Source organism: Emydura macquarii, unplaced genomic scaffold, assembly GCF_026122565.2.
Source record: "Emydura macquarii macquarii isolate MOO-44397 ecotype Brisbane River unplaced genomic scaffold, CSIRO-AGI_Emac_v2 contig_1483, whole genome shotgun sequence".
Taxonomy (NCBI): Eukaryota; Metazoa; Chordata; order Testudines; family Chelidae; genus Emydura; species Emydura macquarii.
The window spans coordinates 3,357,011-3,498,705 of NW_027131620.1; the positions used below are offsets into that span (position 1 = coordinate 3,357,011).

Consider the following 141,695-nt stretch of genomic DNA (forward strand, 5'->3'; position numbering starts at 1 on the left):
GCCAGGTGGGTAGCTTCCTGCATTATCACACTTCCCTGGGAGAGATTCCTGGCCCTGAATAGTTGAAATACCTAAAAGATTATTTGCTTTCATGGAATCATAGAAGATTAGGGTTGGAAGGGACCTCAGGATGTCACCTAGTCCAACCCCCTTTACTGGGATTTTGTACAGTAAAATCTGCTTCTCTTTTATTCCCTGGGTGGAACCATGCTTTCAATTTTTTTAAAATTAAACTGTAAAAACTTTTATGATTTTCCCACAAGAAATTGCCTTTCCCACAGTTGGGGGAGGGGGAAATAGCACCTTTTAGTAATTTGGCTTCCCAGATCTAACTGGTTGCCTCTTGGTCTTGTCTGTGGCAGGTTTCAAGACCACCATTATCATACAAGTTGTATAAAAATCTGCTCTGTAGCAAGAAAACAGTGAGAGCGTCAGCTTTTTTTTTTTTTTTTTTAAAGCACCAAAAGCACACACGCGAAAGGTACAGCGGAAGGTTTCATTATGAACAGGACACTTTCATTTCGTTTTTTATTTCATTGTTGTCATAGGAAGGCAGCAGTGGCCAATCTGAGCAAAGTGAACTGAACTATTTGGAACACACACGTAAACGCTACTGTATAGGAAAGAGGTGATGCTCTACTGGAGAAATCTGGTTCTCTAGAAGGGGAGGTTTACGTGGAACCAACCTGGCTGGAAAAAAAGGAAGTTTTACTTTGTCAATTAAATATACAGACTATGCCTGCAAATTAAGCAGGAATGTATTAGCTTGGTAGGGATGAATAATATAAGTTGGGTGAAATCTGGACTTCAGAGTCAGAATTTCACTCGTTTCTTGAGTTATCACAATTTGTGTAAACCATTTTGCTAAATGACTTGTATTCACTAAAATTTGCATATAACTATGAAAAAAGGTGACACCCAAGGGAGAAAGGTGACAACTTTCATGTAAACTAAGCAACTGGGCACTAAATTATATGTATCTTTTGTAAGCAAACAAATCTTATCGAAACACCAACACTGGTTTCACTTAATTCATTAAACCGAGTTGGAAAACTGGACACTTAAGATGCCAGTGGGCCTAAATAATTTCATGATCTTTAACTTGATGGACCATTTGGGACTTAAGGCCCCATGTAACGAAAGGGGCTCTTCAGGCTACAGCCTGCATTGCCTTTTGATCTAATTGGCTCTCTAAAAAAAAAAAAAAAAAAAAAAAGGACATCAATTAAAAAAAATTAAATATTTAAATTAATTCTTTGTGAAAAGCTCAGGTTATATGGGGAAGCCCTCAAACACACAGGTCAGTTTGTTTACATGATTCTAGTTTGTAAGTAAGTCCACTGCTGCTATGCATTTAAAAACAAACAAAACTTTAAAAAAAAAAATTGTTTGGGACACAAAACCTCCCTGGTATTTAATTCAAGGTGGGGAAGGTTTACAAAAGGAATACATGCTGTACACTGTCTCCTAATCTCTCTCCCCCCCATCACAGTGCTCACATCTTCAGAAACTCTAAGTCACTTGCATGCAATCTGATTTGCTCCCACAGAGAGGCAAACAGACAATCATATGTTTTCATGGGGGAGAAGGGGAAGGGGATGTAACTGATGCCACTAAAAGTGACATTTACTAATACAGTATCTGAACGGTACAGATAAAGGACTTGTTTGTTTAAAAAAAAACACAAACAACTCTTTTGCACACATGGACGACAACAAGGCTACTCAGTTTTTCCCAGCACATACCATCCTCCCTCCCTCCCCCTACAAACAAAACCTTTCCCGTCTCCCTAAGAAATCCAAGTAAAATCCTTGTCATTCTCTCCAGAGTTCTCTTGCTCCTGTGGAGAGTCGACATCTTCTTTGTCATCTTCTAAAATCACATCATCTTGTGAAATTCCTACATCATCTTTCCATTTTATATCATCGTCATCCCCCATCTCTTCATCTCCCTCCACTTTGAGGTCATCTGGATCCTCCATGTATTGGCCTTCACCGGGATATAATTCATCTGGAGATCCTTCTCCTCCATTCTGATCTAAGTGGCCCGTAATACCTCGACCAGAGCAATCAGCACAAACTCCATGGCGGCGGGAGCCATGCTTAATTCCCACACTGGCTGCAGACATGAACACTCTGTTGCACACTTTGCATACATATTTTTTATCTTTGCTGTGGACCTAAGGAAGGAAAAAATAGAAAAAAATGAAGCCAGGTGAAGATGAAGTGAGAATTACAAGTGTGGTCCCTGAGAGAAGAGATGCTTTCTGTTTTGCTGTAAAGAAAAGAAATAACGTATCCTGTGATGGGTCCCAAATATGACTTTTACCTACTACTGTTGTACTAATATTTGTAGGAAGGTATTCTACAATGCATTGAAACACCTCTGACCGTGAAACCAGTAATTTTAGTCTAAGACTGCTTGCTTCTATTGGTCTACTTCTACCACAGGGCACTGCAGTGCACACATTCCTACGACATTTTGAAAGTCACATACTGTCTTAAAATAGCCTTCACCAGATGCTAGTTAAAAGGTACCAAGAAATATGTCTCAAAGATACAACAACAACAACAAATTCAATGTTTGCTACAGGTCAGACAACAGGCCTGTCTACCTTAGGAATATTTTCAATGGTTTAACTATGTCAGTGTAGCTACACTGTGCAAAACCCCTAATGTAGATGCACTGCACTAATGTAAAGTGAAGTTTACTGGTGTAGGCAAATTTGCCACCATCAGATCGATCTACCTGGATCGATTGAGTGGCAGTGAAGACCTGCTCAATCGATCCCGAAGTCGATTAAATTAAATCACCTCCTCAAAAGGCGTAGCGCTGCGTCAATGGGAATGCATTTCCTGTCGGCGCAGCGCCGTGGCGATGGCGTGCTAAAGGGAAGTTAGGAAGTCGATGAGAGTTAGACAAGCTACTCTGTGTAGCTACTCTGTCGCCAAATTTCCCGTTAAGGGTATGCTAAGCCTGGAACTGGTAGAGTGCTGCTGTGTGAGAAGCGTACCCTGCTTCAGTTGCATTGACACAGTTACACTGATAAATTTTTCAAAAATGTTCCCAGTGAAGACAGGCTCAAAGGTGGCAATTTATTAACAGGTGTCAGGATTTTATAATGCATGAATTTAGTAGTCTTTATTCTACCACTATCATCACCACCGTCACCAAAGGCAAAAGAATAAAAACCTAATGAATGTACCTACTTTTTTTTTTTTTTAAACAACCCCCCCCCCCCCTTCTAATGCACATCAGCTTCAAAATGTGTGTCTACTTTGACAGCTGAAGAAGTTTTGTCACAAAAGTTTCTGTTTCTTGAAAGGATCACAGCTGTGTGTGTCTGAAAATGGCATTCGTGCACAGCTATTGCAGTGCAGACTATGAGCAGCAGTGGAAAAGTAATCTGCAGAATTTATTCAGAGGGAGGACATCGTTCTAACTGACCCAAACTTCACAGTATAATAACCAGAACTAAATACTTGAAGCTTGTGTGTTTAAACACAGCTGCATACAAAGTACCCTAATAAAAGTGACCTCTGCCTTAGTGCATTTTTATTTTAGGTAAAGCAAGGGAGCCGATTCGATCAGTCATTAACTATACATTCTTTTCTTTAGGAGTGGAGTATCAGCTGGGTCAGGGATTACTGAACTCTCCTTCAATGAAGCCACACCAAAAATAAGATGGGCCACGCAAACACACTTTTAAAGATTCTTTCTGTTGAGATGTTACAGTGCCAAGAGGTCTCTGGGAATAGGCATTCAAACTGATTGTGACTATTCTTTGAATTGATGGGCCTATCATGTCCACCAGAGAAAAGACCAACCTAACTTTTTCTGTTTGAGAGCTCTAAAGTAATTAAAACTATGCTGGATATACCACAAAATTATTGTAGTAAGGAACTGATTTAAAAACCCAAAATTATAAGCTAGACTTTGATCTGACAATCTTTTTAGAACAAATACTCCCTCACATTCAAATACAGTGGTGACTTGGCTTTTCCACACAAGGAGATATGGGGACAAACATTAAAGCAGCCCAACTTTCATCAAGCATAACTTGAATCAATGTTTTTGCATGACTAAAACTGAGATTAACCAGAAACCAGTCAGGAAATGTGTTGCATAGAAGATGTAATTTAGACTTTAAAATAAACAGATCAAGATATAACTGTGCCATAAGTCACCTCTGAACAGGAGATGGCAGTCTTGTAGATGAGGCACTGGTCTGGGACTCAGATCTGGGTCTATTTTCCAAATCTGTCGCAGACTGCCTGGATGACCTTGGACAATTCACTTCATCCTTGTGCCTAAATTACCCATCTGCAAAATGGGGATACGACCTATTTCCTTTCTCCGACCCCTTGTCTGCTCTGTCTGCTTAGACTAATTTCTTTGGGGAACGGGCAACCTTTCACTATGTATTTCTACAACAGCAAAAACAATGGGGCCCCAGTTTTGGTTGGGGACCCAGACACTATAACTATCTGTTTGGAGTCCCCCTGCAATAAAAATAAATAATAAAAAGAGGCACCAGGAAATCAACTAATTTTAGTTACAAGCAAGAATTCTTGTACTACAAATAAAGTGTACATAGCAGACTTTTTTCTTCTTTCGGTGCTTCCTAAACGAATTGTCTGTAACCAGCACAGCTGGTACCCTGGCTAAATATATGCGAGAGGGGGTAAAGAAAAGTTAGTCATGCATTTGCTTTGATCAACATTGAGTTCACCAAAGCCTGTGCATTTTATCAAACAACACGTTATTCCACGCACTGAAATATTTTTCAAGTTGGGGTCTTGAAAACCATTTGAAATGGTACCATTGTATGTATTACCATACATAGACGAACCATAAACATTTTTTTTTTTAAAGCTGGGTAGTAGATCCATGCTAAAGAAGGAATCTTAAAAGCCATTTAAAATGATCGATGCTGCATTCATGTAGGCCAATCTAACTGTGTTACTGAAAAGTTTTCAGGAATTAGAGTGTCAACACCATCACAGGAGATGGCAAAATACACAGGGGAGTGGACGGGTGTGCGGGGCCAACAGAGCCACAAGTGACACAATATGCATCAAAAATGAACTACAACTGAAAACTGACTGGCAGCCCTAACTTTTAAATGATTCTCATCTTATTTTTTTTCTCTTCCTTTTCTATGCTTGATAGTCCAACTGGAATACTCAAAGTGACCCACACTACTGGATTTTGTCACCAAACAGCATTATTTCCATTTCCCCAGTTAACCCAAAAGATGTACTATCTAAAACAAAGGCAGAAATGCGGTTTGTCCTCAGTATTTGAAAATGGCCACTTTCATGGCAGACACACCCTATTCTTATCGTATTCGATAAGAAGGACATTCACCAATATTTCAAAGGGGAAAAAATACCCTGGCTGCAAACGCACCAAATCCTAGTTAAAAAAAAAAAAACAACAACAAAAAACTGTTCCCAAAACTAAAAAGATGCAGGGAACCAGCTGGCATGACAAGGTGTCTACAACGGCAAAACTAACAACAGACCTTAAAACCTCGGTGTCTGCAGGGCGACAGAGCTGACTACTTGGATATGCCTACTGAACACCAGAAGACTAACACCCATAGGAAATAACAAAGGGACATCTCAGGGAGCAGTTGGTCCCAAGACCAGATGGCTGGGCACTCATCCGAATGGACAAATACTCATGGAAGGAAGTAAAAGATGGTGGGGTTTTGGATACCATAGCAACTGATAACATAATCCCCTTGATCATTCTGGTGTAAGTGGTATGGGCTAACTGCCACCCTGTATATAAACACCACCATTTGGCAAGTGAAGACATGACGCTGGCATCTGCTGCAGGCAGACAACTGCCCACCAGCTGACTACATAACAACTCTTCCCAGAAAAAGGAACTGAACATTGTTTCAGAATGCGTGTGTGAACAAAACAAGTTGCATTCACACTAATATCTACATTCAAAATGCCAGGTTATAGTTTTAAAAAGCTATAGCTTCAACAAGGAGTTGGGGGCTCAGCAACAAGAGAAACAGTTATTTTTTATTCACAAAGCCACTACACACTGCAACTCACAGCGGTCAGAACATTTTAGCAAACACAGGGACAACCCAAAGGGAAAACAAAACAAAATAAAAACTCTAACAACAAACAGGAGATGGATACTTTTTGCTGAAGCCATTTAGAGAGATTTGATTATAGGACCACACATTTTCCTCGCCAGGTGGACATCCATTTTGGGGTACACTATGTGTACACTATTGAAACCTCAAGGAAAACAAGTGATGATGTCATGTTAACTGGTTACTTTTGCCATTACATCAAGTCCTCCAAAGGAAACAGTCATTTAAAAATAAAATAAATGAACTTTATTCAGAGTATGTATTTCTCACTACACCTCTGTAAATCAAATCGAAGGAAGGAAATATCCAAGAGATAGTCCGTGCCATCTGAGATCAGTTGTGTATTTTTCAGAGGCACAACTGCTGAGCTGACTCCTCTGTGAATAAAATTCACATTGGTAAAACTAACTTTTTATAGACAGTGTTTTAAAAGGACAATATGAGATTTAAAACCATATTTTTAAAAATAAATTTCCTTACCTATGTTAATATTGCAGACATTAATAAAACTAGAATCTGTGCTGTTTACACATTTTGTATTGCTCTCAACTGGACAATGAAAATATACCTGTCATTTTTGTTTCCAGTCAATTTCACTTTTAGCTTTTTCTACTAACACAGTGGAGAAGTATGTGAGAAGCAAGGAATGTAGGGAAAATCTTATGTGCTTAAAAACTTCCACTGGATTTTAAAAAATAAAGCAGAGAAACATTTCTACTAACCTAAGGTCATGTAAAAGCTTTTAAAAAAATTATTAGTTTTAAAACAAAAAATTGGGCTAAATATAAGCTAAGGCAGTCTCTTTAAACCTTGCACACTGATTGAGGAACTGAAAGAAGCAAAGGCTTTGGTGGTTTAAACCCATTTCCTTTTTTCTACTTCAACTTTTTATCCTAAGATGTATGTCTGGAAGTTATTTTTTTTAAACAGGTGCAGTTTTGCACATCAACATTCATCTCCACGGCTCTACCTGTAAACTGGCACTAAGAAGCACAAGCGTCTGACATACCAGGAAAATAAAGTTACAAGACAAATAAGCACAGCATACAAGATCCCATAGGTTTCCCTATCCATATTCAATTCACACAACCCACAAGACATCCCTGGTAACTGAAGATCAAGATATTGATTAAACTAGTAGCCTGTAAAAAGGTATGCTTTGCTAACTGGGAAAAAAAATTGATGAACATAAAACTATCCATTTTCCTGAATCTTATACGCAATCTTCCCCTGTAGCGCTTCTACTTTTGTGGAAATATTCAGTCAGCAGGCTCCTTTGTGGAGATTTTTGTCAGTATTCCTGATGGATCCATAATGTAATATCCAGAAAACGAAGTGAACCTACCTAGTGCTTCTTCATAGAAGGAACAATGGTCTGAACACAAAACCCATCATGACTTTTAGTTGATTTTAGTTGTGATTTTCATTGTCCAATTTGGGGCACCACACTTTAGGATAGATGTGGATAAATTGGAGAGACTCCAGAGGATAGCAACAAAAATGATAAAAGGTTAAGAAAACCTGACCTACGATGAAAGGTTAAAAAAACTGGACGTTTAGTCTTGAGAAATGACGACTGAAGGGAGACCTGATAATCTTCAAATAAGTTAAGGGCTATTATAAAGAGGACAATGATCAACTGTTCTCCATGTCCCCTGAAGGTAGGACAAGAAGTAACCCTCTTAATCTGAAGCAAGGGAGATTTAGGCTTGGTATTAGGATAAACTTTATAGCTATGAGGGTAGTTAAATTATGGAATAGGCTTCCGAGGGAGGTTGTGGAATCCCCGTCATTATTGGAGGTTTTTAAGATGGTCTAGGTTTACTTGCTGCTGCCTCAGCACGGGCTGGACTTGACTGTTTCAGGTCCCTTGCAGTCTTACCTTTCTATGATTGTTAACCCAACCTTTCATTGATTTATAACTAAACTGATATGCTCTTTGGAATAACTGAGTCTTTGACAATATAAGTAGTAATGTATTTTTTATTCCAATGTGGCACTTTTTCAGGACTATTCCTTGCCCTACAAATCTGCACATCCAGTTGGCACTTCGTAACCAACCTTAACTCTGGTCATAACTGAATTCTGAGGGACAGGCTCAACTGCATATAAAGAAGAGTTATAGATCTCTCAGAGATTTTTGATTCCACCTTCCCATGTATGTATTAAAAGAACTTTAATTCCACTTCAATATACCATGGTAGTGACCTGAAAGGTTCTTCCTTAAATAAAAAAATGGAGATCTAAGATAGATTTGTACAAAATTACCTCAACTTCACTTGGGAAAGATAATGTAGTTTGCTTCCTGTGCAAGAGAAAATAAAAATATGCTAGATTTAATGTTTAAAACTATTCACTATTGCAAGGTTCTTTTCCTGTAGATTTCAGGATATTCAAATGTGTTGTATTTAACTTAAACTATTGTTTTTAATCACCTTTTCAGAATTTGGTGAAGGGAGAGGAGGTTTCTTTGTAGATATCTGCTGCTTGAATTATAACTAGTAAAACATAAATCAGTCTAAATTCATCTTTAATCTTTTGTGATACCTTAATTTTCATGTACTTCACATGGAATCTACATCATCCAAAAGGAAAAGCTGTCTCCAGCTCCTATCTGTCAAAACCCATTAAGGCAAGGGTCTTTCTTAGCCAGGAAGATTTTAGTCAGTCTTACAGCCCACAATCAAGAATTGTTGCTTCTGAAGACAATACGTTCCACTGAATTCTCTAGTTGGTGTATCTATTGGCAAATTCAAAATTAAAAAGGTGATACAAATAAGAAAACCAAACAAGTTATTGAATTTTTTTTAGTGATTTCTTTGTCCAGCACTCTTTTTCCCTTTCTCTCCCGAAGTGTTATAAACCAGGCAGCTACTATCTCTAAAATTAAAGCTTAAATTGGTGTTTGTACTACAAACCTGATTTACAAGGGGAAGGGAAGGTGCAGGTCTTGGCTTTTGAAACTGTTGTGCTAGAAGTGGACATAACATTTTTTCTTTTTAAACTAAAAATTGTTTTAAAAAATTGTTATTTTGTTGTTGGAGAAACATTTTATTCATTTATAAAGTCCCTTTTTTCCTCAAATTCTATCCCAAAAAATTCTGTTTAAAAATAAAATCAAAATAAACTTTGCAAGGTGTTAATTTCTAATAGCACTTCTAGTTTGTGTGTATTCAATTATTATAATAAATATAAATTGCCAGGATATTAAGGTTTTGAAAATGTAGCTAGTGAGTACGAATAACACTATTTGCATCAATGATATCTGATTTCACTATCACCACATGGGATCTGTACTATCCCACAAAGTCACCCCACACCATCAAGGTGATGAACTGTCAAATGCAAGTCTACGAAAATCATGCTAACAAATATGTGGAAGGCAAAATAATATCCCAAAGAGAGAAATTTGACAACCCTCCCCCCCCCCCCCCCAACCCTGCGCATTTATAACAACGCTGCAGTTAAGACAAGCCAGCAAGCTACAATGGCACACAGTGACCTTCTAGCTGGTCTGAACAGCAAGCAATCTTTAATGACATGAAATGAAAAATGTATTAAATGATAATTAAGCACAACAAGACAGTGGTAGTCTTGGCTCAGAATTTCCTTGCTTTTACTGTATGGAATATTATTTCAAAATTTTGTGCACTTGATTATTCAGGGTACTAGGCTATTTTTGGTCCTAAAGATAATATATTGCCTCTTGTGCCTTCAAGCACGAATGCTTAATAAGACCTCCACAACAGTCTACGTTGCATTTAAAAGTAGTTTAGTGCACTAAGAAGTGAGGATTGGAGTTTGAGATTCCAGCTCAGTTCCTCGCTTTGGGGCCAGGAGCACTAAACAGGGTGTGCAGACCACTTGAAATTATTCTTCAGCAACTCCTCTGGCTGAGTTAGGGGACCAGTTGTTGATTAACTCTAGAGAAACTCTAAGCAAGACACTGAAACTTTTAAAGGTGGAGAAAACAGGACAGAGGTCTTCTGCATTCCATAAAAAGACTGAAGAGTAGCGGGGGGAAAACAGAATACAAATCGAAGTCAGGTGACGTTCCTCTTCTCCTTAATCAAGGAAACCTTCGGTTTTCCACCAACACCTACTCCAACTACTTCAAATGCTTCTACTTACCAAGGTGTGCCTTTTCATGTGCTCCCTGCGTGTGAATTTCTTCCCACAGATTTCACAAGGATAGGGTCTTTCTCCTGTGTGGGATCGCATGTGTCTCTTCAGGATACACTGATGCATGGCTGAGAAACTGCAGTATGGGCACTTGAATTTTTTTCTGATGACTGTGAATTCATTTACTGAAAAAGAGCAACCAAAGAAAGCAGGTTACAACTCAGAATATTTCAAATCATCTATTTTCTTATTTAGTTTTCATTAATATTTTTGCTGTCAGACCACTTTCCCACTGTTTTATGCTCTGCAGAAGGAAAACATATACCAAGTTCAATTATGTTGCACTATCTTTCTTCTGTCTGCTTTATTAAGCGGCAAATTTTAACTAGAGTACTTGTACTGCGTCAACACAGCTGGGAACGTCAAGTATCGTCCCCAGAGAAACCTGTTGATAAGACAGTACACAAGGCTGTCAAATATTTAGCAACAGCAAAAGAATGAATCAATTTCCTTAATGTCTTTTAAAGTACGAAACAAAAGACGATTATAATCTGCTATAATGCTAAATTGTTTTCAGGAATTAGTTGGCCAACATACCGATACCTGAAATTCAAGCTTAGCTCTAGCTAGTGACAATGCCCTGATGTACTGAAACGGCTCCATGCAGAATCAAGTCAGAAATAACTAGCTGGGAAGAGAGGATCACAAATGTGACATATTGACAGCAGCATGGAGTATTTCTCTTTAAAACCCTAAATAAAAGCAATGAGTAAAATGCAATTTATAATAAACCAGGTACCAGGGCAGTATTTCCATTAATGTTCAAAGACTGAGCAAATATCTTGAACAAATAGAGTTCACCATGCAAGCGTTTAATAGTAACCATTTTTAACGTAGTATTACCATTGCTGCAAGTTGAGAGAGTAACAGTAAACACATACAAAATGTTGAATTAAAGCGCAGTTCTTGAAAGTCTCCACAGTCTAATTATGTAATCTTTGCTAATTGGTTTTCTCATCACATTTTGCTGAATGATTTGGAAGAGAATGAATTTTTATAAGTTATTCCTGTGTAGTCAATATTTCTCCTTTTGTCATCGTTTTAGCAGTAAAGTGCACTTAAACTGGACTCCAGGGATACATACAGTATTGACAGCCTGAGGATCTAATTTGCCAGCAGAATGCACAGAGAAAGCTGTGTTGACATTTCCCTCTCCAAACAAACATGGAAATGGAATATGCAAAACAAAGCAGGTGAAAACAGAAGATCTGATCTTCCTTAACGGAACCCGCCCGTTATACATTCGGAAGTTACTGTCCTTGTGAATGTAGTGTTTGATATCCCCTCACCCCCACTAGTAATTCTCTTAATTGCAGTTACTAGATGTTGAATATTACCCCATTAAATTATCATCTTTGCCCAAAGTAGTTTTACAGCTAGCAAGGACCTGGATTCCTAATCTTAAATATACTGGTTTGCATTCAATAAAAGGAAATTCTAAATGATGATCTTAAACCATGGGGGGCTTAAATATGCTTTAAAGACAGATGGTAAACCAGTGTTGTGTTTTCAAATGAAGCACTGCACGTAGGAGAGTGAAGAAAACAAGGGAAGTCTAATGTCTATTAGGTTCTTAGGTCATCCAAATTTAATTTATCATCTGCTTAATCAAATATTATGTCCTGCAAAGATCCCTAGCTAAGTCAGCATTGAGGGCTTTCAGTACCTCACATACTCATTCCTTGGAGTGCAGTTGTACTCTGAAAAATGAACTATTTAAAAATGATATCTTTTTACTCAGTAGCACTGCTGCTCCCTGCGTGTGTTCCGTCTCATCTGCTTACTCTGGTGACCAGTCATTTTAAAAAATGTACTTTTATTTGCACTGCAAAACACACACAACAAGAGTGGGAACTAGGTCTGATTCCTCATGCAAACAGTCCTGTGAAACCCCATTAACTAGTATGGGGATGCACAAGTGTAACTGAAGGCTTAACGGGAACAATTTTGGAAGAATTTTTATTATTTGAACTGATACACAAGAAGGAAAGAATCTAGTCTGATTGTCTCATTGTACATTGAATTTGCAGGCTCGTAATTGGAGAACCAACCAGTCTTCTTACTTGTAAACTGTAAAAATTTGAAGTAAAAAAAAAATCAGTAAAACAAACATGGAATCACAGAGTGATTTTTTTCCCCAGTATAGAGTCACTTTTTAGACTAGAACCATAATCACATTCAGATGGTTGTTTGTAGTCAATGTAACTTATTTCTCAGCATGTAGATTGAAAATCCTTAACTTGTTTGTCCACACTGAACTATTTAAGCACTGTGCCCTTAATGACAGATAGGAAGAGTACCATATACCATATATCCAGCAGAATAGCACACCTCTCTCTTTTTTTAAAAGCATACACAGTAAGTTTATAACAGGTCCATTTGTCGAATATTTGATACCGGTCCTGATACGTTATTGTTTCCTATACATTTAAATGTTACTTGTTGGTTGCATTCTCGACTCTAGGCCTGAAGGTCGTAGATTCAAATAAAATGTCAAGATGGAGGCACCTCACTAGTGTTGCAATACACTCTAAGATTAGAGGAGGAAGTGCTGTTTGAAACATTATCCCTCAGTGGATCATTGAGCAATCCCATCTAACTTTTGTTGACTGCCCAGGCAGAAGTTAAGAGTCCATGCCACTTCAAATAAAAGAATAGGAAATGAAATATTTCATCAGATGCCAAAAGCTAAGAAAGGTCACATTTGTTCAATACATGGATGGGACACTAAGCAAAATACTGAGTTCTGTACATTTTGTTGACTCAAAACATTGAAAAAAATTAAATGAAATGAAAAATTGGAATTTTTTGACAAAAAAGGATTTGGCTGAAAAATTTTGCCCTGCTTTAGTAATAACTGATTGAGAAACAATCTTCTCTGAGCCAGTACTGAAAAAATGCCCCAGAACTGGGCTGTGCTGCTCCATGCCATTTTCCAGATAATGCACAGAAGTGGTCCTAATAAAAACCGGTTGGAACATTTTTGACAAAAAACTTATTTTCATTGAAATAGGCTGTTACAAAGAAGAGTAAATGTTTTGGAGACCTATCAGTTTTCTAAGGTCCAAGGCTCTCTGGTCATTTTTGACCAGACAGAAACATCCAAATTGAAAACCTGATCTTTTCAATCAGAAAAATTGACATTTCAACACAATTCCACTTGTGGAAATATTTGAAAAAAGTTTTGTTTTCATTTTAACATGCAATGAAATCAAATTTCAACAACTCAAATGTTGCCGCAAAACAGAATTGTCATCCTCTGGCTGGCTCTAGCACTGACCACTTACAGAGAAAAGATCCAAAGTATAGTTACTATCTCTAGTAAACAGGGCAGTTATTTTTAAATCTACTTCTAAATATCCTCAAATCAGCACTTTGAGCTTAATATTCTTCACTTCCTGTCCCAAACTGTTGCTCTGTTGCGTTCCATAGCTGTTGTGTTCCACCCTGCAGTTATTTAAAGCAGCTCTGGAGAACTGTCATGAAAATTTACTAGTCCAAGAACAAAACCTATTCATCCACCCGCACCATGGTGACTATAATGATAATGAAAAAGCGAAGACTGTTTTATTAATCTGTCAGAAAAGATTACCCACTCCAGTCAAATAGAATTTTGCAATGTTAGTTTAAAGGGATTACACACACACACACACACACACACACACACACACACACACACACGCATGCCAACAGCTTTGGGAACCTATGGGTTGAAAGGTGCAAAACAAATGAAAGATACAACATCTGAGTTCCCGGCACCATTCATTCTTAATAAAGCATGTTCGAATGTCCACTGTTCTGTGCCAGCTATTGTTGATAATACAATAGTAACAACTTCCTGAACAGTTATTGTGCTATCAGTATTTAACTTGTTACTGGTAAAGCACTGTAGGAATAAACTAGAGAATGGAAAGGTATTTTAGTCTATTTTATTTTGCCAACTTGCTTGGAAGAACTTAAAAGTATATAAAAATTATTATGCCTGTAGCCTTTGCATGGTATCTAAACACATTTTCCCAGTCTATTGCTCTTATGAGCAATCTTTAGCAAGTTTGAATACTGTGAGGGACAAAGATATTTATGATGATCTGTTAACAATTTAAACAGGGGATAAAATTTCTCAACTGCTTAACCACGAACAACAGATTATGAAAACAAAACATTTGTACTCCACAGGATCACCATAAACTAAGCACTACAGAGTGTAGACAAAGTAAGTAAGCTACAAATAGAACAGGTAAGGTCAGACAGGGTCATCTAACCCTCATACAGCTCCAAGATTATTTCCAGTATTGTCCAACAATTTAAACAGAATATATAACTTAATAAAATCCTGATTTAGTTGTCAGCTATCCAGTTCTGGAGGATTCCTTCATAGGTGGTTATTTACAGGAATTAAACTAGTCAAAGATGCAGTAAACAGGGCTCCTGCAGGACCAACTTTGTGAACAGGAAACATTCCTCCATAAGTACAGGTAACCAAATCAGTTAAAAAAAAATGTTGTCCTAGTATGGTACACTAATTCAAAACACATTGGGTCCTTTCAATTAAAACACCTCAAGTTAACGCAAATGTATAATATTTTCGATTAGCCTTCACCATCCCCCTTAAAAAAGGTCATTAATAGTGATCTGCTGGTGAAATATAATATAAATGAATGTATGAATTGAAAGATCCTCTCATCAATGGGGTGTAGGAAAATTTTCCTGTGGGTGTGTGAAGAAGTGCTTAAACTATCAATTTCTGCAGAATTTAATATTTTCTTTAAAAAAAAAAAAAATCAAGTGTAATCCTTGCAGTTGCAAAGATAACCTTCCAAATGAGAACTGATACAACAGTACTGCCTTCCTGAGTCTGTAAAGTTAGACAGTTCTAGCGCCTTTGCTGCTGCTGTTTATAGCATTTCCAATTTATGTAGTCAAACTGACAAGACTATGGTTAGTTTCACTGCTGCCATTTGGAACCCTAACAACAACAATAATTAAACTGTAAATCAGTTTCACACTGCTGACTAGGAAACCTCTTAACAGCAACAGAAATAGGTACTACAGCTATTCAGAAGAGAAGAGGTAAAATAGAACAGAAATTAAAAGATTAGAGTCAATCACAACAACACTACATGGCTGTTTAGAGTACAAATTGAAGAAAAAATTGCTTCTGTTTCAATTGAAGAAGTTCAGGTAGGCAGAATGTAGTTAACAGAGTTAGAATTAGCCAGGATGTCAGGTTTAACCACCTATTCATAGTGCCATGAGAGTATTCACAGAAATTAAGTGCCCCCAACACCATTCTGTGATATGGTTTCAATTCTTATTCATAGATTACAAAGGCCAGAAGGGACTACTATATAATTAGGCAATCCCATGTACAAATGTTCATTTACCCCACTTTGTGTGGACGATCATAGCAAAATCATGCAAATAAGGCATGTATTTGGATACCTAAACAATGTGAAAAATCAGGCACAAAAGTTTTAAGAGAATGGTTAAAATAGATTAAGCCATTTTAACTATTTTTGCTTACCAAGAGAAAGATATAAAAGTCTTATGTTAAATTCAGATACAAACTCTGTTTCCGTTAACATATCTAGAACATCTTATGATTATAACAAATTTACTGTCTTAGGTATTACAATTAATCTCAATGCAGGTGACAATACATTTTTCCAGCTAAGAAACTCAGTTTACTTAAGATTGAACAGACACAGGACAATAATTTTTGCAAGTTATAATTTTATTAAAAACTAAATATTTTGCCAAATATCCATATTTTTATTTCTGCATCTATAAACTAAACACTTGAAAAATAAAAGCATCATTAGAAAAACTGTAATACACAGTTTTATTTTAGAGTTTCACAGTACTTACTATCTGTTAAATGCATATGCCTATAAGCACATATACTTAGTCAACAACATGTCAACCTTGGTATAGGCACATAATGTTTTTTTTTTGGTCTAAATGACAAAGTTAAAATATATAAACTATTTGCCCTAAATAAAAAGGCTACTATTAAATATTTACAAACACATAAGAATAGCAGCATCTGTATTCCAGGAAATGATCATGGACCAGATTACCAAGATCATTACCAGCGCTGATACGTGGCAAATTTTTACATGAAAAATAGCACCAAGAAATGGAATATGCATTATAAACAGTGCTGTATTTTTTTTTAAACTGCACAAATAATTTTACAAATACATTTATATAAAATGTGCATTTTTAAAAAAAATCTAGCAACACTACAAAAACTTTGGTATTACTGTCTCAAGTTATCTGACTTCTTTCACGAAGGTAAATTTTCATGATTTTTTACATTTTAAAAATTCTCTCCTTGCTAATGCATTAGCTCCCCTCCCACTTTCACACCTGAAAAACTGATGTTTTAATATCCTGTTTTGTACTTGTGTTTCCTGCATACCATCTTTAAAACAACTTGCCTGCAAATCTAAATAAACTCCAAACAAATTAACAATGGTGAAAGATTATGACTTTTTAAAAGTATAAATCTGGTCTTTCAATTGTCACTGTTAAACACTGACAAATGCATAGATGATACAGAAAAAAAACTGTTGTGCAAAGTTAATATGCATTAGTCCTATCATATAACAATCACATCAATGATGTTATTTCCACTGCAGAAATTTTATTGTAAGATTTGTCTACAGTTTGGAAGATTTGTAGACACCACCTCCTCCCCCACCAAACAAATATACAACCACCACCAAATTTATGATCTCCTAATATTTTGCTAATCTGGTTTGAAATAATTATTGATAAGTTAGTGCACTATTAGAATTGCCACCCTTAAGATAAGATGTTAAAGCAAATGCCATTTTTCCTGATTCCATGGAAATTGAAGATTTTTTTTTTTAATTAAAGGGATAACTTATTTCCTGACCAAAATTCTCTGTCTCAAATAGCTGCTACATTTCCTATACAGCAACATCAATACCAGGAATGGATTGTTTTATAAAGCACCATATAACTATTGAATAAAGGTGCTACATAAAACTAAATTATAGAAGTCTGTAATTTAGGCATATTAAATATTTCACAAAATAACCTGAGGCAAGTTTTCCCCACTTCATTTTACACATTAGACCACATTTTATATTTTTAAGCTCAAACTGCAGTTCTGTTATTTACATAGTACAATTTATAATCCCTATCACATCTTCTCCCACTCCCCAATTTTTAATTTGAAAATACTAGTTTAAGGAAGTTTTCTATTACAATTATATAAACATCTGCTATATTGTTCGCTGAAATTCTAATGTTCGTGGTGTTTTTAATTAATTTGGTCTGATCTGTGAAGACAAGAACTTGCAAGTCACTTAAGAAGTTTAAGTATTTGTACAGGTGTCAGGAATCAATACCATAGGTATTAATTGTACATATTGCAATAAAAGGTCTACTTAACCTGTCTAAAAGAAAGTTATTTCTTCCACAGCTATTTGATCTCCTTTCGATGTTTGAATTAATTTAATCAAATTCCTTAAACACTAAGGAAAGAGAGGGCTGATCCAGTTGAAAGAATGTTATCTACACTTTCACATAGAACAATACAAAATAATTAAGAACTTAAAAACATCAAGACAGCGAATGCTGCAGAATATTCTAACAGAAAATATTAACAAAATCAGAGAATTCACAGGGTTGGAATGAGAGAAATGAGGAGGAAATGATCAAGGGTCTTCTTTCATGATCCACCTTCTTTTTATTAAATGTATTCAGTGACTTTAACAGTTCATGTGTTTCATTGCATTTATTACCATTGTAGCAATTTGATTTCTAATGATTCAACTGTAGCATCACTGAAGAAATCAGATAGGTGCTACATTTGCGACTGATATTACACTGGTATTAATTCCCATAATATAGGAGGGGAAATGCAAAATAAGTACCCTATGTAAAATGGTCATTGTCTCTGCCTGTGGCATATAGTCTAACTTCCTGTAGGTTGTAATACTTTGGTTTAGTTGGGTTTAGTGTGAGGCTGTTGGTGGCTCGTGATAAAGAGCAGGTCAGACTATAAGATTAGTAGTCCCCTGTTTCTTGAAACTCTATGATTATGACTCTGCCATGTGATAGCAGCCCTTTTAGGTAAGCTGTGGTTATTCATGCTCCCTTTTTGGGATGGTCCAGATAAGCCCTCATTTGCTGCTTCCATAATGCCATAGATACTTTTCCCTAGGGCAGAGAGCTAGTTCCCAGCTCCTGCTCACTGATAAGTGCCTTCCCACCTCCTCTCCCATCTGCCAAAGAGCACAGTACATTTACTTAGCAATTGCCAAATATCAAAAAGGCAGATTAGTCATGTCCCTAACAGGAAGAGCAGGTTGATTCTAAGGCATAATTACACATATATCAATAATCAAGAAGGGGGGAAAGTTATTGGGACAAAATAGTTTAATATGGCTTTCTTGCTATATCAATTAACATGGTTTGTCATAATGGTTTATTTATAGGAACAGACTCTCAGGCTGGGTCTGTGATCTGCTCAGACACAGTGTGAGTGGGTGGTGAGGTTGAGGGGGTGTCTGTGGCTCCCTGGTGCTAAACCACCCAGCTCTAGTGCAAATTAGAGGACTGAATGTAGTGGAGCACTACTCCAGAGTGTGCCACATCCCCTTCATGCTGGGGGTGGTGGGGGGAAGGTGATGGAGTCACGTCTGCCAGCTTTCCACTGGTGGAGAGTTCCTCTGCATGAGAAATTATGCACTGGTCAGCTCCAGCTATTTTATGTCCACTTTGTGCTGTTTGCAAAGTGGATTTAGCAGGCTGAAGAATCTGGCCCTTAATGTTTAATCACCCTACAAGTATACAGTATTGTTTGTGCAAAACTAAGCATTTCCCTGCCTTGTTTTCCTGAGGTATGGCAATGCTATAAAAGAACTACTTTGTCTGAAGAAATCACAAATCTACTACTTCTAAAAGTTTAGTTATCATTTCCTACTTATGTCGTCACACAAAACAAAAGAACCAATATACAAATTAACCCCTACACAGTACATAACACTTAAGCAACAAACTAAGTTGCTGACAACTTGTGCACTGTGCATAAAGTATTTGAAAAGCACTCTTACTGTGCGCCTTAAACTACAGTGATTGTTAAACTAATTAAACCGCCAATATGTATTTGTATGAAAATAAATAGCAAGCTGTGAGTTAAACAGTTCACAGCTTTCAAAAAACTGAACCAAAGTAATAAAATGGGAACTACAGTAAGACTTCAACCTTCCACTAACAGTATCTGATTGTCAAGCTCCACTGTTTCCACTATACAGTGCTAGGCTTTTTGAAACAACAGAATCTATTTTAATGTCTATTCAATTTGGCTAGGTCAACCACTATCTACAAACCAAACTAATGCAGTCAAAAGACTTAACGAAACTTCTTACTCATAAATATAGAAAATAACTCCAGATAACATTCAGCAGCATACTAAATAATGAAATGTCCTTAACCTATCAGCAATTTAAAAAAAATCCTAGTATGCTCTATCGAACATATGCCCAAGTAGCACAGAGTTTCTTAATATGATGCAGAAAACTGGACTTTATTATAAATAGCTTGTGGTATTAGGTGATAGCAAAGTACTTTCATTAACTGGTAGTTTTGGTCAGAGATGGAGCTAGTAGCTCATTCCCATAGTTGTGCCATTGCAAAGTTTGGGTCTTCTTTTATGCAATATAAATCCAATCTTTGTCCAATAGCATTCCAGAAGTTTTATGCGGTTTTTAAAACCAGTATCAATGAAGACATCAATCAGCAAAGCAGAAATACTTGCCACAATGGCTCAACAGTGTTTCAGCTAATACAGGCAAAAATCAGAGTGCTTTAGGGAAGAGGAAGTGGCCAAGTGCACATACATGGTACATTGGCAAGCAGCCAAAGGAAGTTTAAAAAAAAAAAAAAAATCTCAAAATGCCATAGCTTAATTTTATTAAACAGGTCAGCTTCACCTTTTCTGGTAGAACTAGATTCCTCTTCCCACGCCTGAGATCTGCTGGGATTTGTATTTCTCAGAACAGATTCACTCTAACTACAATGCAGAACAAGTTTATAGTTCAACTGTGTAATGCCGAACAGCACAGGGAGAAATCTCCTCTGATGACAAAGTCAACACAAAGACACCCCCGCTTCCACTCCCAAATGCAGAGATCCTGTGTACTTCTCAATAATCCTCTTGAGACTATTTTTAACAGAATCTATAAAGCAGAATTTTAAACCAAGGAAATGTTTACAATCACTAATCATTTCCATTCATACAGACCACCATTGTACATAGGGACTGCATATAACATATTGCTATAAACTGCTATGTTTATAAAGGAATCTTTTAAAACTGCTTTTAAAAATAAACAGAAGTAAAAAATTAAGTATCTTTAAAACCATTATCTCTATATAACAAATTAAATCTTCTCTAAAGGCTTGAGCTTATATTTAAAAAAAAAAATACACAAGCCAAAGCTCTTAACCATGACATGTAAAAACTTAAGAGAAATGTAATCTTTAACAATGAGTGATACAAAATAGCATTGTGCTATCTACTATCAAAAATATTTTTACACAAAATTGTATCTTGATTCTAGTAGATGTTTTAATTTACAAAATCTGGTGCTGAAATAGTGTCTGACTAATCTGTCCAATATCTGAGAATTATTATAGTGTTATAGTTTATCCAGTGGTAAACCTGTTTGCTGCAAGTAACAATGCAGCAATGTACTCCTCTTAATTTATTAATTTTTAAAGAAATAAATGCCTAAAACAAGTGATCCCATCTCTCTCCAATCTCATGATTTTTTCACTTCCTTAATATAGTTTTGATAGACCTCCTCATGTTCCTGATTTTGATCCACACTATCCAGAAGTTCTTCACCTATTGGCTGGGCAGAGCCCAGGTAACACACTTTCATATGAGTAGTGAGGTTCTTTTGCGTACCAAAACCTTTGCTGCAAAAGAGACACACAAAGGTACGTTCATCTGAGTGCACAGACATTAGATGGCGGTTCAGGTCTGTCTTGTCTCGAAACAGTTTTAAGCAGTCAGGACACTGCATCTTCTTGCGATTACAATGGATTGTCTTTTCATGCCTATCCATATTTGATTTTAGTGTGAAGCTTGCGGGGCACTTAGAACATTGGAAACGGGCAAGCTGATCCTGGGCCATATGATCAGTGAGGCCAACAAGCACAGGTCTGGCATAGTCAATTAAGTCAAAAGGAAAAATCATAGAAAAAGCATGCTCATGTAGGTGCTCCTTCAACTTTTCAGTGCATTCAAAAACCCTCCTGCAGAAACCACAAGTCAATTTCTTGGTTAGGGTTGAATCCAAGAACAGGCCTTCATTGGTTAAATCCATATCTTCAGATCTTGATATGTTTATATCTAAAACAGAAAAAAAAAAAACCACACACACACACATTAGTGACCTTCAGTACAAAATAATTTTTTTTTAAAGGTATTGTTCTCTCCATTTACCTGTGTCAGAGTTGTCAAATTGCCACAGTGCTAAAAATCCATCATAGGAGGTCTGCAAATGAAAAGTTCAATTAAGTTAAGATAAACACATATGCAAAAATGCTTCTATATGCTAATACTTCTCAAACCCCCTACCAAACCCCACCCTTCCAATTTGTTTAACAGAGATCCAACATTCAATCTGGCCATGACTAATTTCCCTTCTACAAACTTTTCATTAACAAAATTTAGAGATTGAGGTCAGAATTTTCAAGGTTGGTGCACGAAGACAGGAACCTAGATGAGAATCTAATTCATATTTAGGCTCCCAAGTATATGTGGCTCAATTGTCAGAGTTGCCAAGAATATATAGCTCCCATTCAACTCAATAGGAACCGTGCGTGTATAGAAATTCTGAAAGTCAGGCTACTTTCATTTAGGAGCTGACCTATGGATCCAGTTACCTAACTTTGCCCTTAACTCTTTGCTGCTATTTTTTCTTACCAGAGAGAAATACCCATATCAAGCAAAAGCATGCTCTCCTAAGTTTCTTTTATGTTACGACCATATGATATTACTGATTCAAATTACAAATACAAGCTGATTTTTTCATAAGCAATTTGCACTATGCCATTACATGGCAGATGGTGACCCTCTCTACAGAGTAGAGCGGATGATGTAGTCTGGCCAGGGTTTGTCAGAGATTGTGTACAAGGTGGAGTGGTAAATTAACCTTTCTTAGCATATTATTTTTTCTAGGGTGACTGCAAAAGAAGAGCTGTATTTTCCTCCATTTGTTCAATAAGGAGGCAAATATTTCATTCAAAAATATTTAAAATGTAACATTACTTAAAGCTACATATTTTATTTTAGAAACTTTTTCATTGCGGAAAGCAACTCCTGCTTCTATCCATGTTTAAGTAATGAGTAAAAAAGTATACGGATAGCTGTGCGTTCAAGCATCCTTATACTGTATTTTAACTCAATGGTTTTTATAATAAAAAGCACATGTGCAATGTCTGTGGATGCAAATTCCATTGAGAAAAGGAAGAAAAGGGAAAGGGAGCTGCAAAATTAGGAAAATACCAGCTCTGAACCCATTCCAGGAGCAAATTTGGATTTTTTTTTCCTGAAGTTTTACATTTACTATATTTTGAAAATGTAACTCATATTTTAAACAGTGTCAAATTAAATATAAGATGATCACTGGAAATTTTCTATTAGGGCGAATGTGCGTTAAAACCCCCTAACATTTACAAATTTTTGCAGCTGTCTCTTGATCTTACCTGAGCCGAGGAAGACATCTTTCCTTTTATCATGGTTTCTGGTGACATTTCACCAGAACAGGAGATCACAGGGGGGCTCTGAGTGGCAAGGTGTGATGAAGGCAGCAGGGGAGATGGTGCTTCCACTTTGCCATCAAATTCGCCCCCTGAACGATTCAAGTTGGCGCCAGGCCCTGGGGAACACAGGAAACGAGTCTCACCCACGTGAACTAGCACCAGCTGGTGGTTTTAAAAAAGGCCCTGAAAAGGCAATGAATGAGCACTTGCAGTTTATCTTCTGTCAGTGGGAGGGAACGCAGTACGTAGTGATGCCAGGTCTTTTGTTTTTAAAACCAGCCTCCCCACCCAAAATGTCAGTTGTCTGCGTGTGATGTATGTGGTGGGGGTTATATCTCACAACAGCAAAATGGTCACTAAAAAGAGTCACATGGGAGAAAGAAGCACAAGGTAGTACAAATATTCTGAACAATTACATCTCTGAAATACACTGGTTTGACAAGTACTATTTCAAACATATCACTCTTAAGTTTTCAATTAACATATACACAAAAGATTTATCAAATAACTATCCATGTAATTTTCTTTAAAAATTCTGTTAAATCCTTGAGCCCAACATTTAACCATCACAAATGAAAAAATAATTTGTTTTATAAAGTATCCTTAATCCCAAATCTCAAAGTGCTTTACAAAGGTGAGAAAGTATTGCCCACGTTTTATGATTAGGAGAGCAGACAGTTTAAGAGGCTCGTTCAAGGTTGCACAATTAAACCCTAAAAAGTTACATTCTAAACCTCTCCTGCAGTTTAAGGGAAAAGAAAATTGATTAGTCATTAAAAGGTCAATTTATTTTTGCTGTGCCCAACAAAATAAAAGTGAATCCCTCTGTTCATGCTGTGACAGCAGTCAAACGGTATACAGTACTCAGAAGTATGTTGACAATCAATGGGTGAAAGTATATAACGACGTTTTGACAGACAAATTGCCATACGCGTTTAAAATGGTTAATTAAATCTTAACAGTCACCTTAATTGTTGTCTCATTCCAACCACACAAATGAATTATGGTTTGTGAAAAGAGTGGGCAAAATCAACAAGAACAAAAGCTGTATATTCATTGTTAAATATAGTATTATAAACTAACTATAATAGAAGCAGAATTTAAAATACTTTCCATTCTTTCAAAGGCTTTTCAATCTTATTACGATACAATAACTTGCTTGCAAGATAGCAAACAAGGCATATAAAAACTAAGCATAATTTTTAATCAAATTATTAAATATGTGCAAATGTTAAGTTTCATGAACAATTATTTCAGAAAAGATACAATTTAATCAAAATTATGAGGCAGCATTCCACTGAAACTGTATAAGAGTCGCTTACTTAACCCATCCACCCCAAAACACAACCCTCTGATATTTTATTAAATACCAAGGAAGATTAAAGTGACTCTAAGGTGCCTTGTAAGATTGTAATAAGGTTCCCCATTACTCTCTGTGTATTTAATTTTTAATTCATGTGAAACATCACAGCTACTCTTGCACTTCTTACTATCTGGTGTGGCCCCCTTTGTTTTGGTTTTCTGTATTAAAGTCACCTTCACAGTTTAGTTAGTTACATTCAGGGTGATGAGAAGATAAATATTTTTAAGCTTGTCTTCTGATGGTGCTTCTATTTAACAATAAATATTTCTGGGCAGGGAAGAATGCCAAGAAAAACTAATGTAGGCAGTAATGAACCAAAATTAAATTATTAAGTTACTATCTCCAGTTATAAATCGGTGGATTTCTTAATTTACCATTAGAACTTAAGTTATTTCCTTTTGAATGGGCAATGACCTGCGGCATATTGAAATATTTTTTCAAGAACTCATGGAGAGTACATAAGAACGGTCATACTGGGTTAGAGCAATGGTCCATCTAGCCCAGAATCCTGTCTTCCAGTAGTGCCAGGTACTTCAGAAAGAACGGGCAATAATCAAATGATCCATCATTCCCTGTTGTCCACTCAACTTCTGGCAGTAAGAGGCTAGGGACACCTTGGCTAACAGCCATTGATGGACCTACTCTCCAGAACTTATCTAATTAGTTTTTAAACCATGTCATAGTTTTGGCTTTCACACCAGCCCCGGCAATGAGTTTCACGGGCTGACTGTGCAGTGTGTGAAGAAGTACTTCTTTTTGTTTGTTTTAAACCTGCTGCCTATTAATTCCATTGGTTGCCCCCAGATTCTTGTGTTATGTAAAGGGGTAAATAACACTTCCTTACTGACTTTCTCCATATCATTTGTGATTGTATAGAACTATCATATCCCCCCTTAGTCATCTCTTTTCCAAGGTGATGGAATCTCTCTTCATATGGAAGCTATTCCATACCCTTAATCATTTTGTTGCCCTTCTCTGTACCTTTTCCAATTCTAATATATCTTATTTAAGACCGTTAAATGTTTTTTATTCTTTCAAATTAATCTGGAAAAAAAATCAGGTTTATAGTATTACACTATGTTAGGTAATCGCAGAATCACTGTCCACCTACACAAACATTATGAAATTAACTGGTGTTCTGATTAAATCTACAATACTGATGCAGATTGCCCTGTTTACATAGCAACTTTGCGACTCTAGATAACTACAGAAGGAGTCCAATCCAGGCTAACTGTAGTATGAACTTTAGCAAAGAAACAGTGGTTTAGCTTTTGTAATTCCCTTGCTAGTTCCTTTAGGAAGCTATATTTGATATTCAATATGAAACAGCTGCCCATTTATTAAAGCAACAATGAAGGCTGATGGAATGGGCACTAATACATTTTTGGAGAATAAGGGGAAACAATATGTCACCCCTGAAAATGGAAAGGAAAGATATACAGCATAAAATAGATATGTGACAACAATAATTAACACCTACTTATTTGTTTCCACCAACTGCAAGTATCAAAAGGTATCACTGATGTTCTGTATCATGCATGTAAGTAAGTAAACCGTGTCTAAATTTAGGTTTTAATCCATTCTGGCTAATATAGAAAGAAATGTTAAGATTACTTTTTCTTTAAATTCTTGCATGGAAGCAAAACTATTTCCTTAATCAGAAATTAAAACTATCAATTGCCCTGTGGTCAGCACTGTTATGGAAAAACATGCACAAAAAAAACCTTGATGATAGCTACATGAAAATAGTATCCTCCACTGCCAAGAGCACTAACAGATTTAACAGTCAACTCCTGTAGAAAACTTAAATTGAAATGCCTAGATCATTACGACACACTTAAAATATGACATCAACTGTCTTTTAAATCTTGGTTTAGCATGTAAATAAGAAGTCCATGCCTACATGAATACCACTAAGGAATATTGACCACTGTGTAAATATATTCCTTTAATTTGTAGTGAAAGTATAAATTATTGGCTGCAATGAACCTAAAAATAAAATATTAATTGGTTAGCCCAAGAGAAAAGGGTACTGTGTCCCATGTAATCTGTTGTATAACACGCTTCATAGGAATGCTTGTATAAACAGTTTCAGTTGCAACAGAGAGAGTAAACAGGATGAGCCAAACTAAGACACATGGAGAACTTTGTAACAGATTATTCTGAAAACATGAAAGGTGTCATTTTTTTAAATGAGAGTTAACTTCAATCACCAGAAAATTGAAACCTTAATTGACTTTTTAACTCTGGAATATATGGATAACATAATCTGATCAATTTATTTCCTATAGCATTACCTGAAGGGCAAGAAGTGAAAATCATCCCTTTTATTTTTAAGCTCATTTGAATTGGTTAAGTTTACAAGTACTGTATTATCTTCTACTCAGTTGTTCTAAATAGAATATATTAATATCCACTGAGATAAGAATCATCCTGTATTCCCATTGTCCATTACCTGAACGTCAGGGATATCACACCTCTCTTTCAGTGTCATCTTTACAAAAGGTATAATGCTTCTTCATCCTTTAAAATGAATGTTTGTTTACATAGAACTTTTTACTTTGTTTTGTTAGCTTAATGTTTACAGTACAGAACCACTATAAAGTTGACATGAAACAAAGCTTTTTAGTAATCAGCTGTTCCCTTTACCCATCAACCAAAGATTTCCCAGGTTTAAAATTCATTAGAAAAATGAGCACAGTATGAGCAGCACCTTAATGTATTCTCAATTAGCTTCTTACAATAGTATAAACTAGGCCAGAGAAAAACTAAAAGCTGTATTTCTACAGCAAGCAGGGGTGCAACCAGAATTTCCCTAAGGAGGGGGCCTGAGAGGTGCATGTATGGGTTCCTCCCCGCATCCCCCTCGGATTACCGTGGCCTCTCCCTGCTCCCCTCAAACCAAAGAGACCCTGACTGACCAGGATCTCCCCCCCATCACTCCCTCCTCCACCCCTGAGAGCCGGGACCTCCTCCCCCCCTCCTTGCTGCCTATGGCCAATGAAGGGGGGGCGGGGACGGGGGCTGGGCCCCTGGGTTCCCTCTGCTCACTGAGATGTACACCCCCTTACAAAAGCTCATGAGAATTTCACACAAAGAAAATACACTCTTACAATGTTCCTCCTTACCTCAATCTTACTCATAAAATGGACAGCAAATATTACCCCCACTATTTAGGTCATCTCCTTACAATACTATTTTCTGGATCAGGAAGACAACTGAATTAATTGATGGTTAAGATCCAATACTCTTTTTCCTTTTTTTAAACTTCAGAAAACCATTTAGAAATGCTTGGTGTTAGTACATTGCATTTTCAGATGTGACAAAACAGAAAACAAAACTACAATCAATAATGTGGTTTTTTTTCTTTTATTTTAGTACTAAGAATTTAAATGACTAAATCCTCAATTTGTGGGTTTGAGAAAGAATATAAAGAACTGAAATAATGGGAGGAAAGAAACACAAAAAAAAATCTACTACTAACCTAAACTGCATGTTCTGAATGTATTAGCAGTGCCCTAACCACTTTATTGATACACTAAATTTCTCATTCAATTTTATATCCTATTGTTTTTGTTAAAAAGCCGTAAGTGATAGCTTGTTTTTAAATCAGTGTTTACGATTAAACTCGTATTATAGAGTTAAATATCACTAAAGAATTAATATTAAAAGATACTCAGAGTTGAGTGACCATTATAAAACAAGTACACCTCAAAATGATGACAGCAGCGCATAGTGATTCATTAACAACCAGCAAGGAGACTAATAAAATAAAGATTTTTTTCAACTCCCTGCTTCAGTCAGCTGTAAAATGAATCTCCTCAGACTTTTGGGTGTGATTATAGCAAGAACTATAGAGCAATTATCCTTCTGTCTTAACGCTGGAAAAAATTCATTTCAGTTACATAAAGACCAGGTAATTAGCTCTTATGTGGGTGAATTTCATGGGCTGGTGAAAGCATTAGGATGTGGAATCAAGCACCTTCCTACCTAGGGCCAAGATGAGGGGCTGCAAGCGTGGCATCCTCTCAGAGCTGTTATTCTTGCCTATGAAGGCAGAAGCTGCTTCATCATCCTACTACTCCTAGAAGCAGTGACCATGACATATTGTGCATGTAACACTGATCCCAGGTCCCTTCCTCTTGATCTGCCCTATTTCCAGCCTCCACTCCACCTGTAGGCCTGGAGAGGAGACCCCTTCTACAGAATGCAAGCAGGGAAAAACTCTCCTGTGCAATCACTCTGCCTGCAAGTTTCTCCATACAGTTACAACAAGAGTTTAGGTGGCACAGAGGGTCACATGCTGCTTCATTGCAGTGGGGCAATTTTCACCACAGGAGCACAGTTTGAACAACAGAATATTCTATTCATTTACTTAGATTACCAAAGTAAAAAAACTACCCTAGCAATAAAAAAACCACGCTGCAAAGCATCACCCCCAAAAGAAAAACAACAAAACCAATAACCCCAAGTTGCAAAAAGAGATTTCAACACCCCCTAGTTTTTTCACTTTTAAAATCAGACTAACTACAGCAACAAAATTCCTTTCTTTTCCTTTTGGGAGTGTTATTCGCAAATTGCACTGTCACTGCTCTGTATTCATCATGCAATTCAGGTGACTGTTAGCTTAAAGGTGACCTACATATTTTGGGCTTAAAAATAAACAAATAAAAATCAAATGTGCGCTAAATGCCCTTTTCACTTGGTTTATTTGGGTCATTCATTGCCTTAGTGATGATATTTTTTTTCCTTTCTAGAAGTCTGAAGTGCATATATACTGCTAATGGCCATCGTTTGCTTTGTTCAATGCACCAGCCTGTAGTCTGCTCTCCCCACTACTGAAAATATCATCTCAATACAGCATACATGGTCGGCATCTCTATTTTCTTCAGCCTAACAACATTTTCATAGTTGTATACCCTATAGAATCTAAAACACTTTATAAAAGACTTGTGCAACAAAGAAACTATAGATCTACCTTACAACACAGGCAGCATATGTTCCAGTTCTTATTAATGGTGTGTGAAACATAACCAGTACAGCATAACCTGAAGCAACCAGGGAGTCATCCTATGAACTATGATGTGTCCGTATACTTCAGACTTGAAGAAAGTATGTTTTAAGTTATGAACACACAGAAAGATCACTTTACCCTGAAGAGCTCTGAGTAAGTTCAAAAGCTTGTCTCTTTCACCAACAGAAGTTAGTTCAATAAAAGGCACCTCACCCACCTTATGTCTTTAACATCCAGGGACCAACACAGCTAAAGCAACACTGCAAATGCTTTTACTATGATTATTTGGGAGTATTTAGCAAATGTGCAAGTGACTAGTTTCAGGATGATAGCAAGAATTTTCCTTCCTTCCTCAATTTCAGCTTTTGTAATAATCAAATATTTAATCCTAAACACACACCTCACCCCACCCCACAAAACAAACAAGAAGTATTCCTCTTTGTGCACAAGCACAGTGGAAGTCTATACAGCTATAGAAACTGTATTTGTTCATACTCAGATGCAGAAATCCAAAGGAAGAAGCAAAAATGATTTGGCTTGCTGGGTCTACAAACATGACAAACACTCATTTTATTTTTAAAATTTACTGAAGTAGTAGTTCCTTCCCACCTGGTTTTAAAATTGGTTGATTTTGGATCCAAATCCTACAAAGCGTCGTCCCTTTTTTAATTGAAAGTCAAATATTTCATATTCTCTAAATACATAAAGCCATGCTAGCAATTTGTCAATAAGCACAATGTACAAATCAATGTAATAAATATCTCCCTAATTCCTTTTGTATTTCCAACAATTGGTACTGAAGTTATGCTGCATAACACTACAGACAACAGGTTTCCAAACCTCATGGGAGGTGTGTTCATACAGAAGTTTAACTTAGATGCAAACAGTAAAGGAGTAATAAACCTAGAGTGACCTGATTTTCCTCCTTTTTTCCCCTAATTAATTTTTAAATTTATCTTTAAGCAAAAATATAAAAGTATAAACTTACGAGATAAAGAATGCGTGCCTTTGGGTAAGTACTCAAACAGTAGAGAACTATCCTCTCCCAGCATGTCAGCTTTCAGAGATAACAAGCTGTTCTTACTCATGAGGGCTGCTCGCAGGTTAGCAACTGTCGCAGCCTGAAGCACATCATCCTTCTCTGGAGTAAGAGGCTGAGATAAGTAACTAGCATCTCCTCCTATGAGTGCTTCATCAACATTTGTGTAAAGGTCTGCTCGCTCCATTCGGCTATCCGAACTGCTGGGTTCTGTCACTGTCACATCAGCACCTATGTAAATAAAAACACCATTAGCAAAACATACCAAGTATTCAAACTTTCAAGGTGAGATTTCTATCTCAAGTGCACTTCTAATCTCAGGACTACATTACAATAATGTAATTTTGAGATGACAATGCCATGGATAACTGCAGTAAGGTTGAAATCTGAGAGAAAAGGTTGCAATCTCCTGTTTGGAAGCAGACAAAAAACAACATATTGGTCACTGCTGTAACATGGAGTGTCAAAGTCACTATGTTTTAAACTACAGTTAAAGCTCACTCCAAAATTAGGAAACAAAGGGGCTAATGTTATTTCTTCATATCGTCCTACACTGGACATCCTACAATTTAGCACCACCTGATGTTTGTCGAATTTGAGCTTTACCTAGCATGCCATCCTCTGTGACTTAATCTCAACCTGACAAAAAGTGTTCAACAGCATTGTCCAGACCATACAAGACAAAAAGCTGGGTTTCAGCCTCTCAGGGCACTTCAGATTCCTTATCATACTTAAAGATTTATTCTGCTAAATTGGATTGCATGTATGAAAGTATTCCAGCAGCCTGTTCCATACTTAACATCTTCCACTTCCTTCAAAAATGACAGCTACTCATTGCTATGTAGTAACCCAATCAAAGCTGCTGGAGATTTAGGGAAAATTTAAGGATGGACACTAAGCTTTGCAACAAACATGATAGCAGTGTTTAGATACAGTTATCAGATGTATTCTCTCTTTTTCTCTAATCTTTAAAGCAGACTATTTCTGATTTGAAACATATAGATTATTTCCCTCCATATTTTATTTCTGGCAAGTCAGCTCAACACTTAGTTTCTTTTAGAAAAAAGTATTTTAAACATTTGTTTTCTGAGTTTAAAATGTTAATACTTAGTCACATTTTTATTAGTGTTTATTGTGAAAGGATAAAAGCAATTTTAAAAAGAGATTGCTTTCAGAAACATTTGTACGTTTGTCACTTTAAGCAAAACTATTCAAAATCAAGTATCACATGAAGAGATCAAGAAATGAAGAGAATTCTGGCTAATTACAAAAAGGAATTTAACAAACAGTGTTATCAAGTAATCCATTACAAACCAATACTAAACCTGTTACTCCTATCAGCCATGTTTGTAGAGCATCTGGCAGGAGGTGGCAAAAAATTCAGGCCTGAAAGGATGTATGACAACAACATTGTTGCCAAATATTGGGCAGTAAAACACTTCCAGTTTTCTCACTTCTTTTCCATAGCCTATTACAGATGCTGACTGACAGTTTCCAGAATCTGTTGCTGCATGCTGCACATAAACACTAATTGCTAAAACACATGCAGATTAATTGTAACCACAACAAGATATTAGATATTCCTCAAAAGCCAAGAATAGAGCTAGCCAATGAAATACTGGCTTTAGGCCTTCCAGTATTTATAGTTTAAATGACGTAATCAAATATACTTTAAGACAAAATAACTAACCACACTCAGGTAATTATTTAAAAAAAAAACAAACAAAAAAACAAAAAATCCCAAACAGACAAAGTCCCGCTTAATTCTGCTTGCAAAACCACTCTCTCGTTTGGTGTAACAGCTCTTTTAACATGATAGCAAAGAATCACGTGAACCTAAAATATCCATCACTGCCCAATAAACTAAGGAGTTCTTCAGGGCCCTTCAAATTGAAGTGAACCAAGATCCAAGAAATGCATTTTTTTTAATTAGCTGAGAAGAGGAGGAATGTAACTTCCATGGTGTGCGTATGCGAAAGTGAAGGTGTGACTAACACTGGTAAGCATACCACTCTAGCTTTTATTTAGCTGGTACTGATAACAGTACTGTAGATGTGGCAACAAGGACTTCAGCATGGGCTAACAATCTGAACACATGCCCATCAGGGAACCCACGTACATACCTGGGTTGGCAGCTTTTGTTGCTACATCTTCACTACTATTGTTATCCATGAGAGAGAGATTAAACCTAGCACAGGTATGCCTACTCATGCTACACTCACACCTTCATTTACAGTGAAGGCATACCCCAAGTGACAGCTTAAATGACAACATTTTCTTGCTGAAGAGGTATTTCCCTGCATCTTTTTGTTTTTAGGTACCATTCATATGAAATCCTGGTTGGCACCAGCAAGTTAAAACATGGAATTAAAATGCTGTTCTGAAAAACTGAGCTCAACAGTCTCTTTGCTAATAATTCTCCCACAATTATTCCACTCCCCCACCTTCTTTCCAAGACACTGAAGCTTTGAGAAAACCTCTCTTAGTAAATTCAGTCTGCTCAAAGATTTTTTTTCAAAGCATGGGGTTTCTTTTAAGTTTCTGCTATAGTGTAGGCCCTACATTCCTGAAACTGTGAAAGCAGTGTTTAACTGGGAAAATCCTTATTTACACATGAAGTCTTCATATAAAAGGAACATGAAGCCCAATTATATGCATCTTGGTTAGAGAGAGGCCACATATCCTAGCTGAATAGTGCATGACACACACACACACTTCATTCATAACTATGCAAAAAAAAAAAAAAAAAAAAGGCTGATATTTTTGGAACAAGTACAAAAGAATGCTATAGGATAACACTTTACTGCTTAATCTGGCTAAATACATTAAACAAAAAATTATCATGTTTGTTGGACTGCAAGAATTTCAGAATGTTTTTTAGTTTAGGTTATCCAATCTCAGTAATGGTTCACCAAACCTATGTCATGTAACCAATGAACCAAAAACTGTTTTGTCCAGCAATAAGGAGAAGAGCAAGTCCATGAACTATGTTCCAATGCTGACAGCAGTTGACATAGATAAATGAAAAATTTAATTAAACTGTGGGAGTGGTATCAGGGTGAGAGTGAGCATTTAAAACTCAGTTCCATCAACTACAATGTATTAGCATCAGGGACAATTATTTGCAGGGAAGTCAGATTTAATAAGCTTTTTAGATAAAGCTTTATTTATAAAAACTGTACTGTCCAGAAAAACGAAGTATTTACCCCTCGAAGTTTCCAATAAAGAATTAAAATAAAAATAAGATGTGATAAAGTAACCCTAAAATATTAGAACAAAAAAAGTGTTACGTAATTCCAATTTTCAAGAGCTTGAAAAACATACTTGACACCTAGTGGCTGTATGAAAAATACTTGTGCCACCACTCAGATCAGATGCCTAAAGTATAGCTCCTGCAATTAAAAGGTAGAACACAAATTGTGTACTGCAATTAACTGCAACTTCTTACTCCATTTAAGACATTTAAAAAAAATTTAAAAAACCCAGCTCTTGCTTTTGTTACACACTTATCCTGTCATGGCTTCACTCCACTCTATGTTTTTCTTTCCTATCAATATCAAATTATATTCCGAGTGTTTCTTTTTTTCCTTCTCTCGTTCTATTCATCTCTCTCCTCCCTGCATTGTGTTCTTTATCTCCTCCTAAACATTTTTCTATCACACTTTTTCCCCTCTCAGGCTTCCAATATCATTCTTCTCTTTTCTAATAGGTTCCATCAATTTCTCCCTCTCTCCTCCCTGAATACTGTGTTTCTGGAAAATTTTCAAGCCTTGTGTGTGAGTGGGCAGGATATTAGTATACCATAAACCAGTTAAGGGGTGTTTGATCCCTTTTCCCTTAAGTCCCTCCTTGGTTGCCAGAACGAAAAAGAATAACTGTTTCCCCCTCTCAGTCTTCAAAGACTCTTGGATGATGAGACTCAAGACTCATCTCCACTGGAAGCTGAAGCTAGACAAATTCAGGCTGGAAATAAGGCATAATTTTTTAACAGTGCAGGCAATTAACCACTGGAACACTCTATCAAGGTTGTGCTGGATTCGCTATCACTGACAATTTTTAAATCAAGATTGGATATTTCCCTAAAAGATACGTTCAAGGGATTATTTTGGGGAAGTTCTATGGCCTGCATTATGCAGGTAAGACTAGATTATCACAATGGTCCCTTCTAGTCTTGGAAACTATAAATCTATGAATAAATTACCTGACCATTTCTTCTGTCTCATTTTTGGGTTCCTAAGTCAATAACTCCCGTGTCTGCCTCTCCTGTTACACACAACTTTAGGAGCTGCAGCAGAATGAAAGCACCCATCACCTTGTCAATTTAATTGCCACCCTTAGTGTTCTGGTTAGCAACATAAAAACTGACCTGATTTGATCACTTTCATTTTGCTGAGGCTCCTTAAAGCTATATGCAGCACCAAAGACCCTGGAACTGTTTGCAGACTCAAGAAGATGGAACTGCATTACTTTACGCTATTCACATTTAGAAGGTATTTTCACAACCATACAATCTAGAAGTTAATGTTCTTTTAAATTAAACCTTCAATTCTCCAGACACATGAACCATTGGCCAGCGTCTGCTAACTTACGAAGAGAAGTTCTACAACTGGCCATTGAATATCCAATGATACCACAAAAGAGACTGATTGCCATCAGTAGAGAGTGAACAGAATCCTGACACCTGTGCTGTATGAAAGTCTTGGCTGAAAGTTCATACGTGGTTCCTGAATGAGACCAGACAGTAGAACGGATATTTGAAGGTGTGTGTTGACTTCTGAACTTTATTTCTGTTAAGTTCCTTGGAAAAGTCAACTTCTACGTAAAATCCTCACATCTTTTCATAAAACAAAACTTTTAGTTGGAATTTAATCCATGCAAGTTGTTCTACAGATCTTAAGCAAAGTTTCAAAAAACCTATTTATTTATTTATTCATACAGGCAAGTAAAGCTAAATTTGGGGATTATATTGTCTTACTGTCCCTTTAAAAGCAACAGAACATACACTTTTTGGGTGTATTTATGTTGTAATCTCACCAAAATTCAGGAAGCAAAAAAATCCCTTTTAATTGTTCAAAAATGCTCCTATAACTGCTTTTTAAAATGTTTCAAGTTTTAGGAGAACCAAGTGTCCAGGACGGGTGAAAATCTGCCAGATGCTAGATTTCTTCAACATGCCAGAAATGAAACAGGTCTGGAAAAACATGCACACACTTTTCCATTTCTAATCTATTCGACAAGAACAAATTATGAAAAGAGCTAAATGTACATGAGGCAGGACTGATTTGTAAACAGACAGGAAATATTCTTTGATTTGCCAGTGCTTTTGTCTCCCATAACCCTTTTTTTTTTTTTTTTTTTTTTTTTTTTAAAAGGAACTGGGCAGCGGGGGGAAGGAGAAGGCTAGTGTGTGGAAAATGATAGTTCACCTTAGCCAGGACAGCTCTCCAGGGTAAGGCTGCAGCCTGCAGATAATCCCCAAACAGCAAAAATGAAAATTCCTAGCAGACTAACTTTTCTACAGGTTACTATTTATTAAACAAAGCTACTACTTTCACTTACAAATTCTTGCAGCATGATAGAATTCAGGCACATTATAGTAGATTCTTGGTCATCACTCCTTTCAGTTTTGTTGGCTTTAAATATATATATATATATATATATTTTAAAGCCAACAAAACTGAAAGGAGTGTATCCAGTATATTGTATAACCAAGAATCCAACACACACACAACTAAAACAGCAGTGAACAGGATAAAAATGTGCAATACATTCTATAAAGATATATTCCTACTTATTAGAGGAAAGTTACAAAAGCCTTATTTGCATAACAACTCAGCTTTATTACAGAAAGGACAAGCAAACGTGAGTATTCGAGAATGAATTTATTCTAAGAACCTCTTTTAAACGTGATACATCTTCTAAAGTAAACTCCACGTAACTGAAAATGTAATTTGACTATGTTATCTGCTTGGGGCTGTACTTCCTTTTTCATTCTTATGGGTTCTACAGAAACTTTTTACTGTGGTCCATGCTAGTGGGACTTGGAACACTATCATCTACACTGCAGGCTGACTTTGGATAATCCATTAAGTATCATTTTGAAAAAGGTAGCTACTAGCTTTTGCAATCTGCAATGTATATATTGCTGGGGGGCTCAGAGAGAAAACTTTAAAGCTTGCTAGGCCAGCTACTCCATTTATTTTGTTTTAGCTACAAATCTCTATGGATCCCCTTTGAATAAATGGATAATGCACTGCAGTACGATCTTCCTGAATATTTGAACAGCTGAATTTCTAGAATACAAGGAGTACAAAGTGCATGTCATTTGAAAGGTAAAGTTCTGCTATATTTGCAACAAAGTCTTGAATGTGACCTATGAATTGGTTGTCATATGCTATTAATGATTTCCATATGACCAATGCAACAAATACATTTTTTAAAGAAAATCTAGAAGTTTATTTAATTTCTAAAATTAAAAGTATTCATGTGGAATATACACCTTCTTCCAATAGACAAGTTCAGTTGTCTGACTATAAAAGCAGAACAAGCAACTTTCAAACAAACATTCTCTAAAATCTAGATTTGTAGAGTACCTGAAAACAGTATTTCAAGTTCTAAAAAAATCTAACACTAAGCCTTTCTGAAGCATGCTAAAAAGATCTGTGTTTGCCCGGAGACTGGAACAGCATGTTCCAGTAGAACTTTTGTTTTAACGGATATTCATCTGACTACAAAGATGTATACTGTAGGACAGATCACCCAAATACTAAATATTTTAGCCTATATGAGGATATTATAGAGCAGTTCAAATAGGGGCAGGAATTATACTTTCACACACACAATCATAGAAATATTAGTTTGGAAGGGACCTCAAGAGGTCATCTAGTAGTCCATACCTCCCACTGAGGCAGCATTTAGTAAACCTAGCTTAGACCAGACCATCCTTCACAGATATTTGTCTACTTTAACCTGCTCTTAAAAATCTCCAATGACAGAATTTCACAGCCTCCCTTAGAAGCCCATTCCAGTGCTTAATTATACTTAGAGTTAGAAATCTCTTCCTAAAATCTAACCTAAATCTCCCTTGCTGCAAACTAAAATGGCTACTTTTTATTTTACTCTTGGAAGCCATGAAGATCAATGCTTTTTTAACTCTGCTTTTTTAACAACCTTTTACATATCTGAAGACATGCCCAGTTCTTTCAACCTTTCCTCATATGTCATGTTTTCTAAACATCTTATTTTTGTTGGTATCCTCTAGACCAGTGGTCTCAAAACTTTTTACATGGTGCCCCCCCTTACTCCTGTCCACAACCCCTCTTGGGAGCCAGGCTGACAGTAGGGCCACAGTCAGGACCAGGGCTGGAGCAAAGCTGCGGCTGGAAGGCAGCAGTTGGTGCTGCGGGCTGAGACCAGGGTCAGGAGCCAAGGTGGGGCCAGAAAGAGTGGGGCCACAAGGAACGGGACCAGAAGCAGAACTGCGGCCCGGGACACAGATAGGGCCAAGAGTGGAACTGGGGCTGAGCCGGGGGGCAGGGCTGGGAGTGGAGCCATGCCTGAGGTGTGGGACCAGGAGCGGAGTCACTGCTCAGGTCTGGGAGTGGAGCAGAGTGTGGCTGGGTAGTCTTCCTTCTCCATACCTCTGTGGGGGCTGGCCTGGGCCCCAACACACCCCCCTGAACATTCCTCCACACTCCTCTAGGGGGGGCACACCCGACAGTTTGCAGACCTCTGCTCTAGCCTCTTTCCAATTTCTTAAAATACGTCACTCAAAACTGGGTACAATACTCATCTGAGACATAAGTAGCGCCAATTAGAGCAGAACAATTACCTCCTGTGTCTTACATACAACACTCTTGTTAAAACATTTTATGACACTAATCTTTTTTGCAACAGCACCACATTGTTGACTCATTCAATTTGTGATCCACTAACACCCAGATCCTTTTCTGTAGTACTGCTGCCTAGCCAGTTATTCCATAGTTTGTATTTGTGTATTTGATTTTTTTCTTCTAAATACGCTACTTTACACTTTACTGAATTTCATCTTGTTGATTTCAGACCAATTCTCCAATTTATCAAGATCATTTTGAATTATACTCCCAGCCACCAAAGTGTTTGCAACTCCTTCCAGATTGGTATCATCCACAAATTTTACAAGTGTACTCTCTACTCCACCATTCAAGTCGCTAATGAAAACATTGACTAGGACTGGACACAGGATAGACCTCTGTGGGACCCCACTTGATATGTCCTCAGACTTTGACAGAGAACCATAGATAACTACTCTTTGAGTACATCTTTTCAGCCAGTTTACAGCACACCCAACTTTATAGTAATTTAATCTAGACCATATTTCCCTAATTTGCTTATGAGAATGTCATGTGCAACTGTGTGAAAAGCCTCACTACAGCTTTTGACACGGTCCATGATTATTACTTATAATAGTTTATTATAATTACATGATTCATATACATAGAATAACTTGAAAAATAAAAAATTTGGTCAGATACACAAACTCTTTCCACTGCTACAAAACTAAACTATGAAAATTGTTTATTACTGGTAAAGTACCAATGATAGCTTGACTGGCCTGCAAAAGGAAGACACCATGTTACAGACCACAGACCTTATCTCCAAATTAGAAAACTCCCTCCAACACCCTCACAGGTATAGAAATAATTTAAATTCAGGTTAACAGATTAACAAATGATACATAGAAATGTGAGGCTAATTCACACTCCTTCAACATGTCATGCTACCACCCTGAAACACTGCAAATGCAAGTGTGCTACTGTATGTTTGTTTAGTCTCTTGACTCTAAAATATTGATTTCCTAACATTCTAGACAAAGTGTATTATATTGTACGTTCCTCAGTGTTGAGACCTTGTCTGCCTTTATTTTTGTACAGGACCACACAAAGCTATGGTGAGATACAAATAAATTATATTAACATTCTAATAGCCCCACTGGATTATCATTGTATCTCACAATGTTAAGATTTTCAAAATCCTTTGAAAAAGAATTGTTTTGTTTCAAGAAGTGAACAATCAAAACTCAAGAAAAAGCAGTAGTAACTTTACTGTATTTTTAGATTTCACTTTTTTTTTTCCAGACTGCTGATTACTGAATTCAAAGAAGAATGAACTCCTACATATTATCCCTTGTATTATAAAGGTGTAAACACTTACAGAAGTGTGAGATTCACAAAATGCGAGAAAATACTTTAGCAGGCTGAATACTTTAACATCTGACTCACATTAAAAAATTTCTCTACTCACTCAATAGTCAGAAAAGGTTATAATTAAGACAAAAGGCTGGATTTAGAAGATTAAAATAATAGAATGTTTGTTAAAAGGTTGGGTAAGTATAGATTACAGAATGGTATAACCTCAACTCACGATGCAAATAAATTAAAGTAGCAATAAAGACACTCAAATAGAGGGGAAGTGCTCTCTGATCCGTGGAGTTAAAACAGATTAGCAGAAACACGGCTGTTATTACAGGGAGGAGTAGGAGGAGAAGGATAGCTTTGGATCCTGGGGAAAAAGGAATGCAGGGTGGGGAAGGGAAACAGACACAGAGCTTTGAGCTAAAGATGGTTTAGGGTGGAACCATTTTAAAGCAAGGGTGTAGCCAGGGAATAAAAAAATCTGAGTATAAAGCAGTTTCCAGAAAGTTGAAAATAACTTGACCTAACCCTTTAATAATGGAAACTTGAAACAATTATTCCTGTAAAGACTGCATCTCATTAATTTCCAAAACTTGTAAGTGTAGTTAAGTGAAGTATTTGAACTCTTCACTGAACATTTGAGATAACTCTGCATTGAACATTCTGGACACTGATACAGGATTCATTGTATTTTCTTTGTTTTGCTGCAATTAGCAGCTAACTTAATGCCAATTTCCTTTTATAAATTAAAATGACACATTTTGCACATTTATAGGGGTGAGTATATCAAAAAAATTAAAAAATCTGGGCATCTTCCTAATCCAGTGGAACGGAGAAAATGGGATAAACTGATTTAGACTCCCAGGAAAGAATTCTGGCGGTGGTATTAGAGCACAGATTCTGTAATGCCTACAGGTCTGGCTTTATAGAGAGAGCCTAGCTCTTCAGTGAAGGAATGGAGTATACCCCCAACTACCATTAGGTGTCATGAAATGCAGAATTGTTTCACAAATTGATTAAGCGTATTGCCAAATACATCTAAATAGTAGCAAGGTAACCATAATACTCTGTATCCGAACCATGGCTTAATTGCTAAATTTCCAATCTGTTTTTAATTAACTTACTTTTTTGAGATGGCATGACGTTTGAAACTCAAACTGAAGGAAAACTATTACTCTGCTCTTCAATACATTGAAAAATTCTGATAACTTTGCAAGAATCTTAACATTTAACTTGCCCAAGAATCACCTTGCACCGTAATTCTGCCTATCCTACTTAAAACAAGAAATGTTGTGATCTTTCACAAACTGAGCATACGAACGGAATAAAAACAGTCTAAATAATGAAGTACATCTAACAATCTACTTAAATTTGAGCCCAAATGTTGCTTTATAATTTAAGACATCCCAGATTATTGACAGATATGAACTTTTCACTAAACCAGTTTTTAATTCACTGATGTAGCAATATTCAAACACCAATATTCAATTTTATATTTAACACTGGAACACAAAAAAAAAAAAAAAAAAAAAAAAATCAATGGAGACTGATTGGTTGCAGCTTTATTCTGCTCTAACAACACTGAGCATCATTGTTGTAGATGCATGTGTCTTGGACCAATTATTTTCTGTCCCCCTTGAATGACCAGGTAAGCAAAGCCACCAATGATAACTTTTGGAACATGAATTTTTGCTTCCAATCTTGAACAGTGTTTTCCACTAGTAGTTTTGCATGGCACTTAGATATAGGAAAAGTTATGTAATTAAAAAATTCACCTTTATTTCAATTAACCATAGATTAATATTGAATTTCATTTTATGGCTTTTTAATTCTACCTTCAGCAGTGACAAAGTTTAACTAAACTACCCCCACATTCTACTGGCCATCTCCACATCTATGCAAAGGGAGTGCTAAACAAAAACAGGTGTTCTGTATTTATGGCAACCAAAGAGTGAATCTACAAAAGAAGATATAACTTATAGGATAGATTAGAAGTGCAAAAAATTCAAAACACTACATTACAAATTTTATTAAAAACTCTAATAAAGCCTGTTCTTCATCTAGTCAGGCATAATGTCCTTTGACATTCCATGGACAGATAATTTTGTTAAATAGACGTTAATGATATACCATCTACAACAGAATGACTGAGGCCCTGGTTTCCTTTATGGAGTCCTCACAAAATACAAAAAGGTAGAGTCTCAAACAAAACTTGATAGGTCAGACATAGAACGAATAATGTAAACATCTTGTCAGCTGATTTATAGCAAATTACTCTGGAAAGCAAATAGTCTCTTCCAAATTTCACTTGGCTCAGCCTTATAGAATTGTATTTTATACACCTCCTTGTAAAGTTTGTGTGTGTGTGTGTGTGTGTGTGTATAATAAAACACATTATATAAACCTAGAAGAGTTCACTGAAAGTTATGGGCCCACACAAAAACCACCACAGCCACCATCTTGATGGTTAGAAACAGAAACCAAACACAAAGGTTCAAAGAACCCCCTTAAGCTTAAATATATACTTCAACAGCCCCTTTCATCCAAGGATTTCAAAGTGCTTTACATCCGTTAGGCTAGGGGTCCCTATATTTTTTACATCGTACTCCCCCCTTATCCTATCCATGCCCCCACCAACCGGGAGGAGGGGCCAGGAGTGGGGCCAGAGTCAAAGTTGCAGCTGGGAGAGGGGCTGTGGTCAGGGCCGGGGGCTGAGGCCAAAGACACAGCCGGGCAGGGAACCAGAGGCCAAGGCTGCAACTGGGGGCAGGGCTGGGAGGGAGCCGTGACTGGGGACAGGGTTGGAGTAGAGCTGGGGGCAGAGAAGAGTTAGGTGACACTCCCTCCCTGTGGGGGCTGGCCTGGGCCCCGCCACATCCCTCCGAATGTTCCTCCACGCCCCTGAAGGGGTCACAACCCAGAGTTTGGGGACCTTTGCATTTAGGCCAATACTTAAAGTTAGTGACAAGGGGATGGGAATGCACAGTTCCCTTAATTTCAGAAACTTCACGATGCCATTAGGACAAACCCAAGAAGCTGGTAGTTCATAGCTGGTGGTAGTTCATAGCATCTGGATGTGGATCACTATGCAAATGACGACAAGATTTACAAAACAATATGCACGCAAACATCAATGCGTTCATGGTCACACACTTTTCTTCAGTCTTCAGACACTTCTTTACCCTGAAAACAATTTTCATGGCTGTATATATTTGTTTTTCTTCAGATGTCATGATTCCTCATTTGTGCTGCAGAATATTTTGCCTCATATTGTGTGTATCGACAGCTCAACAGGGCAGACTGATAGATAAGGGCCTAACAGGCTTAAAAAAAAAAAAAAAATCTTCAAAATGCATCAGAAGGTACCTGCTCAGTTGACCTATGATGGAGGTAGAAATCCACAGAGAGCAAGGACTAAGAACAGCCTGGATCACAGGGGGAGCTATGAAAATTTGAAAATGATTTGGTAGCTAGCAGGCATTACATTTAAAACCAGACTGAAGATTTCAATGTGGGAGACAAACGTATAAAAGGTTGAAAGTGGAAATCAATATGGTTTATTAATGATGGCTCCCAGCCACCAAATGAATTTACATTTTAATATCCCCACCATCTCACTATTCTTTTATGCATACAAACCTACTGACCACTTAGTTTAACTCCACTGAATTACACAGGAGTCAAGGACTGCCTATATACAGGGTCTGGCTGGACAAAGAAGTTTCTGTACCCATTACCCCACATGATTTTTATTGCCTGGGCAAAAAGTTGACAACTGGCAAGCAATCGTCTGGTGATCGCTGCAAATTTGGTTTATTTACCTCCTTTTAAGGTTCAGAAGCAATGTCTCTCTTCTTAGATAGCAGAACTTTTGCAGAGATCATTCAATTTTATCGTTAAACTTTAATACCACTGTCTCACTCACCAGATCTTTCCAAAGGCAGAGTTGAAAGAAAAGACACTGCCATTTAGAGAAAGAGAGAGAAGGAACAGGACAAGAGAAGCGCCGTTTTCATTGACAGAAGTAACATATGAATGTGCCTCCACGAAGTCTATACTAATTATGAGTCAACAGGAGAGTGTTCTTTTGTGCCAAATATATGGCAGAAACATGCCCACCACTTGAGGAGCTGCAACACATGGCATCTGGATTGCAGAAAATGAAATAAAAAGCAACTTCTTTTTGGAAGCTCGGTGTCAGTTAGCTGTCCCTGATGTACAATTTAGTCTATGCAGTTTAGGCTCTTACACCATACCCATCACCATGGTATTTGATCATCTTCCACAGTTAAGATTTTAACCATCTGTCCTGTATCTCTATTTGATATAAAAATCTCTAGTAGGAAGATATAAGCCCCAACCCACCCAGTGATTTGCTAAAACTTGCCTTAGACAAGTCTGCTGAGAGACACATTACCCTGAACAAAAGCTAAGTAATTACACAAAATCTATTGGAAAAGGGTACTTGGAAAATGTCATATGTTTGGAGATAGAATCGTTTTATTTAAAGTGGTCAAAATGTAAGATGCTACATCTTTGAGCTTTGTGGGTACAATTCTCATAAAAGGTATCTTTTTTTTGGTGGCAATGGGAAAAAAGGAGCCAACCAGGCTGCTATAAAGACAGACATGTTGGGGGAGAAATATGAACCATGTTGGACAAGTGACTGAATTATTCTGGCAGACAAACGCTATTGCAGTCTGTAGGAGACAAAGATTTTGCCTGCCATATACTTTGTAATGTACGTTGTCGTTTCATTTCCTGAGGACTTTTAGTATGCAAGTAGATGCATGTATTTTCCTCCTTTAAATCTACAATTTTCTCCTTGTAATTTGCCAATAATTTTAGACAACCTGACTAGGTTCTGAGATGCTGTTTTGGACAAGCACTGATAGGTGCCTAGAAATAACTTCTAACCTTCGAGGAGGCAGGGATAAAAGTCTTGAGTAGTAGCTTCAAACCCAGGTCAAAAGAGGTTGCTCATTCCCTTATCTGTCGCAGGCAACAGGTTAGAAAAGACACATGGGGGCATTAGTATTTCTCATACTTCTGCAGTACCATGCAAATTCTCCTTTTAAGTTGATCTGCAAATGTTTAAGAAAAACTAGTGGAAGCTTATTTATAATGAATAATATATGGAACAAGGTTAATTTTTCTGCTGTAAAACTTCACAGCAAGTTGAAGTTTGTATGTTGCTCAGAAGGAAAACATTTCTTAACCATCTCATGTAGGTAGGCTGGAACTTTGCTTTATTTGCAAAAATTACAGACACTATGAACACGTTATCTAAAATGGGATTTTTAATGCATATTACTAGATCTTCCCTGCAGATACAATTCTTATATCTTAGGGTGATGGATTAAGTTATTACAGAAGGTTGCATACTGATTTGTGGGACTGTAATGGAATGTGGGACTACAGAAAAGTTTAGTAGCAGAGTTGGGAAGAGGGATAGCTTCTGGGAAGGATGAGTGGCCAACAGCTTGGAGAGATTTTGAAAGGCTAGTGGTTGGGCATTTTTAGTGGGGCTGTTGTCACTGTGGAGAGGTGAGAATAGCTTGCAGGTAGGATACTTCATGTCTGGGAAGAGGTAGAATAATCAGCTGAAATGGTTTCAATTTTTTTGTACTACAGTAGTTCTTAGGGTAAGTTACACTTCTGATTGTAGTGTGACTCAAGCTAGCTTGAACAACAATAGCAGAAAAGCAGCAGCAGCAGCATAGGCTATAAATGCCTACCCGAAGACCCTCAAGCAGCTAGCCAGTATGCTGCCCTGGCTTCAATCCTATTGTTATTTAAGCTACCTAGATCAAGACTAGTTCAGGTATGTCTACACATGCTGCAGTCACACATCTGGCTACAGCATAGACTTACTCTTAGGGTATGTCTACATTGCAATAAAAAACCCATGGCTTGCCCATACCATTTGATTCAGGCTAAGGAGCTGTTTAATTGAGGTGTTGATGTTCAGGTTCAGGTTGCAGCCCAAACTCTGGGACTCACCCACCTCACAGTCCAAGTCAGCCGGCACAGGGCAACTGCAGGTTTTTAATTGCAGTGTAAACATTCCCTTAGAGGCTAGAATGACAATCAATGACAGACACTATTAAAAACATAGTAAAATATGACGACTACCGGAACAGCTTGAATTCTGAGTAGACCAGTATTATCTACATTTTATAAATGGGGAACTGAGGCACAGAGATTAACATGCCAATGGTCAATGAGAAAATCTGTAGCAGAGGCAGAAACCCCACTACATCACTTGAGTCCTAGTCCAGTGCCTTAACAAGAAAGCTACGTAGGAAAGACTTACATTAAGGAATTTTAAGTTTGGTATTAAAATCTTTGAAATTCAGCATAGAGTATGCAATTTACACTAACTGACAAATAGCTAAACATGCTACTCAATTACTTGGACAAACTGGTGAAGTATTTGAGCTTTACAGGGTACTAGAAACACTAATGCTAAAAAAAATTTCCCACCAAAGAAATGTTATTAGAAAGTGGTCATACACCACAATATGAGTTACAAATAAAGGTTAATTACATAACAGTTTGTAATAAAAGTTTATTTGTAACTCAAATTGTGTACACTACACAAATCTTGTAAAGGGCTTTCTGCTCTGCATAAGCATTTATTTGATTTTTGTGGAACAATTTACGTCCGTTGTGCTCAGCCAGCCAATTTCCAAGCAGACAGGTGTAGAGATGTGGGGTCTGGCTGTCGAATGTATCCCCAATTACTGGGAAATTGGGGAGGGAAATCTGCCACTGTGTGGACAGATGCAGTAGAGCTGTGAGTCAATACTGCCTGGGGCAATAAAGGGCTTTAAGTGTCTGCATGCTCCCTGATCAGCTTTATGATACTGAGCATCAGGGGGATGGAAGTAAAGGCAATATAGACCACCTTCAGACCAGGGGTGGAAGGAAAACATTCTGGAAGGGACCATGGACTGGTACATGTCCTGGCAAAGAAGAGAGACCACTTGTTCTTGTTGATGGCAAAAAGGTCTGCCACAGGAAGCTCCATTTGCTGAATATAAGTTTGAGAACAGAGTCCTTCAGGGACCACTCATAATTGACAGTTTACATCAGCAGATAGAATTCTGCCAGATCATTGTTCCTGATAGGTGAATAGTCATGGGAAACCATAGACCAAAGCCTAATCTAAAAAGGGGAAAATTGTGGAATTTGACCTCAACAGAGGTAGACACATAATGGGGTACACTCAGAAACCAGAAAGGAGAAAGGAATACCTAGCCCTGTAACCATGACAAACCTGACAGTCAGGCTCTGAAGACTTTGGATAGCAAGGTCAATATACGGCAGCAATCTTGACAACTTGTGGAAAGTCATTCTTGCGAGCCAAAAAGTATTGAGAAAACTGTGTAGACTATGAACCTAAGCAGGGTACAGAAGAAGTGGCCACTGTGTATTATAAGAAAGTATTTTAATTTTCAGAGGTATCATTCCTTCAGGAGTCTAGTGTACTATATCAAAGGTATTCCAGTTTTATTCTTCAGTTAATCAGATCACCTTCCACTCCAACCTCATGGAAGAGAGCCCAATACACTGCTATAGGAGTAGAAAGAGTGAACAGAGTAATCTTAAAATATTTTCAAGTAGCATTCAAGATAATGTGCAAAAAAAGGAAGTTAGTACAGTATTGCCTTTCCAATCACTTAAGTCTTTTACATAAATATGTTTGACATCTCTGTTCAATAACAGTTTTGCACAGAAGTTAGCTTGATAATGAAATACTTTTGAGGGTTTTTTTAAAACATTTCTGAACAACTTTTCATGGAATATTTCACAGTTATACATACAACTCCCCACAAAAACTAAACTGAATGCTTACTTCAGAACCAAGTTTGTCTTAGCTTAGTTAATACTACCATAGCAGCTTAAATGAATTAAAACTTAATTATTCTAGGGTTTCTTTTTTCAGCTTATGTGAAAATAGAAATAGTTTGTTGACATCTTGACACGTCAGTTTGAACAAACACACACCAAATTCTTGTACTGCTCCGGCAGCTTACAGGCACTTTCTCCTCCACTCTTTAAAGAAACATATTTAAATAGTATAGTTGATTCTAGATACTCAAAATATTTTATGTAACTATTAGAGGATTAAGAGACTGCATGTTTTCTCTTGCTTTTATTCTTGTTCAATTTTATAAATACTCTTTCATATTATTTAGCCTTCTTGCTTTCTCTTCAAAATACTATCGTGTGCAGCCAACTGAATTTCCACCAGGACTACAGACACCATACTTGCCCAACGCTAACCTTTAGTTGGGAGTAATAAAAAGCCTCAAACCTCCATACAAAAAACCAATTTGTTTGAGAAAGCCCACCACATGATAAAGTTATTAAGGGCTGTTCGTCACAAACAGAACTCCAGTAGATATAATTTCCTTCCCAGATAACAAGCCCAAAAGAAAAAAATGTCTATAGCCACCATTTTTCTTCAATCTTTATGGAGAGCCACATCAGAATTCTCCAATTAAATAGCAGACAGCAGGATTGTGTGGAGACAATCTATGTGGCTGAACCCCTCACACCACGGAAAACAGTAGATGTTGCACAGCATAAGTGTTTAGCTGGAGAGATTTTAGGTTTCTCAGGTCCCAACAATTTTTAAGGTATTTTAATATTAAATAGATAATAAAAGCACAACGTACGTCTTGGAAATATTACTCAGTTGTTAAGAGTCGATGAATTTGGAGGCCACAAAAGGTAGCTATATCCCTTTAAATTCCCATGAAATTATTGTAACCACAAGAGCCCCTCATTCAAAATACAGCTATTATGTGTGCTAGTTGTTGAAACTTGATTACCAGTTCCAAGGACAGTATCTTGGAAAATGAATGTATTCAGTTTTGTTTTGAAAATCATTATCTTCTGCTACATTACACTGTTGTTGTCAAAAAAAAAAAAAAAAAAAAAAAAAAAAAAATCATCACTCCAAGCTTTTGGGAGTAAAGATTCAAAAGATATGAGTGGGAGTGTTTCCTTAGAAGTAAATTTCTGAATCAGAACTACTATGCTTGAGTTGACATGTATTAGCAAAACTGTTAATAAATTCCTCAAAGAAAATAAAGAGTGGCAGAATTTTCAATTATATGAAAAAAGCAACACATCCATTTTGCAAGGCTAACAGCTCTTCAAGTGAAGATAACGGACCTCTGTGAGGCCAACCTTTAATACCATCAAATCCTATAGTCAAATCTGATTCTACTTAATCCTGTAAAAGGAATATTCCTAACACTAAGTGAACAACAGCCTAAAAAATAAACAAGACCTTGTCTGAAACTTCAAACGCTTGCTTTTATATTCAGAATAATCCAAGAAGCAGAATTTTAATTCTTTAGTAAAAGCTAAAGGGTTTATAACAAGGTGAAAAATAAACCAGCCAAATTCTTAAACTAAATCTCTGTAAAAATCTTCCACTCAGTTAAACAATTATAAGGAAGTTGCAATGTGAAAATTCATGTTTTAATTTACTTTTTAAAAGTTACAATTCCAGTAAATTTTGTCAGAAAAGGCTTACTGTAAAGGAGCATGCATCTTTCCACAAGTCTTAATACCTTCTGAAAGGAAGAGTGACGTATTTTATTTCTAATAAATCACTTGGTTAATCTGCTAGTTTATTTTCTGCAAATCGAGATCTACTAGTAATCCTGCCATGGTGGTTGCTCCTATTGCTTGCCAGTTATGAATACAGCGTAGAGATGTCAGCAAAACAAGAACATTCCATAATCCCTACCCTCTTTGCTCTGCCTGGCTATAAGAACAACTAATAAGCATACACTGGGCCTAAAACACAGAGCAAATATTCCAATAATTTTCTCCCCAAACTGAAAAAAGGAGGGATGGATGTCCAGGTATCTCACAGGAAAACAACTGACAGGTAGGACAATCAAAGTATCCTAAATTATGAGGAAAAAAAATTAGCAGCATTTATCCCAGATATGAGGAAAGAGAAAGACTGACAAGAGAATCTACAGTAGCCCAAATAGCAATGGGAAAGGAACACAGCAAAAGCACTCAAGAAAGAATGCAGATTAATCTGCAACTACCATGAAAAACCCTTTCACCAGAGATGCCAGGAAATATGTAAACCGGACGACATAGCTGCCTTAGCTTACCTTCGCCAAGCTAGAATTTAGTTCACACCAGATGCCACCAAAGATCTCAGTGAGAGGGGTGTGCAAACATTTTGTGTGATTAAGACCACCTTTCAGAAACTGCAATTTATCCGATTCTGACTATGATGGGGTTTGTCAAATTTGCAGCAGTCTGGAATCTCAATTTAGTTCAGATTCTTTTGCAAATTCTGCTTCTGCATTCTTTCCTGGAGAAAGTGGATTGAGACTTCATAGCAAACAGTAAAAATCCCTTTCCCCATTTGCTTTTTCTATGGCATTCAAGTATGGTGCCTGTGGCCAATAAAATATTACCAGAATCACTTCAGGCCTTTGCTTTATTTTATTTATTTAACTGGCCTGCAGTGTGGTGGGATTCAGGGAAGCAAAGCAGTGTCTCTGTTCACATCGGGATAAGGAGTCAGCAGATACAGGGATTATTTTCTTAGCCTTTCCACCAACAGTTTAAATATTTCTGAGTTTAAGGCTCCTCTACTGGGTTTAAATACAACCTGCTTTGGTATTTAAAACCCTTCTAATATGCAGTGCCTGTACTGATAAAATGTATGTTTCTGACCAAAATAAGCACCACAAACCTAAGGGACAGGTAGATCCTTTACACTTCAGTTGCGTACACTAGCAAAGAATTTCAGAAAAGAACTTGCTATACTATCAACTCAGTAACAGCATTGAAAAAATTTAAAACATGAATTATTTCTGCAAAACATAGGAGGGGTTTCTGGGTTAGCACTGGTTCCTTCAAGTTCTAACAACAAAGGAAATTCCCTTCATTCCCTTCCTATCGCAACTCAGCAACTCTAAAGTACCCAGCTCTCAGAAGTTACCAATAAATTAAGGGGAGCTCGCAATGACAATGGAACCCTAGAGAACCTTTCTCCCCACTCCAAAATCCATGTACAGGTACAATCATGCTTCTTCCTATTTATATAGGGTCTAGAGAAAATTTTTAGGAAAAAATAAGTGCTCACACTGCACAATTCCAGGAGAAAGACATCGACACTTTCAGCCTATAAAACTACAATGGCCTTCATATAATCAGCATTTTAGGCTACCAGAAGATTACTAACCCTTGGCCTGGTAATGTTAGCAAATACTATCCTGATTGTCCTTTTAGATGTCTCAAAATACTTCCAGGCAGATTTCAGAAGGATGAAGGGGAGACTGGGACTTAAAATCTGTATCAAGCTTTAAATAACTTTTTCTAAGTATCCCAAACACACACATTAAAATGGTGCATCAAGTGCCAATTCCCTCAGTATTGAGGTAGTACTTTTCTTCTTGGCTAGGGACGGATTGGGTAAGGCCACTTCCAGATTGCTGAAGAGGGCAGAAAACCTTGTATAAAAAGTAAGGAACAGTTTGAAAAGATTTTCATTAGGATGGAGGCTATTAAATTCACAGTTAAGGAGAGGGCTGGAATTTGTTAAAAAGTGAAGATAACAAAACATGCTTAACATTACCTCTAGCACTTTGCTTGCATACGGCATGTGTTTGCCATCATCTCTTGTTTTTACCTATTTACATTATCAGTTTTCCGTGGCCGGGGTCTATCTATTACAGGTTTATGAGGAGCATATTTTTGGACACTAAATAAATAGGTCATCAAGAACCTAAAGAAACCAAAAAGTATCAGTGACTAACCCAAGCACAATTCTGAAGCCTACCAGCTTAGCAGATCTAGCAGCTAGCAAGAGGGTTGCTTCCACCTGCTGGAGATGGGAAATATTAATTTGAGGCAGAAAGCCCTATTATTCATAGGAATGGAGGAAAGCTAAACCTGATTATCTCCATCCATAGGTAAACAACTCACATGAATAGACCTGCAGAATTGGGCATGGAAAGGAGATTTGCAACTGGCAAGCAACCCAAGAATCAAAGATGAAGTTGTAACCAGAAACAGAAAACAAAAACACAAGCTGTGAAAAAGAAAAACAGTGTCTCTCGCTTGAAACACTTTTAGGGATTGATTCTGACACTGTGGCAGATCTCAGAGTGCTCCTGCAGAAAAGTGTGCCGAGCAGCATTCAATACAAAGCCCACCCTTATGGCAGGAAACAGGGTCTTGTGGAGAGGTGGTGCGTGTGCTGCAAAGAAGCAACATGACTCTGCAACAGTGAAGGGTGGAGAATTCTGTCTCCGGTCACCTCTCCAGCTGGCTGAAGTGGGGAAACCATGGGTGGCCAGCCTTCAGATATATCTCTTCTTCAGCAAGATTGCCTGGAATCCGGGCCCTAGTGCTTGTGGTGCAGCAGCCAGATCTCCGTAGGTCTCTATCTGTGCTGGCATCCCCCATGCTTGTTCACTTCTGGCATTTCACTCAATTTGGACAATGAAAAATAAATAAGAGTGTTTCTAATTAGTTTCTCTTTCTGATTTACTGGCTCTAGTGGAATGTTTTGAGTTTTTTTGAAAAAATGATTTCAAAAGTTTTAGTAATTAGGGTGGGTGTTATAAAACACAAAATCTAGATTAAAGCCTAAACTCCTTGATAGTGTCCATCAAAGCAGATGTCTGAGCACTGCACTGAAACAAGACTGGAAATCAATTTTGTGTGTGCGCGTGCATGCACGTGCACGTTCTCAAGTTAATGCTGTTTAGTACAGTACTCCCTCGCTATAACAAATCCCTCAGGATCCAAGCCATTTGTTCCTTATAGCCAGGGGTTAGTTATAGCAAAAGAGACACGCAGTCAGGGAGCGGGAGAGGCTAACAGCTCTTCCAGCCGCAGCCTGGGGGCTTGAGGTGGCATCCAGGGACTGGGTTTGTTATATCATAAGGTTCCCTATTATGAAGGACATTAGAGCAAGGGTGTATTGTATCTTAACAATTAGATACTCAGTGATACAGACCCTATTAATTCCAACAGCAGAATCTCTTGTATTATGCCTCTGAATATTTCTGACACGTTTTAAGAAAATGTACTTTTAAAACAATCCTTGAACATATTCCTGAAATTAGTTTTGCAGTTCCATTTCTTCAGCCATTCCAGCATTACTTGTATTTTACTCTGTAAGCCAGTCCAAAAATGTCCACAGTGTGGATAATATAAATGCCTGAGTGGTTTTTATAAGGTGGTTTGCAAGCCAGAAATACTTATACTTAAACAGCATCATAGGCACTTAACTGGGAACAACAGGCTTTATTCAAGAATCTCCTGAATTTTGAGAACTATAAATCCAAAATTAATTTATTATAAGCCCATATTATCACTAAGATATTTGACATTGATGGCTAATAAGGATGATTAAAATTGCATGCAAGCTAGTTGCTGCACACAACAAAATAAATCCAAATATACTTCTAGACTTACCCATTCCATCAAATTTGACTTTCCATGACATTTAATATTCAAATTCCAGACCACAAATATTTCACTAATACTATCCTTCAACTTCAAGTAGTATCAGTTATATAGAATTTTTCCCTAAAATTGGATTTCTGTTTCTTACAAGATACACGGAAACATATAATCTTATTTACTTTATACATCTCTCTCTCAACCTCCCCCCTCCCACACCTTTCCTTTTCTTGGCTTTACCAGCAAGCAGTAACACAGATTTTGTTAATAACTGATGACAGGCTGGGATTTTCAAAGAAGCCCAAGAGAGTTGAACACCTTACACCCACTGAAATTCAATGGCAGTTGGGCACTTTTGAAAACCTCAGCCATAAACTTTTACAGGCAAATATTTATTCTCGAATCTAAGTAATTGGGGGATATAGTGAATATAGCTGGACAATTCTCATATTATTCTTAAAATAACACTGATGAAGATTCAAAAGAGTTGAAGAGTGTGTTGGTCTCCCTTGCAATGCATTTAAAGCTGCTCATCTGAAAGTCTGCAAATATTCATAAACCAATAGAGGGTCTCAACCATAAAACTACACAAGGACTTCCATTCTTAAAGCCACTAAACACTTAACATTTGATTAAGGAGGAATGTGGGTGCTATGTTGTCATTAAGTGCCGTCTGTCCACTGCTCAATGGAGGAACAGCTATGGCGTCATCTAAGCAGGCCATATGCAATTGCCTATGTAAGTGAAATTGGCGCTCCTGTAGGTACCAGACAGACCATGTTAGAAACTGTAGTCTCATTAAACCACAGAGATTAGAGCACATGCAGTAGCAATTAAAAGACTCCTTACTCTACACAATCAGTGCTCCTCAACCCTTACCTGAAATGATTATTCTAGTAGGTGGGCAAGTCCAGTTTCAATTCTTTACCTCACCAACACTGCTAGTTACAATGGTAATTTTGGTGATTTAGACAATTGTACATCAAGGACCTGACTTAAGCCACTATTTCAGTCACAGACAAATAATACCTATGAAATGACTATAACTTAAGTTCTTTACCATCCAGGGATAAGTTTGGATAAATGACCTAAAACTATAAAACTCTATATTCCATTATCAATCCCCAGAAGTTCTTAATATTTTCATTTCAGCAACTGATAACAGTATGCCATAAGCAAAGGACTGTCTACATTTGCATTATCATAGCTTCTCATTGCTGAAAATCAAAAGAAAAAAACCCAAACTAAACCAAAACAAAAAACTTACTTGGGTCACGACTGTTGTATGGCCATCCTGAGGCAGATAAAAAAGATGGCACTGGAGAGCTTGCCCTGCTGTCAGTTTCTACTTGCTGTGTAATATGACGCACAGTTTCTTTATTTTTTCTATTCTTTCTGCGTCCTGTGGGTTGCCAGCCATCCCCTGCTCCTTGTTCTGAGAAAGCGTTCTGTATTGCACTATCCTTGGCAGAACGCAATTCATTCCCTCCATAATGAGATGGTGAAATTTGCTCCTCTTTGATACGCAAAGACCCATAACCCATATCACTGGACCAAAGAGACTGGGATGAAATGTCATCGTGGCTATCTGTTTTTGGCTCCTGATCCTCTTTTCCATAACTGCTCCCTCCTTCATGACAGCTAGCAATGGCCGAATCTCCAGAAGAGTTCGCTGGACTTGTTCGCCGAGCTAACCATGGAGAAATACTCCTTCCAGCCACTACTGCTGAAATCAAAGCATCTGTACTACTGCTGGAAGCAGCCCCAAGTTCATAATCAACAAGATCATCGGAGGCATCAGATTTTATACTTATGTCAAGAGCTGCTTTTATGAAATTGTGACAAGCTTGTACAATATCAGTCATCTGAAGATAGCTAGCAGCTGACATCACCTCAATGACATTTCTGCTGGTCAGTGCTAAGTGTGCAGAATACATGAAGTCAATGATGGCTTTAAAGCCCTGTGCAGTTACAATGTCTAAATGAGTGACTGTGGCCTGGTCAGATGTCTTCTGTACCTGGCAGTACAGAGTCTTGAAGTAGCGGCTGCTCCCAAGGAGAACGTTTTTGTGAGCCTTAAAAATCTTTCCCTCCACTATAATGCAAACATCACAGAGGATGCCATGTTGTCTCTGCTCATTAAGCTCACGAAGCAGATGACGGTAATGGGAGGCAATCTCCATATCTTCCTTTCGGTTATTCATTTGGGAATCTGTGTGTTTCCTCTTCCACAGACTCTGGAGGGAGAAAGGAAAGTGTTACCTCAAAATGCAAAACAAAACGTAAGAATGTATTTTGTCAAAAGCGCTGGTGAAAGGAACTCAAACTGAACCCAACTAAATGCTCTTCTAAGATAAGCTTGTCATCATAAAACAAAAATTATTGCCTAGCACAGATTGTGTGTTCCTAATGTGATATCCATAATGCTGGTATTCAAATAATTCACATTACTAAGTGAAATCTGAGTGGAAGTTCAACTTTCCAATATGCAGGAATGTCTCAGACATTATTTTATATACCACTGGCTATACTTTAAATTACCACAGGATTATGATGCAAACTTGTCAATAAGGGCTTGTCTACACAGTGGGTACTGCACACTATGGAAGGTATGATTTCTAAAGTGCAGTAACATGTTGTGTATTAATTGCTGTGTGAACAGCCTGCTGGAGCGCAGTAACCGTTCCCTAGTGTGCTTTAACATAGTACTGTTTCAAGCAGCACTGGGGATCTTTCGTGCACACCAGCAGTCAACACGGAGCAATTAATGTGCAACACGTTAGTGTGCTGTAGAAATCACGCACTCCTACAATGAGCATTATCCAACCTTGTAGACAAGCTCTGTGTTACTGAAACTGTCCTGGTAAAATACCTGTCAGTTTTTACCATTTAAGACTTAATAAAGAAGAACTAGAGTTGAACATATGCTAATGGATGCAAACCACTGAATCCTATAGCAGTAGTATTTCCTCAGGGAAAAAGGTGTTATGTACAGCACACTAAATATTCTATATCCTTAAACAGTATAAAAGCCAACAAACTAGCCATTTTCCTTGCTATATTGTTGCTTTGGGGCTATAATGCTGTTACTGTGTCAGAGAAGATCAACAGACAGATCTGAAACCACATTTCAGAAAATTTTAAATCCCCACTCAATCAAGTAAAGATATAATGTATGAAGACTATGAAGTTAATTTCACCTGAACTTTAACTCTAGTTTTCTATTTACGATCAAAATATTTTTAGTGTCACAATAAATAGTGTTTTATACAATTTATTTGCCAGGCATCCTTTTTGAACGGACTGGATTTGATTTATTCTCTATATAGCCACCCTTTTTCTTCAAAGCAAGGGTCACTAGAACGCTATTTGCTCACCAAATACTGTGGATGTATGCAAAGCAAGAATTTACTGATTCCCAAAACAATATCTGTTGCATCCGACCTGGACTTTTACCTACCACTTCAGAAGACCCTCACAGGAGGGATCTGCCAAGGCTAGATGATGCTATTAGCATTTCCAACATCAATATATGTTCTATGACAATTTTAAAATTATTTTTTTAAATAAACATTTAACTGCCAGCAGAAGGTCTTCCCTCTTAAAGATGCCAAATGTTCAAGCTTATTTCTTCTAAAGTCATAAAACAAAGGTGTGTTAAGGCTAACAAAGGTTAATACTTTTTTCCATAATGCAAGTAGGATCAAATTCACAAGTGAAGTGATAAACCACTATTTAATTTTTTTTATATTCCAATATCAGCATGGACATAGTCCATTTATGGATAAATAAGTCACCTCTTGCTGCAATGCCAAGAATTAAGCTCATTATCCATTCGGCTTCTATCAGACATGCACTATCCTTCCAGGGTCTTGAGAGAATTCTTTTTGTTGACATTATGCAATTATCTGTGTCTCTCTCTCAGGTGAAATAATTCCATCATCAGAAAAATTATTTGGAACACTTGAAGCTGGCAGAGCCAAGACAATCTCATGAAGCAATCCTCCCCAATACCAGACCTCAGTACTCACTAGTTTTACAATCAACTGTGTATGTAATTAGGTTCATAATTATTTTAACGTTTCTGCAGCAGAATTTTTTCCCATCTCAAATCTAGTCTACACATCTAGTTTGATGTCCATTGTAATAATGTATTATTCTAAAATGAGATTATAAATTAGCATCTAATTGTTTAATAATTGTTTAATGGGCCCATCGGAGCCTCTGTTATAAAGTAAAGAATATTTCCTCATTTCATTCAGAAACTGAACTTTGTCTTGATGAGGCTAGTTAAATCGAAGTGGGCAGCCCTAGATCTGTCACTGAGCCTTGATCGAGCAGAAAACTCCTTGGAGTGACAATGCCGTGTAGAGGACTAAGATATTAGAGGTCTATGACTGCCCCAGCTAGTCTGGGCAATTATAATTACTTCAACTTTTTCCAACTGCATTTTCGGTATTGTCCTGCAAAGCAGAAGGTTCACCTCAGAAGGAACAGAGAAGCTCCTTGTTCCAAGGTTGGAACAAAATTCGCATGGCAAGGGCAGATTATTCCTCTGCCTGGAAAATCTGAGTTGTTTTATCATACTCACTGTACTCTCTGTAGAGCCCTCTGCAGATACAAAAATATGGATCAGCAGCCACGAAAATAAATTTATGTCTGACCCGTGATCTGCACTTCATTTTCTACGGATATCTGCATCTGCAGTGGCAGCAGCAGCCCCAAGCTGTCAATCAGCTTGTTTGGCAGCCAGCCCCTCCCCCCCAATCAGCTGTTTGGCCTGGAACCACTGACATCAGCTGTTTGGCCCCTGCTGAAGCTGTAGAGCTGATTTCTCCCCTACCCCCCATATCAGCTGATCGGCAGCCAGCCTCAAGGGTCCAAAAAGCTGTTTGGCGGCTGGTCTGACCAGGGGCTGGGGGGCCTGGCCTGCCGATCAGCTGTTTGGCAAGGGTGGGGTTGACAACTGCTCCAGCCCTGCCCCAGAAGTAACAGAGGCAATGGAATCCATGATTTTTGTGACCATCGCATCCAATCCTCAATCCTTAAATATGGTCCATGGATTTGCAGGGCTCTAACCATCAGAGAATGCCTTACAAGTCAGTCATTGCACAGAATAAAAAGTTGTGTTGCCTTGATTACTTCCTCTCCCATGAAAGCTGCTTGTATGCGAAATTAAGTTACCCCTCCAATGGTTTTCAGAAATTGTGATGTAGAGGTATTCTTTTAGATCAATAGATGTAAAAGTTTCTCCATGAAATATGGCTGAAAGGAGTGAATTTTATGTTTCCATTGCAGATCTAGATTTATCAGGTTTGATTATTAATAGTTTGAGAAGCAGGATTGCTGAAATACTACCCAAAACACGTAGGAAAAAATAGGAGAAAGAAAATAAGATAAACAGTGTACTAAAAGTCCTCTCCATATGAAGGATCTCTCTGATGACTTTGAACTTCAGATGGTGAGCTACCGTTTCACACATTACTCTGTCTGCAAAGATTCTTTGAGGTCTGCACCTCAAGAATGTGAGAATCCCATGGTGTAGTATCCTCTAGTACCAGTCAGTCAGATGATCTCTGACCAGGTGATGCTTGAAAAGAGTAGCCTCCTCCAACGGAGGAAAAATCCTTGGACAGGTGGAACTGGTAGCCACATGTTATTTTTGGTGTTTAAATTACAGATGGTGAAGTAAACCTTAGACTTGCCTCTTTGGGAATATCTACCCTCTTCCTTGAGAGTAGCCAGAAGCTCTTTTCAGACAGTACCAGGGAAAACCGGACCCATAACAAAACTAGCCTTTTCGGAGCTAATTACAGGAGGCTGATACAATGTACCTCCAGAACATCTGGATAACATAATTGCAGGTAGATTTCCAGGTTCAACAGGTAATCCTCAGATAATTCGGTCCTGGAGATTACAATGGAAGCCATTACCCAGGCCACAAATCTTAGTGAGAAGAATCAGACAGAGAGTCTTCTCTCACTTTAGTTGGAACAACATTGAAAGAACTGATTTTAAAGTGTTTGGACTTGGAAGGAGAAAATTGTTAGATCTGTCTAGTCTAAAAATACTGTGATCGATGATTTGAAAATGACTGCCACAACTTCATAATATTGTACCAGTACCACCACTGTACCACTTCTCAGATGGAAGGACAGTATTTTTTATTAAAGAGGCTACTGTTGCATCTACTTTTAGAAGCTGTAGAAGTCAGCTTTGTCTTTTAGGAAATAGGAATGACCATATAGGATCAGATGATTGGTCCATCATTCATTCAAAGGAAATTCAAGAAATCTCATAATACACAATTATGAAGTGAACTGATTTTTTTTTTTTTTTTTTTTTTAATATGTGTCTTCTTTCCTTTAGGTGTTCCCATTCCAACATGAAAGTTTACATGAAAGGGAGCACCTTCTTGGATTTGGTTGTAAACAGGCTCCCTTTGGAGTTACTTTTCCTCAATTTGCTGTGGATAATATCAAGAGTTTTTAGCAACATTTTCACCAGTCTTGAAGAATTTAGGCAGCAACGGCCTTTCTTGCATTTCTTCCTCAATGTCTTGCCATCTGAAATTCAGAGCATTTCCCTGGCACTTGATAAGGAACAGCTCTGCCACTACTTGTATTTCTTCAGCTTATTTTGTCTACATGTATGTTTTTTTCTTTGTGTATTGTCTGCTGACACCTCTGTTGGACCTTCTGGATTTACATCTTTTTACTAGTTATCTTCCAAAAGAGAAAAGCAACTTGCACCACAGTGATGAAATCCGTGTAAGTGTCTAGACTGAAGATGGCTAGGAAAAAGTAACCTGTGCTAGCTTGTGATGTGAAACATCTCCTGCTGCGTTTCTTAATATTTTTTTTTTAAATTCAAGCAGGGCTTCTTTAACTGGACCCTTTTGAGACTGAGTAACCTGAATCAATTATACTAGCCTGGACAAAGCACTTGCTAACCTCACTGGATGAAGAGAGCTTCTCATTGGATTTAGTTAGTTCCTGTTCAGTATATTCTTACCAGATTCTAGAGTCTAAGAATAAAGGACCCAGCATACGATTCCCTCCCCCTCACCAAGACGTTGGCAGAAGATGCAGCCTCTGGGCAGGCTGAAAGAATCACTAACTAAAGAAGTTCAGAAGTTGCACGATCCTAGCTTGCTTGCCCAGATTTCTAAAGGCACTAAAGATGGGAGTTGAAAGTGGGAGGATACATTTGGAAGGTGAAACTCTGGACTCTTCCCCAAAATGTTTCCCTGTGGGGCAGGTTCTTTGAAATTTAAACTAGGCAAATCAGCCAGGAATCTTTAGGTGGAGAACTGACAGTAACATTCTCCAACCTTTAAAAACCACTAAGCAAAAGTAGTTGTGGTATTATTAGGCAGGTTAGATGCAGTCTGCATGAGAGCTAAAGCCAGGCTGGAGTGTGGAACGTGGATTGGCAAAAAAAGTGAGGCAGTTCAATTATTCTGCTCTGAGTTCAGGCTCTACTAAAATATTAAGAACAGGAGTAGTAACAGTACTGGGAACCAGGCTCTACAGAGCCATGAAAGGTGGTTTACTGCAAAAGCATCATAGTTGTATTACTGTAGCACCTAGAAACCTTAGTCATGAACCAGCAACCCACTTGAGGTAGGTGCTGAACAAACTAACAAAAAGATGGTCCTGCCTCAAACAGCTTACAATCTAAGAATAACACAAGAAACAAAATAAAAGAGTACAAGGAAACAATGAGACAATGTTGATCAGCAGGACAGACAGTGGTCTCAACAGTTAGGCCACTGATGTGCTATCAAATTGTTGTAAGCATCATGGAAAAGGAGAAGTTTAAGGAGGGTTTTGAAGGAGCAACATGCGATAACTTTGCAGATGTTTATGGGGGCCTCCTCAAGTGTGATGCACAGCAAAGGAGAAAACATGAAAGTGCTTGTTTGAAAATTTAATAAGTAGGCAATGGAGACTGGTATCATCAACCAAGCAAAGATAGGAGTCAACATCTCAATAAAGAATGACACATGACAGATAGGGTTGAGATAAGTCATGAAGGGCCAGGGAAGTGAAGACAAGTCGCTTATGTTTGATGCAAAAGAGATGTGCTGCATACTGAGAATTTTCTAGTTCTTAGACCATGCCTACACTAGCACTTACGTTGGCAAAAGTTGTGTCACTCAAGGGTATGAAACAAACACCTGCTGAGCAACGTAAGTTTTGCCAGCATAAGTGCTCGTGTGCACAGCGCTATGTCAGCAGGAGATGCTCTCCCACCGACATAGCTACCACTGCTCATTGAGCTGGTTTTATTATGTTGACGGGAGAGCTCTCTTCCATTGGTATAATGCGGCTATGTGAGCACTCTTACAGTGGCACAGCTGTATCAGTACAGCTGTGCCGCTATAGGCTTGTAATTGTAGACTTGACCTTAGATTCATCTACTTGAGAAGGAAGGGGGAGCTAGCTAGCTCTGAGCCTAACAAAAATCACCAAACAGTAAATCTGAAAGTGGCAGAATAGCTACAAAAAAAAAAGTGGAAAAATAGGTAACACCCCACTACTGGGAAGGAAGATTGAATTTCTCACTCCTGTCTCTCTAAATTGAAGAGAGTCAAGAGACTGCTATCTTCAATTTTTGCAAAAACTTTTTGTGGGTCTTTCTAGAGGGAGTGATGGCCATGAGGAGACGAAAAACTTCTTTCTGCCATCAATTTGCAGGGTGGTGAAAATATTATTTGAGAGGACTAGTCTCTATAGCAGCAAGAAAATTCCATATTATCTGTCACCTTCAAATTTGTAAGCAATAGTAAGAACATTCATGTTCAGTTTGACCAGTAAAGTTTAACTTCTTCCAATCTCACAGAAACAGTTACAAATTACTTGATCTGTGTGTGTCACAGACCTGTCACCTTATATTCTTTGTTCCACATTCACAATGTTTATGACATCATTGTATTTTTTATATAAGAGGTCTTTGGGGGAGAAAATTAAATATGCCTCAAATTCAGAAGCATTAGTTAGTTTTTGTCTACCCATGTCAAACTAGAGCACCTGTTTAATGTCAAGGATCGCTAGGGAATTAACGCAAGTTAAATTTAAGGCAATTTGCTAGTAGTTAATAATTCAGTAAGCTTCAAAATCCTCTTCTCCCATGTTCCAGTTTTACACACTGCTTTGTAGTTTTTAGATTTTGATTTTCTACCCTCCTTTGTGACTAGACATTGCTATTTAAGATAAATAATGGGAAGGAGTTCTATAAAAATGTAACCCCTCCAACATCTAATGGAAGCACCTGAGATTAAAAAAAATAAACTGTAGAATAGAAGTTAATTTTAGAAAAATGGACCATCTCCTAGATAAAAATATTAAAATGTGAGCTTATCAAAGCTCTTTTTAATACTCTGAATAAGATCTCAATTAACTCCAATCATATTATTTAGGCCGGAGTTCCACTTAGTATTTAAATGTAATGTAGCTCCTGAAAAGCTTCCTGAAAATAGAAATATTAAATAAGAAAAGTCCTAGTTTTGAAGAAAATGCAGGTTTTTTAAAATGGAAATACTCATTAGATGAAGTCATACATATGTCCAACACATTTCTACTAACCCAGCTGAGAGATTTCAAAAAATAGAATAATCAATAACTGACTCGCAGCTTCTGGAATGATTTCACTAACAATAAGGTCATTAATAGACAAACAAAATTAAACAGATATGGTGTCAGGGTATTATAATTCAGGTCTCAATTACATTAACAAACTTGAAAGTTTTACTATTAAGTGCATAGATTGGCATTACTTTCATGGGTGTTTTCAGTCCTATACTTCGAAAAAAATCTACTGCATGTTCTCCAAATCAAACACATACGGTGTGCTATACTGATCACTCTGCTATGCTTGAATTCTCCAAAATCTAATGTTAGTAAGACTCCTGAAACTGCATCTATTTTTGTTTTATATAAAGTTATCCACAGCTTCATTTATTCTTTATCTACTAAACTAAGCCTTTACTTGTATCCTGAATATTTCAAAGACGTCTTACTTTTTATAATTTTGACCCAAATTTGAATTACTTGCATGCGTGCATAACTTTACACACATTTAGTAGTCCCATTTAAGTCAGCGTGTAACAAAGTTAACCAATGACTGTGTGTGCGCTCATCAGAGATTAAGGCCCTCATTTTACAAACAGGATCAATAACCAAACCTCAGTATAGCTACCTTCATGTCAAGATATTCAAAAACACATAAGGAAGCAGTCTTTAAAGAAAGCATGAAAGGTATGAAGATTTGGAATCCACCCATGAGCACCGAAACTCAGACCCCACCCCCTGCTCTTTCTCCTCTCTCCCAGGACCCTGCCACCCTGCTCCTCCTCTTCCCCCTGAAACCCCACCCAGGCCAGGAGCCAGAGCCCAGGGGTGAGCATATTCCCCTTGCTTGGAGCTGGCCAAGCCGGTCGCTGCAGCCCCTCTCCTTGTGCAGAGCTGGCCCGGCCAGCCCCTTTCTCTCTCGTTGTCGTCCGTCATACCGCCCCCTCCTCCCCACATGGAAAATACAAAGGTCAGCTTTAGGCAGAGGGGCACTGCAGATGCTGTGCCTAGGAGTGTGTAAGGTGTAAATCTGGCCCTGTCAGGAGCCTTGAAACTACTAGAAGATGAGAGATTAATTCCTCACTTCTTTGTGTGTGGCCATTTCCAGTAGAAAGCCCAAGGAGGATTACCAAAGGATCGCTTGCTAATAAATATCCAACAGTTTGTGGTATTTGGTTATGAGCTGCATCTCAATACTCTCTAATGACTGGACATGTCCACCATATATACATAAATCTCCTCTCACACCACAATTTCTCCAGCACTTATCCCTATTTATTCCCCCTCCCCCCATATTATATATAGTGTGTGTGTGTATTAATTTGAGGTACCATTGAATAAACATCTTAAAGACTTAAGGTTGCTGGTCCTCTTTTCCAGATCAAATCCCATTTCTCTTGAGTAATTTTGTCTATCCAGATCCTTTTACCAGTGTGTCATATGTGATGTCACTAACATTTAATTATATAAATTCTACAACCTTTGTGCTGCTACGTATTCCTCCTTAATTTCATGGAATTTTACTTTATGCAAATTCCATTACATAACTATTACATGCAAATTTCCAGACTTCAGGAAAACTTCAAATAGAATGTATCCAAGTTTCAAGCTCTGTATAGTTTCCTGCTTAAAAAGTGTTCACTGGGATCACAACAGATACAGAGCCTCCTCAAAAACCTGCAACACATTTATAAAATATCCGTTATTATGGTGGTATGAACAGAGGTGGAAGAAGAGTAGGGCACGATCACCCGAGACCTCCATCTACAACAGTCTGTGCAGTCTGCCCTACTTCCTATGGTAGTTGCACAAGATATTAACAAACAACCCACTGCTTACCTTCACTGCAGCGTTAGCCCACTTTAGCTGCATTCAAGGTAGCCATTCAAGGTAGCTCACATGACAGTGGTCACACAACAAAATATTTGAGTGGCACAGAGTGTATTAGCAGCACAGAATAGCTGAGTTCCCACTCCATTACTAGCTCAACCCACACATCCTGACTGGCCAGTTAGCTAGTGTTTAAAACACAAATCTTTAGCTTGAGTGAAGTGGTGCATGTGCATGGGTCAGGTTAGGGCAGCACGAATTATACCTCAAACACACACTTCAATGTAGGGAATCCCCCAAAGCATCACTGTGTTTTCTAAGGACAAAAGGTTTCCCCCATGGCAAGTATGCTAGGGTCCTCCCCCACAATTCCAGATGGGCAACGACAAGTTCCTGTGGGTTCAGGAAATGAAAAAAATAACTGAAACTAGTGATATCTTTTGATATCTTCTCTTCGCAAAAAAGTTACATTTCATGAAAAGAAGCCAGTAGTAAATAAATGGCATGCTCTCAAACCCTGTATGGATGATATACACCAATAAATAGCTGCAAATTTTGGTACTCCTAAAATTAAATATCCACTGTAGAAAAATAGCAGCATTGCAGTTGTCTACTAACTTGACAATGTTACATAACAGATATTATGGAGATCAGGCTACTTATAGTTTTTTAATACTACTTTTATTTTACAAGTGAATAAATTATTCACTTAACCAATCTGAGCAGAGGAAGTATTAATTTATAAAAATAGCTAACAAACCTAGGAGAGCTCATCTACCATGTTTTAGAAGACGTGTGTTAAATATACCGTTCAATGGGGTTAGTGTTTTACCAGACTTAACTTTGAAATATGTTAAATCCTACCACTGTTTTGCCTTACTATGCCCAACGACCATGTTAGTTTCCCCAAGTACAGCCTCTCACTTTCCAGGGAACAAAGGGATAAGGACATTGCAAAGACAGCATTGCCAACCTCCAAGACAGAAAGTCTCTCACTACCCTATAGGACCTTTCTGATTGATCTAACAGTTATTATGACAGCCTCCAGAGGGAGGAAAATCTGGTCTTCTGATGAAGGAAGGTTGTCACAACACTGCCTTCCAAGAGGCCAGTGAACCATGAAAGCTCATCTGTAGGGACTCTGACAAATCCTCCCCCACCCAAACAAACTGTAGTCTGAACATATTTTCTCCACAAGCTCATGTGCAAATACAGTAATTTAATTCTACTGAAAGCATATTAATAAATTAACTGTGGAAACAATATAGAATTTTTTTCTAAACAAAAACGCACTTACACAAAATAGTAAAACCAACTAAGGCCTCTTAAACCTCAGCAGATTTATTATTATTTAGCCACAGGCCAACTTATAGCTATAGATCAGAGTGACACTGCTCACATTTTTACAGATTAGGTCTGAAACGAAATGTTAAAAATGTAAGTCTAAACCACTTCTAGAATGAATCTAGTTCTACAAATACTGTACATTCAAGAATTTTCTAGTAAATTCCAGATACACAGAACATAACCAAATCAATGTAATCAGTTGGTGGACAATTTACTTAAAGGAGAGAATTCTAACCAGTTAATAAAATACAGCCTAAATTGACACAGAAAATAACATTCAGTCTAAGTTTTAGGTCCTTCTTGCTCAAATGTTCTAATCCACCTTTTGTAGAATGAGAAACTGTTTTGCACACTCAACAAAAGTAATTATCTACTAAACAAAACAATAGGACCAAAACTGTAGACTTCAGAACACTAAATCAGGTAGCCTCTTTCAATTTTACGAACCCTTGTTAAAATACACTGAGAATGTTAATACAAGAGTGGTATCTAATCAGTTCTAACTAGAAACCTCAGTCAAAATGTCAGTTGCTTGAGGATGTTTATTTTACAAGAATGAACTTCCAGTGGAAATTCAACAATGAAGAAGCACTTGATTGAAGTACATCTGTTTCAGGTGGCCAATATAATATCTTACTTTTCACATCAGTACCTTTGATGGACAAAGTATCTTCGTATTTATTCTATATTTCACACTGAATTCTAAGTTTTAGAGTATCAAATGTTCTACACTTCACAAAAATAGTATTCAATACTAAGTCAGTTCTTGAAAAGATAATATTTATTGCTTCAACTGAGTCAATTTTTTTCAAGTAATATTCTCTCTTCACCTCAAATGTCATAATATGATATGGTTTCTGCTCAGCTTTATTTTAAATTAAAATAGTATCGAAAGTTAATGTCACAACCCTACACTAATATTATCTTCACTGTGCTAAATACTCTAATCAACTAAAAAATTGTTTATCTTACACCCACCAATATATAGGCACAAAGGGGTGCCCACAGGATAGAGTAGCAGCCTTACTAAAACTGAGAAATCATCAATTTAGTTAGAACAGTCCTTTAAAACAGGAAATAGTTAAGGACTATCCTGTTAACATTATGTGTATGATTACTCCCAAGATTAAGATTTAACCCAGTTAAAATAAAAGTGTACAAAAACACCTGTTTTATTTATAACTAAAGTATGATATAACAGTTAAACACACACTTTGTGGGTGCAAAGTAAGTCTACAGAACTGTCCCCCCTTGGAGACAAACAACAACAATTTTAAGGTACTTTGTTTCCTTTGTTCAGAAGGAAAACGGCAACAAAAACAGATTATAGCTTTTTGATCAATCAAAAGCATGATGCAGGAGAAAAAAATTTTAGGACAAAAAACCAACCATAAAAATGTACATATAATTTAGCCTGTGTAAAATTAAATACTACATCTATTTTTCCCCCCATTATCAAGACTAAGGACATATAAATAATAGGCTACCATAAAATGTATTAGTATATGCTATACATGCCAAGCTAAGAACACCCAATCATTCCATACTTCCCCTGGGGAAAATCTTAACTAGAATTCAGACAAAAAAATTCAAGTGTTGCTCACACATACGAAGATAAAACAGATTCAGCTAACAGATTAAAGAAGAACTGATACTCAGTCCAAAAGTTTACATGTATAATTAAATTAATGCATCCCATGTTTCTATTTCCCTTATTCTCTGCCTATGTCCTCACCCCCACCAGCATTCCAACATTTTTAAAATTCCGAAGTGGACTAACTCTGCTAGATTGATCACACTTGCAACTCTTCTGCTTGCATTTCACTTGGATCCAGCTGAGAACACTGGAGAAATAGTATGTACAGGAATCCAGGCACAGGTATGTTCTTACGCTGCTAGTGTTACAAATGCAATTGGTAAACAGAAAAACCAAAGTATCCTCAGCAACAGAAAAGGATTGTGCCTGTGCTTGGGTTACTCTACCTATTTAATCAATCAGAAAAGCAGAAGAATGGAAGTGCTGATGGATGATGATTCCCAGCAGTCACTCTCCTGCTACTCATGCTAGCAATGGAAGAGCTCACTCTCTAGAAACTAAAACAATTTTTTAAGGATTTTTTTGGGTGGGAATGTACAGAAGAGAATCTTATGATGGATGGCAGAGTACTTCCAATACAAATTTTCAAGAAAATGTGTTTATACTAGATGTTCAAAAACACACTCAATTTGCACAATGTTTAAAAACACAAATGCAAAGCCTGAATAAACAATTGTCAGACAGAAGTAAGCACCCTGAATTTGATTCACGAAACGGGGGGATGGGGGGGAAAAAATCACAATTGTGAATTCAAGATTACTTCAAAATAGACTGATGTCTGTGGTAAGCACAAATTGAATCTTTGGACCTGTGGTACTACTGAGAACTAGACATGACTTGCAAAAGAGTACCATCTTGCCTCCATAGATATAGAGAATGAAGATGTTTAGTTATGGGCCAGAATGAGTACTTTCCCTTATTTTTATTCCTGCAACTTCTACCCCGAGAAAGCCCTGACTTCTAATCTGAGAAACATAACAGATAAGGCAAAGATCTTTGACACATTTTCAATTAAAAGATAGTATTTAAGCTGAGTTTTACTTTGATTAGTTTTTTACATAAGCAAAGAATGTTCAGATGATAAGCAACTTACATAAGTATCACTAACAAAGTAACAGCAGCGGTTAAACAAAAGTAGAAGGCTTTGACAAGACTTTTCATAACTAGGGGATCCTAGAACATGCAGGATTGGGAAACATTTACCATAGAGATTTCAGCAAATCTTTTGCCCCTTCTGCCTACATCAACCTCCAATTTCTCTTTAAATAGATTACTGCCTCCTCTGCAAATGCGAAGACAACAAGAGGTATCCTTATCTCCCCGTGAATCTGCAAGCATTAACTTTAGATACTGAGGTTCTCACTGGCGAGGAGGCAAACATTCCTTTCTTGAAATTCATCTTAAGTTTAGGCCTGATCCTGCGAAGACCAACATGCCTTGATTTCAATGGAAATTAGTAGATTTCAGTAAATTAAGCTGGTCTTTGTAGAACTGAGACCTAAAATTGCATTTGGCCGTGAATATCTAATAGTTAAAATCTGAATGTAAACATCACTGGATTAATAAATCTACTTTCTAAGGGCATCCCACATCTGGAGGCTTTGTACTTAGAAATCTTCGCTATCACAAACTCTGCCAAACTCAATGGAAAGTTAACAACCAGATTAGTTAACAACCGGGACATTTTATACTTAATGAGACAATGACAGAGTGAACAAGTTTGACACTTTTTGAAACTACTGCAATGTAAAATAACAACAGATATCACAGTCTTGGGCCTCTCAATCTTGATAGTGTCCATGAAGACCACTTCTTTTCAATAGTCATGCTGTAATGAGCATGCAACTATAATTAGCATCATCTGGTTGAGAAATATACTGGATCATGGCACCAGGTTTTGACTAATTTCAAGATGTGGGAATATTAGGACATCACTGATGTTACTACAAGAAAGTTTCTTATTTTTAGAAATTCTTCTGATAGAGAGAGTTTCCAATAACACAGAAAGACACCCAATTCAATCAATACAAGCATGGTTGGCAACTGCACCTTGGCAAATTTATATATGCTAACAAATCAGTGGAGGAGGGAGGAAACCAACTGATTCAGTCAGACTATTTCCAAGCACTCTACTTTGGAGAGCAGGTTCAAACTCTCAATTTATATGGAGCAGATTAAGTCAGGAAACTCAAAACATGGTAAAAGATGAGACCACACTGTCATTCTCTGAGAGCTTAGACATCAATAGAATCTACAATTAGAAGATGATCACCACTTCTAGGAGGAGGACTGAAGGTGTCTGATGGGCCAGAAGCATTATATTCTTTAGACTATGCTACTGCAATGCTTGAGATAAACAAACACACATTCAAACTCCAATAGCCAGAACTGAAATAACAGACCAATCAATACAGATTTCACCGTCATCCCAGACCTTGATGGTCAAGGCCTAAACACTGGTCAAATCGGCTGCCAAGAGCTATGTGCACACCTTAAATGCTCAAGGGCATCTGGCTGCAACCGAGTCTCTTGAAACCAATCCAGAATCCTCCTGCTCCAACAAACAGATTCTACAAAATGGTAAGCTGAACACTATCAGATGGATAAAAACCCAGAAAGTGTCATAACTTGTTAAAATACTAGTTTATTAGGTCAGGCTAATGTTGAAGGTGGAAGCAGGCTTTCAGAGAAGAATGAGAAAATTAAAAAATAAAAGCATGTTGGAGCATTTAATATGTCTTTGAGGGAAAACCTGAAAACATGCTGTTCCACGGCAGATTGAAATGCAAGATAAATTTGGCAAAAACAATTTAAACTTTACAACAGCGGCATACAGGTTTGTGTTCTTTAATTAAAGTTAGCTGAAAAAAGATTAAAGAAAGAAAATATGGGTTTTTAAACAAACGTGTAAGTTTTACCACGTAAGTAAATTTTAGAGTAAACCCACTTTCCTCTTCCTAGTCACAAGCAAAATTCAAGGTTTAGTGTTTCTCCTATAACAGTTGAGGACATTAAACATCCTAGAGCAGCACAGGTATTGCAGCCCTCTGAGCTGTTGGTATATTATTCCTGCAAGTCCTATAGGAGAATGCTTTTCTGTTTATCCGAATTCTATTATTAAAATTAATAAGAATACCAACAGGATTAAATTAACATAAATAAAACAGTGATACAAATGCTGAAACTCTCTCAGTCAAGCCCCTTACAGCTAAAGAGTGTTGAACAGCCAGCGATTAGCATATTTAGTCCATCAGCCATCTAGCCTTCTAAAGTAGAAGGCTCTAGTGCTTATGAACACAATTCCAAGATCTACAAGCCATGTGATTCCACAGTGGTAATATATCCAGCACTGTTATCCTTAAAAATGTATAGAATCAAATTTTAAAGTTCACACATTTTAAACAACTCCTTGGAAGAGGAGATTTTCTGTTTGCAGCTTTTTAAAGGCACTCTTAATTCTAAATGCTGGTTTTTTTTTTTAAAAAAAAGAGACATTTGTGGCCCCAAAGGCACCAAGTCTCACCATTTAATTGACAAAACATCAAAGTTAACCTTAAAAATCCAGTAAAATGCAGTTTCTCTAACAGTCAACAATAGAATTCCTGGGAGAATGCCCTGCTGTAAATATTGAATCAACTGACAGATTTTATTAGATGATACCATATTCCTAGACTAAAAGACCAAAGACACTCAAGATAGTCCAAACAGTTCTCAAAAATATACATACATATACTTTCTCTCTCTCTCTCTCACACACACACACACACACACTCACACACTCCAAAAGGCAAACTTCCCAAAAAGATGTTTTAATAGGTTGCGACTAGAGAAGTAAAATTGTTTGGTACACTAGTGCCCCACTCCCTTCACACACACAGAGAGTAGTGTCTGTGTATATTCTTTCTTTAGTTATACAATGTAACAAGATAAGACTATCTAGGTTCTTTCACATTCATATAAAGGTTGATACGCGTACAGAAGAGTAGACCAATATCAAAATGATTAATTCAATATAGTATTTACAACTTACATAGTCCTTGGCAGAAACTAAACTTCAATAATTCTGTGAGGATATTATTTCCATTTTACAGATTTAGAAATGATGTCAGCATTTAAATGATTTACCAAAGGCCATACAAGTGGCAAAACCAAGGGTAAAATCCTGGCCTCACTGAAATTAATTGCAAAAATCCCATTGATTTAAATGAAAGCCAACATTTCACCCTAGGATAATAATTTATATTCATTCTTCTTCATGGTGCCTGTCTGACAACATGCATTCTGTATGAGACTGTATATGAATATTGTTAAATGTGTATTATTAAAAACAACCTTCAAATTAAATTTTAATTCTTGTTAACAGAATTCTTACCTTAACAGGATGATTCAGATTCCACACAAGATTAGATAGCTAATATGTAACACTGTACTTCTGAGAAATTGTCACATACACCTCCATCAACAAAAAACAAAAAATGTAATGGTAATTTTAAACTACAATTTAGAATAAATTAAGCAAATTAGGAATTCCAGTTTTCATACAAAAAAGTGTTATTCTGGAATTTGTATTTATTTAACATGGATTTATTTTTTGTATACTGTGACAAGGAAAACATTTGAAGAGACCTCCCAGACCTAAAAACCATAGGTCCTGATCTTGCAAAGACTCATTCTGCACAGGAGTAACTTTATATAGTGTGAGTAGTCCCACTGAAGCAATGGAGTACAGTTTCAAGGATCAGGATCTTAATTTATAGATGAAGAGGTTACCAGACTATTTCAGACACTTTTTGGGGGGAAGGACGGGTCAAAGGGGTGAGGTGTTTAATCTTACATATGACAGTCTATTTTATTTTTTATGACTTCTTCTTGGATAATATGTGATCCACAGTTGTTATATGACTGCTTTGCTTACCTCTCTGCTATTAAATACCATGAAGAAAAAATGTTATTCGGTGGTCTTAAGACATTTAGATTTTAATATAACCCTTCACTATACCTTCTTCTAAGTTTAGTTTTTGTACTGTAACTCCAGCATAAAGTATTTTTTCAGTATCTTCCCCAATCCCAGGTGCACTGGACCTTGCTCTCTCTCAAAGGGGCCAGCCACCTTCTAACACTCACTTTCTCACGCTCTAAGAGCTGTGTTCTGTACAGTTATTTATTAGTCACAGATTAGCTTCGTCAACGAAGAGGATCAGTTTTTTAGATCAACAGTTCTCAACTGGGGGGTGGGACCCCCTTGAGGGGGCGCCAAAGATTCCAAAGGGTCCATGAGGCTTCAGTAATATTGAGGTCATTTAGCCCTCTGAGCTCCGCGCTGGGCGCAGAAGCCTCAAGCTCCATGCCGCTGGAGCAGAGCAGCAGCCCCCCCAAGGGAGCAGCAGCTCTGAGCTCCACTCCAGCTGGAGCGGAGGAGCAGCCCCCACAAGCCCCATGTCCAGTCAGAGAGGAACAGCCCTGTGCCGGTGGGGGTCTGGAGCAGCTCCGGCCAACCTGCCAGAGCTCGCCTCCATTACCCTCAGTCCATGAGGGACGGGAAGAGGCGGGGCCACATGGGGCGTGGGGTGGTGGCTGCGCCAGGGAAGGCTTAGCTTCTTAGTCAGGTAAGAGTAATTTATTATTATTATTTATGTAATTTAGTGTTATTATTATCATCACTATATGTGTTTTTAGGGATTATATGTGTTTATGGCCAGTGAGGGGGCAGGGTGGGACGGGGACGGGGGACGACACGTGTTTTACTTAATGTTAACTAGTGGGGCTTTCACTCAAAAAAGCTGGGAACCGCTGGAATCAACAATATCGGTTTCTTTAATGACCTGGTATTAAAGCCATGCTACTTCAACCAGTCTAAGAAAGTTTGAGGAACAACTGTTTTTTCTAAATACAAAAGTACTACACATTTCCACTCTGTTGTTCTAGTCCAAGGGTTCTCAAACTTTTTTTTTGCTGGGACCCCCTTTGAAAATATTTCCAGCTGTGATGATCACCCCACAATAGTGATGACCCCTGCCATGCCATGCCATCCTTACTGGCATACATGGAGGGCTGACAGCTCACAACCCCCCCATCATAACCCTCCAACCCCGAGGGGTCACAACCCCCCCTTTGAGAATCCCTGTATCTAGCCCATCACTGCTAACTTGTTTGCACCATTCTGACTTTGGATTCTAGGCTGAGCTAAAATAGGAACAGTAAGAGCAGTGAAGCTTCTACCTTTCCTGTTTTTGCAGCACTCCTACATTTTTCTTTTGTTTTGAGTCCTGTGACATTCTCTCTGAGTAGATGAGAATCAGGAAGAGAGAACAACAGACTGATCAGGATTAATGAAGGGGCCCAAACCAGAAAGCAGGAGCAGTACAGTAGCCAAAGATTTTTAAATTAACCTTCATTGTCAATGTTAAGTTTAAATTTAGAGACAATTCAAAGTCCTCGAGGTAATGTTATCTCCAATTCTTCTCCCTTTCTCCCCCCACACACAAAGTTAAAAGGAAATTTCTTAAATGCTCAAAACTTACCAATAGTTGAAAATTGTTTCCTTTAGTAAAGATAAATGCCACGAGGTGTCATGGTATACCATACATGTTTTAATGAACAGAAAGTGTTTCTAGTAGTAGGCTTTGGAAGGTTCATCAACTGTCCTGTTACTGGGAAGGAAAAAGAAAAATATAATCTTAACTTTAAGCAATTTAAAAGTCAGCAAGTTTTAAGTCTGATATTACATACTATGACTTCCATGTCCTTACAGGCAACAATTAAAATAAGCCAAGCCTGTAAGTTGTCTAATAAGTAAACTAAAAGTTACTACTATTTAGTAATAGACAAAATACATATACATTAAACTGGTATACCTAGTAAATATAATAGTATTTTGGATGATTTAACATCTCATGCAGAGAAATATTCCTGAAAAATTACATTTAAAAAGTTAATGTCTGAAATCAGCTGCATAGGAAGCAAACTTTAGTAAGTTTGCAGGTGATTTTAAAAATACTGATTCCAGTCTTAATCAACTAAGGATTGTATACTATTAATAGACATGTGGTCAGCAAAAGTCATTATGAAAGAAATCCTGAACTCAATGCTTCTAAGCCCCTTTCAATACAGGAACTGAATCTTTATAATATTAAAGAAGTGCCCATCACGGCTTCCACAACAAGAGACCAAAAGAATATCTATAGGTTACATAGAAGTTCCTTCAATCTGAAGTTTGACACACTGCCAAAGAAAGGTATTTAAAAACATCTATATTATAACAAAACAGAATAGTTACTACAGTGATCAGACAAAGGAAAAAAATCAACAGAACAAAAACCTTGCACTTCCACTGCACAGGATTTCAGTGAACAAGCTGCCCAATGATCTCGAGAAACAATACGCCCCAAAAGTAAGCAGTGTGGAAATTTAAAAATTACATTATGAAGCGTGTACTTTGGTGTTGTTATACTTTGCATTTCCATTACACCATCCGTCCAAGCACCTCAATAGGCTTTATAAACATTAATTTAACCTAACAATACCCCCATGAGATAGCAAAACCTCCAGATAAGGCAACTAGGTTGATAAAGCTTAAAAAGATCTGTCCAGTATCATTCAGGAAGTCTGTAGGAGACATGGGTTCTATTCCAGCTCTATTGAATCCCAGTCCAAAAGACAACACCATCTTCCATTTAGACCAAATTACAGTTATGGGAAAGCAGTGCACAAGGACACTAAATGAACTGTTGCCCTTTAGCACTTCGAGAAATTCTGAAAAAATAGCAAGGATATGAAAGGAGGTACAACTAGATACCTAACTGAGCTTAAAGAAGCAAGGCTTTTTTTACACCAATGCAAAACTTAAAAACACAAAAATGACTTAGCCAGAACGTCTGTATTCCACTAGATGACACTGATAATACTTGTATCTGGATGGCATCCTCCCTCACAGCGTAGTAATTAAGTCAGTCTTTTGTTACATTAGAAGTTACCATGCTCTATATGCCTCTTGACTTCAAAATGCTTCAGTGTGGGAATACAATGTAGAACACAGTTTTCCCCCTTATTATTTCTCCTCATTTGCTCTCTCTGCAGTCCCTTTGTACTTCACTTCTAATTCATTTCTGCATGTCCTCCCACCTCTGTTCATTCCTTTTCCTTCTCTCCATCTCCACCTCCTTCCCCCACCTCACCATGCAACAGGAACACCGCTTCTGCGGCTTTCATCCTGCCCCATCTCTGCTCTCTCAGTCTGTAACATAGGTAGCACAGGCAGAACAACAGATCCAATGATGCTCATACCACTGGGCTTGCATCATAGAGGAAAAAACTGGAATGAGCAAATAAAGTATCTGAAAAGCAGGATACCTTATAGGATGCTTGAAAAGTATGGTGACGTCAAGCCCCCAAAAGCAGGTCAAAGAACAGCAAGCACCCTAGCAGGCATCCCAGCATTAGAGACTGCATCTCACTGGGTACTGCCCCTGAAAAATAAGATCTCCTGACCTTTCTTACTGTTTTTTGGCTGCTTGGTTTAGTACACTTACTATGGGATGTCTGACAAAGTTTCCAAGTTTAACGTGGAAAGGGGTGGGTGAAAGAAAGAGGAAGAATTATGAGACATTAGAGACAAGAAGTATAGTATTAAGAAGGATTTTGGAGGAGACATGGGAAAAGGAAAGAAACAAAATGTAGAAGATAAGATAGAGAGGTAAATGTAAAGAAAGAAAGTTATAAGGAAGTCAAGGATGATAAAAGAAAAAAAGAAAGCACTAAAACAGTGCAGAATTAAATATACCATGTTTAGTGTTCTGTGGACAATCCGTTTTTGTTATTTATGGTAATTTAGCATTGTAAACAGATGTTCCTTTCTATTTTTTTGTATAAATCTAATAATTAATCTAAATCCAATAACCTATCATGAAAAAGAAAGGGAGTGGTATGAAGCCAAGAATGAGATGGTGGCAAGATGGTAGCAAATTTTTTTCTAAGTGATAAATAGAAAACTGTTTGACAATATGTTACAAATAAACACAGTTCACAACCATTTCATTATTTAAAACATAATGGGCATAGTTCTGCGGGGTGTGGCAGCACTAGTATTTTTCATCCAGGCTACTTGACTTAGTCCCCAAGGTTAGCTGGTATTGGGAAAGCTTTTTCCAAGCATAGATACACAGATTATCAATCCTCATGCTTCAGCCAGCCAGGGTCAGGAAGAAGTTTCTCCTAATGCTATAATATTACACAATTAAGATTTTGCACCTTCTCCTCAACATCTGATATCAAGTGCTATCAGAGAGCAGTTAATGGATGACAAGACCTGTTCTGATATGTTTTCCTGACCCTACACTGCTTAACTTATGAAAAAGAGAAGACACGCTTGGATAGAACAAGCAGGTTGTTTATATCCAAAGGGCTTTAGTAAAAATACAACAAGAAAAAAATTGTGAAAGGTAACTGGGTATGGTGGAAGTACTCTCAATTATAACTGTACTCCTCAGTATGTGAACCCTTGCTCAGTTTGCTAAATACAGTCAGTAGCTAAATTCTTGGCACACATACCCTGCCATTCTAGTTACTAAGTATATTTCAGCCCATACGCCAGTGAGTAAATGTATGTGTAGAATATTTTAGACTTCTTTGCTGCCCCTAATCTGGAAATGCCCACCCCAACCTCATTATATAAGTGAATTTAGGTATTAATCTTAAATATACTGATTATTCATATTAGTTATAATAAAGGCATAAGTTAATAAAATAATTGAACAAAAACAAACCACACAATAATATGAGAACAGAGTGAAGGTATCATATATTTAAAGGGAAACTTCAAGTATCTACTCTCACTCTGCAAGTACCTGTTACTTTTCAACTAGCGGCTGCACATATCTACAGACATACTGCTCATTCTTGTGCATGCATACATACACACATGCATATCAAATCTTAACATAAAGCAGACCATGTTTCCATCTAACTAGAATTCTGCTAATGATTCCATCTTGTCGACAAAGAATTCAAAAGTAATGAAAAATTCACACTTCAATTTCAAAAAACAAATGTTTCCTAAAAGTCTGCTTAGGTAAGAAAATTACAACTGTAGTTTTCCTCTAACTATATTGCTAATGATTTTACAGAAGAATGAAAAACAAGGCTCTTACAGAAATACACCATACTGCAGGGGTGTCCAAACTTACTGACCCTCCAAGACCCTCCTCCAGCTGGGCAGAATCTTATAGCCCCATCACCCTGCCATTGGCCAGAAGCTCCAAGCTCCCTACCCCAGTGTGGTAGGCCGTGGGGGTGGGGGGGCACCCCCCCCCCCCCCCACAGGAGGCTCTGCAAGCTGCAATTTAACTGTAAAAAAGCCACATGCGGTTCATGAGCCACAGTTTGGCCACCCCTGATATATTGTTTGACAAACACACCCAGAATCTGAGACTATTTTGCATTAATGAATGAAGCAGCAGCAGCAGCAGCATGCTGTATGCTAATATAACACATCATCTGTAGATTTGGAAGCACTTTAAAGAGGTGGGTAAGCATTAGCATTCCGATTTTACAGATGACGAAAGAGATATATAGAGATTATGTGACTTGCACACAGAGTCAATAGCGGAGGTGTGAACAGAACCTAGGTCTCCAATTGCTGTGCACCCAGATACGTCAAGGCAGCATCAAACAAGTAATTTAATACTTTTGGCTCTGGGAGTCAAGATTCTTCTCTCCCCTGCCTCAGGACTGATAGGACATTAGTGGCCATTAATCAATTAGTTTCCCCAGATCTTCAGGTAGGTTGGGAAATAAGAATAGACAAGACCACTGGAGAATCTTCTTTTGATACAAACCCTCTAAAACAATTGTTTAGTGAAACTTCACTAGCTTTTTAACACTTGAAATGTCAGTATCAATATCTTAATGCATGCAGCACAAAAGATGTCAAAGGTATCATTAAACAACCAGTATCACCACTGCACTCTAAGCAAAAATTATGCATCCCACAATTTTGTTAGGTCCTTTTTATTCTATTTTACGATTTACAGACAATCCCATAAGGCATTTTCCATCATCATTCATTAATTGTAAGATACATAGGTGTTAGAGACATATTGTATAAGTACACAGCACATTCAGAAGGTTTGAGGTAGGTCAGCAGTAAACGGACAACAAAATAAAAATGTTATATTAATCCTTTTGTGTAAAGTGTCAGACTTTTCTGCTGTAGTTTGTTGCACGTAATGGACTGAAACTGCTGGCTCCAGAGAATTACAATGAGTATAAGGGATAACCATTAGAACCGCAGGTAGCTGTTCAAAGATTTAAACTAAGCCCTCTCTTTACCCCTTTGTTTGCCCATTAAACTAAGCATGTAGGAGCAAGGAAAAACCCATGTGAATGCTTCACACCAGAGCAAGAGAGTTTAGAATACATCATGGAGTGCTCTAGAGTAGCCAGTTAACACAGGCTTAAACAGTCACTGAGAAAGAAGCCTTAGAAAAGGTTGGGTTGCTGTAGAAAATAAATTTTATCTAGGAACAAAAATGTGGATTGGGTGGTAGCCTTCAGCTGGCAGGACAGGAAACACTGTTCAAACTTTAAGCATATGTATATCATGGATCAAAATGGGACTCCATAGGAGAAACTTCAACTGAGAAGAGAAGGCAAGGCAAAAATAGTTTCAAAGTATACCCACATTGACACAACGTAATGCCAAAGCATGAATGAACATAGAAACGGTAAGTAACAGGATCAAGACATTTCCTTTTTCGAAGGCAGAAAAAACTACTTGCCAAACTGGTTTTTCTCTAAGCTTTCCAGTTATAAAAACCTCTTGCATAGAGGAACATATCCACTGCTGTACAACTGTCCCAGAAAAAACACAGACTACGAGGAGAAAGTGGCCCATTTTCTTTAGTTTCTAAAAATCATGTGGACAGGTCATATTTTCAAAAGTTCAATTTATTAAAATGTGTATCATCACATTAACAAAAGTTACACGATATGGCTTTTTAAATATGAAATTGTCATTTTCACTCTTAAAGTCAGTAAAATTTACTCCGTTTTGCACATAGCACTATACAAATATAAAACTTCATTTCCAACACTTACATGAAAGCTAACTAATTGGTATCTAAAAAGATGCTACTTTACTATAATAGTGAGTTTGGAATATGAGGAAATACTCCATCAGAAAAACAAAAAAAGGATATACTTTTCCATTTAAATTGCAATTATCCCATTAGTCTATCAAACCAAATCATAATTTTCAGGAACATGTGTATGAGAATTCCAGTAAATACAAATATAAATATTGTTATGTAGTTCCCAGCCTGGCCCATGGGGCAATCTTCTCTATCAGCTTCTATGTTAGCTCCCAAAAACATCTCAAAGTGATAATTCTTCGCCACATGTTGAAAACGTTGTGACTACACTGCACCCGTTCTTTCCATCACGAAAAGGATTTCAAAATAGAGAACTTGACAAACAGAGCTTAAATTCCATTTCTTTGAATTCAAGTCAATAAAGCCAAATTTAATCCACAATAAAATAGAACTGGCCATAAGAAGTTAATGTATTTTCTTTAACTCTTGCAATAATAGTTATGATACACAATAAAAATATCCAAGCAAAAATTCAGTATCAGTGGAAAAGGTATTCAGTAACTAACTGCAAGCTTCTTTTGTAAAATTATATCCCCATTTCTGTCTCACTGTTTTTTGAATCACCTTGTTCTTTCTTTCAATACCAGTCCCCGCCCCACAAAATCCTTTGGAAAAAGTCCCTTTAAGTAGGTAATATAGCAAAAATGGAACTACACAAATACACAGACAGAAAATTTAAACATGTAATAAATATTTTGTTGAGAACAAGGACTGGGAGCTAGAGCTATACTAAATTAACTAAATGTAAAAAAATGATACAAGTGAAGCAATTAAAATGCATGTAAGAACTTCGTACAGGTGTCTGCAATAACACTGTTTGCAAAACACATTTCCTAATTAGCATATCTTTAAACAATGCTGATAATAATCTTGTCCCTGTAATCCATGCCGAATGAACCATTGAGATTGTAAAATAGAAAGCATGTGGAAATTCATTAGTCTCCCTTAAACCTTCCTTTGTTTATATTTTCCTAGTCAGGTGTAAAAACTAAAATATTGTTCCACATATTTGAATTTCTTCAAAGTGTTCAGTTACACAGTTTCTTTAGTGGGGCATTAAGTATCAACAATTTCTTTTCCCTATCAAAGAGAGAAATCCTCTCACTATTACAGTCTTGAAAATCTGCTCCATTCTCTATTTGTCATCTGGGATTGAGTTATCAGACACTACTTGTATTACTTTGTGAAACTGACATGTCTATTTACAGAGACACAAAGACAATCCAGTACTACAACCCTTTATTTTACAAACACCTTCCAAAACACCTCTTTTCTCCCCCTATTTTTACAAATACTTTATTTTTTCAGGGGGAGTGTATGCGCACTAGTTTCTCACCTTGACAGAAAACAATTCCAGCCACTTTTGCACTTGTTACAAGTATATTAAAAATCACCTACATCTCCAAAGAGAAGAGGCATTGTTTTGCAGGATATTTTTTAATAGGGTCACTTCCCCCATTTCAGCCTGCAATTAAAATGGAGGCAAGGCCAGGCGATCTGTGTCTGGCTTTAGGGGGAGACAATAACCCAAAACAGGCCTGGCTTTAAAAAAAAAAAAAAAAAAAAAGAGAAAGAGAGAGAGAGAGAGAGAGAAATACAACATGCTTCACCAGTATTATTACCTCATCCCTTTTTCCAAGCAGTTTTGAACCACACTCTTGACAAACTCTTGGTCCAACTTGCACAGATGCTGATTTTTTGGGGGTGGAAAGGTTTTTAATTCTGGAGCCAGAATTCAGGCTTGTTATTTGCAAGTGGAGCTGCTGTTAAAATGCCCCCTTGTCTCCTCTCCTCTCCCTTGAGCTGGGTGTTGACGCAGCAGAAATTACCAGCTGGAAAATTCCCCTTTTGGAGGTTACAGGGAGGGAGGAGAGGGGGAAGAGGCGGGGGTAAAGGGGAGGGGGGGGTTAAACCCTGCCACTCATCAAGCTAGCCCATCCACCCACACCAACTAAGTCATCGCGTGCCGAAGGGGGCTTCATGCCCCTCCACAAAGGGGAAAATAATTCCCCCCCCCCGCTCCTCTCTCCCGATTGTAGTGGGCTTTGCCCAGCGGCCCCCAGGGATAGAGACGGGTGCTTTCAGGGCAGGAGAGACATTTGGGTGCCGACACCCCCCCCCTCCCCACTTCCAGGACCCCAGCACCTGGAATCGCGGCACTGACCCCCCCTCTCCCTGTGACCCCCCCCCCCGCCCCGTCCCGGGAGGAGGGGAGGGCAGGGAGCAGCTGTTCCCCGAGCCAGCTCGGGAGAGGGTGTCGCTGGCAGCGGGTGAGTCAAGCGTACAGCACCACCCCCACATTGCCCCCCCTGTGCTGCCGGCACCCCGGGGGGCGAGGCGGGTAACTGCCTCCCTCATCTCCTTATGGGGGGGGGGGGCTCCACCAGGCCAGCGCCGCCCACCCCCGAAGCGCCGCGAGGCTCCCGTGCTCACCCCCAATGAAGCGGGGGGGGGGGGGGGGCAGCTACCTTCCCCGGCCAGCGGTGCTGGGGGGGGGTGGTAGACCCCCGGGGGGGGACCCGGAGCCCCACGGACCAAGCTGGGGAGGGCCGCGCGCTGGGGGGTCCGGGTGGGAGGCGGGCCGAGCCCCTCTCCCCTGAGAGGGGCAGGAGAGCGGACTGGGGGCAGCCGGGCCCTCTCCCCTCAGCGGGCGGGAGACAAGCCCCGCCGCCCCCCCCCCTCAGGGATGGGGGGGACCGGGCAGCCATGCCAAGCCCCCGGGGCGCGGGGGGGGAGCTGGGCTGGGGGAGTCTCGCTTACCTGGGCCCCAGACCGGGGAGCGGGGTCTCGGAGCGGCCGGAGCTTTGGCTCCTTCGGTCACTCAATGTCTCTCCTCACGGGTGGGGATGGGGGCGGGGGGGGGAAAAGCGGGGAGGGGGGGGGCGGGGCGCGCTCCCACCGCTCCCCCGGGCGCGCGCGCTCCGAGGCGGCGGGCGCGCGGGCGCGGGCCCGAGACCGGTTGAGGAGGGGGGGGCGTGGCCAGAAGGGCGCGTGCGGCCTCCCTCCCCCTGCTGCGCCCTCATTGGACGGAGCCGGACACAGGCCTCCGTAAGCCCCGCCCCTTGGCCCCGCCTCCCTTGCGCCCGGGGGAGAGGGGGCGCCGTCAGCAGCTGCCACTGCCGGACAACGGAAGTGAGGGGTGGGCGCTGAGCATCATGGGAAATGCCCGGTGGTGACGGGGGGTGTTTAGCTCTGCCGGTCTCTGCCCTCCCCCCCTCAGGGTTGCTCCTGGGCACCAGCGCTGCCCGCCCCGCCGCCCACCTGGCCCGCAGGTGCAGCAGCCTCCTCAGAGAGAGGGAGACTGGAGGGGGAGAGCCTGAGGTGCCGCCCTTCCCCCCCCCCCCCCAGTCAGACCCAGCCCCCCTTGGACACCCCCCTCTCCCCTCCCCCCGCGCTCCGCACCCGGCGGGGGGGGGTTGGTAAATGTTCGTACTGGCCGCTCACAAAGCGCCCCCCCGCAGGGAAGGGTCCGCCCCGCTGGCTGATCCTGGCCCACGGGCGAGGTCAGGCAAAGGCCCGGGGTGAAGGACGTTTCCTTGGTATGTTTCTATACCCAGCCCAGAATTTCATGCAGCCGCGACCATGGAAAGTGATCAAAACGCGGTGAAATAAACCTCCCCAGCGAGATCCGGGTTCTGCCCAGCCTGTCTGCAGCCTGCTCGTAGCCTGGGGTAGCGGGATGCCAGGATCTGAGAGAGACAAGCCGGGCGAGGGGATAGCTTGGACTGGACCCACTTCTGTATGGATACAGCGGGAGAAGCTGGCAGAACCTCCCTGCACTTCAGAAAGGCTGTCTTACCTCTCCCGGACAGGATTAGCGGTGCCCCAAGAACCATACAACCAGAGACCCCTGACTTCAGGCGAGTGCAGGTGGGCAGCTGTGGGTGTAACCTTAGAGAACATGGCTGGAAGTCAGGAGAACTGGAGTCTATCACTCTGCCGCTGTGAAATGGAGATAATGCTTACTCCCTTACAGAGGATGCCTTGAGATCTGAGCTGAAAGACATTTACACAAGTGCAAAATATAACTCATAACAGGGCTGAATTTGGCCCTTTGACTATAACAGGAAAAAAAAAATCAAAGAAGAGCTGTCCTGCATTTCGCAGGAGTGAGCTAACAGGTCTGGAGCATGCAGGAGGACACCCCATTCTAAAGATGGCTTTAACAGGCAAGGCAATGGGTCTCTGAGTCACATGTTGTTGTACAGTTGTGACAGAGCAGGATTTAGCCCCAAAGATGTAGGACCACATGTTCAAAGTATTTAAGTGCATGCACTTACTGTGATTGTGCACGCAAATTGGGTAATTATGTATGCAAATAAGTGGAATTGGCTATTTATTTGCACAGTTATCTGATTTGTGTGTGTAATCTTCGTAATTGCACAGACAATTGTGTGCCTAAGCTCTGAGAATCTGCTCCCTCATTTCCTTTTCCTCAAATCATGGTACATATAAAGTGATTTATTTACATAGAATATTTTTCCTGTGCACACAGATGTTGGGTCAAATGCAGCCCCAGAGAAAAGAGAACCTACTCAGCTGAAGTCAGTCAAATTATGCCCCTGCTCCTTCCTTAAATGCATTCCTAAAAGGATCTTTTTGGTCCCTCATATGTTTTAGAGTGGATAATCAGGTGTTCCAGGATGTCTTTCTTCCTACTTCATCCCATCCCCTAAAAACCCAAACACTTTTATTTTAGAAAAGAAAGGAAATGTCTTAACTCCAATATATTTTTCAATTACCTTTTCTAAAGGAGTCCAACTAACATTTTCCTAGAAAGGATTCCATTAAAATGCAAATGAACAGTTTTCAGCAGTTGTCTATGTATGCAATGAAGGGCACAATTCTTAGTTTAGGTAATACAAAATTAAAAGTAATTGTCTGATTTTTAGACCTCAGCCTCCTTTTATGCTCACCCAATTTTGTGTGTGCATATCCCTGCACATTCAGTTGAAAGTTTCTGCCAGCTGTATGTAGGTGATAGAATTTTAACACACCAATACCCTTTGTCTATGTTAAATTATCAGATGGGTTTTACATGTGAACATATTCTCACATGTACATGCAGATAGTAGGATATTTCAACTGTGCTTGCAGCAGTTGTATGCTTTAAAGCTGAATCCTACTGTCCAAAATTACAGGTGGACAAGTAGAAGCTGGGTTGCGGGGGAGGAACACATTAAATCAGACCATATAACTATAGCTAAGCATGTTTGTAACACTCTGTGTTATCCTTAGGTTCCTCTGATTCCAGCTGTAAATAAACCTATTATTCCTGGACTTATCTCTTTCCCAAGACTCTGCTGATTCCAGGCAGGAATTCCCATATCACCTTTGGACTTCTTCAATTCCAAGTATGCATGGCCTAGTTCTACCACTACCCAGGATTTCTTCCTCCTCTCTTTGTTAGAGGAAAATATTTAGTTAGTTGTGTGTGTCATGTTGGACTCACTCCCCCATGAGCAGCAGCAGCTGCAGACTGGGCACTGCCCTGGGGGAATGCTTTCAAAGAGGGGGAGGGTGGAGAGAGGCTGAGTTTCCTGAAGCTGCTCAACACAAAGGATTGGAGAAAGTGGGAAGGGTGAAATATGCTTCAGCCTGTATTTTACAGTCCATATATAGAGTTTTTGTTTGTTTGTTTTAATTAGCAGTTTGTATTGGGTTTGAGGTAAGTATACAATTATACAATCTGTCCTTAGAAGAGGGGAAACTGCTTGCCGGAAAGAACTGACATTGGGAAAAGAAGAGAGAAGGAGAAAAGAAGACAGGAAGAGGAGGATGGTGTGGTTACGGTGACCAGATAGCAAGTGTGAAAAATCGGGATGGGGTTGTGGGGTTATAGGCGTCTATATAAGACAAAGCCCCAAATATCAGGATTATAAAATCAGGACATTTGGTCACCCTTGGTGTGGTCCAAGAGGTGTTTGGTGAATGAGAAGCACATCAACTGGAAGCAGGATACAGAGTTTAACAGTGTGTAATAGTGGACCATTGATGATATATGTCAAGGATTGATAATCACATGTTTTCAGATTGACTGTATCCTGCATCCCGCTCTTTCGAAGGCTGCTGAATCACAAATCTCATAAATCCAGACCACTGGGCCCAGGGACATTAAGGCTTCTATCTCTGTAGACTTAGTTTTTAGCACTGGGGAAGCATTTAGGAGTCACATTCTTGGGAGCGGAAGAACTGCAAAGGCCTTGGAATTGCCCTGATATGCATTTCCTTGTCTCTTGTGATAAGGAATATATGAACATTTTAATGCATATATATTTGCATGCTTACTCTACATACACAGTCATCTTATTGGCATGTGCAAATGCTGAGCATCTAGTCACAATTGTGTACACAAATTAGGCCCACACATTTTTGCACGTCTTCTGGGAAACTGAGGTACAGGGAGGCTCAGTGATTCAGTTGCAGAACCCAGGAGTACTCCCAGTCCCCTGCTCAGCTCTACTCACATCCATCCATCTGTCTGTCTATCCATCCGTCTTTCTTTCTTATCTAATCTATGTTTTGTACCCAAAAATAGATGTCCAAAAACCAAACAATAAGCATTCTAAGCTGCACCGGCAGGGTTTTTGTTTTCAAGAGGCCATTTTGACAGGGTTTTCCATGCACCCTACAAGTGAACCCCAATCCTCAGAGCCCATTCATTTCTGACCTCAGCAGAAAGAAAGCCATTTGATGGGGACCCATTACTGCCCAACATGGCAGTTCTGATTGCGTGAAAATTCCAGGAGTCTCACTTTTTTCAGCCAATTTTCCTCCAAACGTCTGATGTCAAAAGTAAGGGTTAAAGGACCCACATTCCTGTCTGTATTACACTGGATTGAAGGTCATCTGGTTTCTTTGTCAGGGGACCATAAAGGAAAAAAGGGAGGTGATATGCAACCCTGACCAGGTCATTTTAGGAGTAAACCACATTTAAACCGAGCTAATGAAAAAGTATTTGTTTCTGTCTCTCTCACATGGACATACTCCCAGCCTGTGCTTGGTGAGTGAGAATTCCTTCTCCAGTGGGAGTTAACATGTCAATTGTATTTTTTTCCATGATGTGTAAGGAGGCATTCACTAGGTTGTGGGAGTAAACACATGGGGGAATTCTCCATGAGCTAGCGAGGGCAAGTCACAATCCTGCTAAATATGGTGAATGAAGATTACAAAAACCCCAAGAGAATAAAATTCCTTCTCTCCACCCCCATCTTTCCTTCTCTCCCTCACCCCCCACTTATTTTTTTCTCATTACCATGCTCTGCTGTTTAACTGCTTGAAAGTTAAATCTGTTTCTATCTGTGTTACTAAACACACAATGTTGGTTTACTTGTGTTCTGTGCACTGAAGGGCAGAACTGGAGCAGTATGTTGTTTCTTCATTATTAATCAAAGCACATCATTGGAGAGGAGCAGGGACACCAAATATCCAAGCAATAGGGAGTAGCAGGAAGCAGTCCTCAATTGACAATCCTATGTCAATACAGTACTCAAGGGGGTGGAGGCTGATGTTCATTTATAAAATATTTGATCAGCCACATCCTACTGAGCTCTTTTGGTGCAATTCTTGAAAGGAACTGGCCTGACTCAGAAGATCTTTAATGCTCCAAAAATACATTCCCCTCAAAATGTTCAACTCAGAGAAGGGCCTGAGCTGCAAAATTCAGGTCCCATTCCGAATTTGTCACAATCTGGAATTGCTGAGCTGTGGGGTATTTTTTTGTGTCCGTCTTTAGTGCAGACAGAGAAGCCACTGGTCATTTCAGCTACAATCCAAGCCTTTTGTATGGATAACTTTGCTGCACCAACATAGTCTTCCTCATACAGTCATTCATGTAAATAGTCTTTACTTCCGTTTTACAAGCCTGGGCTCTCATCAGGTTCCCTTTCTATCCAATTTTATACATTGGTGCACTGGTAGTTTTATTCTTTTAAAGTGTTCACCTTTGATTGGGATCAGCTTCCCTCTATCTCCCTTTTTGGACTGGAGGGCTGAGAGTGTAACCTTTAATCAGATCTTTTCACAGGTCTTTATTTAAGGTGGACTCACTGTATATCTGGAGAGAACCAGTGACACAGGCATTTTTTTCTGCAGCCTAAGAATACAATGCTGACATGTTTCGAATAAATTTGATTTCTCCTTTCCCACTCCAATTCCATGTCCCTTCATGCTTGCAACCTGTGATAGAGCATCTGATGGGACGGTTGCACTGTATCATTTTAGGACATTCATTGTCTTTTTAATTGTTATGAGATACAAACAGTTAAATGCCTATAACTAAATGTTAATATCTGCATCATTAGAGAAATAAACTAGTTCTCCATTAAACTAACACCTTTTTGCTACAATCTCTCAAACCAGTCCATTTTTATAGGCAGAACTCCACTGAGGGATCTCCCTGTTATCTACAAAGAAATCTTTCTGTTTTCTGTAGAAACCAAACAAATTACAAGGCTCATGTACAAGCCCTTTGTTTCGTGCAGATTGCATAAATAGTGCACCAGTGCAAGTAATATATCTATTTAAAAAAAGAGAAACAGCAGTTAAACTATATATAACTGTGCTGAAGAGGCTTTGCAGTGTGGTTTTAGGTTTACTCAGACAATTTGGAGTTTGTACAACAATTGAGGCCACATTCTAGACTTTAGTTATCTAGGTTTGATACTGTGAGCCAGATTCTGCTCTCATCTGTGCACAGTGACAGTTGAAACATCAGTGGGACTTGCACCATGTGTCTGAGGGCACAGCTTGGTCCGGTAAGATGCTTCAGTTATGTCTGAATGAGCTAAAAACTGCTAAACACTCCTCATCCAATCCCTCACCTTTCTGGAATGAGCAGACAGATATCGCCTCATAATTCTAGTACTCCAGCACTTGAGATTACTCAGACTCCCCAGAAATTATCCAGTGTGATCAATGCTTCAGGCTGCATCTACTTACTAATCTCGGATGTGAAAAATGCTGACAGGTGGACATGCCTGAGCCAAACATTTCTCTAGAGGATTCACTCCTGCTCAATGAGTGAAGTCTTCTTAAAAGAGAAGGCCACCACATTGTGAGAGCAACATTTTCTAATTGCAGACGAGTAACTTGTGCCCATAACGAAAACATACATTTTACAGAACTTATTTGCTCTGTCAATGGGGTGTGAAAAGTTTAGAATTTGCATGCACAGGTGATAGTGCAAAAAAACCAATGCGTGTGCAACAGCTTGTGCACACTCACAAGCTATTTGAAAGTTTAGCTCACCGGCTGCCATTTTTAAGAGTGAGTGCCTAAAGTAAGGCACCCTTACATCCCTATTTAGGTACCCCTATAAAAGCAGCCTGACTTTCAGCAGTGCTGAGCACCCAGGGAAGTCAGAGCTGCAGGCACTTAGCATTTCATTTTTATTTATGTGCCTAACTTTCGGCACTCTTTGGAAACTCAGTCAGAAGGTATGTCTACATTGCAGTTATACACTGGGGACTGGGCTGTGTCAACTAACTCGGGCTCGCGGGGCTGGAGCTGTAACATTGTGATGTAGATGTTTGGGCTCAGGACTGCAGCCCAGGCTCTAGGACCCTACCCCCTCATAGGGTCCCTGAACTCAGGCTCCGCTTGGAGCCCAAACGTCTACACCGCAATGTTACAGCCCTGCGAGCCCGAGTCAGCTGCCATGGGTCAGTCCCGGGTGTTTAATTGCAGAGTACACATTCCCTCAGTTACTTAGCTGAGAACTGAACCCTGGCATCCTTAACTGCGATACTGTGCCCTGTCCACCTGGCTACAAAAGAAATGTCGTTTCTAGTCCAACCTTTGCCTACACAACAAGAGTTGAAGAAATCTCCCTCTGACAGTATTGAAGCAAAATGCGAAAGCCTAAATGCTGAGGTGGTAGGTGCTGACACAGGCAGCCAGGAAGCTCTGAGGTGATACACTGTGGTTACCGTTGAGAGGCCAGCATTTGCCCAAACCCAAGTGCTACCAGTGGTTAACTGTTTCCTCCTATACTCAGAAAGGTGGCATTATTGCCAGCTACGTGGCACTGGCTGGCATACGGTGGCTTCTACTGTAGAGTCTCCCATGTCACAGGGAGATCAGTTTCTGTCTCCAGGCTGTCAGCTCACAGAGACTTTCTCTCTCTTCAGAAATCAGCAGCTGCCATATGAGCCAGCACAGCCTTTTTCTCCAGGTGGGTGGGGTCCACCTGGGAGCCATCCAAACTCACTCAGCCGTCATGTTTCCAGCAGCTGGGTGCAGTTCCCACTGCATTTGGACCTGCCCATCTCTGACCTCTGCCAGCTCACTTCAGAAAGCTGAATCCTGTTCCCTCTCAGGGCCGATAAGCCGCTGTGAACAGGAAGTGCTGACTCCCACGTTGGCTGGTCATGCAGGGGTGGGGTGGGGGGAAAACAAGGAGGAGAGGATAAAATGCGGAGGTGCAGGGGGAGTTGTAAAATAAGTTCTACATAGAAACACAAAACAGATACAGCACCTCTCTCCTGCTGCCCTGAGTGCAAAGCAAGTAACAGTTACAGGATCCCAGAGATGAAATTACAGCCAGACTGATCCTGCACTAGAGCAGGGGATGGGCTTGCCCTATGCAACCTACATCAAACAGGCAGCAGGCAAATCCCTCCCTGGCCCAGTATTCTTCCCCGCCAAGCACTTCAAAATCCTTTCAGGTGTTGTGTGGTGCAACTTAGCTCTGAGCCTAATGTTAACAGTGAGCACTTTGGAAGGAAGTGTGGTCTAGAGGTTAAAGCAGGGCATTAGAAGAGCTGAGTTCTAGTTTTGGCTCCCTCTGTGACCTTGTGCAAGTCACTAAGGGTCATATTTGCAGTCTCCTCCCTGGGTTAGTATGTGCACTTTTGACCCATTGCAGAGGAAGAAAGAGACAAAGATATGTGGTGTGAATGCTGTGAGCAGCGGTCGGGGGGCTGGAAAATCCCTAGTTATAAGCCTCGCTTTGACACTGACTCCTTTTGTAGCTTCAGGTAAGTCACTTGCTGTCCCTGCTCCTGGTTTCTAATCTGTAAAATGGTTTGTGTACAATTCCCTGTACATTCTTATCCGCAGGAAATTTGTTCACAGCCAGAGACTTGGAGGCGAGAGATCTCTGATGTGCGAGCCACGCACTAACCTGCACTCTTTGTAACTGCCCCAGGTCATGCTAGCCAGGTTTGCACAGTCATTCCCTGGATGCTTTACTAAAGCACCTGCGCTGTGCTGACAACAAAGTGAACTTCTCAGACCAGGGTAGTGCGAGCTCCCTTTAAGTCCGACACTGACACTGTAAGCTGGTGCCTTTCTCTGCCTGCTTTACAAACACAGTCCACACACTGTGTGCAGCACAAACTCTCCCCTTCTGGGGTCTGGCTTATTAACACAGAAATCAACAAAGCAAATAACATCAAAGTTGGCTGAGAGATCTTCTCTCCAGGCTTGGCCGCTTCTAGGACTCCTCTTTCAGGTCTGTTCAGCCCACACCTTAGCTCCTCTCTGCCCAGAAAGTCATGCCCACCTCCTTTCTATCCAGATGGGGCAATGGCCACCCACCTCACTAAATCAGAAGAGTCCACATAACCTTCTCCCAGCAGGACCAGTGCTTCCTAATGGCGGGATGTTTCAGGCAAACAGGGCTGGCCTGTTACAAACGCTTGCCTAACTCACAGGGGTGTTGTGAGGATTGATTAACTAACGTTAATATGGGGCTTTGAAGATTCTACACACTAAGAATTATTACTGCTAAGAAAGCCTGGGAAAGTCTGTGATGGACTCTCAGGAGCACACCAGTGATTATGGTAAAAGAGGAAGCTATTTGGTGCCACCCCTTTTTTGTGTGCGGAGTTAGAAGTTCCAAATCCCCAGAAAAAAATGTAATGCATGTCTCAAAACTCCTTTTAAAACCTAACCTAGTTGCTCTTATTAGTCCCCTTGGTGAGTCCATTCCATAGACTGTATTAACTCCACTCAGCATAAAGAATTTCCACATGAATTCCTTTAGTGTCCAACCCGTCCTGAGCTTTAATTCATGCCCTCAATTGTTGCATCTGACACCAGTTCAAATAGCCTTGTAGTGTCTCTCTTCTCTAGTCCCTCCAGAATTCTGTACACTTCAGTGAGATCTCACTTAATCTTTTCTTTTCTAAAGAAGAGAGACCTACTTTCTCAAAGCTCTCTGTTTAACTAACTTCCCTGAGTGCCCGCACCGGTCTGGCTGTCTTTCATTCTCCATCTCAGTCATATGATCCTTTCTAAGACTGAGGTGAGCAGAGCTGTGCGCAGCGTTCCAGATGTGGCCCCAGCAGCCCCGTATGACAGAAAGGTCACAAGTCAACAATGCAAACGTTATGAGCAGAAGAAAAGATTTCCTCTTCAGATGGCAGGCTAGAGGGGGGCACGTCCTAATCTCCCGCGCGCAGAGGATTTATACGTGTCATTCCTATTTGTGCAGAAAGGTTTTACCATCACGGTCAGCGCTCTGGATTGGGAGGAGACCATGTACCCCTCATATGGACCCTTCCTGGTGGTGTGCATGAAATCAGAGCCTGCTCTTAATTCTGCCACTCCAGAGCCACCCCCCACTTTGTCCTGGGAAGGTAATAACATCTGGGTTGGGCTCTCTAGAACCTTTCTGCATTGAAGGCTGCTTTCGAAGAGACACCGCCCATCTGAACTATAGGCCCACATCTCCAACACGGGCTAGCGCTTGGCTATATGACAAAGCCACAGCAGGACCATATAAAGAGCCAGGCACAGCTGTTCAGCTGCACCCCTAAGTTCTGCATTTGGGCTGTTGAAACACACAATGCAGCTTTGGAGCAAATTTTGACTTTTCTTTTTAGTTCAGTTCATTAAAAAAGGCCGGTAGAAGCCCTGATGGAGTCTTGGGCTTGGCCTCTGTCAAGTAGTGTCACTGTTTGAGGGTTGCCAGATGCCTCCCCATTGCCACAGAAGACACCCAAACACTACAGTGAGGAGAGGGGCTTAAAAGATCAGCAGGGAGAGAAAAAGCGAGAGCGCACCCCTTTCAGCATCTGGCATTACCCCAGCTCCGCACAGCCCATTGCTTGAAGCATGTCGGCTCTAGTAAATGCCTTCTCCAAACGGAGAAAATGATCACCCCGGAGCTGCATTTGCAATCCAGTTCTAACATCCACAGCTGAGCAGGAGTCGCTTCTGAGCTCCTAATGTCTTCTGACGGTGCCCAGATCCCGCACTTCCAGAGTGTGACTCTCCCATACACTTCGGGCCATCCTTTACACGCGTGCAAAATGCTACTTCTCCGATTCTGCTAGTAAGACACACCCACTTTGCACTCTCTTTACAGTGGTAACACAAGAGGAAGGGTGGTGGTGGGGTCACGCTTCTGGTATCTTTGCTTTCAAAGCACTTTGGCATCCCTCAGAAAGCACGCTACAAGCCCAGATTCTGCTCTCTTTTATCTGGCAGGGTTTAGGTTACAGAATAACATGCACGCGGCTGGTTTTTTTTAATCTGAAGGGAAATCTTCACACCTTCATTTGCTTTTTTCCACATCAGGCCCCATAGCACCTAAGTGTGGGCTGCTGCCCATCTGTCTACGGTTGCTGTTTTTACACTCCTGCCACCTCCCCCCACCCCACCCCACCCCCCGCCCTCTCCTTCTTCTCCTCTGCCAAGTGCCCATGAGTCACCTTCCCCTCTTCAGCTGCTGACCAAAGATGGCCCCCTCCTGATTTTTTTCCACTGTGCGTCTCCTTGATACCGTAGGACAGAACCAGTAGACAATACTAAGTAAGAAGGGAAGTGGAGGATCAGCAGGGAGAGTCAAACTCTGCAGCAACAAGCAGAGCGTGGTACATAACTATCTGCGGGGCAAGATCGCCCTTGGTGACCTCTGTTAACTTCAGTGGAGTTACGCTAAGAATAAAGCAGGGCCGTCAGGCGCAAGGGCCACTGTACATCGACAATCACCTGCTCCTGTCTTTAACAAAGAGGCCCGTTGGTCTACTGCAGTGGAGGGGTGATACCGAATGCCCTTGGCCTCCTCTTTCTTGAGGGGACAAAGGGGGAGGCGTGAAGGGGTATTGCCTGCATCCGTGCAGATGGTGTTTGTGCGTACCGGATAATTTGATGCCTTTATCTGATCACAGGTTTTCCTGAGGAAGGAAGGGAGAGTCTGAGTCACTTGAAAATGGGGGCCCTTCTTCTCTGGGTATGACTAGCTGGACCACAGAGTGACATTAGAAGAAAGCAGAGCATCGAGTATCTTGGGCTGAAGAGGTTCCACAGTTGTTCCTCTTTTTAATTTCAAGTCAAAACTGACAAGGAGCTCCTGGCCGTGCTGGTAGGCAGCTTAGCTGCGTTAGTCATTAGGTACAACAAAGAGCTGTACAGATGCATGAGATGTGTGGTCTGAGAACACGGAATCATGGGTTCAGATTCCAACACTGACACAAACTAAGTCACCATCTCGCTGTGCCTTAATTTCCCCACGTGTAAAATGGGTTAATAAAATACATTTGCCTATCTCACCGGGGGGGGGGGAAGGAGATTTGCGACTTAATTAGGCTGGGATTTTCAAAAGAGCCCAAGGGATTTAGACAATCTCTAACTCCCTTAGGCTGCTTTTAAAATCCCAGGCTCAGGGTCTGTAAAGTGCTTTGGCGATGGCAACTGTTGTTAAGCATTGTTTGTGCTGTAATTTTGAGCAGGTAATGGGAGGAAGGGGACAATTCCCCCTCTCCTCCCCTCTCTTTCTCCCAAATTCCAGCAGTGAATTCTGGCCAGCATAGAACACCTGAAAATTGAACCTTGATGAACCCCAAATAAAACCATCCCCACCCACCAGCCAACCCATTTGTATTCCACAAGCGAAACAAAAAGGCCCAGTCCTCGCCTAACTCTGCTGGAACAATACTCAGGACTTGCAGAGTGCCAGCATTCTCCCGGAGCGCTTTACAGAGATGAGCCGCAGCTGCAGAACGGGGATGAGAACGCAGGAGATCCCTTCTTCCAGGCCTGGGCTCCATCCACTAGACCATACTGTTTTCTGAATAATTAATGTGAACATTTTAAATGATGTCAGGTTTAGACTTTTAGGCACCTTCTGCTACCTTGGATTCAAGGATTCCCCTTTGATTATCAAGGATCTCACAGCGCTTTACAAGCACTTGTTCATTGAACCTCAAAACCCTCTCACTGTATGCTCATTCAGTGCTTTTCCCAGCAACCATGCAACGGTGTTTGTCAGCACTAGCTGCTCCTCCTCCTGACCGTGTGCATCGCTGACTCCAGGTTCATGTAACTCTCCCCCTCCCCCCTGGGCATGCTAGTTCTGATGGAGTCCAAGCAGCCAGAGAGACAGAGCCTTCCGCCCACAGTGAGAGCATAAAAGAAATACCCAGAAACAGATGCCAGGGAAGAGAGAATGAGAGAGAGCATTTACCGTTTCCATCAGGAGAGTGAGTAAGGGAGTTTCTGACATGGTGCCCGGAGTGCAGAATGCACCATCACAAGAAAATTGAAAACAAGAGATGAAAACCTAGCAGCAGGGGATAAATTCAACACAGAGACAGGTTCATGCCCTCCTAGAAGAAAACCCAGATATTAAACTCCATTATTCTGCTAATGTCTTTGGTGACTGGCTTGAGAAACCAACTAGTTTGAACTAATCTTTTTCTTTGCAGAACATCAGCAATGCTGACCAGGAAACACTCAAGCGGCAGGGGGCACGGGGCTGTCACCACTCAGTACTGTTGAAGTGGGTCGGGATGCACAGGGAGTGCGGGCACCAGCTGTTAACATCTGAAGAACTGGTCCCACATCTTGCCTGGGACACAAGGGAAATGAGTTGGGTGGTTTCAGTAGGGTCCCTGGTGCATGTTTATCGCTCAGTTTGACTCCTGTCAAACTGTACATCTCTGCTCAGGGCTGGGTTAGCAGGGAGGGCTGCTGTTCTGGATTCAGACACACTGGTGGAGTAATGTTGGACCCAGGATGGAACAGTAGGACGTGCTGCCAAACAGGACTGAGTTGCATTAGCAAAGCTTGTGGCAGAGATTGTACAACACTCAGAGCCCAGGCTTTCCTCAGTGTGATTAGTCCATTGATTTAAGTGGTGCCACTGTTATAGAAAAGAAGTGAGGGAACGTTTGGATTGGCCTTATGTCTATGTTTTTTAATAAACGTGTGTAATTTTCCATAAAGTTCCCTCAAAGCATTAACACATTACACATGGGGTTCAGATGAGCTGGAGGCTTGAAAACTTGTACTAAACTCAGCCAGGATTACTACAGAGAGAAGACGAGAGCAGCAATCTGCTGAATCCACATATAGAAAGGCCTCTGGGATCTCAAATTAATAGGCTGGAGAGGGGGCCGTTCCCAGCATGTTTTATTTATGGGAATCAGGACAATTAAGTTCTATGAATACACAGAAATAGTGATCAGCGTCACCCACAGTTTGCACTGCCAGGACCACAACCTTGGTAGTTGTGTAAGAGTGAAGTCCTGGAAGGTCAAGGGCTAATGTTGAAACGAAGCGTGTGTGTGAGAAAGAGAGATGTCACCTACCTGCCATTTTATCTCCTTTTCTGGACTTATGTCAAATTAGACTAATGACCCGTGCAGAGCGGGGAGTTAAGCTCTGTTCACTCAGAGCCTGACTCCTTACCCCTCAGATTGTCCCGCTGAAGTCACTTGGGCCACGTGCGGAGTAAGAGGCTACTCAATCGATGGGCACAACAAGCTGGCCCATATTATGTCACTCCTTTACATTCAGATTGAACTCACCCTGGGTGAACTTCACCTGGTGCCGAGGTGTACCAGGCCCAAACAGCACTTACGCCCTAGTTTGAGGGCGTAAGTGGGACTTACGAGGTGCCAAGGCCTTGTTCTGGCCCCTCTGCACAGAGGTGAATTTCACCCAAAGCGACGCAGTGACTCCTGTCAGAGACTGCCTCCAGACACTTCCGAAAGTCTGCCTGTGTTTATATGGACACACAAAGTGAGAGTGGGTGTTTCTGCCACATTGGTGGTAAATGCAGGACTGTAAGTGAGCCCTGTTTGACCTGGAGAGCACCAGGAAAAGGAAGCTTCGTTGATTGGGTGAGATCTACAGCATGGGCCGGCACTGGAGAAGAGCAAATGCACCTTCTTTTCTTTCACTCTTCTCCTTAAAGCTAATCAAGAGCAGGTGAAAGGTGCTGGGGGCTGCGGTGATCAGGGCAAAGCCCAAAGAGAAAACTCCCAACAATCCACCTATGGGAGTGAGACGATAGTCCATTCTCCATGGCCTCTTTGAGACTGCCAGTCCGGCCCCCAAGCCTACGGATGCTCACTATAAGCATGAGTGTAAATGTCTGTAGAGAGACTGGGAACACGGACACTGGTCCGCTAGGCAGTAGACCAAGCCAACCAATGAATTTCACATTGGCCATCAGGTGTCAGTTACCAGCATGAGCCAGATGTGAACCAATGACTTAAAGAAGGAAGCTGCTATGTCCCATAACCAGTTTCCCCAGCTATTCATTTTCCTGGAGGAGGAAGAACCTCTTCAGTGGAACCACCTGCACTTCATGTCTGGAAACCTACATTTATATCCATCTCGCTTTGCAGGAGAACTATGTCTGGTGAGCAGCTTGAAGATGGAATATGGTGACGATGAAATTGTATCTGCCCATATGTAACCCAGCAAAGGCCGGTGTGGTTCGGAATTGAGGATTAACGAGCACAGCTACGTGAGGGAAGCTTGCACGATGCCTGTCTGCGCTAAGCCTGGCTGGAGTCAATGCTATCAATCTCTCCTTAGGAAAAGGCAGAAATTATATTAGCAAGAAGTGCTGCAGTGATCAACAGAGGACAGTGGGAGGGCTACCCCTTTTTCAAGGAAAACGAGCCATGACATCAGCTTTCACCATGGCAAGCAGCAGATCTAGGATTTTACAGTGATGGAAGAGTTATGGTTGGGGTGTGGCTTAGTATGTAAATTGGTATGCAAAACGTACTAGCAGGCTAAAGGGGAAAACAGGGAGTTAATTATTGCTAAGAAGGTGCTTGAAAGAAACTAACGCCTTAAAAGAACGAAATCTTTCGTTTCCCTTTTTTATAACTGAAAATTTTCAAAATCTTTCCTGACCCTAATTTCCTTTCCATGTCTTTTTAAAACAAGAGATGTCCCTTCTTTATTTCATTAGCGAACTGTCCGTACCCAGGGGCTGAGTTCAGACCCTTCTCAGCTCTCAGCAAGGAGTGTCTTTGGGTGATAAGACTCTGAGTTTTTCAGGGCAAGGACTATCAATTATTAGTGACTAGGGCACTGGCCTGGACCTCAGGAGAGCTACCTTTGACCTGCTGGGTGACCACAGGCAAATCATGTCACTGCTCAGTGCCTCAGTTTCTCCATCCATTAAAAAAAATAGGGACTATTCATCTGACCCCCTTTGTAAAGCACTTTGAGATCCACTGATGAAAAGTGCTCTATGACAGCGAGTTAATAGTATTATTACGTCTATCTAGTGCTCAGTTCAGTGGGAGCCCAGCCTGGATGGCCTTTCAGTGCTCCCACGCTATTAATAATGAATAACAATGATGATGATAAATGAATAATATCACCTTTCTTTGTCTTTCCCCCACAAGTTCCTGTTTGGGGGCTTGGTTTTGCTTTTTATTTCTGGTAGGATTTTCAAAAATAAATACCTGATTTAGGAGCACAAGTCCCACTGCAGATCAGGGTCTTAGCCAGTCTTTGAAAAGCCACCCCTCACCGTCCATGGGTTAGATGCTCTGTGATGCAGTCAAAAATATGTCATTGATCTTACTGCCTATTACCAGAAAAGATCATCGTGCTCCCGGCAGTCTTTAAACTTGTCCACCAATGTTCTAGGTTTCACTCAGACAGCTATGCTGGGGCAGCATGAAGCTAGTCAACCACACTCCCTTGGCTTTTTTCCTCTGCGAAAATGCAGATTGGGCTAGACGACAAAAAAACCCAACAACAAAACTCAGACCTGTCCTGTAGTTCGGAGGCCAGAGTGCAAATCTAGGGCCTGGGTCTCCTCTTACTCACCCCAGTGCAACTCAGGAGTAATCCCAGTGGAGTCAGTGTCATTACAACTGTATAAGGAGTAGAGAATCAAGCACCCTGCTCTGCAGATCAGTTGTGAATGAAACATAAGCCTGATTCTGCTCCCTTGAAATAAGTGAAAAACTCCCATTGACTTCAACTGGAGCAGCATCTGGGCCAATGTGGGGAAAGATTTGCACATCTTCAGCCCATAAAATCCCGGTGATGCAGGTAAATTGATGTTTACGAGTTTCCTAGAGCAGGCTTGCTTCACTAACTCCTCCCCCAAATCACCGACTGAGAACGATGGGAGCCTCTCCAACTCTCCTACAATCTGTCCAAGTTTGCAAGGCTTTCTGTGTTTGTCCCTTTAGGTTTCTTTCTTTCCTAACAACATACAAAGCTGCCAGCTGCAGCAATGATCTCTGAGCACAGAGAACAGGAAAGGCAGCCTCTAAAAAGGCACCCTGGAAGGCAGAGCAGGAAGTGGAAGGGGCAAAAGGTGCCCCAGCTGCCTGTGGAAAACAAAGACTGCTGCCCGAATTCCGATCGCAGTTCGACCAGTGTAAATCTGGAGTCACCCCACCAACTTCAGTGGAGCGACCCCAGATGCGTGTCAGCTTCATGGAGCTAGGAGTTGGCCCCAGATCTTTATCTAGAATAGACACAGATCTCATCCAGGGAACATGTTGTTTCATTTCACCTGAACAACAAGACATGCCAGGCAGTGACTCTGGGCTGATTACAGTGCAGCGCGGGCGGTGCTGTTAGTGTCATGTTGCAGAAGCCACAATCGGGCGCAGACACGTCAATCCAGAGGCAGAGTCAGCTAAATAAAATTTCCCATTAAAAACCAAACTACCACACTGGTTCCCTTGTTTGCAGCTGAAGTTCCCCCAATATGCCAGGAGGCGTTCAGAGACTAAGGAGAGATCACAGTCTAAGGTCCTAGTCCTGAAAACATTTACTCACACGAATGGTTCCCTTGGGTCTGATTCTGATCTCAGTCACAGTGACCAGGATAAATCCAAAGTGATTCCACCAAAGTCGGGGAATCCCTTTACGTTCACACTGAGGCACATGAGATCAGAATATGGCCCAGTGCGCTGGCTGACATGAATAAAAGTTGCTTGGATTGTGGTCCAAGTTAGAAACAGTGTCCAATTATATCTCATTAATCCGGAACATCTGCACAAAGTGACAATTTGTAAAACCATGTCACAGGCACAACACTTTCTCAGCTAAAGGAACACGCGTTTCAGACGGATACTGTGAAATGTATAGTCAGGGCTACATGATACTGAACTGAACACCAAGTAGAGAGTAAAAATGCAGCACCCGTACCTGTGATCTTTGCGTGCATGTCCCCAAACAAAGCTCTCTAGCAACACCTTCCCCACTGAATTATCATACCAATAATAGTACTTTGTGCTTCTCGAACACCTTTCATCTGAGGATAGCAAACAGCAATTAATTAAGCTCCCAGCACCCGAGGAGGCATATACAGTAGGTATAGTTGTGGAAAGTGAGTATGAATGTACTCATTTTATAATTAATGAATTAAAGTGGCTAGCCGCAGGTTGCACAGTGAGTCAGTGACAGAGCTGAGACTAGAACCCAGCAGTTCCCACCATCCCTTGCTCTAACTACTAGACATCCCTTCCCTCCCTAGCTAATAATTAGTTCAGTTACATTCTGGTTCAACCATTAGCCTTGTATTTCCCAGGGACTTCTTACAGCCCCCACATTTGCTCCTGCTGTTAAACTGAGCTCAGCAGAGTAGAGTTTCTGACTGTATTTTACCCCCTTGAAAGTTTTCCTTCCAGAAAAGCAGGTATTCTGCCAGAACTTGCCCCAAACCACTAACCTGCAGTTGTGAGCTGTATATTTTAAAAGAGCTCTTTGCATTGCCGTTTCAAGCCCGTCATTCATTTCATTGTTGATTTACGATTGTGATTATTCTCCCCTATCAGCTACTCCAGAGTAGAGCCAGCAGAGGGGTTCATGCTGTCTTTGTATGATGCTCAGGAACCCACAAGCTGGGATACCCTGGCAGAGTAACCGGGTCAAGCACGGCTGAGAACTTTCACCAGTCAATTGCTTCCCAATAAGGCACCAAACCAGCAAAAACCAAGACTCTCTTAGAGAGGAAGGCTGGTCCAGTGCTTAGGGCCCTAGTGTGGGACTAGGGAGCTTTATGTTCAAATCCCTGGTCTGCCACCAACTTCCTGTTTGGCTTTGAGCAAGTCACTTCTCTCTGCTTCAGTCCCTCTATCAATGGGGAGAACAGCCCAGCCTCATGGCACAGGGGTGCCGGGAGGATCCATACATTCAGGGGGGCTGGAACAATTTGTACAGTGGAGGTGCTGAGAGCCACGGAACCAAAGTGTTAACCTTGTATAGGATGGAAACCACTTCAAGCCAGGGGATGCGTCAGCATCCCTACGTTCAGCAGCTATGCATACATTTAAGATTGTGGGGTGCTTAGATACCTGAGAAAGCTAGAACAAGTACGATAAAATGGCCTGGTCATTCCCGTCCACGGGAGAGGGACATTTCCATATGGCCCTGGTGTTCACCGTTCATGTTAGCGGGCTGGGGTCTGCTCTAGGCTTTGTGTTCACTAGGGAAAAACGTGTGTTTTTAACCAGGCGTTGGCTAGCGTGTTAAAGTCCCTGTGCAGGGAATGCATTGGATGGTGTGATGAAGTGGACATTTTTTACAATATTTTTGAGTCCTGCTTGTGCCTCAGTTTCCCCTATATGCTGCATTGTTACCCAGTGGGATGGAGGGGGAAAGGACTGGCTAGGAGACAGAGGTGTGGGTGTCGCCTAGCTATCCGGGTCTTCATCCCCGTATCAGCACAGCATCTGAGAAGACAATAGCAAATCCAGATGCCCAGACATTGATACCTAGCAACCAATGACTCGGAGAGATGCAGACTTCCCTGCGGCTCAGTAAAGGGGTCGAGCAGCATTTCCCCATCTCAGGAACAAAAGACTGGAGTATGTGAGGCAGGGAATAAGTGTTGGCTTAGTCAGGGCTCTGACCTGGAGTCTGATGAAGGAGGTCAGGGAGAGCGAGAGACAGACAGAGCTTGAACAGTGGGTTCTCTGCAGCTGGGCTGGGCTCTGGGCTAACCAGAATGGACGATGCTTTCATCTTCATTTCTCTTCCCTACCTTAAGGTGCATAATAATAATGCATTCCAGTCAGTGACTAAACCCGGCAGTTCTGACAGCGCCGTCTGAGTGTCACGGCAAATGTGGGGCCCTGTGCGTTCATCCCCGCCAAGTGGATCAGTCTCCATCGGGGCTGAGTCTCCGTGGGAGTCACCGAACAGAGTTCCCGGCAGGAAGCAGGCGTGCGGCAGGCCCACAGGTCCAGTCTAAGGAGGTGGTGAAGCCGCACAGTTTACCTGGGAGGCAGAGCGAGACCCGTAGGGGTATGGCACCCTGAAGGTCTCCTCCTAGAGACCGTTCTGAAGCTAGGGCCGTAGCACCGATCCTGTGGCTCCGTGACCACTGACGCAGACTAGAACTACAACTTGTCCTGCCCACCCCACCGCTTTAACACGCCTTTTCCCCCTAGTCCAGGCAGGGCCCTAGAAACGAAGGGTCATCCAGGCTGCTGCAATCAGCTTTCCGCATGGAATTTAAATACTTAAACCAGGAAAAACAGCAAGAAGGACAACTTGAAACAGAGGTGGGGGGGATATAAAATAGTGCGCCCCAGCGTCTTAGCGTTTTAGTCTCACCCCTCCGGCACTGGAGCATGCTCAAGGATCATTGCTGCCTCCGCCACCGTCTTTAACAAAAGCCTCCAGTTGCATTTCCTGTGGCTGCCCTGTGAAAAGAGGGACTTGCTTTGCGTGCCAAACCTGCAGCTCCGCCCTTGCTGGGTCTTTCACCGCTCAGTTTCCTGGCGCGCAGAGGGAAGCAGAGAAAGGCTTTTACCTTGGGGAGGGTGGAGACCTTGCCCTGCCAGGATATCCCACGCCACATCCTACCCTCTGTTTGAACTGCGGGTGCCGGGGAGCAGGGCTTCATCCCCTCCAAGGCCTTCCATCTTCACTGGTTAAAGGAAAATGCTACAGTACTGGATAGCAGTGGCTCAACCCGCATGGAAGGCAGCAGCCTTTGGACCCAGGCCCGCGGAGCACTGCTGTCCGGTCTAGGAGGCTGTCCTGGCCCGGGGGCTGTGCAGTAGGGTGGGACGAAGGAGCCAAGAGCTTTCCCTGCAGTTTCCTGCGGTTCTCAGCCCATGCACAGAGGAGAGATCTCTGTGCCTTCGAGGCTGGGGACTGACCTGCGATTCCAAAGCTTTCAGCAGGTTACAGCCCCCCTAGCACGTCTCTCCTCCCCTCCCTGCTTCACCTCCATCCCTGGCCTTCTCTGCGAACGGAAAGAAACTCTGACACTGTGCTCTGTCAGCGGTAAACCCCAGCCGTATCTCGGCATGAGCCAGGAGCCTGAGGGGGCAGCAGACCCAGGGCACAGCCCCTAACCCTCCCCCGGGCACTTGGCTGAACCATGGAATGTGACCTCGGCCCTGCCCTTTCAGTGAGGGCAGAGGAGGGTTGTCCATAAAAACCACTCTTTGTAACGAAAAGAAGGAACTCCTGCTTCGCCCGGAGCTTAGCGACTCCCCTGGGCCAGGGGGGCTGTAATCTAAGGAACCCAGCCGGCACCGGGGCAGCCAGGTGTTTATTTGGCCACTTTATGGGATCATAGAAACTCGGGATGTTAAAGGGAGTCTCCTTCTCAATCCCCTGCCAGTGCGGGATTGTTCCCACTCACACGGTCTAGTTCGAAATGTCTTAGCTGGTGCAGCTTCTTGTGGGAAACTGCTGCCCGGCCTGTTGGATCTCACTGTTTTCTCACCCTGTGTCTCACAGCGAGACTCCACAATAACTTCTCTCCTCCCCTAAGGTTGTCCCACATCAGATTATCAATACACTCGGATCGTGTCTCCCTGTTGATTGTCTCTGGGAAATTGTCCCACCCACCCCCTTTCTTTGGTTAAGAGAAAATGGTCTTGAATTTGGTAAGAGTCATTCCTGGGTGACTTCTATCCCTCAGGCTGGGTAGGCCCCTGGACAAATGCTTCATGCCCATCTTCTTGCTAACAGATGTGATTTGAAGCTAGTTTATGTAGGGAGGGGTTGAAAGTCTCTATGTCCAATGGACGTTTGGTGGGGCTGCGGGAATCAAACTGGTCATCTCCGTGTAATTTTGTGAAGCCAAGCAGCAATCTCGGTCTCAGACTTAGCATAGCAAATTTGACGGCAGAAGCCAGTGGTCAAGAATGAAAGCAATGGGGACCTAAAGTCAGGATCCTAAAGCCATATTAGGTACCGGCAACAGGGTGGGGGAAGAACCTGGAGCTAAGCTAACCCCGATTACAGGACTGAAATAAGTGGCCTGACTTTCAAAAGTGTTGAGGACCCAACAGCTTCGGCTGACAGGGAGCAGCTGGAGGTTCAGGCCTTTTGATAAATAAGGACTTAGGAGTCATTTGTAAAATCTTGACTAAAGACTGGATAAGCAGGGCAAAGTTACTACCGTCTTCTCCCGAAGAATGGCCCCTCCAAAACAAGATACCAGCAAACTGGCAGGGAACCAGCACCGCAGCTGCCCATGATATGCCCGGTCTGTGGATACAGAGAGGGTTTCATTTTCAGCCCTCCACCAGCGATGAATTCATTTTAAAGAGAATAAAGAAATGTGCAGGATTTGGGGAGCCTTCAAAGTCTGAAAAGTGCCCTACAAAATCAAGGGCTTTTCTCTTTACAGACGAAACGTCTTGGTTACTAGGAGTGAGTGGGAAATAAGCACAGACAAAGCGTATTTATTTGACCAAAACTAGCAGCTGCAGTTCCTAGGCGGGATAAAACTACAAGGGCCACCAACGCTCCTGCTTTAGGGCATGAGGTAAACACCAGCTGGGGACAGGCGGATTTTTCTGCCTCGCCCCCCATGGCACAGTCTGCCACAATTAGCTGCAGTATAGGGGTCACAAGCAGCATCCAGAAATCGGGCGCTGGACTGCATGGACCATTGGTCTGTTTCACGGTGCCAATTCCAGAGTGACCGAGCTGCTTGGGAAATGTTTGTGGCTAAGAGGAGGAGCGGTTTTCAAGCTGGGTAGTGGGGTGGGCTCTCTGCTCCTTACCAATTAATTTGGAACTGATAACTGGGACACTCTGCAACCCCCATTCCAGAGATTCAACAGAATCGCAAGAGGTAACAACTCTGTGGTGAAACCAGACAGTCACAACGCTCTCAAATGAACTCACAGAGGGAAATGATACAGGACAAAACACCGTGTCACCTGTGGGTGAACAGTTTTCACAAAGCAATCATTTTACATCTGATCTATCCCTCCTCATCCTCAAAGGAAACCTGCACAATGCTTTCAAAGGAGGAGCCTAGGAGCTTAAATTCACAACTTTGCTAGACACTAAAAATCGTGGTCTTAATCAAGATGACTTATTACAACAATCTGTAACCCACAGACTCCCCTTTTCGTCCCGCGACTACAGGCTGTTAGCAGGCCACTTCACCTTGAATGGTCCCTTAGAATATGTGCTGACTACTTATCTAAATCATCTGTTTGACCTTGCATTTAGCTGTGACACTCTGCGTATCTTTCCCAGACCTGAAGAAGGGCTCTGTGGAAGCTCAAAAGCTTGTCTCTCACCAACAGAAGTTGGTCTCATAAAAGATATTCCCTCCCCCACCTTGTCTCTCCAACAGAGCCAAGGAAGATATTTAATTACTCCTGGACTGATGGTGGGTAGTTCGTAGCCAGCTCCAGTCTGAGGATACTGCTTTGTTCCCTTGCCGTATGTATCTTTAGCTACGCCTCTGATGCATTGCTTCTCACACAGGAGAGAAAAGACAGGGCTTGGTGGTAATGCAGATGAAGATGATCCTTTACTGAAGCATTTGGACAGAGACACCGGGCCATTCTTCTGGGCTCTCCAGCTCTCACACTGAGAGCGTGTCTACACAGACATATCGTTTGCAGCAAGCGGGGTGGGGGTCTGTCCTGCACTCTCCTGCCGTGGCCTCCCTGTCCTTATGGATCCTGCTGATGTGCATTCACAGCGCTCTACCTCTGTTTCAAAGAGGTTAAGAGCTGATGTAAAAAGTTGCCAGAGGAAGCTATTTGCAGTACTCAATTTTATAGGTCCTACAAAATCCAGGAACTATACTACACATTCCTGAACACCATTTACTGTCAGCTTATCTATTAACTCACTGTCTTCTCAAATGCAGACCGAGAGCACTCCAGCAACACCCATCTCTGCGGCACAAGGGTGCCCACCTGTCCTTTTTTCGGAGAGAAGAAACCTTGGCACCAGCTGCTCAACGAGGGGACCCGGATTGTAGCAACCTGCGTGGAAACTGAGGGAGGGAGCCCAGGAAGTCAGTCTGTGTGCACCTGGCTGGAGCGCTAGCTGCAGGGGCCGACCATCTGTAGATCTTTTAATAAAGAGCCAGTTTAGTTTTAGAAACACGGAGTCCGCTCACGCTCTTGCCCAGCATGCAGTGCGGTACATGGAACGTGGATATTGTAACAGGGTACACTGGTCCTGTGAGGACAAGAGAAATCAGGGTGGGATAGGGGCCGGGCTACCCTTTTCCAAGTAGAAGACCTGGGACAGCAGGAGAGAGAGTAAATGGTCCATGGGGAAGACAAGAGATGACTTGTAGTGTAGTAGATCACTAGGAGGAAGGACTTTTACTATCCAGGTTTGGTGCCTGAGGTCATTTTATTTTGAAAGATTTTTGGGGCCAGCCCAGATGAAGCTGGACCGGGGAAATGGAAAGGACCTGCTGAGAAAGAGAAGGAGTGCGTGACTCAGGCTGTGAGCCTGCCACAGATATATACTCATGTCATCATCACTGTTGTGTAGCAATAGCTAAAAGGAATATTTGGCGTCTAAAAAAATTGCTGGGTACAAACTAATCCAATTAATAACTGGTTACTGAAAAGGAGAATTTGTCAAATAAAAATAAACCTGGAGTGGTTCTATCCCCAAGCTAGGGTAGGGAGGGACTGTAATTAACCATCCATTATTTACAGGAGTGATGGCTTTGTTTGTTACTGAAGTAGTGGGAGTGAAATGGTTTTCACTGGCCCCTGATGTGAGTTTCTGGCTTCTCTTTGCCATCAAAAGCCTTCACAACTCTAATGCAAACCATGATTTTCTTACCCAGTAGATGGGGTCTTAAAAAAAGCAACTCCCTCCTTTTGAAAGGATGTCTGGTTTCAAGGGAGGATTTTACACCCTAAGATGCTCATTCACATGTGGTTTGCACCATCCCCCGCTCTTGGAAGCCAAGCACTCTGGTAGCTGTAAGGAGACACGTGTCATGCAGAAGGGGCTTATCATTCACTGCTATCAAATACAGGACCAAACCCATCTGCGGGGTAACTTCAAAGAGCTAAATAAGAGATAAATGTCCGAGGGTCGGCGGGGCTGAGGAAGTCCCTGGAAGGGAGAAGCGGGGGGCTGCACACCCGCTCGCCACCAGGCCAGGCCAGGGTGCTTTGAGGGCTGCAAGGGGTTGCTGCCGGGCAGCCTCAGGGCCGAGTAAATGAAATAAATAATAAAAATAATGCCAAGCACTTATGGAGCTTTATATCTTCAAAGAGCTGCTCAGGCATAAGCTAATGAACAGAGAGGCATGTACTTCCTAGTCACATTGGTCCCAAGGATGCAGCTCTTACGGCCAATGAACCAGAACATATTGTAATAAGAAATAGCGGCTGTCAGTGTGGTGTATTCTCCCTTGCACTGAGCAATGGAGAGGGAAGCTTATGTGAGCAGAGGGGGAGAAGGGAGCCGGGTGCAGGGGAAAAGGCTCAGGGCACTGGGAACTGTGGCTGTCCGAACACGTCAAACTTATTCTGTGGAGAGGGTCAAATTACATTCCTTGTGGTCTGTGCTATAAAGTCAGGGCCTTGTACTTGCCTTGAGCCATGATGAATCCCACGCTGACGGCAAAGGGAGCCTTACAGAAGAGTCCAGGGTAGAAGAGGAATCCTACGCGGTCATTAAGGCCCCGATTCAGCGAGGTGCTCAAGCACATGCCTAACTTTAAGCGCCTAAGTAGCCGCCTTGTCTTCTACAAGGCTATTCACGGGCTTAATGTCAGTCACGTGCTGTAGTGCATGCCGAGCAAGGGCTCTGACATTTAGCTAGCAAGTCACCCTTGAGTTCAGCATCCTGCAATGGTGAAAAGTGAAGCTAGTCACTTCTCAGACGGCTGCTATTTCGGCTCTTTGTTTTGCTATTTTGCATGTGCAGTTACCCAGCTGTGGTCAACAAGCAAATTAGATGCACAACTGCATGCCTGAAATAGTTGAAGGCTCTTTAAGTGACGCCACGGAGTTGACACACTCCAATTAGGCGGCCGGGGGCAGTTTCCCACCGCCCAGCGCTGTTGTTACAGGTTGGCGGCAGACTCAGAAAGGCAGCTCTGGATTGGTTGCCCTCAGTTCACATTTGGAAGTTTGTTTGTTTGGGTTTTTTTCCCCGTTACCCTAAACCCTGGGGACACATTTTCAGAGCTGTGTAAGCACCTAAAGATACACAGAAGTGTCCAGTGGGGGTTCAGAAAGGCACCGACGCTGCTCAGGCACTTCTGAAAATCCTACTAGGCACCTAACTGCGTCTCTGGACACTTACATACCTTTGAAAACATGGCCCCTTCGCTGTGCTTAGACAAGTTGTCCCTGTGTAACTCCATCAGTGGGGCGAGGGCTTTAGCTTCATTCAGAAACTTACTCCAGGGCCGTGTCTACGCCGGCCCGTAGGGCGGCAAAACGTTTGTTGCTCGGAAGTGTGAAAAAACACAGCCCTGAGCCACGTGAGCTTTGCCAGCAGATGCGCTTGTCCTGCCGACTGAGCCACCGCCGCTCGTTTAGGTGTTTTTTTACGTCAGCGGGAGAGCTGTCTCTCCCGTCGACATCACGCGGCCACGCCAGCACTCTTACAGCGGCGCGGCTGTACCGGCACCGCTATGCCGCTGCAAGTTTTAAGCGTAGACTAGCGAAAACTTGCCTCTGCGTGTACTGGGGGGGGCTGGTTACTGTCCTCCTGCAGCGAGGTGTCTGACGCCAGACAGCTAAGATCTTTCCCTTCTAAGCCACCAGGATGGACAGGCAGACCAGTACTGCCATGATCATCTGGTGGTGATTTAGTGGCTGATGTGATACAAGTTTCAGTCTTGTCGTAGGTGCCTAAATCACAGAAACCACCACCCTCCCCACGGCAACCCTTAAATGCCTAAATAACCATGGCAGCAGGCTCAGGTGAAAGACGCTTATGTGGGGGAAGGTTGCATCGCAGCTGGAGCTTTTGGAGCTCTATTCTCCACTGCCCCTCCCCTTGTGTTGTCACTGACTCCCGCACAGCATGGGGACCGTGGGGCAGCACTTCCGACTCGCCTCCCGCTGGGGTGGCGGACGACAGGCCGGGCAGGGCACTGGAGGATCAGGCCCCAGGTCTTTAAACAGAGAATGTCGGGGCCTGATTCTCTTTCCCCCTCCATCAGTTCTGCCCCACGATAGCCTGGGGTGGCTTCTGACTTATGCGGGTGGGCGGGGGCAGAAGCAGCCCCTCCGTCTCCTGGGTTCTCCGGCTAGCACCTTTAGCCACCGCTAAGTTCACACTTTCAGCAAAGCCCTGAAATGAATAATGAGCGGCTCTCGCTACAGGGGAAGACTGATGGGCTGGAAAATGGGTCCCAGGGCAACAGAACAGAGTTAATGGGGCTCCTTGTGGAGGCGGAGGGGCCAAAACCCAGCAGCCACTCAGGGGAAGGGGTGGAAAAGCAAAACTGCAAGAGCGTAGCAAGAACCTGCAGCAGGCACGAGCGCATGCCTCTGAAGGACCAGAATCCCCAAATCCGCCAAGGTCTCCGAGCCCGGCGGCTTAAGAAGCCCTTAATTAAAGTGACTTTCTGTGCTGCTCCATACTATTTGTTTAAAAGGAGCTGCAGGCGAGAGCAGGTCTGCCAGTGAGCGGGGAGGGACTGAGCACGGGGTAACGAGGGGAGAAATTAAGGCCGACAGAGTCTAGAGAATTGAACAATTATCAGTCGCCTGAGATGGTAACACAGAGGAATGCAGGTCAGTGCAATCCAAGGACACTGATGCAGCCCCAGCAGCACCTGTAAAACATGGGAGCATGCGCTGGCTAGAAGGCAGAGATGCAGAGACGGCTTTGCGGGGAGGCTGTAGCAAAAAGGGCGAGTGCTAGATGAGGGAGCGTGAATCCAAGCGGCGGGTGTGGTGTTCGGGAGGGAATAAATGGCCTGCAGCCCTAGCATCTGGCCCGTGTCTGTCTAAGGCTGCCTTTTCCTTTCAATTCCTCCCCATTGCCCCCACCCCACTGGTCACGCTGCCAGGGTCCTGGCAGGCAGCTCCCAGCAGATCCACGCGACAGCAGGGTACAAACGGCGGTGTGGGCACCGGAGCGCCGTTCTGCCGCCCGCGCGCCTTCGCCGCTGCTGGGGGAGCTGCACCCATGCGAGTGCCGTGGCGGGAGGGTTGCAGAGGGGACGCCGGTGGCGCGGGAGGGCAGCGAGGGTTCACCTCAGCTCTCCTGGACTACGATGGCTTGGGCGGGAGCCTGCCGCATGCAGGAATGAACGGAAAGGCCCTGAAACGCCCCAGACCAGACCCAGGGGGCCAGTAGGAGTCACCGTTTGTTTGTCCACCTCCAAAGCCCTCGGCTGTGGCGTCCCACGCGTGGCCCCTGGCTGTGCAAAGCCCCACGTTCCAGGGTGTTTGCGCCCAGGTGATGCTAACGCTGCATCCCGGCTGCCCCTGGCAGCGACGTCTGTGACACAAGTGAGGCGTTTTCCTGCCGGATGGTGGTGAAGGAGAAGCCCCCAGCGTGGAGGGACAGTTTAATGGTGGTCCAGGCGTTCGGGGCGAGCTCTGGGACCCGCCCGCCCCACAGGGCCCTAGAGCCTGGGCGAATGTCTCCCCTGCAATTACACCGCCCATTAGCCCAAGCCCTGTGAGCCGGCATAGGCCCGCGGCGGGTTTTTCACTGCAGTGTAGACATGCCCACCCACGGCCGGCACCTGGCTGCAGAGCACTGGCAGAAGCGGATGTCCTGGCCGGGCAGACAGAGGGAAGTGCTTGGAAGAACCCTCCTCTCTGACATCCCCTGCTCTCGAGGGCATGTGCCCCCCGCCTCCACGCCCGGCTGGCTGCCCAAAGGGGCACGGCAGAGAACATCTCCCCCTTCCGTTGGCGACGGGCCAGAAGGTTGTGCCCTGCCCCACAAGACCCAGCCGTGGCCATGGTGGTCCAGGCGTTTGCGACCTCGGAGCTCAGTTCTTGCAATGGCAAACCTCCCCCCAAAGGCTCCAGCTGGTACAGAACCCCTCCTCCCACCACCAGGATCTCCCACTGCAGCCACGGGGACAATGAAACCATCCAGCCACGGGGGGAGGCTTGTGCCTGTGGGAGACAGAAGTTTCACGGGAGATGGCCGCTGAGCAGGGAACGGCCGCGAGAGCTGAGCATGGCCGGCCGCTAACCACTGCAAAAACTCAGCACAAAACCCACATCTCCAGCTTAGTTTCCCCTCACTAATTTCTTCACACCCACGGCAACACACCCAGTTGCTCCTGCAGACAAACCCACCCAGACGTGTTGAAAACAAGCGGAGCAGCCTCGCTGAGCAATGCCTCTCGCCAGCTGCAAAGAGAGAGGTTGTTCCGGTCGTTTCTACGTTTCCTTCCTTGGGACCCGCTGCCGAGGGCCCTGGAAGCAGCTGGACAGTCATGGAGGTCCCATAGCTGGAGATGTCCCTGAACAGATCGAGGGCTGGGCCCGGACAGCCGTGCTTCACCAGCACAGGGGCTAGGCGATCCGCGCACGGCCCTTCCCTCAAGCAGCTACGCAAGCCCTGTTTGTGTCATGGCAACCATCGGGGTCTAAAAAGCACAGGCTGCTACAGCCTACAAACTCCTGTCCTGCGTGGTGGGGGCACTTGTAACACACACTCACCGGCGGGTGCCATCTGCAGTTGAAATCAGCACCATTTCCCCAGCTGGCCCTTAGCAACTGCTTTAGCTGGGCCCATGCAGACTACAGCCGAGCCAAGGACAAACCGCGGCCAGCCCTGGCTCGGCTGCAACGATTGCTGAGGTGTCATTTCTAGGTCTAGACGAGGCTTGAGGCTGTGGCCGTAGAAGCATTTTGCTGGGAGATCTCCCCCCATTGCTCTGCCAGCAGCTCCACCAGGGCCAGCCGCGGCACGGGCGGAGGCGCTGGTTTAGACGGGGCAGGAGGGTTCCTTGCTCGGAGCCAGTCTAGGTGAGAACACCGGTGCCCTGTCTACACGGGCACTCCCGCCAGTGCTGTCACCTGTGCTAGTGCAACGGGGGGAGATTTCTCAAAAAATCCTAGCGCAGACCAGGGTGCAGATCCCATGACAGCCTGCTCCCCACGACGGAGCTAAGTCTGACATCCGGTCGGCCCAGTGCTTACCTGGCAATGAAAGAGATGCCCGGGCGCAAGTGATTTTTTATTTTACTTTCATAACCGAGGTGGCAAGCCGCGATGCGCCGGGGCTCAGCCCTGGCAAACCCTGGCACAAATTAAGCACTGGGCCGGGCACAGAGGAGATGGTGATCCTTCAGCTGAGATGGTGACCGCGCTTCTCCCGGTCAGTTGGGACATTGCTGGAGAGGAACAGCTGGGCGTGACATGCTGGCTTGCCCCAAGAGACTGGCAGAAAGGGCCCTAGAGAGATGGTGGGTTACCGGACAGGCAGGGAGCTCTGGGGGCCCATATGCCTAGGAGACCATGCCCTCCCCACAAGGAAACGGCTTCAGATAAATGCAGTTTTCAGCAGTGCCTTAAGCCAGTATTGAGTCTAGTGCTGGAAGCTCTCCCTGAGTTTTCTGCTGCCTCCCATGCTCAGAAATGCTCTAGGAAGTCCTGCTGGAACCGAGACAAACATCTGCTGGGAAATTCAGAACAGGACACGAGGCATGTCTGGGGCAGGGTAACTCCAGAGGAAAGGGACTGTTCGCCTCTTTCTTGTAAGTGGTGTTTCAGGCACTGAATAACGGCACGAGAAACATTCTTTGCAGCGACAGAGTTCTTTTCAGCCAGGCTCCTCCCAGGGCTTTCCTAAGGTGGGTCACTGTGATTCCCCCACTCCACTGGCGGCTCAGGAACAAACCCCAGGAGGCCTTGACTTTAACAGGTAGAAGATGCTAGTTTCCCTTCGGGAGGAGTTTGCCCGGTGAAATTAAACAAAAAAAAAAGAAAGCATTTTAAAAGGTCGAGGAGAGAGGAGTGCTTCAGACTCTAAGGGCTCGTCTACACGATGCATTAACCCACCCCAGAGGGAAACAGGACTACCCTAATGCATACTAGGGAATTTTGAGTGCACACCAGCAAGGGCCATGTGGCCTAGTTTGCGTGTGACATGCTAGTGTGGGCTCGAATGTACACCCTGGGGTGGTAACACCTGGCTTCCAAACGGGGGGCAGTGGCACGCTCCCAAGCAAGTCCTACGAGCCCGGCTTGAGATGCCAAAACGAAACACCCCTTGCAGCAGTCTGAGCAGGTGTTCAGAATAGGATTGCACAGTCCAGCTTGACTCCCCTTCGTGGGGTTCCCAGATGCCCTTTGGCAAGCTGGATTAAGACCCAGGCATCTGCCTTAGGGGGCTGTGTCTGTGTACACTACGCCCCCCGTGGCTACCCCAGGAGGAGTCGTGCGGGTGGAAATGCAATGGCAGGAGAAGTCCTGAGATGAAAGCTGAGATTATGGAGAGCAGCTGCAAAATAAATGCTGGGTCACTGTCCCCCCCTCCCCCTTGTTTTGAGCCCTGGTCCCAGGCTTTAGGAAAGATGATTAGACAAAAGACCTGATTTGTGGTTGCCACGCACCCTGCCCAAATGAGGTGGACTCTAACGGGGCCCTGTGTGGACCCAGTTTAGATTTTAAAAGGGAATCGGGTTCAATGGGGCTGAAATCCTCAGTGGGTTCTTGTGAGATTTCAGCCTCTGTTAGTGGAAATCCCCTGAGATCAGTTGACTTTTTTCCCCACCATCTGTGATTGCATGTGAATGGGGTCAGGAAAATAACCCCCTCCTGATTCTGGAGCTGACCCAAAGCTGACGGGGCAGACTGGGAGCTAGGGACTCTACCCTGAACGCTCTGGAAGTGCAGGCTGATCTCTGTTCTCTTAGAAAGCCCCTGACTGCGGTTCCCTCCCCTTTTGACATTGTGTTCTGCTGACATTTCTTTTCCTCTTCTAGTTGAGGTTTTAAGGGATGCTGAGGCTGGGGGACCAGGAACCCAGGATGGACGGGATGGAACCCCACCCCTGCAGGGGCAATGACGTGCTGGCTGAGAGGACAAGGGGACTCTGCTAGGGTTTGTGGAGTAGGGGCGGGCAGGCTGGAGTCTATTTGGAAGGCAGCAGAGAGGAAGGAAGAGGCAGCTAAAATAAGCAGATGGGTGGACAGGGAGGAAATTATACTAGTGAAACTGATAAGGGCCGGGCAGGCGGGTGGGTGGGGGGAATCTGCTACCAGAGGGGGCTGAGGAGGCAGGCCTCTGCAGGAAATAGGAACAAAACCCCAGAAAGAAATAGGAAGGTCACTCAGGGAGTATCTAAAGGCAAGGAGGAGGATGTCAAAAACCAGAGGGAAACTCAGACCATCTGCTCACAAAGGGCATTTCAATATCATGCACTTAGCTGGAACGTGGTGGGAATGCAGAAAGCGGCGGGATCTCGGTGTCGAGGGGGCTAGACAGTGACCGGAGAGAGCAGGCAGCCTGGTGTAGCTTGGGGAGAGTGTGCAGGCGCCGCACGGGAGAGCAGGACAAGCGTAATAAGGGCCCCTTCTGCTGCTCTGGTGGGGACAGAACAGGCCCTGTAACAGCGCACCTTGCCTCAAAGCAGCTGGGGGCTTGGAACCAGCCAACCTAGTGGCTGAAGGAAGTGCTCCAGACCCCTGTCCTCTGTTAACAGCCCTTGATGGGGCCTGATGGAAGACAGCTGATTCCCCTAGAAAGGAAGGAGTCAGAGACAGGGGGCTGCAGAATGGCTCTAGGTGAGTGGGAAGCAGCTGCTCCTGTTCCAAGCCTCAGGGACTATGCCTAGGATTACAGGCGGGGGGGGCAGCAATGGATGTGAGGGGGGTATGGCTGGAGTTCATTATGCTCCAGCTAATCTCTGCTCCCATGGCCCACAGGGATCCTTCGAAGCCCTAAAGACAGTAGGGGTTGCATCATCCTTCTGTTAGCCCCATGGAGGGAGGTGCATGGGGTGGGGGAAGGAGCTGTGTGTCCCACGCAGCCAGAAAAACACCCTGCCCCCACTGGCTGTAACCGGAGGGTTTGATTTATGGATGACTAAAGAGTCTCTCTTCCCAGTGCAGGTAAATGCCAGGTTTTTGGAAACCTTCTGGGGCCAGGGGTACCTAAATCATTGCTGGACTGGGGCCAGCTATCAGCCTGGGGTGCAGGCCAGCATTTCAGGTTCCAGGAGGCAGGAAGGAGAGGCCAGAGAAAGAGGCAGTGAGGCAGGAGATTGGGAGTGATCTATGAGCTGGAGAGAGAGAGGTTTGCTCCCGCTGGTGAGTTATTCGCCTTGTTGTTCACGGAGGGAAGGGGGGCGAATGCCAGGGATTCTCTGGGGCAGGAAGGAGAAATGGAGATCAGAGCAGGTGAGATGGGCAAGGCCCTAGAATAACGCCCCTGCAGTGTGCACATGGCTCTTGCTGGAGGGTTGTGTCCCCAGACAACTCTCGCACTCCGGTGAGAACACACTGGGGAGACTGCAGGGGCAGCCGGTCAGCAGTCAGGGGCACGGTCTTGTGTCCTTGATGACCAACCCTTTGGGCCAGTTCAAGGAGTGGCTCTGAATTAAGTCCTGCTCCATCTTTCTTGGGCAGAAAGATCTGCTCCAGTGGGAAAGCAGGAGAAAAACGGCAGCTCAACAGGGCTCCAAAAGAAACTGCAAAGTCCTAGCCAGGGAGACGGGGCAGCATGGTACAATGGGTAAGGCCTGGCTCTGGGAGTCAGGAAACTGGGGTCCTATTGGCAGCTCAGGCCATTGAGTCACTGACCGTGGGCAACACCACTTCACCTCGTCATGCTTCGGTTTCCCCACCTGTGTAACAGATGATGCTCTCCTTGGTGCAGAGACAACTTTGGAGAGATACGTGTGCCTGCCTGGCAAATTGGAACAGCCTCGTCTGCCTGCAACCTTCTGCTTTTTTCCCTGAAGTCTTTAACGTGTACGAGTCCAATGAAAACCTTCAAAATGGGGGCCAAATATCACCCGGGCAGTGGCAGCTGCCTGAGTCGGCAGCCCGCCTGAAACAATAGCTCTGAAAGGTGTGGAAAAATGCTCCTTTTCATCTCCCCCGCTGGGTGCCGGCTTTGACGCCTTGCTGTGGCTATTTAACTAATGGTAACTATCTCACTGTGATCAAAGCCCCCAGGAGAGAAGGCAGAGAATCCTATTAGCAAGAACTGCCCTGTGAGTAGCATCTCCTTCGGGTGTCATGAGTGGCGGGGGGGGGAGCTCGGTTCGTGGGTGGCGTGAGGAAACACGACGTTACTCTTTTGTCCAGTTTGCCCCTTGCCTGAAAGTGCTCCGTGCTACTGGGACTGGTGGAGCGGCGCCAGGTCCTGCCCGCCGCCTGACGGCGCTTCCGTTGGGATGCAACATGACAACCTTTGAATGTCCTGTCCTGTCAACTCCAACATTTCAGGGACTGTTCTAGGGACCCGTGGGCAGAGCCCGATCGATTGGGATGAACATTGGGGAAGGGGGACACGGGCCGCCCTTGGCACCTGGCTAGCAGACCCAGCAGCTTCAGCCACCTCTGTCATTCTTTACGGGTGAAGGAACAGTTTGCGGGTGGCCATTAGCACCTTTCAGCATGACACCACCCCAGCTCAGCACTGCCCTTCCTCTCCCCCCCGCCCAGCGTTTAATGGTGACACCCTTAATGACTTCTCTGCTAGACAGGAAGGGAATGAGAAGGGGGGGGGGGTGTGGCACAGAATTCTCCCCCATTCTCCCTCCCCATTCAGGGGCTTTATGTGGGGTGGGGAGGGAAAGATGGGTGTACAGACCCTGGCATGAAGGGAAGGAGATGGGCACAGGGAGTCCCTGCCGTGAGGGGGGAGTGTGTGTAATGGGGGAGGGTTTGCAGGGAGTCCCTGCAATAGAGGGGGCGGGGGGCACCCCAGCAGCTCTTGGTGGGGGCAGGGAATAGAGGATCCAGGGAGCCCATGCTGCATGCAAGGAGCTTAGCCTGCAGAAGCAATGAAGTGTGTGACCCACTAGCCATTGACAAGTGCCAGTCGTGCTCTAACCCACCCACCCCCCCCAAATACCCAGGGGTGTTTGCATTCAAAGCACGGAGCTGTGGGGGGGGGGGGGGGGGAGCAGCCAGGGCCTGCTGTGCAAAGGGAAGGAGGGGGCAGAGGCTGGGTAGAAAAGGCGAGGCAGCCGGCTCTCCCGGAGCTTGCAGGTGGAGACGGGCTGTGTCGCCTGGCCCTCTGCTCCCTGCCTGGCTCTTGGAGCCGGCCCAGGGCAGGAAGAGGCTGTTGCACTGGACAGCAGGATATACAAGGCCACTCTGTCTCTGCCCTGGGAGTTTCCACATTAACCACATACTGTTTGCATTTGAGCATTTTCCCCTCTACAGGGCTGCTGCTGCTGGGGGGTTATTTCCTGCCCTTTTCGCTCTTCCCCCCCCCCTCACCCCCCACCTTCCCCGGCTTGCAGAAGCCTGTCTGCTTCCTCTCTTACGCCCCGGGGGCTTTCCGTGCTGCCAGAAAATAAATCTCAAGCTATTTTTAACAGAGGGGAAAATGCGAAGGTCTCCTGCAGCCTGGGTCTGCTGGGCTGATAACTACAGCCCGGCTCCCCTGGTGAGATGAAGGAGGGAGAGGAATTCACAGGGAAGGATGTGGGAGGCAGGCAGGCCGGGCAGGCTGCAAACTAAGCTTTAATCTGGCTGCCTTTGGCCAGGATATTCAGGGGAGGAGAACGCGAGGAGGGCACAGAGGGTTTCTCACGCTCGGATGGGGGCCGGGGGCTGTTGAGATGAGAGCCGGGGGGGGGGGGTAGGGAGATGAAAGGGAGAGGGGGCAGCTGAAATGAAAGCGGGGCAAGGGAGGCTGGGGCAATGCCAGCTGCGGGGACAATTCTTTGGCGAGCTCCAGTTACGCTGCGGCAAAGACGCGAAAGGCCTCTGAGGAATTCGCCCAGAGCCTTAACCCGTTTGCACCCGCGGGGAGTGCACGGCTGCCTGGCTCAGCCCCCCCCGCACGGCCCCGGCCTGGGGGCTGGAACCAAACCCGTGCAGCCGACCACCCTGAGCCAGGCCCACGATCCGGCTCGCAGGGCCGCGCGTGGGCCCCGGCCGTGCAACGCTCCAGCGTGTGTGCGCCCGGGTGACGCCAACGCTGCATCCCAGCTCCCCCCCCCCCGGCAGTGACGGCTGTGGCACAAGTGAGGCGTTTTCCCGCCGGGTGATGGTGAAGGAGAAGCCCCCAGCGCGGAGGGCCAGGCCTGCCCCACGGCTCGGGAGCGAGAGCAGGGCCTCGCCGTCGGCTGCAGAGTCCTTGCAGCCGGCGCAGCTCCGGCGATCACCGCCGAGGGCGGGCTGGGTGCAGCGGGGCGTGGGGCTCGGCGCGCTGAGCTCTGTCGGGGGCACCGTGGGCGGCGCCTGCAGCCCGGGCACGTCGGAGCTGCCCAGGGCCCCTTCTGCCTTTGTGGTCGCTTGGCTAGTTCCTCTGCAGGGAGCTGGGGCGGGAGCCGGGTGAGTTGCAAGCCCTGCTCCCCCCCCCCTCGCCCCTGCCTTACAGATGAGTGGACCCACCCCAGCCCGGGGAATCCCACCCTGCCTGGGTCTTGAAGGCTGCTCGGTGGGGGAGCCAAGGCGGAGAAGGCCCCTTTTGCCAGGGGAAAGTGACCCAGCCTCCCCTCAGGCTGCTTCCTGGGGGGCTCCCGCCGCCCGGTGCTGGGGGTGCGATGGGACGGCTCCCACCCGGCAGGAAGGCCGAGCCATGGTCAGAGACCTGCAGCGTGGGCTAGTGCATGGAGCGGGAGCCGGGCAGGCTGAGTCACCTCTGTACCTCTGTGCGTCATGATGCTGGGGCCGCTTCCCCAGCCCCACAGGCTCGGGGGGGGGGGGGGGGATTCAATGCCCCGTGCTGTTCATTATCGGTGATGCTGCCCCTCCAGCAAACCAACCAGCAGGGGTCAGGGGGAAGAAGGGAGTTGCCATGGCTACCAGAGCCATGATGAACTCTGGAAATACCCAGGCGAGAAAACTCCAGGAGGCTCCTCTGACCCCTGCCATCCTCTGCATGGGAAAAGCAGAGGGGCTGCCCCCCTTACCAACAGCTCCCCCCGCTTCGGAGCAGGGCACGGGGATCTGTGCCCAGCCTGGGGCTGCTCCGGGCGCCACCTTAAGATGTTTTCTGCAGGCCGAGGGGGCTCTGCAGCCCCTCAGCATTCCCGGCTGAGGGGCTGGGAGGAGGCTGCTCCTCCCCGTGCAAAGAGTGCAGCCCCCGAGGGAGCCCATGGGGTCCCAAAGGGGTCACGGCACTGGAGAGATGGCTGTCCGGGGGAGGAAGGGGGGCACGGCGAGGGCCAGGTATGCAGGATCCACCCAGCCTCCATGGTTGTGGGGCAGGGATGGTAGCAATGAGGGGTCCCACTCCCGTCTCCTGCGGCCTCCCCAGTGAGATTTCACATCTCATGCATGCAGCTGCAGAGAGAGTCCTGCTTTCCTGGTCTTCCGGCAGCTGCGTTGAATAGCTTTGTATCACGCTCACGCTTCGCCGGTCCCCGGGGCGGCTCTGAGAGCTGTAGAGATGTGGCCCAGCACCGCACAGCACCCCAGGGAGGAAGCAGAGGGGTCACTCTGCCCACCGCTGAAATGCGCCCACGTCTGGGGTGGGGCGTGGCGGACCAGCTGCTTAACTGTGCAGCGCAGCCCGCAGGGAGAACGCCGTGTCCCGGCGAGGTTGGAGGGCGGGAGGTCGCTGGCAGAGAGGTGCACGCATCACTGGCCGCACGCAGGGCGCTGCGTCCATGTCGCTCCTGACACGGCATGCGTCACATGCCTGGCCCCTGCGGTTACCAAAGGGGGGGACTGAGCTAAGCCCAGATCCAAAGCCATCTCCCCTCCCCCATCTCGGCGGGGTGCAGGGGTTCAGTCTGCAGATCCATCCCCCACCCGCATCTCTGGCCGTGAACAGGGCGGAGAACAGGCCCTTCGCCGGCTCTGATGCTGGCACGTGGCTGGGTTACGTGGGTGCAGCTCACAGCCAAGCCAACAGCAGCGGCCCCTGCTTCTGCCGTCGTCTTGGGTCGTCGTCTGTCTGCCCTTCTGGGCCGGGGCTGGATCTGGGAGGGGCTGCTGCAGACTGCGGCAGGGGCAGAGTTTGCAATTCCCCCTCCCATCCCCCATATATAGCCTCCCGCTTCCCCCCCCCCCTTCCCCTCCTGAACCCACAAGGAGGGAGCTGATAAGGGTGGGGTCAGCGTGGCTTCCGTGGGAGGGGACGGCTTTGAAAGCTGCGATAATGCTTTGTCAGGCACATCCCTTGCCGCCCTCCCGCCCCGGGCTCTGTGTGGGGATGGGGGGGCGGGAGGGCGGCAGCAGCCTCCCCCCCCCAGCTTAAACTAGAGAACAGAGAGCGCTTGTGTTGTGAGAGGACCTGGGGAGGGAGCCAGGAATGGGGTCCCCTAGGGTCAGGGCTGGGACCGTCGCTGGTTTTAATCTGCGTAAGTGACTTAGAGAGAAAAAGGCTGAAAACTCGCCCAGCTGTCCAGTGCCCCCAGCGGGGGGACGGGCAGCCCTGGCAGAGCGAGCGCTGCGGGCGGGACTGGGGCCCGGATCTCTGGAGGGGGCGAGAGAGAAAATGTGTGCGGGACGATCCCTTCACACGAGCCTGCAGGGGCCGCGGGACCCGGAGCCTCCTGCACCTCTTTATTTCACTGTGAACATGGGGGGGGGGATGCTCCTGGGGGTGCGACACGGGAATGAGCTTGGACAAGTCACTTCCCCTCTGCAGGGGCCTTGGCATGCCGTCCGTGCCGTGCGGATAGGGATATTTCACCCCCCAGGGAACGGCGCGAGGCCTCATTTACGATGCCCGCCCGGGAAGCTCGATTTTGTCCCTGTCCCGGCAGAGCCTGTCTGGGATGCAGCCTGAGCGCTTGGATCTCTAGCTCTGACACCCCCTCTTTCCCTCCCCGCCTCCATGCCAGCCAGACCCATGGGCTGGCTCCCTCCCAGGATTTTCCCTAGGGTGAGGCCATCTGGTGAGCTGCCTCCAGTCCCGGCCTCCCCAGACACCTGGGATTTGCAAGCACACATGACACTCCCCCCCCCCCCCAAGATACTGTCACTGCCTGCTCCTCCCCTCCCTCTGGGAACCCGCCCCACCCCTCCCTTTCTCCCCCCCCCCCACTCACTAGCAATCCCCCTGCCCCAAAGCCAATTATCACCCACCACTCGGTCGATTCCCCCACCATGCTGAATCGATTCTCCTCACTCCCCCGCCCCCATGTAAAGAAATTCTGTCTCTTGCACAAGAGGGGTAGCCGTGTTAGTCCCTTGCACGTTCACAGTCAATGCCGCCCCCCCCCCCTCCGGCTTCCCACTCCCCATCACCAGTTCCTCTTCCAGATACAGCAACTTGAACTTCTTCTCCTCCCACGCCTGCCGTTCCAGGCTCTTCCGCCCCCCACCAGCAGAGAGGGTGCTGAGCCCCACGGTCACACCCTGATGACCCTGGGCAAGGGCAGGGCGCCCCCCCCTCACTTGAATTATCTCGGCTCGGCGGTGGCAGCTGACAGCAGGGAGGGTGCGGATCAGCAGCCCGCCCGCGCGGGATCCTGGCCCTTTCGAGGTTGAGAGATGGGCTGCTCGGGTCAGAGGTGGATGCGGGGAGGTGTGTGGGGGGGTGCTGCTACAGCCGGCAGGTCCCTATGCATATGGTGGGAGGGAGGACTGGAGGCTTAGAGTGGGGAACTAAAGAGGGGGTGCTCTGCCATGCTCTGGCCACAAAATAAGATGAGAGCCTCACGTTTTCTCATGACTCCAGGAGCTGAGGCTGTAAGGAAAGCCCGGATTTCTTTTATCCCAAGTCTTGCAAAAGACTTGGAATAAAACAGAGTTGCCAGCCCTGGTAGAGCGATAAAGAAATGGCTCTCTCTCCCTGGCCTCACCACACCACACCTCCCCTTTGTGACCCTTAACACCCGGCCCCGTCCTTTGTCTTTAACCAGCTCGTTCCGGAGAGCATGGGCGGTTCTAGTTCTTCTGGAAGACGCCGCACAGAGAGAGCCAAGTCCTTTGTCTGGTTCAGCTGCTGCCGCCGTGACTCAGGTCAGCGCAGGAGGAAAGGGCAGGAACGGAGGGGGAACGTTACACATCGAGGCTGTTTCCAAGCATTGATTGGGAGGGGGAGCAGAAAACTGGAATTGGTGGAAACCTCTTTAGCCTAATAAGGTTTCAGCGGCTGGCGCGGCCCTTGCTCCCTGCCTCCCAGGCATAGCGCAGCTTTCCTCCAGAGAGCCAGCCCTTGCGATCAATTCATCCTTACGGGCTGCACCATTTGTTGGCTGGGGGACAGGGGAGCCGCGCTAGCTTCCCAGGAGCCTCTCTGCCACAGTGCTCATTTTTCACCCTTTTGCCCCCGGGCCGGGAATCTCTCGGGCCAACCAAGTGCTGGTTCGTGGCTCTCCTTTCAGCAACCCCCGCTGGATTTCAGGGCTGGCCCTCCCCGGCGTACTGATGTTGAGTCACCCTGTCGGTGGTGATGCTCTCAATCTAGAGCGTGACCCATCTGGCTCCTGGCTCCAGGACTCTCTTATGTCAAGCCAACGGGTTGCAGCCTCTTTGACCGTCTGTCCAATGTCAAAGGTTTCTGGGTGAGCCTAAGCTTTGAATTTGCATCTCCTGGTGATGCCGTGTTTAATTCATGGCTCTTTCTTTTCTGCTGATACAGCCACCCCGGACACAGAAAGTCATCGCTGCCGTGCAGGTGACGGGTGATTATCACTGATGGTGGTGATTGGCCCAGGACCCTCCCAGGAGCACTGCGGGCGGGAATTCTCCTTCCACCTCCGCGGGGGTGGTAAAGAATCATTCTGATCACGTCACTGACGGAAGAACTGAAGCACAGAGAGATTCTCCTGGCCTGATGTCCCATTGGGACCAGGATTGGCCTGGCCTGCTGACCCCAGGGCTGGCTGTTGGCTGGCTCCTTTTGGGGACGCCACAGTCAGAACGTAGGGACCGGCCCAGGCATGATTTCAGCTGCTGCGAGAAAGAGGAGCTGCCGCCCAGACACTCACCCTGCTGGTTTTGCCCCCACCCACCAGAGCCTTCCTGACCACACAGGAAAGGACCTGGGTGCTGTGGATCTCCCTGTTCCATCTCATAAATACCAACCCCTCCTCCATCACGCAAGGTAAAACCCCACTGTCCTTCCAGTTTCTTTGGGGGAAGGGGAGTTGTTCAGAGCTGGAGGGATGCTGGGGGTGGGGGAATCCTTTTAGCAACGTGCAATGTCGATTGCTGACCGCACAGATGGGATCTAGCTGATTCTTTGATTACTCTTTCCATTGCAAGAGCTCCCGGCAGCCCCAGGCAGCGGGCCGGACTCTGTGCCCCGTGCCCCAAAGGGCTTCCAGCCTGTTACAAGAGGAGACATGACACAGACTCAGGGGAGGGTGACATGCCCAAGAACATGCCCAAGACAGGCCAAATGCTGCTGGCATCAAGTGGTCAGGAAGGGTGCTGGCTTCCCGGCCCCGTGTGGGGAGGGGAACACAGGAGGGCATGGAGGAAAGTGCCTGGGGCAGAGGCAGATGGATGTAGCTACAGCGTCTCGGGCACTGACTCCGGCCCCGATCCTGCGCCTCGCAAGCAGAGAGTTTGCCCCGGCCGAGCTCAGGGGCCTGCTAATGCTCCTCACCCGGGTGGGCTTTGCGCTCTGCCGCCTCCAGCCTCCCCGGAGCAAAGACCTTCCTGCTGTGGGAGCAAAGACGCTCTCCAGCCATTGGGGGTGGGGAGGAAGCCTTGGGCTACCCATGTCCTCACTGAGCCGGGTCGGGGACGGAGCAGGCGCTCTTCAGCCTCTGCAAAAAGAAACAGTGAGGAACGCGCCATTCTCTTGCCTCCCAGGGCGTGCGGCCGCCTGGGCCCTCACGGAAGGAGCCGCGTGGCTTAGCCTGTTCCCATAACCCACCGCCGCTACTTTCGGCGGCTTGCCCTGCTCCAACGGTCCAAGCCCTGCCCTTCCGCCTGGCCTCGAGGAACCTGAACTCCCAGAGGGGAAATGGCCTGCGGGTCACTGTGTCGGCGGCCAAGGAGCAGGGCCTGGCTTGCGCTCGAGGCCGGCTCCGCTAGCTTGGAGCACGTGGAGCCGGGTCCCGGACTTCAGCTCAGATCCTGCCCTCTGTTGGGGGGCGGGAGGGGACCGCTCGTTGTTTGCCTGAGCTTGACCCACATCCCGCGGCTCTTCCAGGCTGCAGACCCCCCACCCTCAACTCAAAATACAACCCAGGAGAGTCAAACCAGAACAGCTGCAGAGTCCAGTGGCAACGCGAACCAGCGGCCAGAATCCTTGCCTGGCGCCTGAGAGATACGGTTGGAAGGAGGACACCACGACTGGATCTCTTGTCCTGGGTTTCTGCCCCACGCACAGCTGTTCTCTGCCTTTCCCCTGCTCCGCCCACCCCCACAGGAACTGCGAGCCCCAAACGGCCTCAGTCAGTGCTTCCCCACTCCAGGTCTTGACAGCCCCAGCTTTCTCCTACTCTCTGCACCACCCCGCAGTGACCATCGGAGCGATGCCGCTGCCACACGCCATGTGTCGGCCTTGCGTGTGAGGGGAGGCCGCTGATTGCGGGGTGAGGTCTTCATCGCAGGGACCTGACGGAGGCGGGTGTCTGTGCAAAGGCCTCTGGGGTGGGATAGGGACAGGAGCAAGGAGCTTCTGCTTTCTGCGACATTAGGGAAATGCATCTCCTGCCTTGCATGGGATCAAGTGAGGATCAGGCGTGAGCTGTGAATGGCAGGAAAACTGTGGCTAATCAGTTTTAGGGCCAGTGCTGATGAGCTAACGCGTCAAAGATTAAGGCCACGCCAAGCATTCTGGGTGGAATAAAAAAATACCTAAAGCTGGAGAATCTTAAGGGACATGAAGGAAGGTTAGAAGCCCTGGCAAGACCCCGGCGTTTGTCTTCCTTCCCAATCTTTCCCTCGCTGCCATGCCTGCATTAAGATTTCAGCGAGGCAGACAATGAATGTGAGATGCAATTTGCCTACAGACAAATCCTGCTAGGATTGTGCTGTAGGTGAATATTCAGCCACTTTAGCTTTTCTCTTCCCCCCGTTGCATCCCCTGCGTTAGAGAATATATGTTTTTAATTGAATTGTATTCCTCTGCCTTTTACTCCCTCTTTTTTTCTGAGCTACTATCTCTCCTGCAGTAACCCGATGTGAAGCTCCTGGGGATATGAGCCAATATGACAGAGAGCTCAGATCTGAGCAATACATTTGCTAAAGGAATCTTAAAGACTGACCCAGAAAAAGAGGAAGCATTCCCTGAGAGGGCCTGGCCTTTCACTTGAAAATTACCCCTCCGCAGGGTTTTTCCACTGGCAGCAGAACCACCAGGGAGAAGGGGACAGTCCCCTTGAGGTGGGGCTGTACCAGGAAATGTCTATGCAGAAGGGCAAAGATAGCTAGGCGGGGGAGCAGCTTGAAACCTGCAAAACCCCAGGCTGGGATTCACCTTTGGTGATCCTGCGGGAAGCATGTTGGTTAACAAAGTCTTGCATTAGGATTAAGCGAGGTGGAGGACTCCTTCTTCAAGTGGATTGAGGCAGGGAAAATCCTGCCCTGGATTTCTGGGACAATCTGGAATGGCCTCTCAGGCCTGCTCTAGGGAGGAGAATAACTGGATTTCGGAGGCCATCTGGAACTTAGACTCTGCTTACAGTCTAGAGAGGAAAGTAACCTGAACTGGACTCTTGGCCTGTCTGGAATGGACTCTGTGCTCAACCCTGGGGAAAGCTGCTATGCCGCAGGTTGTGCAGATGCCCTAGGCAGGTGGGAAACCGCTGTTCAATGAGCACCCCAGAAAACAAACTGAGTGGACAGTAAATGCTCAGCAGAGCGAGGGGAGTTAGTCTGCAGAACTCCCGTTCACATGGTCTCCTAGGAGCACATCTAGGCTGGCGTCCTGTCTTCGACGGTGGGCAGTGCCAGATGGCTCAGAGGAAGACATAAGCTCCCCATAATACACCTAATTGTGCAATATTGTAGAGGGAAGAGTGTCCTGATCCGAGCTAGCAATCAGTTTAGTCCCTGCATCATTAGCTGTGGTTACTCTGGGTCGGGTTTTTTTCTAGCTCCTGTAAGGAAAGAGGCTTCTTTTAATTTGTGTGTCTAATCCTCGAACGAAAAATCTTACCAAACTGTTTGCTGCGATAATCATGTGGCAGTGAGTTCCATAGGATTACTACCCCTTGTGTTTGAAAGGCCTTTCCTCATATGTCTTTTAAATCCACAGCCTTTCCCTTTCAATCCGTGCCCTCTTTCTCCTTTACACCCTTGCCCGTGATACAGGGCCAGCACCCGACTGGATGTCTAACCTGACTTCACCCACTGCCTGCACCCACTGGAGGTCTGACCTGACTTCCCTGGGGGGTGGGAAACAGCTGTCATGTCCTAGCACCCATCACTACTAAGCAGCAGGTCAGGACGGGGAGCTAACAATACCGTATCCAACTGAACCAAGACGATGGAGTATAGGTAGGCAAAAAATGTTATTACCCTAACTGGAATCATTACCCAGAACCAACAAGAGACAGTGAGACTGGGCTGCTTATCAGGCGGTCACTTGGTGAGAGGGGTTTGGTTCTTAGCCTGCGGGGCAAGGAGAACAGCTGGAGAGTGACTGTTCCCGGAGCCCTGGGCGGGAGGGGTGTTGCACCCATGGTAGTGGGGTGTGTTTCGCTCTAGGGTAATGGAGGCTGTTACACCATGGGGTGATGGGGGGCTAATGGAGGGGGGTTCACTTTGGGGTGACAGGGCAGGGGGGAGTGGTCCTCCTTGGGGAAAAGAGGCGGCGGGGGCGTGAACCCTAGAATGACGGGCAACGGGGGGGGGAGTGTTTCACTCTGGGGTAGTTGCATCAGCTGGGATTACAAGTGGACGCAGGTGCCAGGCAAGTGTTTGGGGGCAAACAGCCAGTTGGGTGGAACCATTGACTCAGCACGAGGAAGGATGGACCTAGAGGGGCCACCTGGCCTCGTCCCAGCCCCGGACCTTGCCCCCTCCAGCACCCTTTGACTGCCCTCCCCAGGGCGCCACCGGGGAATCTCCCGCCCCACCTTCAACGTGAAGGCTGGGACTGGGGAGCGAAGAGGATAAATGGGAGAGAAACAACTGGTAAACAAGGACCGTGCAGGAAGCAGAGAGCTGTCAGGATCCGCCCCTGCTCTGCCTGCCTGCCAGTCACACTGTCCTCTGGGGTCCCTGGGGCGTTCTTGCTGCTGCCAGATGTTCTGCAGCTGCCTCAGCTGTTTCCTCTCCCTCCCCCATCAGCCCAGCATCCTCTGGGAAGATCTCCCCGGCATTTCCTCCGAGGCTGGAGCCTCTCCCCACCTTTCCCCCAGCCCCAGCTTCCTGTGTGGTGTAGTTTGCATGGTAATCCAGCGCCTGCCCCTCTGCTCTCTGATCCCTCTGTTTATCTCACCTCTCTTTCTCATTCCTTCCCTCTCTTCCTTCCTGTTCCGGCTGCATCTTGCTCCCCATTTCCCTCTGTCTGTCCCTTTCTCTGTCGTTTTCCCCATCTCCCAGTGTGTCTCTCGCCCTCTGTCCCTTCTGTCCCCCCATCCCCTGGGCTGTTTCTCTCCAGGGGCCAGTCCTGCGCTCGGACTCCAAGTGGCTGAGGGTTTGGCTGGCAGAAGCACTGCAGGGTCGGACCCGCATCTTTGCTGCTCTTGCATGACACATTTCCCATGAGGTGCTATCTCCCCTGCCCCCCAATCTTTGCTGGTCCTACCCCCCTACGATCGATCCCATGGCTGCGGGTGGTTCAGGGCTGGAGTGCGGCGGTAATCAGATGTTCATAACAGACTCCAGCAGAATTGGGAAGCAGGATCTAGACGCTTTAGTTCAAAGTCAGCCTTGTAAGAGGGGACGCTAGTTTGGGAGCAGTGGGGGAGGGGGTTGGAGGTGTCATCTGGCAAAGCAGTGGGAGGCCCCATGTGCCTCCACCATTACAGGGATCGTTCGGGGATTAGACGTGACACTAACTAACCCTGGGTCTTGGGAATCACGGATTCATTTGCAAACTTAGCAGAGGGCGATAGAACGCAAGCAAAGGTCACCATTCACCCAGCACAGGCCAGGCTCCACCAACGCAGCTCTCTCCCGCTCGCCGTGCTTGGAAAACCCTTTTGTCGGGGAGTCAGCAGAGGTGGCAGATTACGGGGAGGCGGCGGGGAACAAAGACGCTCCAAGATCTGGTACCCAGTCAGGGCTGGCACTAGACATCTGCTGGGAAAATAAAGGGCTGGTTGGTTTAAAACCGAACCGGGCTGAGAAAGAAGAAGAGGCAGGGAGGAATTCAACCCCCAGATTCTCTGCGGGCCGCACAGGCTTGAGCTGAGCTCACTAAAGCACAAGCAAGCGTAATTAGCTGTCTCTGCTGGAGCTCGGAATAGCAGGAGGTGCCGTGGGTCAGGCCTGAGGTACATCTGCAGAGCTGCGGGAGGTGCTGCAGAATCAGCGAGGGGGTGCACTGGAAAACGGGCCTGACCGTCATGCCGTATCAATGAGCCATTTTCAATGTGATATTAATGCAGGGACCCAGCCCTTCTCAGCTGCTGATTTCCAAATGCAAGGATCTGATTCTCCTCCGTGACCGTGATGTCAACCCGGAGTGACTCCTCAGATCCCCAGGCCCAAGGAGAATCAGGCCTGAGATGTGCGGATTGAATAGTTACAATGACTTCTCAGCCTGCTTTACGCACAGAGGGACAAACAGCCTCATAGCCCCTTTGCTCTGGTCAATGCACAAAGCCCCCAGGACGAGGCCCCGGGGTCAGCCCTGACATAGAGCCGACCCCAGCCGATGAACAGTTGGTAATAGCCAGCCTTGTGCCCTCCCATGTGGGAGCCCTGGGCCATGAGGCAGGAAGGGAGGACACATACCTGGGGCATTCCTACGCCCTGGCTGTTGCCCAAGGCTGGAACAGCCCATAGGAGGTATTGCAGGCAGAATGCAATGACGGGCAGCCCCTGGCATGTCCCAGCGTAGGAAATCAGCGTTTAGCTCTGGGGAAGGGATTGATTCCCATGGGGGAGGGAGGGCAAGGGCATGGGGGTTGCAATCCGGAGCTGCTTCTGCTCTTTACAAACATGCTGCAGAACGGATCTCCATTTTATCACAAAACGAAAGGAAAAGATGCCGGCTGGCAGCCCATGGGGTGGGCATCTGTGAGCTGCAGATTGGGCTGCCCGAGGTATTAAAATAAAACAAGCCGGCCCCCTCTTTGCACCAGCCCATCTACAATGGAAATGCCAAAGGAACCTTAATTACGGCTGACACTGTGGAGCCTGGCAGCAACAACAGACACTCCACCTGTGCTCCCCGGGGACTGTGCCTGTCACTGCGCATACATCCCAGCAAACCTGGGCAATGGCCACATTCGCTCCCGTCAACCCGCCCGGCAGACCCTACAGACTGGAGGAAGCAGATAGGATTCAGAGAGCTTAGTGCAGATTAGCAGACAGGGTTTTTCCAAGTGGCAGATGGTGCTGGATGGATCCAAAGGTGAGGTGAGCTGGATGGGGGAGAAAGCTGGAGACCAACCACTGCTCTGGACCAAAGAAGTAAAAATAAAAAAGAGAGGAACTGGATTTAAAGCTAGCAAGTTCTAGAACAGGATCCACCAATGACGGTTTATAGGGCATTTTCCTACCCTCCTGCAGTGGGTGCAGATGTGCTGGTACCCGGAGGATCTCCACACGCTAAGGGTCACATTTCTAAACAACCTTAAAGTGGCATAGGAGGCTAAATCCCACTGACTTCCTAGTGCCTGCAGATTTTCAAAGGTCGTGAGACATCTAAAGACTCGGGTAGGTGCCCAGAGGGATTTTCAAAAGCGCCTTGGGGCCTAACTCCAACTGATTTCATCTGCATCTTCAGGTTCCTTCAATCTGCCCCTAAGTCACTTCTGAAAATGAGACATAGGTTCCTAAATCACATAGGTGCTTTTGAAAATGTTACCCTGTTTACCTTATGAGGCCGAATTTCCAAGCAGGCTTCACGTGGCCTCTAGTTTTGCATTCCCAGCCACTGACGATACCGCACACATGAGTCATCGTGTGCCTGGCAGTCCCCGGGCAGAACTAGAGGCCCTGGTCTGAAAATGTGGTCCTGGGTTCTCAGGCTCTCAGACCGTGACCCAAATTCAGCTACTTACCACCTGAATGCATCAAATGCTCCCTATGACCCCTGAGGCGCTGCTTGGGACGGTGGTTTATAGTCTGCTGCTGGTATCAGAGGCCGTCCAGAGGCAAAGCAGCTGTAGATCTCAAAGAACTTTACAGCAAAGAGCATCACCTCCATTTGGTGGAGGCACAGTGGAGATGAGTGATGTGCCCAGTCACATGGCAGGTTGGCAGGCTAGAGGCAAGAACAGCACCAGCTTCCCAATCTCCTGGCCTATCTCCAGAGTCACACAGCATTCAGTTTTTAGGGGCTCCCACCAAAAGAAGGCCCTCACTGTGCTAGGCGCTGGGCGAACACACAGGGAGAATCAGCCCCTGTCCCGTGGAGCCTACGGTTTAAATAGACAAGACAGACCCAGGATGGGAGAAAGGAAACGTTGTTGTCCCCGTCTGGGGTGTGGGGAACTGAGCCCCTGAAGGACATTTAGATCCCCAAATAAGGAGCCACATTTTCAAAAACTCAACACATGGGGGGCCCTGCAGAAAACCCAGCCCCAACTGTGGGTGCAAAGTGCTTGGAAACTTGGTCCCGTGTGATTTGCCCCAGGGAGTCTGGGTCCAAGCCAGAAATGGACTCCACTTGTCCCACGGCTCAGGCCCGTATCTTGACTCTGCAACTATCCTTCTTTTCTCACGTTCTTCAGTTTAACTGGTTTTACTTTCTCTTGCCTGCCACCGTCCCGGGCCCCCAGCTAGCTGGCCTCACAGGAGCCGTGCGGCTGGGGACGAACGGTCAGGCCAAGAGGGTTTACATTTTATTTTTTTCCTGCAGCGAGAGGTAACTCAGCTCATTCCTTTAGGAAAACATGTTTTTGTTGCATGCTAAGTGATTTCTCCAGGGGGAGAAACGGGCTGGTGATAAAGCTCTAAAGATTTCAGGAAGCCCCAGCCAGACTCTGTTCCCAGCCCTGTCCCTGGGGGGAATCACTCCAGGCACCGGTGTTTTCTTACATAATTTCACTGAGTCAGTGACCTTGGTGACCTCTCTGGGTCCAGCCTCAAACAATGATTTCGGGGAACCCAGTACCATTGACAGGCCTGAGAACAGGGTTCAGGGGAGATCTCGCCTCCCTCTTCCTCCCCACTGAGCTCTTGTTTCAGGTCAGATCTTTGTCAGGTCAGATCTCTCATTTTCCTACTAACTTCCCATCCCACGCCCTTCCCAGCTGTCACCAGCCCTGCTGACCCTTCCCTCTCCCTTTCTCTTTTGCCCCCATTAATTATCCCTCCTTCTCCTTGATGAGGTTGATCCACCCATTGGCTTTTTACGCTTTGATCCCATTTTGCTCTGCTTCCCTCCTGGCCCGTTCAGCCCCACAGCTTCTCAAACTACCCCCCTTTCTCTAGCTAGACAGACTTCAGGGCTTGGCTTTGATCCATCGAAGTTCTCCATGGTCCCAGTAGCTGCCCCTTTGTGGAGGTGCTGGTAACAGAACAGCTGCCTCATTATTAATTATTATTTCTGTTACTGTTGAACCCAGGAGTCCCAGTCATGGACCAGGGCCCCATCTGTGCTAGGGGCTGTACAAACATGTCCAGTGCTATGCTGTGGGGAGATTTCTTCCTAGGCCCAGCCCATCTTAGATCCTCCGTTCCAAGCCGGCTTGCACGGTGTTGTCCCTATATTTTAATCATAGTTTGAGGGCAGAGGCTCCAGGCTTGACACAAAGCTGCCAACCTCCCCTTCTGTGAGCAAAATGCTTTGATGCTCAGTGGCACTGTCCTGCTGGCATTGGTGAAGGAGGTTGCAGGTGGAGCTGTGAATGAGATTCCACCCTGCGTGCTCCTGCCCCGTGCTTTGGGAGCCCCGCCAGACTGCGGCCTGCAGCACAGACCCCAGCGCTAGAACCCATCATGGGTTCAGCCTCTGGCTGGTTCAGGCTTTGAAAGGGAGAGTTCTTCTTCCGGTTGGTTACTTTACTCTTAACCCAGCACTGTCAAGTAGAAATGTTACCCAGGTCTGGATGGTGATGTCTGTGAAATTCCTCAGGTGGGAGGAGGGAAGCTACACAAAGGTCTCAAAGCTGGGGAGGGTGGTAGGTTGCATCCACGCCTATATAGACCGTGTAGAAGTGGCTAGCGTGTACTGAATGTGCACCATCGCCATCTACTGGAGGGAATTGGAACTGCTCATCTGTGTGTCATAGTCCCTATACTGCTAAGAGCTAGTGCATATTCTCCTTTCACTCAAGGGTTCTGTGTCTTTACAGCAGGAAGGTCTGAATTTTGTTCCCACTGAACCCAGGACCACGGTGCACAGCGCATTACCGGGACTTCCCTGGGTGGCCAGGAATTTGTTACCGTATTCAGAAGCCTGGCAGGAGTCTATTTAAACCAGTCAATTTCTGGGTCAACCTGCCCCTGACACTGATGGGAAAAAATACCTCATAGCTATGAAGGGAAACGCGCAGCCATCACATGGTTAAAACCATTGAAAGGCTGAAAACCAAAGCCAACCAAAAGCAGGAGGAGCACAACCCCCAGACAGGGGCAGGAGGGATATGAGCAGCTAGGCTGATGACAACACTGAGAGCAGGGATGGCAGGCAGACGCTTCTTCCAGCAGAAGCAGCTTTTTTTTTTTTTTGTTTGCAGCTGAGACTCACTGAAAAATTGGTCTTGGACACCAGGCTAAAAACGTCTGTGATAATCAAGGAGAAATCTGGGCCAACATTTGCCAACGTGGCAGCCTAGCGTTAGACTCCGAAATTGCCCCTAACTAAAGGTGGCCTGATTTCCCGAGGCACGAGCACCTGCCGGGGGAGGAGCCTAGAGCTGGTTTTAGGAGCCTGACTCCCGGCACCCGGATTTGAAAGTAGCCCGTCTGCTCATGAAGGCCAATGTTATCCACGACGAATGAAATACAAATGGAATCCTGCCAAGGGCTGCTACTTCGCAAACGATAACACGAACTACCAAACAATATCCAGGGGCTGGGAAAACACAGGGTCCGGCTGGGGAACTACTGAATCTTTCCAGGGAAGAGATGGTTTCAAGGAGGTAACTTCCCCTGTTTCTCTCTGTCCCGCAGTGGGGTGGGCTGGTGGTTTCTGCTGTCTGCGCTGAGCGTGTTTTGGAATGGATGGCACGCCTCAGTAGGGCCTTGCATATTCAGATGCCTCTGAACGTGGGGATCTCGCATTTGCATTGGTCACAGATCGGAGACCTGAGAGAAACGGGGCAAGACCCAGTTGCCTGCTGCACGGAGACATGTCACTCTTCGAAAGCCAGTAACCCCCAAATCCTGCTGCAGGAAGGTTTGCCACGTTCCACCTCAGAGCCTGGAGCTACACATTGTTTTCTAGCCCCCTGCCCCTCCCAGTGCACCCCTTCACAACACAAATGGACTCACAAGCATGCCCACCCATGGGTCCCCCCATTACTCCCCGTCCCCCCACGAGGCCCATGTCCCAGGCAACACCATCTGATGGCGGGAGCTCTCAGGCAGCCTATCGGTTCTGTGTGAGCGCCTTCCCTCCTCGTATTGTTCTGGGCCCAGTCGATGCTCCTGCTCTCTTCCCCAGTGCTGTGCTGAAAGAGGAACCATGACCCCCAGCTGTCTCCCCAGTGGGGCTTGGGGTTATTTTAGGTTTCGAGAAAAGAGGAAGGTTGCGTCTGGTGAGCGGCAGGTTTGAGGAGTAGGAAGGCGACACCCTTGCAACGGGGTGGTGAGGGATGTCAGGAGGTCTGAGAAAGCGGAACGCCTCCTGCAGTCACCAGCGGCACTTCCCTCTTGGCTCCTGCCTGAAAGGTGCAGAGGCCACAGCCTCCCGGCATGAAGCAGAAGGAAGTTCAGGCGCTAAACAAAGAAAAGAGGATCTGGCTCACCTGATGCACAGAGGGGTTTTTCCAGTCAGTAAAAGCTGTGACTTCCCAATAGATCCAGTTCCTTTAGTCTCTGCTGAGTGTGACGCTTTAGCCCCAGGGTGACAGCGTTCTAAGCAGCAGGCGTGAAGTGCCTAGAACCCCGGGCATCTCTGCTTGATGCCGAGTGGGAGTCCCTCATCCTCCGAAGGGAGCTAAACTGAGTTCCAGGCTGGATTCGCAAGTAAAACCCAGCTCCGGTTTGCTCGCTGTGACCTTTAAAGATCTCATGGTACTGAAGAGTGAGGTTGGCTCCCACGTCCTTGGGCAACATTTTTCCTCCTCCCTCCCTAGCGTGCTGTGTGCTGGCTGCTACCCTCTGCCCCAGAGAGGGCTGCATTTCAGTGGCACTACCTGAACACGGGGCCTGGTCGTGTGAGATGCCGAGTGACTCCAGTGGGAACTGGGGGCGATCCATATATCTGAGGATCGTGCCCTTTGGCTGAGCACAGATAACAAGACAGTTTCAGAAAGTGAGGCTTTTCTTTTCTCTTCCTAAGCTGTCTCTTTGCCTGCAGATGGACATAGCAGCAGCAGGCACCCAAGTGTCTACGTGGTGGGTCAGGGGGAGAACAATACATTTTTTCTTTTAAATCCATCTATCATTTCACTTTTGTTTGCCTGTTGAGTCTAATAATTGCTGCACAGAGGTAGACGCTGCTCCGTGCAGCAGCAGGACCTAGGTTACAGAAGGTGACCCCTCTCTTACACTCGACAGGGCCACTGGCGGAGGTCAAAGAAAGGGGATGCCTTGTAAAAATAACAAGCTGCTTTTGTTATTAAAATGTCTCTGATCTGTCCTGGAGAGCAGTAGGTGGGGCGGGAAGGGTGTGTCAGGAGCTGCTGTTATGCTGCAAGGGGCAGTTTTGCATTTTGTTTTGAGGGAGATAGCTAGCTAGCTAGATAGACAGACAGACAGACAGACAGCTAGCTAGATTGATCTCCTCTATATAGTAACTCTGGTGTATCTCTACTCCACACGGAAGTTACTTTAGAAGACGCCTAGTGGTGTCCGGTGATAACTGCACCTGGTTTGCCAGCTGCTGGCTGAGCCAGGCACTCACTGACGCGCATGCTCATAATGGAGACTGACCCCACTCATTATTACGCTGCCTTGATTACCCGGCCGGTGGACACCACGGAGGACGCGCCCTCTGCATTTCTCAGGGACATTGCTGGGCTTGCGTCGGCTTCAAGGGGCATGTCATGGCAGAAGGGCTGGAACCCAGCTAATTAACCCAAGGCCGATGCTGAGTTTGGTCGGGAACCGCTCCAATGGAGTCCCTCGGCTGCAACAGGCCCCGTGATTTCTAGCTTTCTTGGAGCTCCTTTCCCTGTGCCCCTTTCCATTTCCTCCTTGCATGGGCCACATCCTCCGCTCCCCCTATGTGCGTTATATGCTTCACTAAAGCCCTCGGCCACGTCTTCAAAACCTATTTGATGGCCAGTTACAACTTTGAGTTCAGGAGCTGGCCCGTGGACTTCCGCTGGGATGAGGCTGGTGGGAAGGATAGCAGCCCGGCCTGCCGGTCTGTGTCCCAGACCACAGCCAGAGAGGGTCGGCTGCGATCAGCTTTGGCCGCCACGCCTGGAGGGCCTAGGACCGCCGGGTGTCACTATCTCCGGGAGATGAAGCAATTGCCGGGCCAGCTAGTCAGCTATATTGCGGCTCACTCCTTAGGCCGCTGGCTGCTTTACCCGGGCTCCCTGTACCTCATGCAGAGAGCTCTGCTGCCTTTACTGGTGAAGGGGCAGGCTCGTCTGCAGGAGGAGTTCCACGGCAAGCGGGCCAAGCTGGTGGCTCGCGATGGGAACAAGATCGATGCCATGTTTGTGGACAGGAGGAAGAGCCCAGGGGCGGAGGCGGAGCCGCGAGGGAAGCAGCTGGTGATCTGCTGCGAGGGGAATGTGGGTTTCTATGAAATGGGCTGTCTTTCCACCCCGCTGGAGGCTGGCTACTCGGCCCTGGGATGGAACCACCCTGGCTACGCTGGGAGCACCGGCCTGCCCTTCCCGCAGAATGATGCCAACGCCGTGGACGTGGTGGTCCAGTACGCCCTCTGCCGCCTGGGTTTCCGGGTGCAAGACATCGTCCTCTACGGCTGGTCCCTGGGGGGCTACGCAGCCACCTGGGCGGCTAAGTCCTACCCGGATCTGGGCGCCCTGGTACTGGATGCCACCTTCGACGACCTGCTCCCTCTGGCCCTGAAGGCTATGCCCAAAAGCTGGAACAAGCTGGTGGTCCGGACGGTGCGGCAGCACTTCAACCTCAACGTGGCTGAGCAGCTGTGCAGCTACCCGGGGCCGGTGCTGCTGATCTGGCGGACTCAGGATGAAGTCACCACCACCCGCACCCGCACCGGGCACCAGCTCGCTGACATCCGGTCCAACAGAGGCAACGAGCTGCTCTTGCAGCTGCTGTGGCACCGCTACCCCGATGTCATGGCCCGGGATGGGGAGGCGGCCGTCCGCCACTGGCTGCGAGCCTCCAGCCCCAGTCAGGAAGAGGCCGTCTGCAGACGCTTCGAGGTGGATGACGGCTGGTGTATCAGCAAGTTGCAAGGTTACAAATCCTGCCTCGGCCGGGCAGGCAGCTTCCCCTGGAGGGTCGGGAAGGATGTGACCCCCAGGAAAAGGCAGCAGCTGGCCTTGTTTCTGGCCAGGAAGCACATGAAGAATGTGGAGGCCACCCACTGGACTCTTTTACTGCCCAATGAGTTCCAGATGCCCTGGAAGCTGTAGCTGGTGAGCGGTGGGGAGATTATCCCAGGAGAGAGAGGCACAGGCTAGGACTTAACAAGCCAGGCTTCTCTCTTCACTAGGCTCACTGTGTGTGTTTCCAATAATTCCCAGCTGAGCGCCCAGTGAAGGGGAAGGGAGAAGCTCTGCAGGCTCCGAGGGGCTTTATCTCACCAAGGGAGGGGTGCAAATTAAAGTGGTTAAAAGACTAGATGAAATTGAAAATGATTAGCAAATGCTAGCGAGTCCCCAGCCATGTGTCGCAGGCCAGGGAGGAGGAGCTGACTGTGTTTTCACCCCTTCCGGCTACCCACCTTGCCCGCCTCTCGCCCTCTCAGCTGCCTCAGGGGCAGCAGGGCATTGTTGAGCCTGGAGCTGTGATTCACAGACCTGTGAGGTGGGATTGTGACATCACGGCTGAGTGGTGGGACTGGGACAGCAATGGCCGGGGTGAATCGTCCCCACCCACTCCGTCCTCCATCTCCAATTCCCCTGCTCCTCCCTTCTCCCGCTGGGCATGTGGGCTCGCGGGAGTGGGACAGCAGAGGCACAGCACCCCGCCCTCCTCCTTCTCCCCGCCTTCTCATTTGCATGCTGCAATCTCATTGGGTGAGTCAGCAGGGGTTGCCGGCAAACCGGCTCTGGCTCTTAGACCTCGATTACGCAGGTGTGAGAGGATATGGAACACGTCCATCGTGTCTGGAACATTTCTCAGCTAACCGTCACATGGCGTTTGAATGACCTATCGGACGTGCACCCGAGTTTGTACAAGCCGGTCGACATTCAGATGGGCAAGAGATGGGTTCACGCTCATCGTGGGGCCTGTCGTTCGCTGAACCTCTCCTGAAACGTTGGGGTGGGCGACGTTCATGGGCGGGGGGACGGTAGGTTTTAAAGATGCAAATGGAAATAGTTGATTGAAGACTTGATATGCGGGGCGAGTTTCAGTGCTCCCCACAGCGCTCTAGGAGGAAGGGGCAAACGCGATCATGATCTAGGGGGAATGGGTAATCTCTGTAGGGAAGGGAGGGTGTGGAGGAGTGGGTGATCTCTCCTGGGAGAGACGGGAAGAACTGGGATCATTGGACGGTCTCTGGGGAGTTGGGGGAGGATTTAGCTTTTAAAGACCAGGCAGGGTGAAATCACAAGTCACTTTCGTGTAGAACTGCTCAGGAACGCTAGACAGAATTGAGGGAACACCCCAGACATGACCCACACCCTGGCAGCCCCCGAGGGAGGGGGTGAGCATAGGACGCACTTTACAGGAGCTGCTGTTGTCACAAAGGGCATGGTGAGTCTCCGGGGGGGGACAGGCTGACCTGGCCCCCCAGGGGAGGAGGTCGGGGAGAAGCGGCAGGGATTGCCTGAGAGGAGAGCAAAGTGGACCGAGAGCAGCCCGCCACATCTCTGCCCTCACGGCAGGAATCTCACGCCGCACTGCGGCCCGGGAGCGGGTACAGGCCGCGGGCGGCTCCTTGGAACCCACCAGCCCATCTTGCTGCCTCTCCTAGGGGACAGCCAGGCGCAGGCGCTACTCATGTGGGGCGTCACGCCCCTACCTCCACTGGGGAGTAGCAGGCAGCTGCGTCCGCTTGCCACCACCAGGAGCAGCAGACGAGGTAAGTGTCCAGAGAGGCTGGGGCTTTGGATGGAAGAGGGCAGGGCCATTGGACACGCGTGGGTGGAGCAGAAGGGAAGCACCACTGGAGGGGAGGGTAAAGAGAGTGTGGCTTGGGCTGGAGAGGGGATTTGGGGTTCCTGGCTGGAGGGCAGGGAAGGTCACCACAGCTGTGCAGGGGGCGGAGCAGAGCTGTGCTGGGGGCGGAGCAGAGCTGTTATGGGGGTGGAGCAAAGCTGTGCAGGGGGCGGAGCAGAGCTGTGCTGGGGGAAGTCTGCAGGTGAGAGGCAGTGCGGACAAGAGGACCGTACACAACGGGCCTTGGTGGCAGGGACTGCTGAGTTCTGCTCCTAGCACTGGGCAAATTACTTCGGGCCAAGCCAAATAAGGACTGCAGCAGGCCCAGAATGCAGCAAACGTGAACCCTGCCGCCCTACCAGCCAAACCATCCCCTGGGGGAAAGGGACAGAAGTCATAGTGGTGGCTGGGGAGCGGCTCTGCTGCCTGGATGGGGAGATTGTGATCGTCCAGCCTGCAACCTGGACTGTACACTAGTGAGAAGATATGGCCATCCACCTCACTGTGCCTCAGTTTCCCCATCCCAGGTGGGAAAAATAACACTTGCTTCCCCTGCTTCGTTCTGGTGTGTTAGGGCTGTGGAGTTAACTCGTTAGGTGCTTTGGAAATGGGCAGTGCGAGGCAACAGTGACGTGGCCCTATCAGTCGACATGACTTGTTCTATTCATTTCTATGAGTGCAGGCCAGCATGTCTTTGCAGGGCATCTTGGTAGGCCCTTGCCCTTTCCAGCAGAGGGGAAAGGATGGGGGAGAGCGGTACCGGGTGGGCATTGCTAGTGGGCAGTGAAATCCAGATCAGAGTTTTCTTTTAGAGGGGCCTGGAGCCCAATTCATTTCTGATTCCAAAAGACTCAACTGATTAAAGGAGTCTGTCTGAGCCCAGAACAGACCCAGGGAAATCACAGACTGGAAATAGTTGTGCCCACCTAGAACGGATTCTGGGTCTGTCCCATGTTCTGGATGCAGCTGGTGCAAACAGGAGACTGAGCCCTGGGCAAACGCTGGCTTCTGATTTCAGAGACCAGCGGCAGGTGGCAGAAACAGCAGCAGCAGCACACGCATACTCTGAGGGCTGTGGGGTTTCCATTTGCTGCAGCTAGCGTGGATAGAAAACAAACAGGCCTCACATCTAATGAAGAAGGAAGTTTTGTGGCTAAGTCCTGGCTGAGCAGGGCTAGCATATGGTGTGCTGCCCTTGGGTGCCCCCTGCTTTCTCTGGACATGTAGCAGGCCCATGAGACTTGGGCTAGATTCCACCTGCCTCTCAGAAAGCAACGGGATGCTCCCTTTGCCCTTCAAGGCTTGCCTCCCTCTCTCCATTCCCAGCTGCTCTTGCAGTGCAGAGCGCGGTTGGGAAGCAGTGTGTGTAGGGGATTAGATGTGTGGAAGGGGAGAGTACATACTACTCCTGAGGGGGCGTAGGAATAAATCCATCAATTATACATTCTCTGCTCATGGCCCCATGCGCAGGGAACTGAAAGACGACAGAGTCCAGGCCTGATGCAAATGTCACAGTTTGCTGCTGAATATCAGAAAAGGCGACAAACCCACACAGATGACAAATGCCACAGCAGTGAAAAGGGAACTCCGGGGCAGTGTGTAGCGAGCTGGTCGGTGGTGGCGAGGGTGAGCTAATGCGTCTGGAAAGGGCTGCTTGAAAGTTTAGAAATGAGCACGTCCTAAAGGGAAGGTACGCACGCTGCCCCGCGCTTGCTGCCATGCCGCCTGGGCGCTGATGGAGTAAACTCTGCTCTTAGGAGCCAGCTTTAAAGGGACACTGACCGGCTGATGTTGTTATTGCTCTAGCTGTCAATATCAATATCCATCCCATCTGCGGAGGTGAGCTAGACGGCATAGCCATGGGGTACGCTCTAGTTACCAGGCACCTTGGTCGGGTCACCTGCACTCTGCCCACAAATTCATTTCCAGCCCACCCGAGCAGCTTCGGATAGATGCCATTTCAAATCAGCCTGGCACTATAATGGCGCCTTCTTCCCCTCAGATGTGGAATTGCACCGTCCCTTGCTCAAAATGTCACCAACCAGTGGGGCAGAACAGCGAATAATTAGTGCCGCACCACCGATAGGTTTAAGGCCCAATGTCTTGAGATCCAACAAAAGTAAAAACAGGAGCTTCATACCATTGGAGAGGGAGAGAGCCCCAGCTTCCCAATGGGAAACACAAAGCTCTTTCTCCGCCCCAGGGAAGGTCCGGAAATACTGGACTTTAAAGTCATATTTTTATGTACAGAAAAGCCACCTGCGGTCACTTTAGGGTGCTGTCTGGCTCCTCCTGAGCCTGTACAGCTGCATTCACATGGTCAGATTTTCAAAATCAGTTCCCAGCTGGGCACGTCAATGACGTGGCCAGATTTGCAATAAGGTCCAGCAATCAGTGGCTCCCATTGTTTCCAGTGGAAGCTTTTGGGTGCTGAGCTTTTTAAAACCCAGACCCTACTAAGGTGGAGGGTGGACATGAAGGGTTACAAGAAATAGTCCCAATTAAAAAATGTTAAGCTCCCTAAAAGAGTTTTTAGAAAAGTGTTCTGTAAACCATGTGGCATGGACAAGATACGTGACGATGTGGCGTAAAGGAGTTTTAGGCACTCACTTGGGATGACCTGCGTAAGTCCCTGGTGACCTCACCTCTTATCAATAATGTGCGTATCACAAACTCATCCTGAGAAAACTTTTATACTCCACTGCACCACCACGTATCCCTGCGTGTGTTACTACTGGAAATAATTTTGGAGAACGAATGCGCTTTTCACCTTTTTTATTTGCTTGCCTTTTTACATATGAGTTATTCTGGGCAATGAAAATAGACTAAGTGGCAGAGAATCAGAAAGTGAAAATGACTAAAACCAAAAATACAGCTGACTAGATGGCTCAACAAACCAAACTGCAAAATAAAGAAAAATGCACCAGACTAGGCTTTTCCTGATACCCTTTTGATGATTATCAGGCTCTTTTCAGCAAAAGAGAAACTGACTGAGGCACTGATCCTGCCCACACTAAGGCAAATATTGAAGTTTAAGCTTCTGAGCAGTCCACTGAAATCAAAGTTAAGCATGTGCATGTTTGGAGCCTACCCATTTGTCCAGGGAAACA

General features: G+C 44.3%; 2 protein-coding genes and 1 long non-coding RNA gene across 8 annotated transcripts; 2 read left to right on the forward strand and 1 right to left on the reverse strand.

The window, feature by feature from the left end:
* Nucleotides 1–1,225: 1,225 nt before the first annotated feature.
* ZBTB46 (zinc finger and BTB domain containing 46) lies at nt 1,226–82,536 on the reverse strand. 5 transcript variants are annotated; one of them, XM_067554053.1, is made up of 8 exons: nt 82,434–82,504; nt 81,296–81,518; nt 74,049–74,177; nt 54,446–55,415; nt 30,485–30,766; nt 23,063–23,235; nt 21,798–21,849; nt 16,030–21,704 (listed from the first exon to the last, which is right to left on the reverse strand). In XM_067554053.1, the coding sequence occupies exons 4-8, from the start codon at nt 55,380–55,382 to the stop codon at nt 21,109–21,111; spliced, it is 2,040 nt and encodes a 679-aa protein (XP_067410154.1). In that variant the 5' UTR covers nt 55,383–55,415; nt 74,049–74,177; nt 81,296–81,518; nt 82,434–82,504; the 3' UTR covers nt 16,030–21,108. The 5 variants fall into 5 exon arrangements, with proteins under 5 accessions (XP_067410156.1, XP_067410154.1, XP_067410155.1 ...); XM_067554054.1 differs by lacking the exon at nt 81,296–81,518 and having other exon boundaries at nt 82,434–82,536; XM_067554052.1 differs by lacking the exon at nt 82,434–82,504 and having other exon boundaries at nt 81,296–81,562.
* LOC137156991 (uncharacterized) lies at nt 81,806–85,198 on the forward strand. Of its 2 annotated transcripts, none has more exons than XR_010920954.1 (2): nt 81,806–81,943; nt 83,231–85,198. It is a non-coding gene; the product is annotated as an uncharacterized lncRNA (long non-coding RNA). The 2 variants fall into 2 exon arrangements; XR_010920955.1 differs by lacking the exon at nt 81,806–81,943 and adding an exon at nt 82,868–82,994.
* A 50,176-nt stretch (nt 85,199–135,374) lies between these two features.
* On the forward strand, nt 135,375–137,090 carry ABHD16B (abhydrolase domain containing 16B). The gene has a single exon (XM_067554594.1). It carries the CDS (start codon nt 135,537–135,539, stop codon nt 136,890–136,892), a length of 1,356 nt encoding a protein of 451 aa, XP_067410695.1. The 5' UTR covers nt 135,375–135,536; the 3' UTR covers nt 136,893–137,090.
* Nucleotides 137,091–141,695: the final 4,605 nt, after the last annotated feature.

Coding starts and splice junctions, on each gene's coding strand:
- ZBTB46 (XM_067554054.1), bottom strand. CDS start 55,382: ATGAATAACCGAAAGGAAGATATGGAGATTGCCTCCCATTACCGTCAT. Junction 21,850..23,062: donor AGATGTCTTCCTCGGCTCAG/GTAAGATCAAGA, acceptor TTTCATTTGCAG/ACCTCCTATGATGGATTTTT. Junction 21,705..21,797: donor ATTTGACAACTCTGACACAG/GTAAATGGAGAG, acceptor TTTCTGTTTTAG/ATATAAACATATCAAGATCT.
- ABHD16B (XM_067554594.1), top strand. CDS start 135,537: ATGTGCGTTATATGCTTCACTAAAGCCCTCGGCCACGTCTTCAAAACC.